Source organism: Salvelinus alpinus, chromosome 14 (genome assembly GCF_045679555.1).
Source record: "Salvelinus alpinus chromosome 14, SLU_Salpinus.1, whole genome shotgun sequence".
In the NCBI taxonomy this organism is placed as follows: domain Eukaryota; kingdom Metazoa; phylum Chordata; class Actinopteri; order Salmoniformes; family Salmonidae; genus Salvelinus; species Salvelinus alpinus.
The window spans coordinates 20,211,378-20,326,543 of NC_092099.1; the positions used below are offsets into that span (position 1 = coordinate 20,211,378).

Consider the following 115,166-nt stretch of genomic DNA (forward strand, 5'->3'; position numbering starts at 1 on the left):
GATCAGAAGACTGGAGGTGTGGCTTAGTAGGGGCTTGGCTTTCAGCTAGTTATTTTTGCTCACTCGGGAGAGTAAATATAATTCCAATGAATCTGTTCTGTTGTAAAGTCAACATGTTACGTTTAAGCACTGACACTTTTGGGGTTTTAATGAGGTTTATACAAGAGTATGAGTTCTTTAAGTGCCTCTGCATATCTGAATGTTGGGTTAGTTACTGCTTAGTTATGGTATCTAATAATAATGTAATTACATTTTATATTACAATGTGTAAGGTGCAAAATAATTGAAATGTGCATGTACAAATTAAACATGATGAACAAGAATGATATTTACTCTCACAGGAGGCCAAAATAGTGATATGGAAAGCCATGCCCCTAAAAGGCCATGCATTATTAATTTATCCATCAGTTGGGGGGGGGGGGGGGTTCACTTTCATGCTGGGTTGACCCAACAGATGTGTATTTATATATATTTTTATATTGCAGTCCATATGTTATTTTTAGGAGGCATTGCCTATGTGTGGTGTGGCATTTAGATTGTTATAGTTTGCCACCCACCAGAGCAAATGTCATTCCTCTTCATCATGTTGTTTACATTTCCTGAAATATTATTGCCTGTTACATATTTTAATGTACAATTAATAACATCATTATTTAAATATCATAAAGTGTTAACTAAGAAATATAGTTTTGTTGGTAAACAAAAGGTGTGGACTAACAGTGAAATGGTTATAGGCCCTATCCAACAAAGCAGAGAGAAAGAAAATAGAGAAATAATGGAAAAGTAAAGAGCCAGTGTGGTAGGATTCAATCTTAGTCCTGTAATGATGCTTTGCCTGTTTGTTGCTTCATCGGCAGGGTGTAGCGGGAGTTCTTATCAACGTCCGAGTTAGTTTCCCACTCCTTGAAAGCAGCAGCTTAGTACTGACGTTGCCGGTAATCCATGGCTAATGGTGGGGACAACATCATCAATGCACTTGGCATACACATAGGCACTTGAGACAGTCAACTTGTGTAAGGCTCACTACACAACAAAAGTCAGTGCTCAACCTTAACATATGCTGAAAAACACAACAGAACAGATTAACCGGAATTACATTTACTCTCACAGGTGGTAAAAAAGAGCTATCTGAAAGCCAAGCCCCTACTAAGCCACACCTCCAGTCTTCTGATCTCACCCGGTGGATCATAGCTCAATAACCCAGCTAAGTGACACAACTGGCTGGGTTAAAAATAACCCAAAGTGTGTTCTGTCCACTCTTTACCCAGCGTTGGGTTGTTTTTAACACCACATTTTTTAGAGTGTAGAACCCTTTTTCATTCCAGGTAGAACCCCTTCCAGAGAAGGTTTTACATGGAACCCAAAAGGGTTCTACCTAGTACCAAAATGGTACTACAAATGATTCTCCTAAGCGGAAAGCCAGAGAACCCTTTTAGGTTTAGATAGCGCCTCTTATTCTAAGAGTGTAGTAATTACCTTTTGTGAATGTGTACTGAACAAAAATATGAACGCAACATGTAAAGTGTTGGACCCATGTTTCGTGAGCTGAAGTAAAAGGTCCCAGAAATGTTCTACACACACAAAAATATTATTTCTTCCAGAGTTTGCGCAGAAATTAGTTTACATCCCTGTTCGTTAGCATTTCTCCTTTGCCAAGATAATCTATCCACCTGACAGGTGTGGCATATCAAGAAGCTGATTAATGAGTATGATCATTAAACAGGTGTACCTTGTACTGGGGACAATGTAAGGCCACTCTAAAATGGGCAGTTGTGTCACACAACACAATGCCACAGATGTCTCAAGTTTTGAGGGAACATGCAATTGGCATGCTGACTGCAGGAATGTCCACCCGAGCTGTTGTCAAAGAATTGAATGTTAAATTCTCTACCATAAGCCACCCCCAATGTGGTTTTAGAGAGTTTAGTACTGCGTCCAACCAGCCTCACAACTGCAGACCACGTGTAACCACACCAGCCCAGGATCTCCACATCCCACTTCTTCACCTGCAGGATCATCTGAGACCAGCCACCCGGACAGCTGATGAAACTGAGGACTATTTCTGTCTGTAATAAAGCCCGTTTGTGGGGAAAAACTCATTCTGATTGGCTGGGCCTGGCTCCCCAGTGGGTGGGCTCCTGTCACGCCCTGACCTTAGAGAGCCGTTTTATTTCTCTATTTGGTTAGGTCAGGGTGTGATTTGGGGTGGGCAGTCTATGTTGTCTATTTCTTTGTTTTTGGCCGAGTATGGTTCCCAATCAGAGGCAGCTGTCTATCGTTGTCTCTGATTGGGAATCATACTTAGGCAGCCCTTTTTCCCACTTTCTGTTGTGGGATTGTGTTTTTGTTAGTTGCTGGTTTAGCGCTACATTACTTTACGTGTCGTTGAATTTTCTTGTTTTTTTGGTGTTAATTTAATAAATTCAAAATGTATGCCTACCACGCTGCACCTTGGTCTCATTCCGACGACAGCCGTAACAGAAGATCCCACCACCAACGGACCAAGCAGCGTGGTCAGGAGGACTGGACCTGGGAGGAAATCCTGGAGGGAGCAGGACCCTGTACAAGGGCCGGGGAGTATCGCCGTCCGAAGGAGGAGATGGAGGCAGCGAAAGCGGAACGGCGACGTTACGAGGAGTTATAACAACAAAGCAAGCACGAGAGGCAGCCCCAACATTTTTTGGGGGGGGGGGGGGGGGCATACGGGGAGATTGGCGGAGTCAGGGTTCAGACCTGAGCCAACTCCCCGTGCTTACCGTGGGGAGCGAGTGACCTGTCGAGCACCGTGTTATCCGGTTCTGCGCACCATGCCTTCAGTGTGCATACACAGCCCGGTGCGCTCTGTGCAAGCTCCCCGCAGTTGCCGTGCTAGAGCGGGCATTCAGCCAGGATGGATTGTGCCGGCTCAGCGCTCCTGGCCTCCGGTGCGTCTCTTCGGTCCAGGATATCCTGTGCCAGCTCTACGCACGGTATCCCCAGTTCGCCAGCACAACTCAGTGCGGCCTGTTCCAGCTCCCCGCACTTGCCGTGCTACAGGGGGGATTCAGCCAGGACGTGTTGTGCCAGCTCCAGACCTCCAGTGCGCCTCCACGGCCCAGCATATCCTGCGCCGGCTAAAAGCACTATGTCTCCAGTGCGCCTTCATAGCCCAGTGCGTCCCGTGCCAGCTCTCCACACTCACCGAGCTAAAGTGGGTATCCAGCCAGGACGTGTTGTGGCAGCTCCCCGCACCAGGCTTCCAGTACGTCTCCCAGTCCGGTGAGACATGTTCCGGCTCCACGTACGAAGCCTCCAGTGATGATCCATGGTCTGAAGCCTCCAGTGATGATCCATGGCACGAAGCATCCAGTGATGATCCATGGCCCGGAGCCTGTAGTGGTAACCCATGGCACGAAGCCTCCAGTGATGATCCATGGCCCGGAGACTGTAGAGACAATCCATGGCAAGGAGCCTGCAGCGACGGTCCCCAGTCCGGAGCCTGCAGCGATGATCCCCAGTCCGGGGTCTCTTGCGACGGTCCCTAGTCCGGGGTCTCCTGCGACGGTCCCCAGTCCGGGGTCTCCAGCGACGGTCCGCAGTCCAGAGTCTCCAGCAACGGTCCACAGTCCAGAGCCTCCAGCGACGATCCGCAGTCCAGAGCCTCCAGCAACGATCTGCAGTCCAGAGTATTCAGCGACGAGCTGCAGTCCAGAGCCTCCAGTGGGGGTTCCCAGTCCAGAGCCTCCGGTGACGATCTGCAGTCCGGAGCCTCCAGCGGTGGTCCGTTTGTGGCCCGTTTGTGGGGAAAAACTCATTCTGATTGGCTGGGCCTGGCTCCCCAGTGGGTGGGCTCCTGTCACGCCCTGACCTTAGAGAGCCGTTTTATTTCTCTATTTGGTTAGGTCAGGGTGTGATTTGGGGTGGGCATTCTATGTTGTCTATTTCTTTGTTTTTGGCCGAGTATGGATCCCAATCAGAGGCAGCTGTCTATCGTTGTCTCTGATTGGGAATCATACTTAGGCAGCCCTTATTCCCACTTTCTGTTGTGGGATTGTGTCTTTGTTTGTTGCATGTGTTGCACTCTGAAGCTTTATGTTCGTTGTGTTGTTTATTATTTTTTGGGTGGAACATTTAATAAAGAAAATGTACGCCTACCACGCTGCACCTTGGTCTGGTCATTCTACCACTAACGACGGACATAATAGCTCCCCAGCTCCAGAAAGAGTCTTGGTGGTTTTAAACTTCTTCAATTTAACCCTTGTGTTGTCTTAAGGGTAAAAAATGACCCGCCACTATGTTTAACAGCCGAGAAAACCCCCTAAATGAAATGTTTTCTACTTGAAATTTTATGACTTTGTCTTAGGGTCATTTTTGACCCGAAAGTTATAAAGTAATTTACACACGCACACCAAATGAGAACTTGAGATTGTGTGCTACTGATTGAACTCAGCCAGCAGCTCCTGAAGAGGAAGATCACCATGGTTGGCACAGTTAGAAAGAACAAGACTAAGCTCCCCCTGCACTCCTCGCAACAAGGGGGAGAGAGGCCTTCTCATCAAAGTTTGATCATGAGTGATCATGAGGAAAGGAAGGCAGCCATCATCCTGGACTACAACCACAACAAAGGAGGCGAGGAACTCGAACTTACAGCTGCAGGAAGATGACTGCCCACTGGCCCCTGGTCATCTTCCATAACATCATTGACGTGTCCTCATACAATGCCTTCATGAAATCGAACAAGATCAACCCTACCTGGATGCCTGATAAGCAGAACAAGAGGAGGGCATTCCTGGAGCAGCTGGGAAAGGCACTTGTAACCCCACACATTCAAAGAAGGGAGCGCCTCCTCTGCACAGCAGCCTCTGCAGCGCTTGTGAAAGCTGTTCAGGGGGCTGAATCTTGTCCTGATCAACCTGAGGCTGCAGCTGGGTCAGGCAAGAGGAGGAGATGCCAATTCTGCACCCCAAAGAAGGACTGTAAAACAAATACTATGTGCTGCAGATGTGAGAAATACATCTGCAAAGTCCATGCGCACACACTTGCATACTGTCCTACATGTGCTACTTAGAGTTGGTTGATTTATGTTCTTCACGTTTTTGATTTGTATCTATTATCTTATTATTATTTATTGTTGTTGTTTATACACGTTATGGGTAGGGGCAATGGTTCAACAAATGGGAGAAGACCAGTTTTTTGTAGTTGAATTCCTCATTGCACAGTATATAAGAATATATCACTATGTTGCCAAACAAATGTAATCTTTTATTGTTTCCCTTTAAAAGAATGCATTCAAAACTACTTTATGCACCTTTCTGCTACTTTCTTAGGCTATACAAGTGCTATCTCTTGCAAAAAATGTATGTATACACCTATGCAGTATCTTTAGCAATAATAATAATAATAAACCTCTACTTTAGTAAGGAAAACAATTATGACAGGTGTCTTGTGATAAAAATGAGTGGTGTCCACTGATTAAATGCAGTCTTTCTTCATTGTGAAGAGGGAAAATCCAGATATTCACAAAGTTTGTGATGAATGACAGGTTGTTTCTTCATGCCAAATAGATTTGGGGTTTAACATTTAATTAAGCTGCTTTATTTTAGGGGTTTAGTGAAGGCAGGTCATTTTTGACCCTTAGGACAAGGGGAGTATACAGAATGTTAAGACTACACAAGGGTTAAGAATGATGGGGCCACTGTGTTCTTGGGGACCTTCAATGCTGCAGAAAGGTTTTGGTACTCTTCCCCATATCTGTGCCTCGACAGAATTCTGTCTCGGAGCTCGAACAATTCCTTCAACTTCATGGCTTTGTTTTTGCTCTAACATGCACAGTCAACTGCCGGACCTTATATAGACAGGTGTGTGTCTTTCCAAATTATGTAAAATCAACTGAATTTACCACAGGTGGACATCAGTCAAGTTGTAGAAACATCTGAAGGATGATCAATGTAAACAGGATGCGGCTGAGCTAAGCTTCGAGTCTCATAGCAAAGGGTCTGAATACTTAGGTAAATAAGGTGTTTCTGTTGTACATTTTTAATACATTTGCAAACATTTTGAAAAACCTGTTTTTGCTTTTATTCAGGTTTGATCAATTATATTCTTCATACTATAAAATAATATAAAATAATGCCATGGTCCGGCAGTTGACTAAGCAAAAGCGTGTCTTCTAAATGAACTAGTGTAGTCCACAGCCATATGGCATAACCAGATCAGGACCTAACATAAGGACAACTCAGAGTATGCTATTCTGTTCTTCTGAAATAGATTACATTTTCTTCATATTGTGCTTCTTTAGACCTGTCTAAATAAATAATGGATTTATTAGACTTTTAAAAATGTAGATGTTCCAAAGGTCTGCATCAGTGGCTTGTGTGGAAGCCAGTAGATGCAATATGTGTTTATGTTAATTACCGGTCAATTACTGTGAGACTGACAATCCCCGGCTGACGTAATTTCGTGTCCGCCAAAGCCCTAACTGTAACTCAGTAAAATAGTTAAAATTGTTGCATGTTGCGTTGATATTTTTGTTCAGTGTACATCTGAGAAACTGCAATGTTTCTAGTTATTTACTTTGAGATATTTTTCCCCCCTGGAGTTTGTTAATCTTGAAATCCAAAAAAGTTACCGAAGGGGAACAAGCAAATTGTATACACTCAACTACTGTGATGATGCTTTCACTATGCAGTCTTACCTGTAACAACACAGATGTGTGGTCTGTAATATAAGTTGCAGTCAATACAATAAGTATTTCCCAACCCGACATCAATATTTTGTTGATGTCTCAAGAAACATTACAAAGCAAGTATAGTTATGGAGAACAAACAAGCACTGCTAAGCAATATTTCAGCTTCAATCTATTTTACAGTCACTTTTGAAAACCCACATTGTAATAAAAAATCTGTTTACAAGATCAGTCTTTTCAAATAGTTTGTCAACGAGACTGCTCTGGACTGCTCCAAATGTGATTATTTTACAGCCTAGTTCTAAAATGGATTATATATTTTTTCAATCTATAGACCATACCCCATAATGACAAAGCAAAAACAGTTTTTTAGAAGGGTCTGAATACTTATGTAAACGTCATATTTCCGGGTATTTTTTGTAATACAATTCGCAAATGCATTACAAAAAATACCCGGAAAAATCACATTTACATAAGTATTCAGATCCTTTACTCAGTACTTTGTTGAAGCGCCTTTGGCAGTGATTACAGCCTCAAGTCTTTTGGGTATGGTTCTACAAGCTTGTTACACCTGTATTTGGGGAGTTTCTCCCAAACTTCTCTGCCGATCCTCTCAAGCTCTGTCAGGTTGGAAGGGGAGCGTCACTGCAAAGATATTTTCAGCTCTCTCCAGAGATGTTTGATCGGGTTCAAGTCCGGGCTCTGGCTGGGCCACTCAAGGACCTTCAGAGACTTGCCCCGAAGCCACTCCAGCATTGTCTTGGCTGTGTGCTTAGGGACATTGTTCTGTTGGAAGGTGAACCTTCGCCCCAGTCTCAGGACCTGAGCGCTCTGGAGCAGATTTTCATCAAGGATCTCTCTGTACTTTGCTCCATTCATCTTTCTCTCGATCCTGACTAGTCTCCCAATCCATGCAGCTGAAAAACATCCCCACAGCATGATTCTGCCACCACCATGCTTCACCGTAGGGATGGTGCCATATTTCCTCCAGATGTGACGCTTGGCATTCAGGCAACAGAGTTCAATTGGTTTCATCAGACCAGAGAATCTTGTTGCTCATGGTCTGAGAGTCCTTTTGGTGCCTTTGGCAAACTCCAACCGAGCTGTCATATGCCTTTTATTGAGAAGTGGCTTCCGTCTGGCCACTCTACCATAAAGGCCTGATTGGTTTCCGAATGCACTGTGTCTGTAGCTCTGAGAATTACTGCTCCTTGTTGAATTTGCACAATTCTCTGATTGTTAAGGAGTTGGATACTCTGTGTCTATATTGGGAAGTGGCTTTTGGTTACTATGATGAAGTAGAGTGCTAACACATTTTCTAAAACAACAATTGTTAAGAATCAGTTGGCCAGAATAAGGACATACTGAGGTTGACCCAAACTGATCTCCTGTCCCACCATGTCCAAAGCATCTGTATCCCCATTGTGCTAAAGTATAGTATGTCGACCCAAGAACAGATCATCTAAATAGGATCATCGAAAAATGACCTTTCTCCTAGAGGATACCAATATTTAAAATGTTTTTCAAGGCATTGTTCACACACATACGCTACATGCAGTGGTGTAAAGTACTTAAGTAAAAATACTTGAAAGTACTACCTAAGTAATTTTTTGGGGTATCTGCACTTTACTTTGCTATTTATATTTTTGGCAACTTTTACTTTTACTTCACTACATTCCTAAAGAAAATAATGTACTTTTTACAACATACATTTTCCCTGACAACCCAAAGTACTTATTACATTTTGAATGCTTAGCAGGACAGGAAAATGGTCCAAATCACATACTTATCAAGAGAACATCCCTGGTCATCTCTACTGCCTCTGGTCTGGCGGACTCACTAAACACAAATGCATCTTTTGTAAATAATGTCTGAGTGTTGGAGTGTGCCCCTGGCTATCTGTACATTTTTTAAACAAGAAAATGGTGCTGTCTGCTTTGCTTAATATAAGGAATTTGAAATGATTTATTATTTTACATCTACTTTTGATACTTAAGTATATCTTATCAATTACAGTTACTTTTGATACTTAAGTATATTTAAAACCAAATACTTTTAGACTTTTACTCAAGTTCTATTTTACTGTGTGACTTTCACTTTTACTTGAGTAACTTTCTATTAAGGTATCTATACTTTTACTCAAGTATGACAATCGGTACTTTTTCCACGACAAAAGTATGTGGACATAACTTTATATGAGTGGATTTGGCTATTTCAGCCACACCCTTTGCTGACAGGTGTATACAATCGAGCACACAGCCATGCAATCTCCATTGAGAAACATTGGCAGTAGAATGGCTTGTACTTAAGAGCTCAGTGACATTCAACGTTTCATAGGATGCCACCTTTCCAACAAGTCAGTTTGTCAATTTTCTGCCCTGCTAGAGCTGCCCCGGTCAACTATAAGTGCTGTTATTGTGAAGTGGAAACGTTTAGGAGCAACAATGGCTCAGCCGTGAAGTGGCAGGCCACAAATCTCACAGAACGGGAGTGCTGAAACGTGTAACGTGTAAAAATCGTCTGTCCTCGGTTGCAACACTCACTACCAAGTTCCAAACTGCCTCTGGAAGCAACATCAGCACAATTACTGTTTGTTGGGAGCTTCATGAAATAGATTTACAAGTAGGCGCACACAAGCCTAAGATCACCATGCGCAATGCCAATCATCGGCTGGAGTGGTGTGAGGCTCACCACCATTGGACTCTGGAGCAGTGGAAGCTGGCAGTCCGATGGGCAAATCTTGTTTTGGCGGATGGCATGAGAATGCTACCTGCCCCATTGCATAGTGCCAATTGTAAAGTTTGGTGGAGGAGGAAAAATGGTCTGGGGCTGTTTTTCATGGTTCGGGCTAGGCCCCTTAGTTCCAGTGAAGGGAAATCTTAATGCTACATCATACAATTACATTTGAGATGATTATGTGCTTCCAACTTTGTGGCAACAGTTTGGGGAAAGCCCTTCCTGTTTCAGCATGACAATGCCACCTTGCACAAAGCAAGGTCCATAAAGAAATGGTTTGTCAAGATCCGTGTGGAAGAACTTGACTGGCCTGCACAGAGCCCTGAGCTCAACCCCACCAAACACCTTTGGGATGAATTGGAACACCGACTGCGAGCCAGGCATAATCACCCAACATCATTGCCCGACCTTGTCTTGTGGCTGAATGGAAGCAAGCCCCTGCAGCAATGTTCCAACATCTAGTGGAAAGCCTTCCCAGAAGGGTGGGGGCTGTTATAGCAGCAAAGGAGAGGGACCTACTCATGATTTTGGAACGAGATGTTCGACGAGCACGTGTTCACATACTATTGGCCATGTAGTGTATCTACAGTGCCTTCAGAAAGTATTCATACCCCGTGCCTTATTGCACATTTTGTTGTGTTACAGCCTGAATTTAAAATTGAAGATTTTTTTCTCTCACCCATCTACACACAATACACCATAATGACAAAGTGAAATCATGTTTTTAGACATGTTTGTGAAATGTATTGAAAATGAAATTCAGAAATATCTCAATTACATAAATATTCCCACCCCTGAATCAATACTTTGTAAGAAGCAGCTTTGGCGGCGATTACAGATGTGAGTCTTTTTGGGTAAGTCTCTAAGAGCTTTCCACATCAGGATTGTACAATATTATTCTTATTCTTTTTTAAATTCTTCAAACAACAAGCTGATTGTTGATGATTGCTAGACAGCCATTTTCAAGTTTTGGCATAAACTTTCAAGACGATTTAAGTAAAAACTGTAACTAGGCCACTCAGGAGCATTCAATGTCATCTTGGTAAGCAACTCCAGTGTAGATTTGGCCTTGTGTTTTAGGCTATTGTCCTGCTGAAAGGTTAATTCATCTCCCAGTGTCAAATCAAATCAAATGTATTTATATAACCCTTCTTACATCAGCTGATATCTCAAAGTGCTGTACAGAAACCCAGCCTAAAACCCCAAACAGCAAGCAATGCAGGTGTAGAAGCACGGTGGCTAGGAAAAACTCTCTAGAAAGTGTCTGTTGGAAAACAGACTGAACCAAGTTTCCCTCTAGGATTTTGTCTGTGCTTATGGATTCATTGCGATAATTTTTTCCTTAAAATCTCCCTAGTCCTTGCCGATGACAAGCATACCCATAACATAAATACACAAAGCGTGGTACTCAGTGATGTGTTGTGTTGTACTTGCCCCAAATATAACGCTTTGTATTCAAAACATTAATTTCTTAGCCAAATTTTTGGCAGTATTACTTAAGTGCCTTGTTACAAACAGGATGCATATTTTGAAATATTTTAATTCTGTACAGGCTTCTTTCTTGACACTGTCATTTAGGTTAGTATTGTGGAGTAACTACAATGGTGTTGATCCATCCTCAGATTTCTCATATCACAACCATTAAACTCTAACTGTTTTAAAATCACCATTGGTCTCATGGTAAAATCCCTAAACAGTTTCCTTCCTCTTCGGCAACTGAGTTAAAAAAGACACCTGTATCTTTGTACTGACTGGGTGTATTGATACACCATCCAAAGTGCAATCAATAACTTCACCATGCTCAAAGGGATATTCAGCGTCTGATTATTTGTTTAATTTTAATTCTTCATATCTAAGGCATTGACAAACCTCCCTGGTCTTTGAATCTGTGCTCACTACTCGATTGAGGGACCTTACAGATAATTGTATGTGTGAGCTACAGAGATTGGGTAGTCCAATTAAATCAGATCAAATTTTATTGGTCACATACACATGGTTAGCTGATGTTATTGTGAGTGTAGCGAAATCATGTTAACCACTGTTATTGAACACAGAATGAGTCCACGCAAATAATTATATGACTTGTTCCGCACATTTTTACTCCTGAACTTATTTAGGCTTGCCATAACAAAGGAGTTTAATACTTATTGATTTAAGATATTTCAGCATTTTATTAATTTCTCAAGTGTTCTACAAACAAAATTCCACTTTGACATTATGAGGCATTGGGTGTAAATCACTGACACAAAATCTCAATTTAATCAATTTTAAATTCACAACAAAATATTGAAAAGGTAAAGGTATGTGAATACTTTCTTAAGGCACTGTCTTTAAATGTCTTATTACACTGAAATAATATAGTGGGAATGAAATAAAGTGTGTTAGCTCAAATCCCAAAATACGCTCAATATATTTCCTTTTGGATCATCTCCTCACAGGTGTGAGTGCTACCTCTGAGGGTTTAGAGCTTGAGGTAGTCACCTCATACAAGTACTTGGGAGTGTGGCTAGACGGTACACTGTCTTTCTCTCAGCACATATCAAAGCTGCAGGCTAAAGCTAAGTCTAGACTTGGTTTCCTCTATCGTAATTGCTCCTCTTTCACCCCAGCTGCCAAACTAACCATGATTCAGATGACCATCCTACCCATGCTAGATTACGGAGACGTAATTTATAGGTCGGCAGGTGAGGGTGCTCTCAAGCGGCTAGATGTTCTTCACCATTCTGCCATCAGATTTTCCACCAATGCTCCTTATAGGACACATCACTGCACTCTATACTCCTCTGTAAACTGGTCATCTCTGTATACCTACCGCAAGACCCACTGGTTGATGCTTATTTATGAAACCTGTAATTCTGTACCATGTTTTATGCTGCTACCATGTTGTGTTGCTACCATGTTGTCATGTTGTGTTGCTACCATGCTGTGTTGATGTCTTAGGGCTCTCTTTATGTACTAGCGTTGTGTTGTCTCTCTTGATGTGTGTTTTGTCCTATATTATTATTATTATTATTTATTTTTTACCCCCGTCCCTGCAGGAGGCATTTTGCCTTTTGGTAGGCCATCACTGTAAATAAGAATTTGTTCTTAAATGATTTGCCTAGTTAAATAAAGGTTAAATAAAATAAAAAATGAACATGTTCTTTTGAATAACAGACATTCCTTCTGTTTTACATGGAGAGGTAGCTGAACAGAGGTCTAGAAGACTGAATATGAGGTTAAAACAAGCACCTCAAATGAAATGAAATACATTTTTATTTGTCACATGCACAGAATAGAACAGGTGTAGACCTTACCGTGAAATGCTTACTTACAAGCCCTTAACCAAGAAATAAGAAATAAACTAAAGTAAAAAATGAAATAAAAAGTAACACAATAAAATAACAATAATGAGGCTATATACAGGGGGTGCCGGTAACGAGTCAATGTGCGGGGGGTACAGGTTAGTCGAGGTAATTTGTACATGCAGGTAGGGGTAAAGTGACTATGCATAGATAATAAACAGTGAGTAGCAGCAGTGTAAAAACAAAGGGGGGGGGGGGGTCAATGTAAATAGTCAGGGTGGCCATTTGATGAATTGTTCAGCAGTCTTATGGCTTGGTGGTAGAAGCTGTTAAGGAGCCTTTTGGATCTAGAGTTGGCGCTCAAGGTACCGCTTGCCGTGACCATTTTTTTGGGCCTTCCTCTGACACCACCTAGGATATAGGTCCTGGATGGCAGGAAGCTTGGCCCCAGTGATGTACTGGGCCGTACGCACTACCCTCTGTAGCGCCTTACGGTCGGACAGAGCTGCCAATTGAGAATGAAACAAAGCAGATCTGTCCAGTGGTCTGCCAGTCTTAGTGAGAGCAAGAATGTTTCACATTAAATTACTAACAGAAGGAAGGCTGAGAAGGAAGGCTGTAATTATATGTTCTGACTGAACACAGGATCAAGGAATACACTGAGCTAAATGTAGTAACGTATAAGTAGAAACATTACCAGACCAATGTTACTGTAGCATTTTCGTTTTATTTGTATGGGGACAAACACCTTGGCCAGGAAGAGCATGAGGAGGAGCAGATGGGTTGGTGCACCCACAGTGCTGGTGTCTCCGTTCTCACCAGGACCCTGGCAAAGACAAGGAGAAAACGTCTGTCAGGTTTGGCCAAGGTACTTTATGCAGATGACTTGATATGTGTCCTACTAATCTCAAGGATGACTTCAAATTAGTAATGTATGTTTTTTTTGGAGGGGGGAGTGCATTTGATTTAGGGCATTGCCTGTATATGCTATTTAAATAAGTTCACTTATCTCAGTGTTAATACCTGAATAAAATATCAAGTAAACCAGTTTCCTAGAATATATGTTGCCTTGCGCCTTTCAAATAAAAAGGTATTGCTCAGAATCAAAAGACTGACAACAAAGTGCACCCAATTACTTAAGCATGTCTTATCTTTAAAAGTAATGGTAATAATCTGAAGTCAAGTGAAAAAATGTGGGTCCTCTAAGAAGATTTTGAATTGGTCTAGGCTAAGAGGCTTAATGCAATCAGTGTTAATCCTTTAATCGGAAAGAACGTTTTCTCTAACATAAAGTGGTGTTCACTTCCTCAAATGGGTGTTTCTTATGACTGTTTAATTGGTAATGAGTGTTTTAGTAGAATACTAGTAGAAATAGCGAGTGATAGGCTCGATGCGTCAGAAGTTCTTCTAGTAGGGATAGCAGCTAATAATAGCAGTACTAAAGTAAAGCAGCATGAGACATTATGTTCTGGCTGTTCAATGTTTCCATTGATCACATTGTTAACAAAACATGTGACAGATCTACTGAGACTGGTTGTGGAGTGCAGACATATTCTCCTGCTCTTGAATAAGTTCTAATGGATGTTCTGTTGTTCCTGCATGTCCACCCACAGTCTCAGCTACAACCTTCCTTTGTCCTCTCTGCAGCTGCTGCTGCCAGTAAACAGGTAGGATGGACCCCCCTGTGAATGACTGAGACTCCTCTCCTCCCAGCCAGCGGATCAGCTTGCATTTGTCAGTACAACCCTGATAAGAGGTGAAATCAAAATATTTCAGATTTGTCAATTGGCTCTACAGTACATTGCACCCATCTCTTCAGAGCAATGTTGTTTCCTATGACGCTTTTCTATCCCCGACCTGGTCTGTTTCTTCTTAGAGAGGATGGATTTGCATGTGTGGTGGGGGTGGAGGAAGGCCTGTTTCACTCTGTAGTGCAGATGGAAAGTGGAAGTGGAAGTAAACAGCAGTGTGGTTGGTTGGATTGGTTGGATTCCCTATAAAATGCATCCAGACATCCTGCTCTGTCTCTCTGGCCTGGTCAGAGAGTGTGACAAGCTCTTTGGTGGCCAGAGTGGAATAGCAAAGCCTTTAAACAGCTGTGAAGGCAGATATGGCCCACGTAGTTTAACCACATTTCTCAGTGCTGAGTAAATCCCCTGGCTTTGCCTAACAAGGAGTAGACTGTTTTTGACAACAGAAGCCAGATGTCCTATTTTGGCAATTGTTCCAACGAAGAGCAGTGTGACGACTGGACATTATATTCAGCAGCACATCTTTAACACACCCACTTGGAGATTTTGTTGAATAATGAACAAAGGCCTAGTGATACTTTACTTATACCAAGCTTAAAAAATGTATTACTCGCAACACTGTCTGCATCGAGAGACTGAGCAGAGACTAGGGTTGCAAAGGTAGGGTATATTACTAACAATCTAACTACCAGAATTTTGTTATCTTTCAAGGATTTGATGTCATCTATCACAAGACATCTAGTGGCTCCTTTGGGTACTTTAGGTTATCACAGGTGTCTGTAACAGTCTCTGGACCTCTGTGACGCCTTATAAGATTATTTAAAAATAAAAGAATGACAAAGCTGTAAACTAAATATACACCATCAACTTAGTGAATACTATTGGTGTTTAAACCACCTAAGGTCGATGTCCGCTCCCCAGTGGGAATGTAATTAGCATAATATAAAAATCCCCCCAAAAATCTGTCAGTTAAATCTAGAGATATCTGGGGGTTTTTATAATGGATGCCGCATCCGCCTATGTGGCACTTCCGAATCTGCTGTGAAAGGTGACAGAGCTAAAGCAGTGTTTGTTAGACAATGAGACAAACCCTGAAAATCGGTCTTCTCACAAAATCATCTATAGCGTTCCGAACGGCTTACAGACTACTATGTTCCATGTAGTGAATCTGTTATTCTATGCGTTTGTATGGGCTAATAGCAGTAAGATCACTTTTTTTTGTACATCAAATAATTTTTAAGGATTTTTTGCTGGATACTTCAACAGGTCTTAAAATTAAAAATAAAATAGCTAAATGATCCTTGTAATGACCTTCTTAAAACAATTCCAAATAGCTTAGCAGAACACTCAATTCTCCAGCTTAGACAGGGCTTAGACTGTTTAGTGCCAAAAATAAGTGGATAAACACATGTAAAATAACAAATAACAAATGTTTCCTGATCTTTCTTATATCGCACAGATATATGAGAGATACTTCAGAACAAACTTACTTTTGATATTTTTTGGGGACTATATGTTGTTCCATGTAGTGAATATGGTATTCAATGCATTTGTAAGGGCTAATAGCAGTAAGATCAAAAAAACATTTTGATCAAATCATTTTTGTATTTACAGTACCAGTCAAAAGTTTGGATACACCTACTTATTCCAGGGTTTTTCTTTATTTTTACTATTTTCGACATTGTAGAATAATAGTTAAGACATCAAAACAATGAAATATCATATATGGAATCATGTAGTAACCAAAAACGTGCTAACCAAATCAAAATAGATGTTATATTGGAGATTCTTCAAAGTAGCCACCCTTTGCCTTGATGACAGCTTTGCACACTCTTGGCATTCTCTCAACCAGCTTCATGAGGTAGTCACCTGGAATGCATTTCAATTAACAGGCGTGTATGGTAAAAGTTTATATGTGGAATTTATTTCCTTCTTAATGCATTTGAGCCAATCAGTTGTGTTGTGACAAGGTAGTGGTGGTATACAGAAGATAGTCCTATTTGGTAAAAGACCAAGTCCATATTATGGCAAGAACAGGTCAAATAAGCAAACAAAATGACAGTCCATCATTACTTTTAAGACTTGATATTCAGTCAATCCGGAAAATGTCAAGAACTTTGAAAGTTTCTTCAAGTGCAGTCGCAAAAACCATCAAGCGCTATGATGAAACTGTCTCTCATGAGGACTGCCTGTAAGGGGGTGCGTGCTGGTGGCAGGGAAGTCAGGCGCAGGAGATCGAACTTGGTAGAAACGGAGCAGTTTAATAAGTGCTCAAAAACTCCGAAAACCAAAATATACAAAATAATACAAGTGAGTACAAAACCCGTCGCACACCAGAACATAACTTGCACATAGCTTACAAACGAACAATCACCGACTAGACATGAGGGGGAACAGAGGGTTAAATATACAATGTAATTGATGGGATTGGAACCAGGTGTGATACAAGACAAGACAAGACAAAACCAAAGGAAAATGAAAAGAGGATCAGCGATGGCTAGAAAGTCGGTGACTTCGACCGCCGAACGCCGCCCGAACAAGGAGAGGGACCAACTTCGGCGGAAGTCGTGACACTGCCACAGGAAAGGAAGACCCAGAGTTACCTCTGCTGCAGAGGATAAGTTCATTAGAGCTACCAGCCTCAAAATTTGCAGCCCAAATAAATGCTTCACAGAGTTCAAGTAACAGACATATCTCAACATCAACTGTTCAGAGGAGACTGCATGAATCAGGCCTTCATGGTCAATTTGCTGCAAAGAAGCCACTACTAAAAGACACCAATAAGACTTGCTTGAGCAATGGACATTAGAATGGTGGAAATCTGTCCATTGGTCTGATGAGTCCAAATTTGTGATTTTTGGTTCCAACCGCCATGTCTTTGTGAGATGCAGAGAAGGTGAACAGATGATCTCTGCATGTGTGGTTCCCACTGTGAAGCATGGAAGGAGGTGTGATGGTGTTGGGGTGATTTTCTCGTGAAACTGTCTGTGATTTATTTAGAATTCAAGGCACACTTAACCAGCATGGCTACCACAGCATTCTGCAGCAATATGCCATCCCATCTGGTTTGCCCTTAGTGGGACTATCATTTGTTTTTCAACAGAACAATGACCAAACACACCCCCAGGCTGTGTAAGGGATATTTGACCAAGAAGGAGAGTGGTGGAGTGCTGCATCAGATGACCTGGCCCCCACAATCACCCGACCTCAACCAGATTGAGACGGTTTGGGATGAGTTGGACCGCAGAGTGAAGGAAAAGCAGCCAACAAGTATCAGCATATGTTGGAACTCAAAACTGTTGGAAAAGCATTCCAGGTGAAGCTAGTTGAGAGAATGCCAAGTGTGTGCAAAGCTGTCATCAAGGTAAAGGGTGACTACTTTGAAGATTCTGAAATTACTACATGATTCCATATGTGTTATTTCATAGTTTTGATGTCCTCACTATTATTCTACAGTTTTGAAAATAGTACAAATAAAGAAAAACCCTTGAATGAATTGGTGTGTCCAAACTTTTGACTAGTACTGTATATTTTTTGATACTTCAAGTGGTCTTAAAATTCAAAATAAAATAGCTAAATTATCCAATTCCATTTAGCCTAGTAGAACCCCCTCCCCCGGCTTAGACTCGGCCCAGGCTCTGATGGGTTAATATGAGGGTTTCAGCATAAAATATCTTTTATATATATTTTTTACAAACTTTTATTTATTTACTATGTAAATATGCATTTGTTGTCAATGTTTTGGTGTCAAACTGGTGGCAGTTGTGGGGGAAAAAAGTCAATAGTTGGAAGATTTGCAGCGTTAATTGAAAATAATATAATAATAATAAAATAGATGCTTTTTTCATTAATTAGGCTATTTCCTCTTGAACCATATGGTTTAACTACTAGAAAGTCAATGACATTATGTACACAGATATAATAAATGAATCCTATATATTAATATAACGTGTACATTTTACAGTAATTTTACAGTATAAATTACCAAAGTTACAATAGATTGCCATATCATTTTTGTTAATTACCAAAATTACTGGTAGCTTTGGTAAATTATAGATAACTTTGCAATCCTACAGTAGCTGAGACACACGCTGTAAATAACCAAAACCTACATAAAGGAAGATAAACAACCATTTATGGATATTCAGCAAAATAACACAGGTATTGCAACCATGGTGAAGATAGAATGTTATAATTTAGAAAAAGTTAAAATTTTGAAAATATTCCTACATTTCCCTATTGTAATAACAAATTCAAAAGATATGCAATGCAGGAAAACACGATCATCGAGAACAGGACATTCCATTTGGTCATGGTTCCCTCTTGTGGCCGTTCAAAGAAATTATTTGATTTTATACATATAGTATTTTATCTATATGCTCAAATATTTAGCATAATCTCACAAAAATCATACTCCACCGTAAGCAAACAGAGTTAAGTGGCGAAAGGACCATATAGTGGCGAAAGGACCATATAGGATTGGGCATGATAACTCACCCCACCCATAAAAAGATAAGCCAGTAATCAGGAAGCGAGTTTGCCTGTGTTCCAGTCTGGGGAGAGGAGAGGTGAACGCCCAATGGTTATGTCTGGGACCCTCTGATCCACTTCCTGGTTTGTGAGAGTGGTTTCTCAGAGACCAGACAGCTCCGGCTCCGGCACTTCATTACAGTGTTGAAATGTGCCAGAATTAAATCTTTATGGAGTCTGCGGAGAAGCTGCAAAGAGAGACACCTTCCGCTCCAGTTCATTCGAGTGTGAACCACTCACATTGTTCCTGACTTCCCTTTACACAGAATGGGCACATAAGAAGTAAGAGCGAGAATAAATCATTGTAGTAGTTGGAGCATACTGACAGAACTCTGTGAAGTAGAAATTAAAAGGCATTTTAAAGACAGTAAGAGGTTATAGCCACATAACCTTCTGCGTCATTTTTAGTTTCTATGTATAGTTTTACAGAGGATGATAACAAGATGATAAAATTACTAATATCACATCATGGAAGTCATAGGAAAATGAACATACAGTACAACAATCAGGTGGAAGAAGGGTTCGAGTTGGCAATAATACCGTATTAAAGCAGCTTGATTAGATTAAAAACATGTCAACACTGATGTTGCACAAGGTACTAAAGCATGACTATTAGCATTAGCAACGTAATGTTAAGTCAAAGTGAACATGAACAAGTCTTACTAGCATGACTAGCCATCTCAGAGACAATACTGTAGTTGTTACTAAGGCATAACATTTGGTCAGGACAAACAAACAATATTTCCCAGCAAATAACAACGAAAAAAACTCAGTGAAAGTCATGACCATATTTATATCTTAGTACAGTACCTTCATTTCCCCTCAAAAGCTATAAAACAAATTATAGGGGAGAAGAATAAAACAAACAAACTTGGTACATTTCATGACAGTGGCATTCAAGCACAAACTGAGTGATGCTTTTCTCTTTTTCTGTACTCCGTATTGTGGAATTACATTCATAATGTTCTGTATCGTACAGTTTCATTTCCCTTCAAATAATCAAAACAGTTAGATGACAGTTATTGTTTTATTTGGATGCGTGAACGAGTCAATGAATTAATGACTATTACAATCAGTTGCAGAAGGCCACAAACATTAAAATTAGTTATAAAAAGCAAGTGACCTAAACAGTTAAGTTCAATATCACTATCAAAAAACACAAACAATCAATTTTCATTTGTTCGGCAATAGCTCCACCAAGATACAAATAACACAAAGACACTTACAGCATCAAACATAATTTGATGTCATGTTTCACTAAGAAAGTTGTATTTGATTTTGCTTATAACATATCTGCATTATATCTCACAGGGTGATATTACAATACAAAAACAAACATTACATGTAGGCTATTAGTACCAATACGTTTAGGATACATTCAGATTAATTCTCACACCATTGTTCTGAGTTGAAATAAAATAAAAAAACATAAAGGAAAGAAAATGTAGTATTTAGTTACTATGGGTAAACAATATTCAGATAGTCACATGTCAGTGATGCTAATTTGTGTCTCTGTTGAGGTACTGTCTTAGTGGCAAAATGTTGGAGTCAGACTTCTGAAATATGAAAACTGTAAGACACACATCAAGAGTGAAATAACAACATTTACTCACAGACAATTGGCACATCTCAGTAAGTTGAACCTACAATTTAGAGAAGGACAAAGTAGTTTGAGCGAGTGCGTATAAACATCACACCAGTGTCTCTGGTAGAGTGTATTGTCTGCTGATAGGAGCTGCCCTATCTGCCGCCTCTCCTTCGGCAACTCTGGGCTGCCTGACACCTTCCCTTCCAGAGGACCAGAGGGGGTCGTAGGGGCCACAGTCTGGGGCCCAGGGCTGCTGCTGCCCTGGGGGGGGGCAGTTGTGGATTCTGGGTGGGTCACACACCCAGGCTGGTGGGTGGAAGGGCAGAGGGAAGGTGTGGAGAAGTTCCTCTGAGCGGTCCAGAGTAGGAAGGGGGAGGCCTTCCATCCACCCTGCCGCCAGGCCTGCCTCTGAGGGACTGGCAGGCTGTCCCATTCCGCACATTAGTGCAATGTCCTCTGGGCTGCAGCCCCCTGGTTGGCCCGGTGAAGTAATAAAAGGTCTGTACCCTCCAATCTCCGCCCTCTCTTCGTCAGAGGGCTACTGCTGCAGCAAGTCACTGGGGGGTGTGGCCTGCACTCAGGCATACCAATTGAGGTGTAAGATCATCTGACACGCTGTTTGCTGTTGTTACCTTGGTGACCGTCGAGTCCCTCCAATGAGCCACAAGAGCTGCATTCTGAAACGTCGCCATGGGAAACTGGGGGAAACCATGTACACATAATCAAAGTCTTATCTCCACCTAGTGAACATGTAATTTATTCTAGGTTGCAGGGTTTCAAAGAACAAAGAATGAGACATGCTATTCAAAGACAATGAACATACCAGTGATATGATGATCCATAAACCCTTTCCTTAGAGAGGAATGCCAGGCACTCCAGAAATGTTAATCAGGTGTGTCTAATAGAAAAATCTGAAATATTCTTCATATTAAGCAGCAATATACAATACAGTGTATTAGTGGTATTTTCAGAGATGAAATGGCCAACAACTTGATCATTGGGCAGCTCCGTACCTCTCTGATTCAGAGGGGTTGGGTTAAATGTCGGAAGACACATTTCAGCTGAATGCATTCAGTTGTACAACTGACTAGGTATATCCCCCTTTCCCTTTCCTTTTCCCCTTTGCCTGTGGATGGTGAGTGGTACTGTAGCTGTCGCTGGGACAACCTTTGACGTGGGCCACCAGTGTGTACTGCTCGGAGACCTTGAAGAGCCTGTCAGAGAGGGGGCTGCTGTCCCCCTGGTCCTGGGAGAGCAAGTGCTCCGACCGCACTGGAGAGTTGATTTCATAGGGGGACACATCCGCACTGGAGGCCTTGTTGGAGTCACTGGAGCAGCGCCTCTCACTCAGAGAGAAGGGATCCTCAATCATCAGCAGGCCTGGACCACTATTGGAAAGAGGAGAGAGCCATTATGAAGAAGAATCTGCGCCCTAGTTATAAAGTATGCCATAATGTACAGATAAGTAGGGAACATTTGGAGTTCCACATAATAAAACAATTATAATTGATTAGTAAATCATGTATTCAATGTATTAATCTGTATTAATGTTATTAACTTATTTAGTCAGACATTTATAAACAACTTTCAAAGTATTTAATAATGATTTATAAGATCATTCATAAGATGTTTAATATAGGCCTTTATAAACCAAATATTTGTGCGCGGTCTCATCTAAAGTGTCGGCTATTTATACTTTCAAAATACTTTATAAATGTTTGGAGTGACCAGTGTAATTTCTCACAAAAAGGAGCACATGGCATTGGTAGACATTCCAGCAGTACCTGATGCTCCTTAAGGTCTCAAATGGCACCAAGAACATACAGTATCAATGGATAAACAATAAGCACACAATACAGAGGATGTTTAAAACATTTTATTACAAAACAGTTACACTGTTGTAATAGGGTGATGTATAACTTCATGCTGAATACAAACTGTTTTTTTGTCTGAAATGCTAACTTAAGCTTTCTCGTCAGTGACTTCTCTACCAAAATCAAAGTGTGGATTCCATTCACTCCTTAGAGCAGTGTAATCTTAGTTAACCCAAAACTAAAATCTTAATTTGGCATCATTTGATCAGCTGCATGACTAGGTTCTGGGTCCATACGTGTTAGAAATTGGGAGTTCCGAATTGCAAAGTCTCCAGCCTTGCAAAAGGAACAATACACACAAATCCCCAAAATAAAAATGAAGAAATTTAGAAATATCAGAACAAGCAATGTCAGAATCTGGAATATAAATATACACTACCGTTCAAAAGTTTGGGGTCACTTAGAAATGTCCTTGTTTATGAAAGAAAAGCACATGTTTTGTACATTAAAATAACATCAAATTAATCAGAAATACAGTGTACACATTGTTAATGTTGTAAACGACTGGAAACATCGTGGCTGATTGTTTTAAAGGAATATCTACATCGGCGTACAGAGGCCCATTATCAGCAACCATCACTCCTGTGTTCCAATGGCACATTGTGTTAGCTAATCCAAGTTTAGCATTTTGAAAGTGTCACGCCCTGACCTGAGATATCTCTGTTTTCTTTATATTTTGGTTAGGTCAGGGTGTGACTAGGGTTGGTACGTTAGTTTTTTGTATGTCTAGGGTTTTTTGTATGTCTAGGGTTTTTGTAGGTCTAGGTGATTTGTATGTCTATGGTGGCCTGATATGGTCCCCAATCAGAGGAAGCTGTTTATCGTTGTCTCTGATTGGGGATCATATTTAGGTAGCCATTTTCCCTTTGGTTTTCGTGGGTTCTTGTTCTATGTTTAGTTGCCTGTCTGCACTATTCATATTAGCTTCACGGTTCGTTTTGTTATTTTGTTAGTTTGTTCAGTGTTCATTCTTTTAATAAATATAGAATGTACGCATACAACGCTGCACCTTGGTCCGATTCATACGACGAACGTGACAGAAGGACCCACCATAAAAGGACCAAGCAGCGTGTTCAGAAGGAGCAGACAGCATGCACATGGGACGAGATTTTGGATGGTAAAGGATCCTGGACGTGGGAGGAAATATTGTCAGGAGAGGATCGCCTACCATGGAAGCAGGTGGAGATAGCGCAGGAGGAAAGGCGACAATACGAGGGGACACAGTTAGCACGGAAGCCCGAGAGGCAGCCTCAATAAATAAAAAATTGGGGGGCACACGAGGAGATTGGCTGAGTCAGGTTGGAGACCTGAGCCAACTCCTCGTGGTTACCGTGGGGAGTGTGTAACTGGTCAGGCACCGTGTCATGCAGAGATGCGCACGGTGTCTCCAGTTCGCATTCATAGCCCGGTGCGCTCTATTCCAGCTCCTCGCATTTGCCGGGCTAGAATGGGTATCCAGCCAGGACGGATGATGCCGGCTCAGCGCTCCTGGTCTCCAGTACACCTCCTTGGACCAGGATATCCTGCGTCGGCTCTGCATACTGTGTCTCCGGTGCGTCTGCACAGCCCAGTGCGTCCTGTGCTAGCGCCCCGCACTTGCCGGGCTCAAGTGAGCATCCAGCCAGGACGCATTGTGCCAGCTCTACGCTCCAGATCCCCAGTGCGCCTCCACAGGCCAGTACGTCCTGTGGCTCCTCTCCGCACTCGCCCTGAGGTGTGTGTCCCCAGCCCGGTACCACCAGTTCCGGCACCACGCATCAGGCCTCCAGTGCGCTTCCACAGCCCAGTACGGCCTGTGCCTCTTCCCCGCACTCGCCCTGAGGTGTGTGTCCTCAGCCCGGTACCACCAGTTCCGGCACCACGCATCAGGCCTCCAGTGCGCCTCCACAGTCCAGTACATCCTGTACCTCTTCCCCGCACTCGCCCTGAGGTGTGTGTCCTCAGCCCGGTACCACCAGTTCCGGCACCACGCATCAGGCTTCCAGTGTGCTTCCACAGTCCAGAGCTTCCAGCGACAGTACCCAGTCCAGAGCTTCCGGGCGACAGTTCCCAGTCCAGAGCTTCCGGCGACAGTTCCACAGTCCAGAGCTTCCGGCGACGTTTCACAGTCCAGAACCTCCAACGACGGTCCCCAGTCCGGGGTCTCCGGCGACGGTCCCCAGTCCGGGGTCTCCGGCGACGGTCCCCAGTCCGGGGCCTCCGGCGACGGTCCCCAGTCCGGGGCCTCCGGCGACGGTTCCCAGTCCGGGGCCTCCGGCGACGGTTCCCAGTCCGGGGCCTCCGGCGACGGTTCCCAGTCCGGGGCCTCCGGCGACGGTTCCCAGTCCGGGGCCTCCGGCGACGGTTCCCAGTCCGGGGCCTCCGGCGACGGTTCCCAGTCCGGGGCCTCTGGCGATGATCCGCGGTCCGGCTTCTCTGGCGATGATCCGCAGTCCGGTTCTACAAAGGCAGAGGGATCAGCGTAAAGAGGGGGGGGGGGGGGCTGCGTCCAGAACCGGAGCTGCCACCGAGGGTAGATGCTCACCCGGACCCTCCCCTATAGGTTCAGGTTTGCATCCGGGAGTCCGCACCTTTGGGGGGGGTACTGTCACGCCCTGACCTGAGATATCTTTGTTTTCTTTATATTTTGGTTAGGTCAGGGTGTGACTAGGGTTGGTACGTTAGTTTTTGTATTGTCTAGGTTTTTTTGTATGTCTAGGGTTTTTGTAGGTCTAGGTGATTTGTATGTCTATGGTGGACTGATATGGTTCCCAATCAGAGGCAGCTGTTTATCGTTGTCTCTGATTGGGGATCATATTTAGGTAGCCATTTTCCCTTTGGTGTTCGTGGGTTCTTGTTCTATGTTCAGTTTCCTGTCTGCACTATTCATATTAGCTTCACGGTTCGTTTTGTTGTTTTGTTAGTTTGTTCAGTGTTTATTCTTTTAATAAATATAGAATGTACGCATACAACGCTGCGCCTTGGTCCGATTCATACGACGAACGTGACAGAAAGGCTAATTGATCATTAGAAAACCCAGCATCCCGGAGTTGCCTTTTCACTGTTGATGTTGAGAGTGGTGTTTTGCGGGTACTATTTAATGAAGCTGCCAGTTGAGAACTTGTGTGGCGTCTCTTTCTCAAACTAGACACTCTAATTGTCCTCTTGCTCAGTTGTAAACCAGGGCCTCCCACTCCTCTTTCTATTCTGGTTAATGCCAGTTTGCGCTGTTCTGTGAAGGGAGTAGTACACAGCGTTGTATGAGATCTTCAGTTTCTTGGCAATTTCTCACATGGAATAGCCTTAATTTCTCAGAACAAGAATAGACTGACTAGTTTCAAAAGAAAGTTCTTTGTTTCTGGCCATTTTGAGCCTGTAATCGAACCCACAAATGCTGATGCTCCAGATACTCAACTAGTCTATAGAAGGCCAGTTGTATTGCTACTTTAATCAGCACAACAGTTTCCAGCTGTGCTAACAGAATTGCAAAAGGGTTTTCTAATGATCAATTAGCCTTTCAAAATGATAAACTTGGATTAGCTAACACAACGTGCCATTGGAACACAGGAGTGATGGTTGCTGATAATGGGCCTCTGTACGCCTATGTAGATATTCCATAAAAAATCTGTTGTTTCCATCTACAATAGACATTTACAACATTAACAATGTCTACATTGTATTTATGATCAATTCGATGTTATTTTATAGACAAAAATGTTGCTTTTCTTTCAAAAACAAGGACATTTCTAAGTGACCCCAAACTTTTGAACGGTAGTGTATATACATGTATGTGTATAACATGCTATTTATAGAAAATATGGATAGTATATGAATATCAAAGGTGTAGTTATACAGGATGAGTCTTGACTAGAATACAGTATATACGTATGCATTCTAGTCTTGAAGTGATGGTTATTATATCAATATTTGCACATTTTCCAACACCATTTCTTGCATTATATATTTTTTTTACCCCAATTTTGTGATATCCAAATGGTAGTTACAGTCTTGTCTCATCACTGCAACTCCCGTACGGACTCGGGAGAGGTGAAGGTCGAGAGCCATGCGTCCTCCGAAACACAATCCTTCGAAACACAACCCTGCCAAGCCGCACTGCTTCTTGACACACTGCTTGCTTAACCCGGAAGCCAGCCGCACCAAAGTGTCAGAGGAGACACCGTACAACTGGCGATTGAAGCCCGCCCGTAGGAGTCACTACAGCCTAATGGGACAAGGTAATCCCGGCCGGCCAAACCCTCCCCTAACCCAGACGACGCTGGGCCAATTGTGCGCCGACTCATGGGTCTCCCGATCACAGCCGGCTGTGACACAGCCTGGGATCGAACCCGGGGCTGTAGTGATGCCTCAAGCACTGCGATGCAATGCCTTAGACCGCTGCGCCACTCGAGAGACCTCGCTTAATACATTTTACCGACAGAAAAAAAATCCCACCATGTAGAACAGACAAATTACCTGTCGCCATTTATAAAATTGTACTGAAACTTCCTTTTTACATTCCTGTGGATGAAAACATGGCTAATCTGAGCAACTGGGTGAAGACTAGGAGTCCCTCTACTATGAGTCACACTCACTGAAATACCACAACCTAACACAAATTCGGTGCCCTAGGATGCATAACGGCTTTCCCTAGCATTCTAGTACAACACAAACTTAGCACGTCATATCCTCCTTTCTATCTTCCCTGTAACAAAGCCAACAATTTATTATTCCTCCAGTAAATTGAAGTTCACCTAGGCTCAACTAGACTGTGAGGGTGTGATTGTCCCTCAACCTTGTCTTCAGCCTCAGCAGCATGATGTCCAATCTCTCCAGCCACTGTCTGTCATTAATACCATGGGGACAGCTTCTATTCACTGTCTGGTGCACAGGTGACATGTCTACAGTGTCTGAGAATTGACAGTCCACCAGTGTCCTACAGACAGAGAGAGAGAGAGAGAGATTATTATAAAACAAATCCAATTAAATTTGATTTGTCACATGCCTTATAACAACAGCTGGAGACTAACAGTGAAATGCTTACTTATGGGTTCTTTTCCAACAATGCAGAGTTAAAGATAAAGGTCCTAAGCTTGGTGATGAGCTTGGAGGGGACTATGGTGTTGAATGTTGAGCTGTAGTCAATGAACAGCATTCTTACATAGGTATTCCTTTTGTCCAGGTAGGTGAGGGCAGTGTGGAGTGCAATAGAGATTGTGTCATCTGTGGATCTGTTGAGGCAGTATGCATATTGGAGTGGGTCCAATTTGACAATTTGTCTGTGTCTCTATTTATTTTGGGGCAAAAGTCGCCTATTACTGGTTAACGGAAACCCTGGTACATATGTATGGTCACTGTGGGGATGACATTGTCAACACACTTATTAATGAAGCTGGTGACTGATGTGGTAAACTCCTTTATGTTATCTGACGAATGCCGGAAAATATTTCAGTCTGTGCTAGCAAAACAGTCCTATAGCTTAGCATCCGCATCATGGGACCACTTCCGTATTGAGCGCGTCAGTGGTAATTCCTGTTTGAGTTTTTGCTTGTAAGCAAAATGAGTACAGTCTTAGTGCCAGCATCGGTTTGTGGTGGTAAATAGACAGCTGCGAAAATTATAGATAAAAACTCTACTGGTAAATAGTATGTTATGCATCTTAGCATACAGTACTCTAACACAGGTGAGCAAAAACTAGAGATTTCCTTAACATTAGAGATCGGTCTTGACGATGAATAGAAGAACCAGGAAGATTTATATCTAGAGTTGAAGTCGGAAGTTTACATACACATTAGCCAAATACATTTAAGCTCAGTTTTTCACAATTCCTGACATTTAATCCTAGTAAAAATTATCTGTCTTAGGTCAGTTTGGATCACCACTTTATTTTAAGAATGTGAAATGTCAGAATAATAGTGAGAATTATTTATTTCAGCTTAAATTTTTTTCATCACATTCCCAGTGGGTCAGAAGTTAACATACACTAAATTATTATTTGGTAGCATTGCCTTTAAATTGTTTAACTTGGGTCAAATGTTTCAGGTAGCCTTCCACAAGCTTCCCACAATAAGTTGGGTGAATTTTGGCCCATTCCTCCTGACAGAGCTGGTGTAACTGAGTCAGGTTTGTAGGTCTCCTTGCTCTCACGCGCTTTTTCAGTTCTTCCCACAAATTTTCTACAGGATTGAGGTCAGGGCTTTGTGATGGCCACTCCAATACCTTGACTTTGTTGTCCTTAAGCCATTTTGCCACAACTTTGGAAGTATGCTTGGGGTCATTGTCCATTTGGAAGACCCATTTGCGACCAAGGTTTAACTTCCTGACTGATGTCTTGAGATGTTGCTTCAATATATCCACATAATTTTCCTCCCTCATGATGCCATCTATTTTGTGAAGTGCAAATTACCCCCAAAACATGATGCTGCCACCCCCGTGCTTCACGGTTGGGATGGTGTTCTTCGGCTTGCAAGCTCCCCCTTTTTCCTCCAAACATAACGATGGTCAAACAGAACTTTTCGCACCAAAGTACGTTCATCTCTAGGAGACAGAACGCATCTCCTGCCTGAGCGGTATGACGGCTGTGTGGTCCCATGGTGTTTATATGTGTGTACTATTGTTTGTACAGATGAACGTGGTACATTCAGCCATTTGGAAATTGCTCCCAAGGATGAACCAGACTTGTGAAGGTCTACAAATTTTTTCTGAGGTCTTGGCTGATTTCTTTAGATTTTTCCATGATGTTAAGCAAAGAGGCACTGAGTTCGAAGGTAGGTCTTGAAATAAATCCACAAGTACACCTCCAATTGACTCAAATTATGTCAATTAGCCTATCAGAAGCTTCTAAAGCCATGACATCATTTTCTGGAATTTTTCAAGCTGTTTAAAGGCACAGTCAACTTAGTGTATGTAAACTTCTGACCCACTGGAATTGTGATACAGTGAATTATAAGTTAAATAATCTGTCTGTAAACAATTGTTGGAAAAATGACTTGTGTCATGCACAAATTAGATGTCCTAACCGACTTGCCAAAACTATAGTTTGTTAACAAGAAATTTGTGGAGTGGTGGAGTTTTAATGACTCCAACCTCAGTGTATGTAAACTTCCGACTTCAACTGTATGTCCGCATTCAATCACGACTCTGAGAAACAATGAATAGTATAGTTTTTTAGGTCCCGTTAATAGGATAGTCTCGAACGGAGCTAATCCAGTTTGTTCTTGCAGGTTCGCCAACAGACCAGAGGGCAATGGCGGTCTATTTGGTTGCTGATGTTGTTTCGTCAGGATGCCAGCTTGCCTGTCTCTCTTTCGCAGCCACTTTTCTTTCGAGTCCAGGGGATTAGGGCCTGGTCCGGAGTAAGCAGAATATCCAGAGCTGTCGACTTGTTAAAGTAGACATTTTCGTCCAAATCAAGGTCAGTGATCGCAGTTCTGATGTCCAGAAGATGTTTTCAGTCATAGGAAATTATTGCACTACGTACATTAATTAAAAGTTACCAGCTAGACCAGGATGAATCCCAGTCATAGATATTAGCTAACTATCATCATAAGGGTTAGGCTTCAGGCTTAGGTTACATTAATTATTGCTTACTATTTTTAGGAATCATATCACATATAAACAGACACCTAATGAGATATCTAGCTATGTAGCTAGTTATCTAGCTAGCCAGCTAATAATTATATGGTTATCATACATTTTACTAGTAAAATAACAATCCTGCAGCAGCCGTCTCTTGGCTGTGGTAGACACAAACTGAATCAGACACTAGCCAGTTCATTTGAGCTCTTAGCTAATACCAATGACAAATGCTCTTTAAGCATTTTATTTTGTACAGTTACTGTATAAAATAAAATTTAAATCAAAAAGACAAGACAAGAGATGAGCTAAATCATGTAGGCTAGCTAGCTAGGTTGTCTCGTTTTTGGCTGACTGACTACTCGGCTTGTATCAGAAGTTCATTTCACAGACTAATTTCATCAATCGGAAAACATACTTGAAAATTTAGATTATAATTACCCACATAAAAACAAATTGTAAACAGTTCCTTACCTTACTATTGTTATCCTGATCTCAATGACAAAGTTGTGAGAACTTTTAGGTCCAGTAGAGGTGAAGCGCCTCCCGGTGGCAGCATTCATTCACTTTCAGTCCCGCACTAAAACTCACAATTTGCTCAAGCCTGCCAATGGCACACTGGCGTCAGTCATTAATAGGGGCAATTCAAGAGCTCTACACATACCTCTAATAAACTTTTTTTTATATACAAATCCCCAAAATAGAGATGTTTCTATGTTAAATGCACATGTTTAGTATTAGTGGATGAAATACATTTCTTTGCTTAGCTTTACTTCCTAAAGTGTTTCCATTCCCCTTTAAGGGTTGCCCTATTTCCCGGGGCAAGTGAACTGAGCAGACGGCCAAGTTGAGCCGGCTCTAAAGTTGCTCCAAGTGTTTTTTTTAAACTGAAAACAACAAAGTTGTAAGGAATTCCAATAGGTGTAGTCTAAAACGGCTCTTTCTGGTTCATTCCCATTGTTCAAGTGAAATACGGATATTATATGGCAGTTATGGAGTTGGGCAAGTTGAGCATGCTCTGTGGCTGTCCCATTATGCAGGGTATTTTTAAACTGAAATCAACCAAACTGAAAATAATTTGAGATGGGGTGTCTGAAAACAAGTTAATATTTTTACCTGCTACACTGGAAGTGTAAATTTTGGTCTGGGCGAGCTGAGCACGAGCCACTTTATCCTTTTACTCCAGACTGAGATACTCTATATAGCGGTAACTTTACAGGCCACGCTAGCTTTACCCTCATGTGGGTGCTAAAAAGCTAGCAGGCATGCTAAGTAGTGCTACGTATCAACAGCCAATGTAAACCAATCCAGTAGGGATTGGAAGCTACAGTATGTTTGTCAACCAATCTAGTAGGGGTTGGAAACTACAGTATGTTGAGCTTCGATTGGTTCGCACCACGATATCGCAGAAGATTTGCATTAAGTTAAGCTTTGCCCAACTTTAGTGCCGCCCTGTTCAGCTCCCTCGCCCATGCTCGCATCGCCCAACGGTCCCACCCACACTGCTCTCCCCTGCTTTCCTTCCATTGAAAATGAATAGGAAGCCATTGTTTCACCACGCACAGCCTTCTCTAGTGTATATGCCTGAGTTGCGTGTCGAAATCTTGAAAATAGAACCAGAGCGTAATTTCACACTCGAGCAGCAGAAGCCCAGATTTTGTGGAAATGAATAGGAGCGTCTCACGCTCGGCAAAAGTAACATGTCCGATGTAGCAGACCAAGAGAAAATGTGAATGTGATCAAATTTGGTTTAAATTCAAACTCCGGTCGGCTAGGCTACCGATGCCTTTTTTAATCCAAAATTATTGACTGGAATTATTCAAATCAACAAATAGTGATGACATACTGTAGGCTAGACTGTGTTAATACACCTGTAGCTTTTTAATTACAGATGTATGTGCCTGCACAGGGATGCAACATAAGGTGGAAAAATAAAATGTGAAAATAGCTGTTTACACGCAGAAGGTGGTAAATGGTCGGTCTCTTAATTAAACAATGGGGAGGAAGTAAAAAAAATTGTTAGACTATAAATACATAGTGTTACCACTTTGTTTTCACTAGCCAGATGGGACAGGGCTATAGACATTAAAATAAGTAGATAGTGATAGCGCTGACATCATTCACGTATTCCTATGGAAAACTCCCGATGGCGCATGAAGCTGGAAGAATTTGAAGCTCGCCATATTGCTGAATGGGGCTGAATGGCAACAAGAATCATGGGGAATGACGCCGTAACTAGCAATGGATCATGGTCGATGTAGTCGTTTTTATGCTGCCTGAGAGAGTCAACTGGGAGCGTCCTCGCAGCCTGCTGGCCCGTGTTTGGTCCGGGTCAGCACGTGGTCCTGTGTGACGACAACTGTCAGAATGGATCACTATTTCATTAAATATCTCAATTTGTATAGTGAAATTCAAAAGAATTCACAGTGGGGATCGAACTTGATCATAATAAACCAATTTTAGAGCCAAAACGGCTGTTGAAATGTTTTTCTGCCGATTGCAATTTACATAGGCTTTCTAGGGTAGACCGGGGCTTTTGGCACCGCTAGGTTATTACACAATAGCTGACCAGCAGAGCTCATGACGTCGCGCACTGGTTTCTATAGACATGTGCTGTGCCCTACCTGCAATTTTCCTGAATCTGATTGGTCAAGACACACACTCCCACTCACACTCACACACAAACACAGCACTCTGTTCAGAAGGCCATAGTGCGAGAGTTGATGAAGCGGCAAGGCAAGTCAGTCTAAAAAACTGTTGGTCTACTTTGTCTGTTTTCAACGCTTTTCGTCCCCCCAAAATATTAAAACAAATCAAAAGTGGTAGGGCACTGCCCCGTCACCCCCCAAATTGAAAAGTGCAGGGGCAAATGCCTGCTCGCCACACGTTTGCTGGTGGCCCTGCAGCAGCAAGTCCATATCTAAGCATACAGAAGGCCACACACTCACGAGTACTGAGAAGCTTTCCTCCGCAGTAGGTAATCCACCACATCAGGATCCGTCTCCAGCAGACTCATTAGAACCTCATTCTGCAGGTCAGGAGGCACCTGGGAGGGCCAGAAATACAACATCTTTAACTGGACGTCTGAATTTAACTGAGTTGGTACATCCATCTCATTCTGTGTTAGCTTAAACTGGATATGTACAGTAACTCCCTCAAGAAATCATCAGCTGCTCAGATGTAGGCCAACTTTTGAGCCAGATATTGACACAATAATGTACAGTGCATTTGGAAAGTACTCAGACCCCTTGACTTTTTCCACAATTGTTACGTTTCAGCCTTATTCTAAAATGGATTTAAAAAAAAGATTCCTCATCAGTCTACACACAATACCCCATAATGACAAAGTGAAAACAGGTCTGTAGAAATGTTTGCAAATGTATAAAGAATAAAAAAACAGAAATACCTCATTTACATACGTATTCAGACCCTTTGCTATGAGACTCGAAACTGAGCTCAGATGCATCATGTTTCCATTGATCATCCTTGAGATGTTTCTACAACTTGATTGTAGAAAATTTCAATTGATTGGACATGATTTGGAAAGGCACACACCTGTCTATATAAGGTCCCATGGTTGACAGTGCATGTCAGAGCAAAAACCAAGTCATCAGATCGAAGGAATTGTCCGTAGAGCTCAGAGAAAGGATTGTGTCGAGACACAGATCTAGGGAAAGGTACCAAAATATTTCTGCATCATTGAAGGTCCCCAAAAACACAGTAGCCTCCATCATTCTTAAATGGAAGAAGTTTGGAAGCACCAAGACTCTTCATAGAGCTGGCCACCCGGCCAAACTGAGCAATCGGGGGAGACATGCCTTGGTCATGGAGGTGACCAAGAACCCGATGGTCACTCTGACAGAGCTCTAGAGTTCCTCTGTGGAGATGGGAGAACCTTCCAGAAGGACAACCATCAGGCCGTTATGGTAGAGTGGCCAGACGGAAGCCACTCCTCAGTAAAAGGCATGAAATCCCACTTGGAGTTTGCCAAACGGCATCTAAAGACTCTCAGACCACGAGAAACAAGATTCTCTGGTCTGATGAAACCAAGATTGAACACTTTGGCCTGAATGCCAAGCGTCACGTCTAGAGGAAACCTGGCACCATCCCTACGGTGAAGCATGGTGGTGGCAGCATCCTAGATGAAAATCTACTCTAGGGCGCTCAGGACCTCAGACTGGGGTGAAGGTGCACCTTCCAACAGGACGTCTTTAAGCATACAGGCAAGACAATGCAGGAGTGGCTTCGGGACAAGTCTCTGAATGTCTTTGAGTGGCCCAATCAGTGCCCGGACTTGAACCCGATCAAACATATCTGGAGAGACTTGAAAATGGCTACGCAGCGACGCTCCCCATCCAACGTGACAGAGCTTGAGAGGATCTGCAGAGGAGAATGGGAGAAACTCCCCAAATACAGGTGTGCCAAGCTTGTAGCGTCATACCCAAGAAGACTCGAGGCTGTAATCGCTGTCAAAGGTGCTACAACAAAGTACTGACTAAAGGGTCTGAATACTTAAGTAAATGTGATATTTCAGTTTTGTATTTTGTATTAATTAGCAAATATTTCTAAAAACCTGTTTTTGCTTTGTCATTATGGGGTATTGTGTGTAGATTGACGAGGGGGGATTTTTTTTAAATCCATTTTAGAATAAGGCTGCAACGTAACAAAATGTGGATAAGTCAAGGGATATGAAATCTTTCCGAATGCACGGTAAATATGTACTCAAGAATGTCTCCTACGGACGATGTGTCAAGAGATTGATAATATCGCTCAAGATTTACAGCGGTCCATGTACAGTTTAAAGCTACTGTACCATATGTTAACGCATGCTCATTTTATATTATAGCTTAGATGAAACAATGGCCAAGGGAATGTTGTATCAGGGCTAACATGGTTTTGTGTTGGAAGGTCCTACAGACTAAGGTTAAGAAAAATAGAGCTAGGTTAAACTTATAAATGCATCATGAGCTAAATACAACTGTTGTACCCTATCAGAAACTAAAATATAAACTTATTTTACTCCAATGTTTTTAAACATTGTAAATTTAAACAAATACTATTTATTGCCTCAAAATATACAAAAACTATAATTTGTATATCTTGGATGGTCAATCCTTGCTCTGTTTATGAATTTACATTTCTCCAGGTCCATCCCTCAGATTTTGCGGATTGCCTCTTTAAGAAAAATAGAGCTTGGTCCGAAAAGAGACTGTAATAATATTACTTAAGAGTCTATACCTGTCTATCTAAGTAACATAATAAATAAATCCCCATCAAAATCTGTCAGTTTAAACTAGAGATATCAGCTTTTTGCATGGGCTGCGTCTCAATCCACCGCATCCACCCATGTCGTCCTTCTGTATCTGCGGTGGAAGCTGGCTGAGCTACAATGGTGTTTGTCAGACCATGAGACATCCCTGAAATTGGTCTTCTCACGAAAATGTCTATAGCGTCCGAACGGTTTGGCCTACAAACTAATATGACCACTCAATGGAATGATGAGACTCTCACGAACATGATGGTGTTTTGCTCTATGACCCCCACAAGTGTGATGGGACCCGTCTGAAGGTAACCTATACAAATTAATGGATTTATGGAGGTAGTTTTGAGAAACAAATAAAAACATTTCCTGAGCTTTCTTATATCTTCTAGATAGGACAGACACGTCAAAACTTTATGATTTCTTTTTTTACATTTAGGCATGTGTTATTCAATGCGTTTCTATGAGTAGGAAAGGCTAAATTCAATATTTTATCAAATAATGTTTTAATTAAAAAAATAATCCATGTTCCAAAAAGTGTTTGTTTATCCTTTTCTTAGACATTACAAGGACACGTACAGGAGTGAAAAACAATGGCACGAGTTCATTAGCCTCTCTGTACTGGGGCTTGGTTTAACGAGGCTTAAGTCTTCTCGAAAATGTATAAATGTCATGTTTACATTTCATTAGATGGAGCCACTCTATTAAGCTTGAGAATTCCCCTAAACACAATTCTTCCTGGAATGGGGAGCAGTGACTAAGAGAGTTAAATTGTTTGTCAGCTGTGCCAATTTTTTACTCTGTCCTCTATCTACTGTGATAAAAGCTTATATATCCGTCCATTGGCGCCATGTTCTAGTGTTTTCCATAAGTGATAGCTTACCATGAAGAGGGTCTCGTATGTGTTGATCATCCTCTGTACCACGCCTATGATGGCTGTACTCTCCTCGGCACGGGCAAAACTCTGCACAGCAAACTCCTTGTCCAAGCTCTTTTGCATGTGTAGAAGGTTCGGCCCAAAGACGGTGGCCAGGTTGAGCGATGTCATCTTGTTCCCTGTGATCTAAAGTGGACAATGCTGGATTTGACACTAAAACACTAAAAAGATGAGCATGGACACGCACGCACGCACACACGCACACACGCACACACACCTTTCTGGGAAGCTCTCCTAACTGTGCTGGCATACCTAAGCTCCTTCTGCTCGGGAGGATTAAAGCTGTTATGCATCGTCACGAAATACCCAGTGATAACAGGATGAAGAAGTTTTAATTTATTTTATTCTGGCGGTCTGACCAGCAGCCACTCAGCCTCAAAACTCACAGGCCTTGGTGCGTGATTGCAAGGAATTTTCCTCTGACCTTTTGCGATTACAGGAAACATTTCAGGATTATACTGAAAGTTACATTGATGGACGTAAATTTGAAAGATTATTTAAGGTGACAATGAATAAAAAAACTCAGATGACTTTTAAGTCTTCTTTAAGTTGAATGAAGAATAACCACAGTTTTATAAGTGATGATTGTGGTAGCAAAGGAACACAATTCATGCACATGGCTGACTTGAAGGCTTCTCCTGTCTCACCCAAATGTGTACACATAATCACAAACGGAGAGGAGTGTGGGAATGAATTTGCACTTAACCTGCCCTGTCAACATGAATAAAGCCATGTCTGTCAATCAGAATCAGAATGTCAATGGATCCTCAACATTTACTCCACTCTGCTCTAGTTTCGGATGGCAGAAGTACTACTACTGCATGTTAATTAACCATGTATTCCGTGCTGTAATGTAAAATGCTGCCAGTATTTCAAAAAATGACTATGAGGGCCTCCCGGGTGGCGCAGTGGTCTAGGGCACTGCATCGCAGCGCTAGCTGCGCCACCAGAGACTCTGGGTTCGCGCCCAGGCTCTGTCGCAGCCGGCCGCGACCGGGAGGTCCGTGGGGCGACGCACAATTGGCTTAGCGTCGTCCGGGTTAGGGAGGGTTTGGCCGGTAGGGATATCCTTGTCTCATCGCGCACCAGCGACTCCTGTAGCGGGCCGGGCGCAGTGCGCGCTAACCAAGGGAGCCAGGTGCACGGTGTTTCCTCCGACACATTGGTGCGGCTGGCTTCCGGGTTGGAGGCGCGCTGTGTTAAGAAGCAGTGTGGCTTGGTTGGGTTGTGTTTGGGAGGACGCATGGCTTTCGACCTTCGTCTCTCCCGAGCCCGTACGGGAGTTGTAGTGATGAGACAAGATAGTAATTACTAGCAATTGGATACCACGAAAATTGGGGAGAAAAAGGGGGGTAAAAAAAATAAAAAAATAAAAAGATGACTATGACCTTGTCATGGATATCAAATACCCAACATTGGATGTACTACTACAACATTCATCCATGAAAGTTTATTCCAGACGAAGGCAGAAAAGTACGGTAAATTTGAGCCATTTTATTAGACTACTGATATCCCAACCAGCGTTCCTGCCCTGTCTTGCCCTGTTCTGTCCTCCTGTCCTGCTCTGTCATATCCTGCTCGTACCTGCCCTTACCTCCAGTCCGTCCCTGTCCTGGCTGTCCTTGGCATGGGCGGCCACCGTGGCCAGGAACTCCAGGAGGCGTTGCAGGGTGTCACTGTTGCAGGGTGGGAGCAGGTACATCAGCAGCTGCATGGTGATCTCCTGGTCTGAATGGTCCAGTACTGCAGAGGAGGACACGATAAACCTCATCACAACTCACTCTCATTCTTACAGCTACAGAACAATAACGATAGAGATGTATAGGAATTAGCTGAGCAAATTCTGAGCTTTTAACAAACTTAAGTATTGTAGGAGTTACTGTACACCCTTCCCACATGGAGTTGATGAATGCTATGAGAAGTGTTGTGCTGAGAGTGTGGCAAAGCATTTGAGTTATACACTGTAGTGGATGTAGTGTACATGAATGTGGGATATGGGGCCAGCGTGGGCTGTTCAAGTTTTAACCTATTTAATCCCATCAGTCACAATAGTGACCATAAAAAATGTTTTCAGTTATAAGGCTCAAAAAATTTTACTGAATGATGTATCAATGCATTTATAGCAAATATTGACATGATAAAGGGTCTCAATGAAATATGTGCAGTGTCACATGTTTAGTGTAAATTGTCACATGACCAAGGCTGTTTACTTCCTGGTTGCACCATGAGAAGAGGATGGCTGCATCAAAGCTCCCAAACAAAAGGTTAGTAAAGTATGTTAACATAAAGATAGGACAAAGATTTTTGGTACACATCTTTAAGGTGTCTAGTATTGATATATGCATTTACAATTACTCAACTTTGTTCAGTGTGGTCATAGAATGTGTAAACACGTTGACGGCAACAATAGTGACCATCGGAATAACACAGTGCATCTAGGTATACACATACTTATACACATACATAGTTCTTGTTCTACCTAACTTCCTACTCTGTTCTTTCTTTTAGTTTCACGTTGAGTCAAGTTCTGGATATGCTGGATCTAGGTGACCGCCCAGACATGGCATGCAACATTGCAGTTATCCCTCAAAATGAGGAAGATGCTGTCCTCAGTGATTGTGAAAGCGATGGGTCAGATATGGACTATGAGGGGGAGACAGGCAATTTGCCAGCCAGGCAGTTGAATGCATATGCTTAACCTATGAAAACAGATCATGACAGGAACAATGTTATCAGTGATGATGACCTACCCCCCCCCCCCCCCCCCCCCCACACACACCCCTCCACTATTGATAATGAAGAGCCAGGGGCCTCTATCCGCAGGGGGTCCAGACAGAAGAGCCAAGGGCCTCTACAAGCCACAGGGGCAGGCCAGAAGAGCCAAGGGAAAAGCTGCAGGTGGTCAACAATAAAGATGGAGTGTTCAAACAATCGAAGAGGCCTGCCTCCGCTGTGATTCCAAAACACATACTATTCAGCCCAAATGCTACAGAATGTGTAAAACAAAGCTCCCCCAACCCAATGGATGTTTTCCTACTAATGTATCCACCCACCCTAAGAGAGATCACCATTGAAATGTCCAACCTCTACTCCACCCAGACCAAGGACAAGCAACTGTATCTGAGTATGGATGAGCTCCTTACATTCTATGGGATCCTTGTCACATCTGGGTACAGCTCTGTTCCTAGAAGACACATGTACTGGTCACTTGACAGTGATGTACACAATGAAAGCATTGCAGAAGCAATGCGGAGAAATCGCTTTGATGAAATAATGGCCTCAGTTCATGTGGTTGACAACACAAAGATCACTGACGACACATTTTTTAAGGTTAGGCCCATCTTCTCTGAGCTCAATCAGTCACACAAAGTCATGCCATTTCAGGAATGGCTGTCAGTGGATGAGAGCATGATCCGATACTATTGCTGGCATGGATGTAAGCAATTCATAAGTGGGCCGGGATATATAAGAATGTTGATGACTGCATAGGAGAAATATGTTAATTCAGAATACATCACATTATCTCACTTACTTTTCCATGAAAATTTCAAAAAAATAATGATCATTAGTAACCCTTATTTCAAAGGGTTACTAATGATTTTGATATTTTCTTGTCTGGGAAAATGTGGGATTAAATGGGTTAATGTCATGTGCACAAGCACAGTGAAATGCCTTTCTTGCAAGCTCCAAACCCAACAATGCAGTAATCAATATCAATGTAGCACTAAAAATAACATAAGGTAGAACAAAAACACACAATAAATAAAATAAGAAATAGAAAGAACACAAGAAAATAAGAAGCTATATACAGGGTCAGTTCCAATACCACATTTACAATATGCAGGGACACTGGAGTGATAGAGGGAAATGTATATATAGGGGTAAGGTGATTAGGCATCAGGATATGATAAACTGAGTGGCAGCAGTGTAAATTATGTATGTGATAGTGTGTGTGTGTGTGTGCGTGTAGAGTCAGTATAAATGTGTGTGCATGTTATGTGTGTGTTAGAGTGTCAGTGTGCTTGAGTGTGCATAGAGACAGGGCAAAAATATAAATAAAATACAAGGTTCGCACATGGTGTTGATGAAGGCTATGTGAAGTGTGGCGGTGAGATTGTGTGTTATTGCGGTATGAGGTTTGTAGTGTGGGTTTAGCAACATGTGAGTATGTGATGTGTAGCCAGGCAAGGTTGTGTGTGTGTTCCTCACACATGGTGTTGATGAAGGCGGTGTAGAGCTCCCTGGTCAGTAGGGGATCAGACATGTCCCTCAGGAACTCCTTGAGCAGCGCGGCCACATCATGGACACTGTGCTCCCCATCCAGTTGGATCTCCACACCCTGGTCACATTCCTCTCTCAGCTGAAGACAACAACACGACGCAACACAACGTCCACCACAGTTTAACACTAGAAACATACTACGAATATCATAGTGTGTTTAATGCACACTCATCTACTTGTCAATCAGCATTTTCCAGTGAAACCTTACCTGCCGTACCCTCTTCTTTGAGCTCCCTACACGGAAAATGCCAATAGTCTGTAGACCTAAATTAAATGGCGAAATAGAGGACAAATTTGCTGTAACAACAGGGAAAGGGTGTAGATAAATCCAGTCACGATTAAATCCTCTGCAAATCATATCGTCTTCAGTGAATGATTTACATGAACGTCTGAGTTGCCTGACTTATCTCAACTCTGAATTGGGGCACAATATGCGTAAGAACGACTGCAGTATATGTACCATGTTTCTCCAGGTGCAGGCAGCAGCTCTCCACTACCCTGGGCACCTGTCGAAAGATGTGGTTGAGGCTGAGATTCTTGTCCCTCTGCTTCTTCTTGTTGCTGGATGTCTCGGCTGGCAGGGACAGCTGCAGGGCCTCCAGCAGACGAGACTGGTTGTCATCCAGGTCAGTGATGCAATCCACAGACATTCCTCCCTTGCCAGATACACACAGACACAGGGTTGAGTGAGTCAGGGGTTGGAACCGGTTCAGGGAAAAGAGACGAAAACTGTAAAATAACAAACATTTTCGACGAACAGAACCACAATAGAGAACGAAAGGGATCTATACTGTTCCGGAACCGAACCATTATTTTAAAAGCATAGGAACTGGTTAATAACGTTCTTTAACGTTCTGGGCATTGTTTTCCAGTCCCACAAAAAATGCTACAAAGCGCCTATGTAAAGCCCTCACTGTCACTCAGAAACTTATTCTAGTGTCTGCCTGCCTGCCAGCTGAAAATCTTTGCCACTTGCCAGTATCTGTCATTTTGTCTTTGATTGACATGCTTCAGCTACAGTGGGGCAAAAAAGTATTTAGTCAGCCACCAATTGTGCAAGTTCTCCCACTTAAAAAGATGAGAGAAGCCTGTAATTTTCATCATAGGTACACTTCAACTATGACAGACAAAATGAGAAAAAAAAATCCAGAAAATCACATTGTAGGATTTTTAATGAATTTATTTGCAAATGATGGTGGAAAATAAGTATTTGGTCACCTACAAACAAGCAAGATTTCTGGCTCTCACAGACCTGTAACTTCTTCTTTAAGAGGCTCCTTTGTCCTCCACTCGTTACCTGTATTAATGGCACCTGTTTGAACTTGTTATCAGTATAAAAGACACCTGTCCACAACCTCAAACAGTCACACTCCAAACTCCACTATGGCCAAGACCAAAGGGCTGTCAAAGGACACCAGAAACAAAATTGTAGACCTGCACCAGGCTGGGATGACTGAATCTGCAATAGGTAAGCAGCTTGGTTTGAAGAAATCAACTGTGGGAGCAATTATTAGGAAATGGAAGACATACAAGACCACTGATAATCTCCCTCGTTCTGGGGCTCCACGCAAGATCTCACCCCGTGGGGTCAAAATGATCACAAGAACAGTGAGCAAAAATCCCAGAACCACACGGGGGGACCTAGTGAATGACCTGCAGAGAGCTGGGACCAAAGTAACAAAGCCTACCATCAGTAACACACTACGCCGCCAGGGACTCAAATCCTGCAGTGCCAGACGTGTCCCCCTGCTTAAGCCAGTACATGTCCAGGCCCGTCTGAAGTTTGCTAGAGAGCATTTGGATGATCCAGAAAAAGATTGGGAGAATGTCATATGGTCAGATGAAACCAAAATAGAACTTTTTGGTACTCGTCGTGTTTGGAGGACAAAGAATGCTGAGTTGCATCCAAAGAACACCGTACCTACTGTGAAGCATGGGGGTGGAAACATCATGCTTTGGGGCTGTTTTTCTGCCAAGGGACCAGGTCGACTGATCCGTGTAAAGGAAAGAATGAATGGGGCCACGTATCGTGAGATTTTGAGTGAAAACCTTCTTCCATCAGCAAGGGCATTGAAGATGAAACGTGGCTGGGTCTTTCAGCATGACAATGATCCCAAACACACCGCCCGGGCAACGAAGGAGTGGCTTCGTAAGAAGCATTTCAAGGTCCTGGAGTGGCCTAGCCAGTCTCCAGATCTCAACCCCATAGAAAATCTTTGGAGGGAGTTGAAAGTCCGTGTTGCCCAGCAACAGCCCCAAAACATCACTGCTCTAGAGGAGATCTGCATGGAGGAATGGGCCAAAATACCAGCAACAGTGTGTGAAAAGCTTGTGAAGACTTACAGAAAACGTTTGACCTCTGTCATTGCCAACAAAGGGTATATAACAAAGTATTGAGATAAACTTTTGTTATTGACCAAATACTTATTTTCCACCATAATTTGCAAATAAATTCATAAAAAATCCTACAATGTGATTTTCCGGATTTTTTTTCTCATTTTGTCTGTCATAGTTGAAGTGTACCTATGATGAAAATTACAGGCCTCTCTCATCTTTTTAAGTGGGAGAACTTGCACAATTGGTGGCTGACTAAATACTTTTTTGCCCCACTGTATATTTCAGGATGACATTTTAAATGCTTCAGCTATATTTCAGGATGACATTTAGAACTTTAAAAATTTCATCCTGAAAATATAACTGAAGCATGTCAATCAAAGACAAAATGACAGATGATGTGTGTTGGCTATCTGCCCCTCCCCCTCCCTCTGAAGCATGCATAGTCTTCTGAAGTTACAGGCCTGATTCAGAAATTAGGGAGAGAGATTTTATATTAGAGAACAATTATGAACTTTCTCAATGCTAGTTAAGGATACTATAATTATCACGTTTCACATTGAATGTATTAACTACAAAAGGTAAGATGTGATTTTATTTTAATTTTGGTGCTGCTCTGCACACACAAGCTTGTCAGCTAGCTTTGGTCTAGCTCTCAAACTCTAGGCGGCATTATGTGCAATATAATGGAACGGAGAGTCATGATCAAGGGCTAGCTCTGGTCCAACGTTAGTTAGGCCATCTCTCTGAAGTTCAACAACATTCAAAGTTCCTTCAGAAAAGCTGCTCCTTCGTAGGCATAATTCTGTGGGCCTAAAAGATTTTAACCAGTTCAGAACTTTATTTTGCTGGCCAGAACAGTGGAATGGAACAAAAAAAAATTGTTCAAATATCTCTTATATTCTGTATTAGGTGTATTATATACAAATATACACTCAGTGTACAAAACATTAGGACTACCTGCTCTTTCCATGACATAGACTGACCAGGTAAATCCAGGTTAAAGCTATGATCCCTTATTGATGTCACCTGTTAAATCCACTTCAATCCGTGTAGATGAAGGGGAGGAGACAGGATAAAGAAGGATTTTTAAGCCTTGAGACATGGATTGTGTATGTGTGCCATTCAGAGAGTGAATGCAAGACAAAATATGTATGTTCCTTTGAACGGGGTATGGTAGTAGGTGCCAGGCGCACTGGTTTCAGTGTGTCAAGAACTATAACGCTGCTGGGCTTTTCACTCTCAACAGTTTCCCTTGTGTATAAAGAATGGTCCACCACCCAAATACATCCAGCCAACTGTGGGAAGCATTGGAGCCAACATGGGCCAGCATCCCTGTAGAACGCAATTAATTGAGGTTGTTCTGAGGGCAAAAGGTGGTTCAACTCAACATTAGGAAGGTGTTCCTAATGTTTTGTAAATAAAACATCAAACATTTCATTAAATACATGCATATCAAATATTGTTGGAACTATTTTTTTACATGAAATAAAAAGTTTTTATAAGTTGTGGTTATTATATTTCATTAATCACATAAATTTAATTCAATATGGGGAAAACACCAAATTTCCCAGAATGTTTTAGTTTAACCCTGAAGTTGACCCCGAAGCCTTCAAAAAGAAGCCAAACAAATTAAATGGTCGGTGGAAATATAATAGGCTATTCTAAGCACTAAGATTAAGAGTATATGAACATTGTTTTCAGAGAAAAGTTATATATTCTTTGGTATCTGAAAGTGTGACCTGTCATGTTCAAGGAAACTCATGTTCTATGACTGAGTGGAATTTCTTTGAATTGCACTGCATTAAATTGTACTTCCTGTCAATCAAACAAAAATTCAGATTCTACATCATGTCGGGTGTGGCCAAATCAATTCGAATTTCAACTAATGGGTTGAATGAGACTGAATTCCCAAATTCTGAATTGAGCCCAACCCTGCTAGCCAGCTATCTAAACTTGTACTAATCCTGGCCGAATTACTAACCAGGGACGCAGCCCCCTGACCTCCAGGGGGCTTACATAAATGTTGTTTGTCACTCACTCACTCACTCTCACTCATATATTGTATTATGGTATAAGTCATGGAAAATGTGTACAATTTCAGGAAATTAGCTGTAAAACTGCACATTCTCCGCCCTATGGCAAAATCAGTAGAATTGCAGAACATGTGCTTTAAACTGCAACATTTTCTCTATGCCCCATTGCAAAATGTGTAGAAATGCAGAAAATGTACTTTAAAAACAAACACATTTTTCTGTTGCCATCAACAGTGGCCCGCTAAAATGTTTTGCCAGCAAGGTAGGTGGGCCCCTCAACCAAATCTTGCTTCGGGCCCCCAAAAGGCTAGGGCAGAACCTGCATATCTGGGTGTGTAACAGAATACATTCAGGCTCCTGATGAACAGCCCAAACATGTAAAACCTACCCTCCTGCATGTGCGTGGTGGTGCCTCGGGCATGTTGGGCAAAGGGGACTCATTGAGCGTTTCGGAGTTGGAGCTGAGGGAGGAGTTGCTGCTGGACAGCTCCTTGTCCTTAGTGCTTCTCCGGGACGTGAGGTGCAAAAGAGAGCACACCAGGTCAATGGCGTCACGGTGCTCCTCTCGCTGGGTCTGGAGCTCCTGACGCTGCTTCTGGGCACGGTCGTTAGAGATCACCTGCGACAGCGTTATACCGAATGCCTGGGGCATAGACTCTGTGGTGCAGGGGAGGGACAGAAAAACAAAAGTTAATCTTCATCATTAGCTTCAATTCAATCATAAATCCATACACTTGCTTCACAGTATTTTATTTTATTTAACCCTTACTTTACCAGGTAAGTTGACTGAGAACATATTGTCATTTACAGCAACGACCTGGGGAATAGTTACAGGGGAGAAGAGGGGGGATGAATGAGCCATTTGGAAGGGGAAAACAAAGCAACATCTACCTTACGGGGATTATGAAGTAACATCTACTGTAACTGTACTTGTCAAAAAGCCTGCATGACTATAAACCATGCCTGCTTTTCTGCCTTCTTTAAATGTCCCATAGGAACTCTAATTGAAGAAAGAAAAAATGACACTATAGGTTCTTGGGGAAATGTAGTGTTTAATCTAAACAATATCCCCACTATGTATCCACTATCCTGTCAGGGGACACATAGATAGGGATTCTTCTCTTTAAACACTGAGAGAAAAGGAAAAGAGAGTGAGAGTTGGATAGGGTTGGCCATGCCCGAGGATAGGCTGTGATGACTGAGCCACCTCTCAAGATTGTTTTTGTTATTTCCTTGACCGCCCAGCCGACAGAGAGAACTCACATTCCTGTGAATGAACATTGTTGCAGGGGGCACGGCAGCAGTCGGCAGTGCAATTATTGAAGCAGCCCCTTCTACTGTATATTTTCCCTGAGAGCTCGGCAGGTAGAAACAGCTGAGAATGCCTGCTCCAGTGAACTCCAGTGAAATGGATCAAAGAGTGAGTTTTCCACTGTCAACGGCTGGCCAGGCCAAAGTGTGAGAAAACAGAGCTCAGCTGGACAACAACAACCCACTGGGAACAGAAGTCAGTTGAATGTCTAGTTTTGATTCACATTTGTGAATTCACATAATGTGAACATGACATTTACATAATGTGAATTCAATGTGAAATCAACAAAAAATGGCACTGTCAATGGATTTAGGTTAAGAGTTGGATGAAAAAGAGATACAATTCCTTTACGTGGATGACTTTTTGCAAATCCAATCAGTTTTCCATATTGAAATTACGTGGAAACAATGTTGATTCAACCAGTGTTTTTTACCAGTGGGAAAGGTATACAGGACTCAGTGACTATCCCACAGCCTTGAACTAAAAGGAGCCATGTTAATCTTCACTGGGTCGGAAAGTACCTTTTTCTTTACTCTTCTCTTTGGCCAATGAATCCAACTTCCTCCTGAGTGACTTCTTATGCTTTTGACCATCTAAGAAAAGAAAGAACACAGATGTTACACAAGACTTCCTGACATTCTACCAGATATTACCATACTTGTAACATGTCACTTCATGACTCAAAATTACATTTCCATATACCAATGTATCTCATCACAATCTGAAAGAGGCTTCAAAATCCCCATAAACAGACAACCCTAGCATAAATCATGTCATATTTAAAATGTGGTATGTGAATCCTAATTAATAGTCTTCTTTCAATAGCACTATGGAGGTCATACGTGACTTTCCACACAAAAACATGCCTGCCTTTACTGTCTTACCTAACTCTATCCATATGTAGACAGGGTGATTTTAAAGTCTGCTACTTTTCAAATGACATTTAATGTGTTTTTCCAACAGTTTATATTTCTTGCTAGGGTTGCAAAGCTACTGGTAATTTGCCAAAGTTACCAGAATCTTCAGTAATTCTGGTAATTAACAGAAAATCTATCGTATCTTTGGTAATTTATTTAAAAATGTAAAAATATGGTGTTCATTTGTTATATCTGTGTCCATATTGTCCATGTGTTTCTAGTAGATAGATCATAGGTTCAAGAGAAAATAGCCAAATGAATGTAAAAATAATCTTATCAACTATGGTATTATTTTCAATTAACTCTTCCAACTATTGTATTTTTTTCACAACTGCCATCAGTTTGACACCAAAACATTAACCACAAATACATACTGACATAGTTAAATAGATTTAAGTTTGTAAAAATAAAGAAGGAAAAAAAAGTTTCTTTCATGCTGAAACTTTTATTAACTTCTTGGAACTATAGGGGGTGCTGTTCCGCATTAGCATATTTGGGTCTCCAAATTAAACTGCCTCGTGCTAAATTCTTGATCGTACAATATGCATATTATTGTTATTATTGGATAGAAAACACTTTCTAGTTTCTATAGAAGTTGGAATTTTGTCTCTGAGTGGTACAGAACAATATCTACAGCACTTTTCATGACAGGGGTCAGATTTCAGAAATTTTTACCCCTGATCTGGAGTCTGTTTTTAAGGCGACAGTGAATGCTATGAAGAAACCGACACTGCCTACGTCTTCCTCTGGGTGTCTGTACGTCATCACGTTTTGAATGGAGTCGATTGCACAATCACAGCCATTATAAAAGAACAAAACGTATAGGTACCTCCCTTTCTCGTCGCGCGCCTGAAGCGTGAAGGACATCGGACTTGCCTCATTCCAAATCGTTGTCTAACCAGCAATATTTCTCCGGTCATGTTTTCAGTCGTTATAGTTGTTAAAAACATCATAATGTAGTTAATTTGAACCGTTTTATAGCAATTTATATCCGTTTAGTGCGATTTTGAGGAATTTCTTTGTTGTGCACTCTGAAACTTTGGACACGTTTTGGGGTCCCGTTCGATCGTTAGTGGACATTTCGAAGGACAGAGGACATCTATCGACCAAAAGAAGATTACAACATAGAAAGGATACATTGCCCAAGAATCTGATGGAAGAACAGCTCAAAGTAAGCAATATTTAATATGATAAATCGTTGTTCTGTCGAAATATTTTAAACGCATATTTCGCCATTTTGTTTGTTATCGCGTCACTTGGCGAACCCTGTATTGAAAAGTAAGGATAATTTTAAAAATGTAAGTCAGCGGTTGCATTAAGAACTAATTTGTCTTTCGATTCCTGTCAACCCTGTATTTTTTAGTCAAGTATATGATTAGCTTTCAATTAAACTAGATCACTCTGATAGATGACGTCAGACATATTGAGGCTTGATTTCCTAGTATTTTTATTGTGTAACCACGGTTTTGTATGGCTAAATATGCACCTTTTCGAACAAACTGTATATGTATGTTGTAAAATGATGTTACAGGAGTGTCATCGGAAGAATTCTGAGAAGGTTAGTGAAAAAATTAATATATTTTGGCGGTGATTACGTTATAGCGCTCTTTGGCTGGAATCGATGCTCTGGTAACGTTTTCACATGTGGTATGCTAACTTATCGATTTATTGTGTTTTCGCTGTAAAACGCTTAGAAAATCTGAAATATTGTCTGGAATCACAAGATCTGGGTCTTTCCATTGCTATGCTTTGTCTATTTTTATGAAATGTTTTATGATGAGTAAATTGGTCATACACGTTGCTCTATCTAGTAATTCTAGTCGATTTGTGATGGTCGGTGCAATTGTAAACTGTGATTTCTACCTGAAATATGCACTTTTTTCTAACAACACCTATCCTATACCATAAATATGTTATCAGACTGTCATCTGATGAGTTTTTTTCTTGGTTTGTGGCTATCAATATCTTAGTTTAGCCGAATTGGTGATAGCTAGTGGTGGAGAGAGAAAATGGTGGACAAAGAAAGATGGTGTATTTTGCTAACGTGGTTAGCTAATAGATTTACATATTGTGTCTTCCCTGTAAAACATTTTAAAAAACAGAAATGATGGGTTTATTCACAAGATCTGTATCTTTCATCTGGTGTCTTGGACTTGTGATTTAATGATATTTAGATGCTACTATTTACTTGTGAAGCTATGCTAGCTATGCTAATCAGTGTGGGGGGGGGGGTGGGGGGTGCTCCCGGATCCGGGTTTCTGAGGCAGTAGAGGTTTTATTAACCTTTATAGAGTCACAAACCCGGATCCGGGATCCCCCCCATCAAAAAAGCTGACTAGCATAGCCTAGCCTAAAGCGACAGGGATATCATATAATCAAATGTTCATGAAATCACAAGTCCAAGACACCAAATGAAAGATACAGATCTTGTGAATCCAGCCATCATTTCCGATTCTTTAAATGTTTTACAGGGAAGACAAAATATGTATTTCTATTAGCTAACCACCATAGCAAAAGACACAACTTTTTTTTGTCCACCATTTTTTTCCTGCATCAGTAGCTATCACTAATTCGACTAAATAAAGATATATATAGCCACTAACCAAGAAACAACTTCATAAGATGACAGTCTGATAACATATTTATGGTATAGGATATGTTTTTTTAGAAAAATTTGCATTTTTCAGGTATAAATCACAGTTGTACATTGCAGCTGCAATCTGAAATAGCGTTGGAAGCAGCCGGAATAATTACAGAGACCGACGTCAATTACCAAAATACTCATCCTAAAACATTTCTGAAAAATACACAGCCTACAGCAATCGAAAGACACAGATCTTGTGAATCCAGACAATATTTCAGATTTTCTAAGTGTTTTACAGGGAAGACACAATATGTAAATCTATTAGCTAACCACGATAGCAAAAGACACAACTTTTTTTCTCCACCATTTTTTTCCTGCATCAGTAGCTATCACTAATTCGACTAAATAAAGATATATATAGCCACTAACCAAGAAACAACTTCATAAGATGACAGTCTGATAACATATTTATGGTATAGGATATGTTTTTTTAGAAAAATGTGCATTTTTCAGGTATAAATCACAGTTGTACATTGCAGCTGCAATCTGAAATAGCGTTGGAAGCAGCCGGAATAATTACAGAGACCGACGTCAATTACCAAAATACTCATCCTAAAACATTTCTGAAAAATACACAGCCTACAGCAATCGAAAGACACAGATCTTGTGAATCCAGACAATATTTCAGATTTTCTAAGTGTTTTACAGCGAAAACACAATATATCGTTATATTAGCATACCACATGAGCTAACATCACCCCAGCATTAAATCAAGGCAAAGGGGGCGATAACGTTATCGACACCAAAATATATAAATTTTTTCACTAACCTTCTCAGAATTCTTCAGATGACAGTCCTGTAACATCATATTACACAATGCATATAGAGTTTGTTCGAAAATGTGCATATTTAGCCACAAAAATCGTGGTTATACAATGAGAAAAGTAGCTAAACTGGGCAGAAAATGTCGGGCGCCATCTTGGAGAGTGACTTAGTCTAATCATTAAATAATCATAAACTTGACAAAAAAATACAGCGTGGACAGCATTTGAAAGACAAATTAGTTCTTAATGCAATCGCTGAATTACATTTTTAAAATTAACCTTACTGCGCAATACAAGTTGCGCCAAAGCGAAGCTACCCCCCAAAAAATTGCATCTTATGCGTTTAACATTTTTCAACAGAACAACGATTTATCAGCATAAATAGTTCTTACTATTAGCTGAGCTTCCATCAGAATCTTGGGCAATGTGTCCTTTCTCCGGTCTAATCGTCTTTTGGTCGAAAGATGTCCTCTTGTCCTGTCGAAATGGCCACTAACGTTCGGCATGTACAGGGAAAGTGTCCAACTCTTGAAAGTGCGTCACAAAGAAATGCCAGAAAATCGCAATAAACTGATATAAACTGAAATAATTTGGTTCAAAATAACAAGAGTATGATGTCTTTAAAGCTTATATCGAATAAAAACATGACCGGAATTATCTAAGGAGCTAAAACCAGAGCTTCCACAACGATACGCAAAGCTCCTCTTTGCGCCCGAGCGAAGATCCAAAAGATTGGCCACCGTGATTCCAATTCAATTTATAACCTTTGGGGACTACGCAGAGAGTCCATTTCAAGTCTCCCTATTCGCTGACACCCAGGAGAAGGCGTATGCAGTGCATCTCAACCAATAGAGGACAGGCAAATTAATACACAGGTCTCAGAACAGCCAGTACAATTCTGAATTCTGACATACACATAGGAAAATTGCTCTAAGTCGAGTTCTGTTTCACCCACAGACATAATTCAAACGGTTTTAGAAACTAGAGAGTGTTTTCTATCCAATAGTAATACTAATATGCATATTGTACGAGCAAGTATTGAGTACGAGGCAGTTTGATTTGGAGACGAATTTGGACTATGTCGAAATGGCACCCCCCTAGTGGCAAGAATGGTTTACATTTTTCATTCTATTTTTTATTTCATAATCATGTGATAAACCACATGTGATAGGGCCACACAGAGGATTATTACAGACCCCTGGGATCATCTCAACTATTCAAATGAGCCACTAGATATATTGTGATATATTACATACCGTGTTAGGATCTTCATTTGAGCCAGTTTGCTACAGAAAGAAAATAATCCTGCAGCAACACCTCACGGCACAACGCCTCTCCCCCATGTGACCTACTTGTTGTGTATATGTACGGACATGTATTTGTAACTGATAGATGCACACACACACTACATGTTAATATTTAAAAATCTATGTAAATTGTAAATTATTTTGTCTGTTATATCTTTTACGTTATGTGTCAGACCCCAGTAAGACTAGCCGTCACCATTGGCTTCAGCTAATGGGGAGCCTAATAAATCAAATCAAATTATAAGTAATGGACATTTTTTGTAGGGTTGATATATTTTTCTTTAGGGACAATCAAGTCTGGCATTTTATAGTGGAAATGACAAACTTTAGAAGCCTTTTTAACCCTTGGCCTACAATTTCCGTGCCCCCGTGGAAATCTAATTAACAAAATACAAAAATCCACATAAAAATCTGTCTGCTTAAACTAGAGATATCTGGTTCTTTGCATGGGCTGCGTCTCAATCCACCACATCCGCTGACACCGCCCTGCCGCCTCTGCAGTGAAAGGTGGCAGAGCTAGAGCGGTGTTTGTCAGACCATGAGACATCCTGAAAATCGGTCTTCTCACAAAAACATCTGTAGCGTCCGAACGGTTTGGCCTACACACTAATATGACCCCTCTGTGGAAAGCTGAGACTCTCACGAACACCAGTTTAAACGTTGAATACACTACAGGTTTGCATTTCCTGCTCAGCAACAAAAGAGTGATCAAATTGAGATCGTATATCTGTAAAATCCTTGAAAGATACCAAAATTGTAGTAGATTACTGGTAAACTTTGAAAGTTTCCAGTAATCTACCCTCCCTTTGCAACCCTATCTGTGAGAGGGCCCGGCTGACAAGAAACAGACCAGGAGTTGAACACATGCAACCTCACACCACGGCAAGACTGTTGAAAAATATATACTTCTAGCTACATACAGTACTTTCAAATTACTTTCTAATATACAAAAATAAATTGAATACAAAGAATAAATTGGGTAAAAAATGGTTTTACAAATTGCTTTCTTATACCAACACTAAACATGCAGGATTAACTATACATTACATTCTGTTTTGGTGTTAGTGTCTGTTGAGTAATATTTAGACATGTTGTAACAAGAACCTCTCGCCAAGGGCCTGGGAACAAATAGCTTTGCTCACTGTATGGGAGTCTGAAGGGAGGAATCAGGAGATAGTGGCTGACTGTTAGATGGCTTCCAGGCCTGAGTAGTAGAGTACCTTTAGGGATGGTGATCTGGCAACCCAGGTCGTAGTCCTGGAGCAACCTGCTGAAGGCCACTTCCTGCAGGCGGACTCTCTCCAACTCTGAGAGGCTCTGGAGGGGCACCGGCTTCAGGCGTACGCTCAGCCCTGACATGCTGTTCCATGTGAAGTCATCCTGTTGTGAGGAGACAAGACACATGTCAGAGAGGGAAAGAGAGAGAGACACGCACACGCACACCCCAGAGATATCTGTCACTGTGGAGGTTATTTTTTTAGTCATGCTCTTTGAAAAAAGTAAAGCACTTGTACACCAACAGACACTTCTGCCTCACCTGACAGCTGAATGCCTCAAGCCCAACAATCATCTGACACTTTCCATTACTAAAGATGAGATCCTCCAAAGTGTCAACAAGACCGTTGGATTTAGGCTAGTATATGTCAAGTGAATAGAAGGGGTTGGTGGATGGAGGAGTGTCCAGCTCTAGCTCTGTTTCTATTGTACTACATGCTGTATACGTAACATACAAACTCTTCTTTCATTCTACTCTGGAAGCGTAAGTATAAACTAGAGCTTGTGTTCATATGAATGATCGACTCTCCTGGATGACCGATGGCTCTTCTTGGAAGAGAATGTAAAAACAGAATCTTGCTAACCACTCTAAAAGCAGAAGGGTTCGATGATGATTTGGTGTTCCTAATCTATCAAAACAGACTCTTGTCAATTCCACAAACAGAACAAGCCATCACAAGTGAGACACAAGAACAAAAATAGAATTTAAAACGTTATCTACAATAGTGTTGTCACGATACCAGAATTTTGGCTTCGATACCGGTATCAGGTTTAGTATCACGATACTCGATACAATCACGATACTCGATACCATGGCAAAAAAATTGCATATTAGCCAAAGTCACAGAATGGCATTGTACAGCTATTTTATTGTACTTATTAACAACATTTGCATAGAAGTAGCAATATCTTATTTTATAAATGTGTGCATTGTCTCCTTAAACCCAGTAATGACAGCATTCATGACAAGGCACACGCCCACACCAAAGACAGTACGAAGAAAGGCAGAAACTGCTTCTCCAATAAAAATCACGAATCATACTTGCAGGTGATGTCATGGCAACGTTGGCTAGATAAGCCACTGACCTATAATTAAGCAATAAGGCCCAAGGAGGTGTGGTATATGGCTAATATATCACGGCTAAGGGCTGTTATTAAGCGCAACGCGGAGTGCCTGGACACAGCCCTTAGCCGTGGGAAAATTGGCAATATATCACAAAACCCTGAGGTGCTTTATTGCTATTATAAACTAGTTACCAACGTAATTAGAGCAGTACAAATAAATGTTTTGTCATACCCATGGTATACGGTCTGATACCATGGCTGTCAGCCAATCAGCATTCAGGGCTCGAACCACCCAGTTCATAATAAAGTTAAGCCTTGTGTAGAAACACTTCATCGGGTCTAACGGTTGTCTCGCGCCAACTGCGCATGTGCAGGCTGTCAAATCAAAAGCACTCCTTTGATATAAAGTTGTTGTTGACAAAAATGAAAACGTGTCAGTTTATCACTTTCACGAGGTTGGAGTAATAACATGTTTAACTATACTGAACAAAAATATAAACACAACATGTAAACTGTTGGTCCCATGTTTCATGAGTTTAAATAAAATGTCCCAGAAATGTTCCATATGCACAAAAAGCTTATTTCTCTCCAATGTTACGCACAAATTAGTTTACATCACTGTTAGTGAGCATTTCTCCTTTGCCATGTTAATCCTTCCACCTGACAGGTGTGGCATATCAAGAAGCTGATTAAACAGCATGATCATTAACCAGGTGCACCTTGTGCTGGGGACAATAAAAGGCCACTCTGAAATGTGCAGTTTTGTCACACAACACAACGTAAAATGTAAAAAAAGTTTTGAGGGAGTGTGCAATTGGCATGCTGACTGCAGTAATGTCCACCAGAGCTGTTTCCAGAGACGTTGTTTTAGAGAATGTGGCAGTACGTCCAACCGGCCTCACAACCGCAGACCACGTGTAACCAAGCCAGCCCAGGACCCCAGGACCCGGAGAGCTGAAGAAACTGGGTTTGCACAACCAAAGAATTTCTGCACAAACTGTCAGAAACCGTCTCAGGGATGCTCATCTGCGTGCACATCGTCCTCACCAGGGTCTTGATCTGATTGCAGTTTGGCATCATAGCCAACTTCAGTGGGCAAATGCTCACCTTCGATGGCCCCTGGCAAGCTGGAGAAGTGTTCTCTTCACAGATTAATCCCAGTTTCAACTCTACCGGGCAGATGGTAGACAGCGTGTATGGCGTTGTGTGGGTGAGCGGTTTGCTAATGTTAATGTTCTGCTCCACATGGTGGTGGTGAACAAAATGAACATTTTATCGATGGCAATTTGAATGCACAGTGATACTGTAACGACATACTAAGGTTCATTGTCGTGCCATTCATCAACTGCCATCACCTCATGTTACAGCATGATAATGCAAGGGCCCGTGTCGCAAGGATCTGTACGCAATTCCTGGAATCTGAAAATGTACCAGTTCTTCCATGGCCTGCATACTCACCAGACATGTCACCCATTGAGCATGTTTGGGATGGTCTTGGTCCACATGTATGACAGCCTGTTCCACTTCCCGCCAATATCCAGCAACTTAGCACAGCCATTTAAGAGGAGTGGGACAACATTCCACAGGCCACAATCAACAGCCTAATCAACTCAGTAAAATCGTAGAAATAGTTTCATGTACATTGGCTCGAATCTGTGTTGTGCTTTCAGATTTCGATGAAATTAACAACTAAGGAAGAATTTGTCACTTATCTCATTGACTTCTCAAACCCCAAACCCTGGCCTAGTCTGTTTTGTCTGTTTCGCAAGTGTTCCCGGAAGTCTTGTGATGTTGCTCCTCTGGGTTTAGAAACTCTGTGCCCACACAGTCAGTTGAGTTCGGTGAGGAAGAGATGTGACAGATGAAGGGTGAAAACATCTTTGGATGTGATGTAGAGAGAATTATGTGATGGAGAGAAATGTCTTCACAAAGCTATAAAATCTAAATCAAATCATATTTTATTTGTCACATGCGCCAAATACAACTGGTGTATACTTTACCATGAAATGCTTGCTTATGAGCTCTTCCCAACGATGCAGAGTTTAAAAATAATAATAAAATATAATAGTAACACTGTCACAAATCCCGTTTCCTGAGTCTGGGTTTTGCCTGTGTTCGGTCCTGGAGTGTTTTTCCGGTGTCCTGGAACGCACCCTGTCTGGTTGCCGGGCGATGTAGCTAGTTGGGAGATCTCTGATTACCCGCACCTGTATCCCATCAGCTATCTGCACACCTGGTCCTGATCATCATCTCTCCTCTTCATAAGCTCGGACCTGACATCCATTACCTGCCTGATCGTTAGCCATGAACAGTATGTTGTGCCAGCGTATCAGCATCCCGTTTGATAGAATTTGTTTTGTTGTTTTGTACGTCTTGCTTACCTCCGTTTGTTCTGTTTACAGTTATTCACCCGGATTACTTACCCCATTCCTGCCTGGTCGTCGGTGGCTTCCGCTACTCCCTTGGATCTACCTATTCACTCCCATCAACTCACCGCCGCTGCCCGCTACGCCACCTGGATCTTTCGACCTCTACATATTCACTTGTAAATAAATACTCACCTTCTTCCTACTCTCCTTGTCCTGGTCTGCTTCTGGGTTCGATTTTGAAAGAACGTGACAAACACAAGAGAAATAAAATACACAAGAATGGAGCGACTGTATACAAGGAGTACTAGAACCTAATGCTCACATGTGGAATTGCATTTTCAGATTATCAACATTCACATGTGAAAATCAAATTTGCAGTTTTACATATGAAAAACCTTGTTACATGTAGTTTCATGGTATCACAAGTTGGAATTTTTCATCGCCATGTTGTTACATTTATTTTTTAATGTGCTCAAATGTTTTCTCGTGTAGTTTCATGTTCTCACATGTTGCTTTTACATGTTGAAACGTTATCACATTAACTCCACATGTGAAATTCATGTGGTTTTTCCATAAGGGCTACCTCAGCGAGCTCATTGCGAAGGTTCCTCCCTTCGTAAGGTGTTGGATCATTGAGTAATTTTCCCCAGTCCTAACCTATAACAGTCAGAAATGTAATGTAAATGTTAAATGGGACTGACACTGTGTACGTCCTTCCCTCATCAGCAAACAAAAGACTGTCTCTGTTGCGATTCTCTCCATGTTCTGTCTACTGGAGCCAAGATCTCTGCTGTAGCCAGAGAATGTGTTTAATCTCCCTGCACTGCATGCCAACCAATAAAGGCCAAACACACACACACACACACACACAAACGGCTGATGCCCTCCACAGCTGGGAGGCATTAACACCCAGTAATACATCACAGCACTTTATCACACACTTGCACAATGTGGGATTGATCACAGTGTAAATGGGACGGTAAATCTGACCAAACAATCCGATTAACCAACATTAGTTTCCTGTGTGGATAGACATGAAAAATACTTTGCAGATTGTCAACAGTTTCGCTGAAACTGGACGAGAGGTGCAAAAAGAAAGGCACATTTTTAACTATTCTATTATTTGTCCAAATCAAAGTAAAAATTGGGGAATAGGTCAAAGTCTACAAAGCTGCCTAATACTGCTTATAAGTTCCTACTAATTGATGTGGTTATTGAATTGATTGTGATAATAGTTGAGGTATGAGCAGGTGTCATTCCAGGGTGGGATACAGTGAGATTCTAAAGTAGAGCAGTCTGTAACCCTTTCCAAGATATATTTTGAAATGGCTGGTTGGTAACTTCGCAACCACATTGTTTGCTTTCACCCCTGCAGTTTTATGTATCTTTACAGTACTTGTCCAACTCATTCCACTGATGGCCGAGTATATGCAGGTTTTCGTTCCCCCTTGTTGATTAATTAAGATCACTAATTAGTAAGGAACTCCCCTCACCTGGTTGTATAGATCTTCGTTGAAAGGAAAAAAAATAAAAAATAAAGACACTCTGCCCTCCGTGGAATGAGTTTGACAGGCTGCAGCATCTGTCCACAAAATAACATTACAGGGTATTTGTTTACAACCAACTCTAATTAAGATGAGAAGGTAAGTGGACTAGGTTTTAATGAGAAGTTATCACCATTACCTGATACCGTACAATACGTTTAAAAAAGTTACATACACTGAGAAACCACACACCAAATTCTCCAGTGTTAAATCAACACTGACAGTTTGAAATTAACAATGAAAGTCTGGACCTGTATAGACACTGGAACAGTGTTAAATTAACACACTGCTTGGTGTAAAGCCTTATTTTCCAGGGTGCCTTGCCTTTCGAGTGAATTGTAGAGTTACCACCCATGACTGTATTTGTTAGTGACAGAGACATGTTTATTTTTATTGATTATTTTCTTATTTTTTCTTATTGAATATTTAAAACATACAATCTACTTGCAGTGAAGCCACTCAACAATTACATCACATTAGTATTCTAACAGACTCCCATCCAGAGCGACCCACAGAAGCAACCAGGGTCAACGCCCTGCTCAAGAGCACGTCGACAGATCTCCCACAAGGTCAAAAACGGGGACCCGAATCGGCGACCCATCAGCCACCGGCCCAAGCTCCCAACCGCCAGGCTACTTAGCCCTCCAAGATCCCTCCACAGTTCCCCAAGAGCTGCGCTTCAACCACCCGAGACCCCCCCACAATACCCTCCTCCCCCCAAGAAAAATATAATAATTCCATTCCCCAACCCCAAGACCCGTCCTCCCCAATGCACCAACAACCATCAAAATGAACAAAAGAGGAAAAAGAGAATAGAACAATGCAAAAAACAAGACATGAAGGACAACAGAAATCATAACAGAGAGGCCAACTGAATATGTTTGAGTGCATGTATGGCACTATTTACATGTGTGTATGTGTGTGTGTCCGAGAATGTGCACGTGTGCATTTGAATGAGAGTGTGTGTATATGCATGTGTACAAAGCCTACGCGGCATCAGCCCCAGGCAAACAAGAATTAGCTGTAACAACACTGGTGTCATTCAAATGTACTTTTTGTTATGTTTTATTTTTACTTTATTTCTTTTTTCTTTTATCTGACCATCATTCTATCCTCCGCCCAGCAACTCCACTCCCACTTGTCTCCAATTCCACATCCCACCTATCTCTGCTGGCCACCCTCTTCGGATTTCTACGCACCATATACAGTATCTTTCAACTATGCTGTGATGTTTACCATACATTTTGAATCTATCTAATCGAATAGAATCCACAGATTGCGAGTTGAAGATAAATACTTTTACTAAGAGTATTAGTATATTAGTAATTGACTGACCCGGTCTCTCCAGATCTCCCAACAATACTATTTCTAGAGTAAATTTCAGATCAATGTTATGCATTTTCAGCCATTCCTGAACCTGAGACCAGAAACTGGCTACCTGAGGGCAATACCCCAAAAAATGGTCTATTGATTCTGTATCCTCACAAGAAAACCTGCAGAGCTGCGATGATTGTATGCCCCAAATATTCAACATTTTGTTGGTGGCAAGAATAACTTTAGCGAAAAGCACAAAGTCTTGAATCTTGCGTTATTTTATATATCAACTCATACACCCTGTACCATGGAATCAGTACATCAAAAATCTCCTCCCAACTCTTTTGCAATCTGTATGGCACAGCTGTCAACATCCTGGTCCTCAAATGAAACTGGTATACTTTTCTATTTATGCTATTTTTATTCCTCTGACAGTTTTTATCCTTTATATTGGGCAGACAGACCAGTTGCCTACCTCCTCCTGTTGCCACCTGCCTCGTCGATTTTTGGGGTAATGCTGTAATCAATTGGTTGTAGTCTTGGATTGAGCAGACCTTCCCATACAATTCTGATAACTCCATGAAAGACATACGTCTACCATTTCAATTTACAATATCATTTAAAAACATAATACCCTTTTCAAACATATTTTTCATAAATACAGGTCTTATCAACCAGCACATTTGAGGTCAGCCATACTATTTGTTGTAATATTTGTTCTATCTTTTCAGGGGGCTAAAATTGAAATTGTAGCCAGCTCTGCAATGCTTGTTTGAAAAAGAGAGATACTTTGAAAAGAAGTTTCATTTTCAATTCATTGAAAATGAGACATGGCAATCTGCACAAAGGCAAAAAGGCAATTTTTAAACAATGGATGAGCTTTTTATAGTAATCTACTTGAGAACCATTTAGGGTTCAAGTAAACCTTTTGGATAAATTAAGCTTTTAGAAAGAGGTTTAGTGCTTTTATATTTAATCATCTCAACCCACCCATTATATAGATAGGCACGCTTTATCTTGTCTGGTTTAGCATCCCAGATAAAGCAAAATAAGTAAGTGTGTAAACTGAGATATGGCTAAGGAGTTAATCAGTGCAATTTTTCCATAAATAGACAGGTATTTACCTCTCCATGGTTGCAGGATCTTGTCTATTTCCTATTGAAATTCATTGTGGAGAGCTCTTTGATATCTTTTGTGATATGAATACCAAGTATGTCTACTTCACAGTCAGCCCATTTTCTAGGTAAACTGCAGGGTAATGTAAAAGTTGTATTTTTTAAAGATCCAATACGTAATGTTATACACTTATCATAATTAGGTTTTAGTCCAGAGTCCAGAAAAGTTATCTAGATCTTCAATGAGACATTGCAGGGATCTAGCTTGCGGACTTAATATAACACTTGAGTCATCGGCATACATGGACACAAAAAATGCAGAAGGTTGGATATCCCCTCTCTGCTGGATTTCAATAGAAATTACACATCACTTTGCAAACCAGTATATTTTGACAGGTTCAGTGAATAACCCAACATGTTGGGTTGTTCAGATTACCCAAGCGTGCGTTAATTTAACCATCAGTTGTGTTTTCATTCACTTTCATGATGGGTTGACCAAGAAGCTGGGTCTTCGTTAATGTAATCCATAGGTTATTTTCAGGAGGCATGGCTGATTATCATGTTAAGTATGTACACTGCAATGTTACATTTGGCTTCAATATTGCACAAAACATACAAAAATATTAACATTATTATTTACATAATGCAACAAAGGGTTACTATCCCACTGGGGATATCGCACTGGGATTTGCAGAGGTGTTTGCATAGAACTCATACACTTCTGTAAGCATAATTAAAGCTACAAAAGTGTCATTTGTCAAGCTTAATATGTGACAACAATTCAACAGAACAGATTAACTGGAATTACATTTACTCTCATGGGTGACCAAAAATTACTTCCTGAAAGACACGCTCCTACCAAGCCAAGCCTCCAGTCTGATGATCTGACCCGCTGGGTCATATCTCAATGAATGTATTTACACAGGCATTCTGATATTTTTTTCCACTAATTGGTCTTTTGACCATTCACCTCAGATCTTTTCATCAAATCTTCTTCTTGTTCATGTGGTTTTGCAGCAGACTAGACGCTTTGTTGTGTATTGGGACCTTTCACAGTTTGGAAAGTGCATTGCACATTTGTTCACAAAATAAAAAGGAAATTGCACCGCCATCTAACCCTATATCCCCAGCACTCCCCACCACTCTTTCCCACTACTCCCCACCACTCTTTCCCACAACAGGTTCTACACCAGGCCGTCGACCTGGGAGGGTGGAACCCCTTCTCTCAAAACCCCCTGCTGTTTTTCTGCACTAAAATCTCTGATACCCCAAAACATATCTGCTGCTACAACCAATTCAATCTTCTGCGATTTCCTTTCCATCTGTGCGGTACAATTAATGATCATAGTAATAAACGCCAAGAAGCCAACCTTACTAAAGCACAAACCATTTGGGTCAATCTGCACTGGCCTACTACTCACAGGGATCCTCCTCATCCTCTACTTTCTTCACTGCCTCAGCATGACACTTTCTGCACTGCCCCCACCCTAGACAATTCAATCTGTCTCACTCGGATAGGACATTTCTGATCCCCAGCAACATGGCTACTCCCACAATTGAAACACACCACTTCTCCCCCTCGAAACTACACACCCTCCGGCACACCTCAGAATCTCCCTCCTACATACTGCTGCAACTTGACCATAAACTTGGCACTTAGTGGGGTTGGAAAACCAACGCTCTCACGGTAGGACTGAAACTGGATGAATGCAACAAGCATGTCTCTGTCACTAACAAATTCAGTCTTTGGTGATAACTCTACAATTCACTTGAAAAGGCAAGGCACTCTGGGAAATATGAAAATAAACCTTTACACTGAGCAGTGTTAATTCAACACTGTTCAGTGTCTATACGGGTCCACACTTTGTGTTAATTTGCTGTGTATAAAACTGAGGGAACATGCAGATATGTGTACACATTTATCATACACTGTAATTGTGTATAATACAAAGTCGTATCTTATTCAGAATAGTTTTAATGACAGCTCGCATCTGCTCAATCTGTTCAGACATTCCTATAGAGTGAGTACTGTACATGGGAGGGGAGGCTTTCTAACTAATTTCTCCCCTATCAGATCTCTGTACATGCTAGGTTCCCACAGTCCTTCTCAAACACAGAGGGGCACTGTCCTCATATTGAAAACTATACCGACATGGTGGACTGGACTAAGACATAACCCCAGCACTCATAAACCATCTCTTGTAGAAATGTTTAGTGTAAAAAAAGTATTTTAAATGTAATGTTTACTATGACTGTGTGTGTGTGTGTTGACTTGCTGCAAAAGAAAGCTACCTGGATATTATGGGTGAGTGCAGAGATATGAGGGCATGCGGTGGAGTAGATCTTCATGGGCTATACTCAGCCTTGTCTTAGGGGAGTATAGCCTAAGATATCTGTTGATATCCCTCTAGTGGTGTGGGGGCTGTGCTTGGCAAAGTGGGTGGGGTTATATCTTGCCTGGTTGGCCCTGTCCGGGGGTATTGTCGGACGGGGCCACAGTGTCTCCTGGCCCACGCTTGTCTCAGCCTCCAGTATCTATGCTGCAATAGTCTATGTACCGGGGAGCTAGGGTCAGTCTGTTATATCTGGTGTAATTCTTCTGTCTTATCTGGTGTCCTGTGTGAATTTAAGTATGCTCCCTCTAATTATCTCCCCCTCTCCCTTCCCGGAGGACCTGAGCCCTAGGATCATGCCTCAGGACTACTTGGCCTGATGACTCCTGGCTGTCCCCAGTCCACCTGGTCGTTTCAACTGTTCTGCCTGCGGCTAGGGAATCCTGATGTGTTCACCGGACGTGCTACCTTGTCCTGGACCTGCTGTTTCTGACTCTCTCTACCGCACCTGCTGTCTCAACCAAGCCAACTGACATTTACTCCAGACGTACTGACCTGTTACACCCTCTACAACCAGTGTAATTATTATTTGACTCTGCTGGTCATCTATGAACATTTTGAAGAACAATCTGGCCTTAAATGACCATGTATTCTTATAATCTCTACCCAGCACAGCCCGAAGAGGACAGGCCACCCCTCAGAGCCTGGTTCCTCTCTGGGTTTCTTCCTAGGTTCCTGCCTTTCTAGGGAGTTTTTTGTGACATCTGCTGATGTAAAAATGGCTTTATAAATACATTTGATTAAATTGATATATTGATATATTTTAAAACAGTATACTCAGTAAACAGATCATATAATTTTCAGCAATGTATTATAAAAAGCTACATGTCTAATATAATTTCAAGCATTATGATGTTAGGAAAACACACCACAGTGGGAAAAAAAAGCATTCTATGAAATGGATCATCCTGAAAAGTTTGGCTTGAAAAACATAATATGAAAATGTCACTCTTAGTGTGCATTCATTCTCGCACACTAAAAGGAGCACCTGGTCTTTGAAAATATTGAATGTGTCATTAAATGTGGATGTCGCTGTCACACTAACCCGAGGTCAAAATCTCATCTTAAACATGGTATGTGAAAATATTAGGCAACTCTGTGTGGTGTTAAAAAAAAAAAAAGATTACAGGTGAGAGGTGCTACCCTGCTGCCAAAGCACTAATCAGAGGATGGCAGAACATTACCCAAGCTGACACATAGACATATGAGACACATAGCCATACACCTCCACATGTGGGAGCAGGGAAACTTAGTCTTGTTACTAACCGCTTTGATAGTTAATCATTTCAATTAAATTAGAGGAAATAGTACTTTATTGTAAACTGTAATACTGTAGCCTATATGAAAGAGTTCACACAAGGCGCATGTCTTTCAGTGGTTACCTCCCAATGCAATTAAAACAATTATAAAAAAATTGTTATAACAAGAGATGCTTACTCTTTTCACTTACAGTTTTGATAGTTAAACTCTAAAAGTCTAAAAGATCCCAGAAATGTTCCATATGCACAAAAACCTTATTTCTCACAAATTTTGTCCACAATTTTGTTTATACCCCTGTTAGTGAGCATTTCTCTTTTGCCAAGATAATTCATTCACTTGACAGGTCTGGCATATCAAGAAGCTGATTAAACAGCATGATCATTACACAGGTGCACCTTTTGCTGGGGACAATAAAAGGTCACTCTAAAATGTGCAGTTTTGTCACACAACACAATGCCACAGATGTCAAGTTTTGAGGGAGCGTGCAATTGGCATGCTAACTGCAGGAATGTTCTCCACAGCTGTTGCCAGAGAATTTAATGTCCATTTCTCTACCATAAGCCGCTTCCAACATCATTTTAGAGAATTTGGCAGTACGTCCAACCGGCCTCACAACTGCAGACCACGTGTAACCACGCCAGCCTAGGACCTTCACATCAGGTTTCTTCACTTGCAGGAACGTCTGAGACCAGCCACCTGATGAAACTGTGGGTTTCCACACCCAAATCATTTCTGCACAAACTTTCAGAAACCATCTCAGGAAAGCTCATTTGCGCGATCGTAGTCCTCACCAGGGTCTTGACCTGACTGCAGTTCGGTGTCGTAATTAACTTCAATGGGCAAATGCTCAACTTTGATGACCACTGGCATGCTGGAGAAGTGTGCCCTTCACGGATTAATCCCGGTTTTAACTGTACCGGGTAGATGGCAGACAGCGTTTATGGCATCGTGTGGCAAGTCATTTCCTGATGTCAACATTGTGAGCAGAGTGCCCCATGGTGGTGGTGGGGTTATGGTATGGGCAGGCATAAGCTACGAACAATGAACACAACTGCATTTTATCAATGGCAATTTAAATACGCAGAGATACCGTAACGCAATCCTGAGGCCCATTGTCTTGCCATTCGTCCATCACCATCACCTCATGTTTCAGCATGATAACGCACGGCCCCATGTCACAAGTATCTGTACACAATTCCTGGAAGCTGAAAATGTCCCAGTTCTTCCATGGCCTGTATAATCACCAGACATTTCACCCATTTAGCATGTTTGGGATGCTCTTGATCGACCTGTACGATAGCATGTTTCAGTTCCCGCCAATATCCAGCAACTTCGCACAGCCATTGAAGAGGAGTGGGACAACATTCCACAGGCTACAATCAACAGCCTGATCAACTCTATGCGAAGGAGATGTGTCGCGCTGCATGAGGCAAATGGTGGTCACACCAGATACTAACAGTTTTTTTGATCTAGGCCCCTACTTTTTTTTAAGGTATCTGTGACCAACAGATGCATATCTGTATTCCCAGTCATGTGAAATCCATAGATTAGGGCCTCATTTATTTAAATTGACTGATTATCTTATATGAACTGTAACTCAGTAAAGTCTTTGAAATTGTTACATGTTGCGTTTATATTTTTGTTATACTATAGATTGGGGCACATGTGCGTCAATAGACTTTATAACCTAAAATAGTATGAATTTGCATTCAGTTAGATAAAATATAACTTTATTGTATACTGTAATACTGTAGCCTAAACGAAAGCGTTTACACAAGGCACATGTCATTCAGTGGTTCCTTACCAATGTGATGAAACATTTTTAAAGAGAAAACATAAGATATCATTCAGTGGATTACAATGAGCAAGGTAAACACAAAATAGTGAGATTGAGCACCCAGAATACATCCATCAAGCACATTTGAACTAGATCCGATAGGTGATGAATATTCCTCTGTGTTCAGGAAGCCTTCAATGGAGCATTTTACGAGTTGTGTTCTCCACAAAAACTTCAAACTGGGACTAGACTAATTTTAGGAACAAATACCTAAAACAAACGCAGGTGCACATTTTCCAAAACCTCTACAAGCACAGCATTACTGAAAAAAGTGGAAGAGAGCCAGTCATCTCTCCGATCTGAACCATTCAGGATTATATATATCAATATTCATGACTGCAGGCCGAGGTGAGGTTGGGGTTGTTGATTATTCATTGACTTTCTGATGTCTGGGAAGTTCACAACCTGCACACACAGCAACCATTTATTGTATCTAGAATGAGGGGAAAGACACCCATAATTGGTTATTCGTAGTTTGTAAATAGATTACAAATGACCATTAGTAATGGCAGTTTCAGTTGCACCTATCGTAACTACATTTATTTTGGGAAAATTAAAAAAAAAAACAATACCTTAGGACGTTCTATAGACATTGTCAACAAAAACAAAATAGCCTTCAATGACTACTATTATTGCACTTCACAACAAATGTTTTTTGAATAATGATATGAAACACAACGTATATGTCTTGTTTTCAGAAGTTGATTCTCGGACATTTTATCATACTTCATATGGTACTTCCTGCTTTTAAGCACAATATCATATACAGTACATATTACCTCAACTAACTTGTACCCCTGCACATTGACTCAGTCCCGGATTCTCCTGTAGCCTCATTATTGTTATTTTAGTGCTCCTTTTTTGTCTTTAGTTTATTTTTTTACTTTAGTTTATTTAGTAAATTATTTCTTAACTCTTATTTTTCTTAAAACTACATTGTTGGTCAAGGGCTTGTAAGTAAGCATTTCAAAGTTGTATTCGGCGCATGTGACAAATACAATTTGATTTGATTTAAATTGTACAGTATTATACTGTGTCATACACAGTACTTGCTTTGAAATCATATTTATATTGCAGTAAGTGTACAGTAATATGAAATACATTTTACTTGTCACCAAGCTGCCTGTAAACTACTGTCAAATTTACACTAACCCCTTCACAGTGTGGCTATTGCTTACCTGTTCATTCCTGAGCAGTAATGGATTTTATGAGATTTCACTTTAAAGCTACACTGTAAAACGGGCATGTAGTCTACCGTTAAAGGGTGGACCACCAATAAAACAAACAATGGATCGATGGGATCCCATGCCATTTTATTTGTGATGATTTCAAGGACATAACACTGAAGTAATGACATTCCATGTGAGCAACTTTACTTTTTAACATGATTTGCAGGCACCTACCATTGCAGTTAATTATTCTGAAATTCAGTTATTCTCAACAACTTATTTAAACCACCATTTTCTACACAAAATCAGAAAGTTATCAATGTCTTGGCTGAACATAGCCAACACAAAGTGTGGCGAATTCAACAAATAGGCTACTACAACGCTGATGCTGCTTAGAAGATAAGGACTGCACAATACTCACAAGGTAGGAGATGTGCCTGTCGAAGGGTAGGAGGTCCCCCATGATCAGAATACAGAGAGCAGCCCGCAACACAGAGCAAAGTTTGTGGAGTTAAATTTCAGAAGAGTTTGCTTCGTTTGCCCTTAGTTTTACTTTTAGATACATTTTTGTTTAACTCTCAATTGCGCGTCTCCTGTGGTGAAGCTGAGGTCCTTGAATAATGAATCATAAGGAAGCCTGATGATGATTATGGGGGCAGCTAGAGGTGCTCTGTCTCTCTCTTTTTATCTCGCTCTCTCTCTCTGAAAGTTTAACAACTCAGCTGCTAATGAGGCAGTGATAAACACTGTCAAAATTCACAGAAAATAGTCATACATTTATGTATAAATGCATCTGAAGCATGCCATTGTTCACCATGTATATTTTCTAATCAAAATGCATCAAATTGTCCCACTGTGATAAAAAAATATTTATACTAGAGACCATACCTCAACATCATTCAATCATTTATTTAAATTCCACTATCAATGTGTTGTCAGTGAAATCTATTCGCGTAAATAATTGTCAATGCAGATATTTGGTAAGAGGAAGTTTTGATGGGAGGAATGTGGCTGTCCTGCAATAAAACATGCTGTTGCAGTATGAGCACAACTGTGTCCCAGACCAGATGTGAGGCACATGCAGAGAAATGTACACACCAGATGTGATGTAGTATCCTACAGTAGCCTATATAGGTAGCCTAAACAAATGATGTGCTATGCAAAAGAGAAAAAACCGCTTTGACCCTGCTAAATATGTATTACACTTTGCAATATGCTGTAGTTGTATTAACTTGGTTCTCATGCATAAAAAATGTATTCAATCTAAATGAAATCCAGTCAACATCTTACAAAATTGTTCCATTAGCCAATGAGGCATATTCCCAAAGGGTAAACAAAGGTCTCTATTGCCTGAGAATGTGGAGTAACTATTCCTTATGGAGAAGATGAACGGACATGTTTGTTATTACTTTGACATGCTGACATCTTCGGCAGCTTTTACTAAAACAAAAATGGCTATGGCCAAAATATATCACTGTATTTTTCACATTTTTGACGGTATGACGGTATTTGACGGTGTTTATGTTTTTTAATAATAAAAGTTCAACATTTGCTTTATGAGTAGTGCGTGTGTTACGGCTCTCGTTTGTAGAAGGAGACCAAGGCGCAGCCTGGTAGGCGTACATCGTCTTCTTATTGATGACACCAAACAAAATAACAAAGTCCCAAAACGAGGCGCACAGTTCTGTAAGTCAAAGAAACTAAAAAGAAAACAAGATCCCACAAAACCCAAAAGGAAAATGACAACTTATATATGATCCCCAATCAGAGACAACGATAAACAGCTGCCTCTGATTGGGAACCACACTCGGCCGAAAACAAAGAAACAGAAAACATAGACTTTCCCACCCGAGTCACACCCTGACCTAACCAAACATAGAGAATCATAAGGATCTCTAAGATCAGGGCGTGACAGTGTGACCCTTGGGTGGCAACACATACACTCTAAGTGATATCAATGGGTCTCTCTCTATTCTGATTCTTTTATACTGTTCAATTAAACTTCAACCAAAAATTATTTTCTGCATTTTCATAACTTCATGCACTTCCTGCAGTCATTTGACATCATTTCCACACTGCCACGTAGAGCTGCATGATATGGGCAACAAAATCTAGGCCTTATTTTTAACCAAATATTTGCTTTTGCGATTTGACTTAAGATTTAGATCAAAACACTTGGGTGAAATGTTGGAATCATGGAAAAATAATGATTATTCTAATTCTATAGTTAGAAGATAATAGTGGGCACTTTGAATACAGTGTTGTTTGACATGGCAACAAATGAAAATTCCAGGGAGGAGTTATTGTGACGGGTTGGAACCAAAGTGTTTATCAGTGTTTCCTAGGGGACCCTATAATCTTTGGCTACATTAAATGTTCTCTTAGCTACTTCATGTAGCTAACATATTCATATTTGCCTATTCCTCTTTGATTTAGAAGATACTGTTGCATAAACAACATAGTGATTTAGGCCTAGACCATCACTGCTATCAGGCTGTATAGCTAGCAAAATTTGCTTTGACTCAGTACATTTATTATATAGCTAGTTAACCAGCTAACTAGCGATTACCATTAATAAGGACATTATCTTAAAAGAGAAAAATGACCTCATGTGTGCTACCTATAACCCCCCAATAGAATCCCCATATTTTAATGATGACAGCTTCTTCATCCTGGAGGGAGAGATCAACAATTTCCAGGCTCAGGGACATGTACTGGTCTGTGGCGACTTAAATTCCAGAACTGGAAAAGAACCCGACACCCTCAGCAAACAGGGGGACAAACACCTACCTGGAGGTGACAGCATTCCCTCCCCCATATGCCCCCCTAGACACAACTACGAAAACATAACCAACAAAAAGGGGTCACAACTCCTGCAGCTCTGTCAGATGCTGGGTATGTACATAGTCAATGGTAGGCTTCGAGGGGACTCCTATGGTAGGTACACATATATAGCTCATCTCTTGGCAGTAGTACTGTAGACTACTTTGTCACTGACCTCAACCCAGAGTCTCTTAGAGCGTTCACAGTCAGTCCACTGACACCGCTATCAGATCACAGCAAAATCACACTCTACTTGAACAGAGCTATGCTCAATCAAAGGAAATGAATAATATTAATAAATGCTATAGATGGAAGGAAAATAGTGTGGAAATCTACCAAAAGGCAACAACAAATTCATTCCCTTCTAGACAATTTCCATGACAAAATGTTTCACTGTAATAGTGAAGGTGCAAACTTGGCAGTAGAAAACCTAAACACTATATTTGACCTCTCAGCTTCCCTTTCAAATCTAAAAATGTCAAGCAGACAACCTATGAAAATGAACAACAAAGACAAATGGTTTGATGAAGAATGCAAAAACCTAAGAAAGAAATTGAGAAACCTATCCAACCAAAAACAGAGAGACCCAGAAAACCTGAGCCTATGCCTTCACTATGGTGAATCACTCAAACAATACAGAAATACACTATGAGTCAACAGCAACCTTGTGAAAATCCTCTGCATTATCATTAACAGCAGACTCGTACATTTCCTCAGCGATAACAATGTACTGAGCAAATGTCAAATTGGCTTTTTACCAAATTACCGTACAACAGATCACGTAATCACCTTGCACACCCTAATTGACAAAGAAACAAACCAAAACAAAGGCAAAGTCTTCTCATGCTTTGTTGATTTAAAAAAAAGCTTGAGACTCAATTTGACACGAGGGTCTGCGTGGTTTTGGGGGAAAAGTGGTTTTGGGGGAAAAACATACAACATTATAAAATCCATGTACACAAACAACAAGTGTGCAGTTAAAATTGGCAAAAAACACATTTCTTTCCACAGGGCCAGGGGGTGGGACAGGGATGCAGCTTAAGCCCCATCCTCTTCAACTTTTATATCAACGAATTGGCGAGGGTACAAGAACAGTCTGCAGCACTCTGCCTCACCCTACTAGAATCTGAAGTCAAATGTCTACTGTTTGCTGATGATCTACTACTTCTGTCCCTAACCAAGTAGGGCCTACAGCAGCACAGATATCTTCTGTACAGATTCTGTCAGACCTGTGCCCTGACAGTAAATCTCAGTAAGACAAAAATAATGGTGTTCCAAAAAAGGTCCAGTTGCCAGGACCACAAATACAAATTCCATCTAGATACCGTTGCCCTAGAGCACACAAAAAACTACACATACCTTGGCATAAACATCAGCACCACAGGTAACTTCCTCAAAGCTGTGAATGATCTGAGAGACAAGGCAAGAAGGGCCTTCTATGCAATCAAAAGGAAAATACAAATTCCATCTAGATACCGTTGCCCTAGAGCACACAAAAAACTACACATACCTTGGCATGAACATCAGCACCACAGGTAACTTCCTCAAAGCTGTGAATGATCTGAGAGACAAGGCAAGAAGGGCCTTCTATGCAATCAAAAGGAACATATCAATTAGGATCTGGCAAAAAGTACTTGAATCAGTTATAGAACCCATTGCCCTTTATGGTTGTGAGGTCTGGGGTCCACTCACCAGCGAATAATTCACAAAATGGGACAAACACCACATTGAGACTCTGCATGCAGATTCTGCAAAAATATCCTCAGTGTACCATAACGCATGCAGAGCAGAATTAAGCGGATACCCGCTAATTATCAAAATCCAGAAAACAGCCATTGAATTCTACAACCACCTAAAAGGAAGCGATTCCCAAACCTTCCATAACAAAGCCATCACCTACAGAGAAATGAACCTGGAGAAGAGATCCCTATGCAAGCTGGTCATGGGACTTAGTTCAAAAACACAAACAGACCCCACAGAGCCCCAGGACAGCATCACAATTAGACCAAACCAAATCACGAGAAAACAAAAAGATAATCACTTGACACATTGAAAAGAATTTACAAAAAAACAGAGCAAACTAGAATGCTATTTGGCCCTAAACAGAGTACACAGTGGTAGAATACCTGACCACTGTGACTGACCCAAAATTAAGGAAATCTTTGACTATGTACAGACTCAGTGAGCATAGCCTTGCTATTGAGAAAGGCCGCCCAGCCCTAAAAACAACAAACTGCAGTATGATGTAAGGTAGAGGATAAACCTTGACACACACTGTTTTTGCACAACAAATCTAAGCTATAACCCTCAACTTTCGACCGCATTCTTGGGATTAAGCTCTAGTTTTAAGTCATGAGGACACAATACTTCTCCAAGGTAGATAAAACATTTTAGTGTTTTCCGTTGAATATTAGCTTGTTTTACTCTTGTATTTGCCATTGTTTTTCTAGAACATTATTAGAATTTCATCAAGTGAATTTCTTTATTACACAATGTCTTATGTCATTAGAATTAACCCATTATCAAGCCCAAATAACATTTGGCTTAGGAGTTCAAAATTACTTTTTATCTATGATCTGACTGGAAAGAGAGTTGTTTAAATCAAACAAATTTAGGGCCTCCCGAGTGGCACAGCGGGACTACACCGCCGTGCTTGAGGCATCACTACAGACCCGGGTTTGATCCCAGGCTGTATCACAGCCGGCCGTGACTGTGAGACCCATGAGGCGGTGCATAATTGGCCCAGCATCGTACGGGTTAGGGGAGGGTTTGGCTGGCTGGGATTTCCTTGTCCCATTGTGCTCTAGAAACTCCTTGTGGTTGGCAGGGAATCTGCAAGCTGACTTCGGTTGCCAGCTGGACAGTGTTTCCTCCGACACATTGGTGCAGCTAGCTTCCGGGTTACGCGAGCATTGTGTCAAATAGCAGTGCGGATTGGCAGGGTCGTGTTTCGGAGGATGCATGGCTCTCGACTTTCACCTCTCCTGAGTTCATAGGGGAGTTGCAGCAATGGGACAAGACTTTAACTACTAATTGTATATCATGAAAAACAGGGGGTAAAAGTACAACAACAACAACAAAAAAGCTTACAAATTTGGAAAACTATCTAACTGCATTTTAGGTAGGCCTATTTACATGGACTTTTAATCATTCATGGGATATATTTTCTATGCAACTCAGTAGCTTTGAGTTGCATAGGAAAGATATCAAATGTTATATTGTTTAGAAAAGAGATGCGTGTCAGCTAAGCTAATAGCTGCTAAATTCTTTATGATGACAGCCAAGTTTATTTATGTTTGACAAGCGAAAAAAACTCCCCACTCCCAGAATGCTATAAGATGCAAATAAACAAATAAAGTCAAAGTCAAAGATGGCTGTAACCATTGCCTGAAAAAGATTAACTTAGTTTGGCCGCTTTTCAGTATATTAGAAATTTTCGATGTATTTGTTACAGTGTATATACAAGAACCGGAGCACATGACTTGACAAGTTGTTTACCAATTTTGACAAATCGGAAAAAATTGCAAAGTCAAATGTTATCACCTCACAGATCATCACCCCAAATACAAGTCCACTGCCTAGTCTAATCAAAGTACAAAACCTAAACAGGTATGAAAAGATTTTAGGGGGGCTTGTGCGGGGTTCATTTAATTTGTGGTGGGTTTTCAAGTCCATGGGGGGTAGACATGGGGGAAGGTATCATGGGGGGATATGATGCAGGAATTATTACTATGATGGAGGATTTATCAATAAATGGGGGCAAAAACAGGAGAACTTTATAAGCGAAATAAAAATAAACCACCTGGAAAGAGTCTGAGCTGGCAACCCTGAGGTACCATAGTTACAATCTGATGCCACATTCAAAACAATTGGCAACTCTCCGACTTCAGTGCGTTCAAGACAACTGGGAAATCTGAAATAAATTCGGAATTCCAACTCGAGAACTCGGGCCACCTTCTAGCGCTCCGACTTTACGACCTGAAGATCACTGACGTCATGATTTTATCTCATATTTTTCAGAGGTCCCAGTTGTCTTGAGAGCAACATAAGTCAGTCGCTTGAACTATCAATTTTTATAACATCTTTGGTCTGACAAACGCTTACGTAACAACCAGAATGCATTGTATGATGTCAACAAACATGGCACCACACTTATCTGGCAAACAGCTGAGCATTAGTTAATCATAATCAGTACAACCTACAAAAAAAGTATTTTACACACATCATATGTGTCCATTACAATCTATGCAAGAATCGGAATGCATGATTTGTCGCCACATACTTGAAAACATGTGAATAAAACAGTAAATACATTATTCTCCATACATACATACATACATACATACATACATACATACATACATACATACATACATACATACATATAGTATGCTACAGTAGAAACGACAACAGGATATACAGAAAATAAGGCACTTACTTTGAAGGGAACGCACACATGTCCAAAGTTATTATTTGTAAGGAAAACAACAATGTAGGCAATGTGAGCGCAAGCCAGAAAATGTGCCAGGGGGAAAAGTTTGTGCAAGGCCTGTTTTGACTTGAGATGCGCAATGTCATCATACCTGATCTGGCGAAACACTGGGGAAGTGCTTGGGCTCTCCTTGAAGAGACAAGTTTGTCGGCTCAGTAAAGCTTCAAACATAAATGTCCGCAACAGTGAAATGTGCTACTTCTTATGTGAATTAATGAGGAGGCGGAACACACCTCAATTCAAACTGTTGTTAGAAAATAAAACTTGTTAGAAAATCATTTGAAATTGACAAGTTGAAACATAGCCTACAGATAATTAGCAGGCAGCGTGCCTTGGTTTGAGGGCAGCACAGGTTAACTGTCCTGTTGCGTAACAATCACATTTTGGAACAGTGAGAGCATTCTGACATCACGCACATAAAAGAACTCACGCTTGGACGACCATTAGAGATATTTGGAACTCAAGTGGGAAAATGTTATTAAGATCACTACTATCCCGGCCTAATGGAATGGCAGCACAAGAGGTGATTTCAATTCTTTTGGAATATTTCCTGATAATGTTAAATAAAAAATGTGGGTTACTGAGCCAACGATGATGGGCGCTGCACAATTAAGCAGAACAGGATCCAATTGGTCTGCCCCTGTGGATGTCTTGTCTATTGCTAGCAAAGCATCCAGGACTTATTTTTCTATAAATAGTCTAAAAGAAAAGCTTTGACTCTAATTTCTCTGATCATTCAGCAAGTTTCCCCTATCAGCATCTAGACCAGTATCATTGTGAAGTTCATTCAAAGAGATACCCTGCTGAAATAAAATGGTGATTAAATGCATCAATGATGGCATTTTCTTCCATAATGAGGCCAGTGTCTGAATGAATTTGTTGTGTCAGAGGAGGAAGTAGAACCCTTCGGGGATTTGACAGTTTTCCATAATTTAGCCGGGTTCCCATTACAATCCGAAAGAGTGGTTACATAATAATCAGATGTAACTTTTCTGATTTGTCTTACACAATGATTCCTCAGTTGCTTAAAAGCTTGCCAGTCTGAGCCTAAGCCTGTGTTCCTGCCCTTGACCCAAGCATCATCTCTTTTATGAATGACTTCTGATAATTCCAGTGTACCAGGCATTCAATCTACATTTAACCCCTCATTTTTTGAAGGGAGCATGATTATCCACAATAGTTTTGAAGACAGCTACAAAAATGCTCAAAGCTATATCGGTCACGCCTGCTCCCGCTCTCCCTCTCTGGCACTCAAGGAAGCAAGGCTTCCCTTCATTACGCACACCTGTCACCGTCATTACACGCAGCTGCGCAATATTGGACTCACCTGGACTCCATTACCTTGTTGATTACCCCCTCTATAACTGTCTACTCCCCTGGGTCAGCATTAATGTTGTTATTTGTTCATGGCCAGACGCTGTCCTGTTACATGCCAGTTGCTATTAAATGTTCACTCCCTGTACCTGCTTCTCGTCTCTACCAGCGTCGATCCTTACAAAATCAGGTTCAGAAATAGCTGAAATACAATCAAGGTCACTAAAATAAAGATCATGTAAAAAAGCCTGTTCACTGAAGTTTTTAAAGTTCCTCTTAGTGATGACACAAGGTTTAGATTTTTGAATTCTCACATCTCTAACACAAACAACTGGGCAATGGTTACTAATGTCTTGGGCGAAGACACCAGTAGAAATATATTGTTGTGGTGTATTCGTTAAAATAAGATAAATTAGAGTTGACTTTGAAAGACTTTTAGGGTTGAGCTGTGTAGTCTTAGTCACCAGCTGGGTTAGGTTTAGATCATTAGATGTCTTTTAGATTGCCTGAAGCCTGTATTTCCAAATCATAATTTAGGTCACCCAGGATAATAACTTCTGATTAAGAAAAAAGACAACAAACTAATTAACCCCTCAAGTGCCCAAAGGTTAGCTTAGGGAGGATGGTAGACCCCTATAACAGTTATGGATACATTTATCCCCAGACAAAGGCTTAAATATAGTAGTTTATAAAAATTGTCAGGAGAAATAATTTCAGTAAAGAGACAAAGAAAACATTTTTTTAAATAACAATGGCCGCTCTATATTATGACAAGCAATATTCATTGGAAAACTCTTCTCCCGGTGACACATCATTTAATTGAAGATGTCATTAATTCTTAATGAGATGAGACAAATGCTCTACTAATGAAAACACAAAATGTATAGATTTTGTTTGGCAGATTATCATCTGTGTTACCGTAACGTGTGGTCAATGTCTCCCTCTAGTGGACTCTATAATACTGACTCTGCAGATGGAAATACAGAGAAAGGAATCTATGCAATGAATATAAATGTCTTCTAAGCATTTGATTAAAGAAATGAAATACAACTTTCAGACATGTTTTGATGTGACTAATTAATTAAACACAAAGGCTAGATTAATATATTTCTTTATAAGAGATGAAAACAACTCATATATATAACTTATTTCAGAATTTTGTATTGCAGGTCAGGTTAGTTCAGGACATGAGATGGCGAAAGAAAGTTAGTGACCACTAGATATCAGCATTGAGCTACACATTGATATTCAACTGCGCTTTGCCATCATTGATGAAGAGAGCATCTTCTGAAGTAATCGATAACAGCCATCTTCACAGAAAACAGCAATATACACGGACGGAGACACACGGTCTGATGTACAGTCATTCATTTAGGGGTCCACAATAATCTTTTTTTTTTTAATGGCATTGATTACATCTACATACAATCTTTTCACAGTTTCTCATAGGGTACTACACGTTTCATACTGTACCTGCCTGGGGCAATTCAATTACAAAGCAACATGATATCCTAAAATCAACCTAAATGAACCCAAAAGCATCCATAACTAATGCTGGGGATGTGGGTAAACAGAGAATGTCCACAGCCACATGAAACAGTAATTAATTTAAGGCTCCGATGCCCAAAGCCATCAAATCAAATAATATTTGTAAACAGAGCTAAATCAGCTCTAGTTTAGAAAGGGTAGTCCCTCAGAAACAAAAAAGGGTCACAACTTCCTCTCTATATCATACTATCTATGTTCATTTGAGCTTCGCTGCCTCATGTGTCTCTAATCTAATCTCCTTCTCTATTGAGAGTTCATCTTGTTTATCTTAAGACAGGGGTGAATAAGAGTGAGGTGATTATTACGTTTAATGAGACCTCAGACCAGACACAGCCAGCCCAAGCAAATACATTGTGATGAGCAACTGAGCGCAACACACTCATCTGAAGCAACAACAGCAGGATCCCCATTGAGGATTCACTCCCTGATCGTGACTGATGAGTGTTCCTTCTCCCCCGACACGTTTGCATTTCCTCAAGAAGCTGCCGCCGTGCCGTCTATATTTAGAAAAGGTTTTCTCGCCAAATAACAACATCAATGTTCTGTGGCGAGCTGTCTCACTCAGCCCATTTACACTGAACTGTAGGATCTTAATTTGATCACCTTGTTGCAGGGGAACTGCAGGACATTTAAAACTTGTAGTGTATTTGAGGTTAAAAAAGGCTTCTGGAGTTTGTAATTTCCACTTACAAATGTAAGATTTGATTTTCCCTTACGAAAAATGAATCAACCCCTACAAAAAATGTCAATTCATTTTAATACACATAATAATTCACATTTCCTGTTGCTGCAGGATTATTTTCCTGCTGTAGCAACCTGGCTCAAATTAAGGTCCTACATCTGCTGGAATAAATCCTTTCCATACTGTATTCTCTCTCTAAGAAAGGCAGTAATGAGGCCAGTAATAATGTGAGAAGTGAGAATGTTTTGTTGAGTAAGTTAGCATCCAAATAATGAAATAGTAATCATGTGTAAAATCACTGTGCTAGGATAGTATTGGCAATTCTGTGCTTTTTGAAGAGATTGTAATGCCATAGCAACCTCGTCCACGCGGTAATTGCTACCACATAGAGCTAACTGGGGGACGAAACTATTGCAATAGTGATCTTAAAATGTATACATTTGTGGGTAGTATAATGATCATAGGCTTAATCATCTAAGCATGTGAGATTTTCTGAAGTGTATTGGGACATTAAATGCATTTTAATTCAATTGTTACTTAATTTGAGTGTACCACCATGCAAAATTACATAGTTATCTCCCTCTTTGGATTCCATGGGGTTAATCAATGATTGAACCAGCTTGTTGATTATTTGCATTCTACACTCTGGGCTCTATTTCCGGGTTGCATTAAGCAAGCGCAATTGTCAAACGCATTCTCTTTTGCAATTTTGACCTGTTAAAGCCAGAGCTCTTCTATTTTCAAACCCTAACGCCAGGATTGGTAATTTACCTGCTTTACATAAGCTTGCTTGCGCTGAGGTGGGAAGGGTGGCAATATCTGAGGTGTGTCCTTAAAAACGTGAGCCGAAGTGCCAATTTCAGTCAGCACTGGAGGGGATATTTAAGACCAGCCAAAAGCTGGTCTTGGTGTTAGTTTTTTTTATCGCTTTGGTACTATTTTCACAAGTATGTGGTGAATTTTCAAAACTCTTAGTAAAAAACTCCAAACTGGTAACACAGCCAGTCTTACATTCTAAACCTTTCATTGTGCATTCATTTTGTTTGTAGACATCTTTTTTCAAAAGGTTTTTCCCTAGGTGCATGAACAATGATGATAGTTACTGCAATTTTGATGAGAACCTATACTCAAGATAGGCATGATGCAAACTAGTGCCTGCTAAACATTGTTTCTATCAAACCCTGATTTGTCCATCGGACTGTCAGATGGTGAAGCATGATTCATCATTCCAGACTACGTGTTTCCACTGCTCCAGAGTCCAACTGCGGCGAGCTTTACACTACTCCAGCTGACACTTGGCATTGCACATGGTGATATTAGGCTTGTGCACAGCTAATCGGTCATGGAAACCCACTTCATGAAGCTCCTGACAAACAGTTATTGTGCAGGTTGGAACTCGGCAGTGAGTTTTTAAACCGAGGACAAACACTTTTTACGCGCAACACGCTTCAGCACTCGGAGGTCCCGTTCTGTGAGCTTGTGTGGCCTACCACTTTGGGGCTGTGCCGTTGCTGCTCCTAGATGTTTCCACTTTACAATAACAGCACTTACAGTTGACCGGGCCAGCTCTAGTAGGGCAGAAATTTGACAAACAGACTTGTTAGAGAGGTGGGATCCTATGGCGGTGCCACGTTAAACGTCACTGAGCTCTTCAGTAAGGCCATTCTACTTCCAATGTTTGTCTATCGAGATTGCATGGCTGTGTACTCGATTTTATACACCTGTCAGCAACGAGTGTGGCTGATATCGACAAATCCACTCATTTGAAGGGGTGTCCACATTTTGTTGTATTTACAGTGCCTTCGGAAAGTATTCAGACCTTTTGACTTTTTCCACATTTTGTTACGGTACAGCCTCATTCTAAAATGGATTAAATAAATATAAATCCACAGCAATCTACACACAATACCACAAAATGACGAAGCAAAAAAAGGTTTTTAGAAATGTTTGCAAATGTATAAACATAAAAAACAGAAATACCTTAAATACCTTTTGCTATGAGACTCGAGCTCAAGTGCATCCTGTTTCCATTGATCATCCTTGAAGGCACTGAAGGTCCCCAAGAACACAGTGGCCTCCATCATTGTTAAATGGAAGAAGTTTGGAACCACCAAGACTCTTCCTAGAGCTGGCCGCCCGGCCAAACTGAGCAATGGACGGAGAGAGTTCCTCTGTGGAGATGGTAGAACGTTCCAGATGGACAACCATCTCTGCAGCACTCCATCAATCAGGCCTTTATGATAGAGTGGCCAGACATAGGTCACTCCTCAGTAAAAGGCACGTGACATCCTGCTTAGAGTTTGCCAAAAGGCACCTAAAAGACTCTTGGACCATGCGAAACTAGATTCTCTGGTCTGGCTTCACCTTAAAATCAAATGAATAGGTTGTCATTATATGGATAATCGGATCGCTTCCTACTGTTTCAGTAAACCATTAGCCAACACTTCAATGATTAAAGTGTCATCATGAAAAATTACTATCTCTTCACTTTTTCAGTGGTTACATCTATTTTTTTCCTGATATTGTGAACTGTAGGCTATAACAAGTTAAACTTTTCAATGGAAGGCCTATCACAAACCTCTTTTTGTAGTTGATTCTGGTAGGCTAATAAAAGGATGTTGTTCGCAGCATTAACCAGCCTATTATCTCTGAAGTTCATTCATTTATCGTGCTGGATACTTAAACTGTACGTCAAGGCTACTGTTAAAGCACTCACATAGGCTACTTATCTGCCAGAGTGTGTGAGATAACTAGTACTACTGGTAAGTGCAGTCTAAGCAATTCCCATATGATATCATGTTACCTCCCTACATTGATTCTACCGTTGTTTACCTCTTGTGTGAAACACATTTAATTTAACATTTAATTCCAGCTCACAATCAAGGATGGCTGTGTGTTCCCTCCAGCAGTAGTGAAGTGTAGGCCTATTACTATGTAGCCTTGTGACACTGTCCTACTGAACTCTGTGCCAGTCCCTACTTCAATGTAATACATTTTTGAGAAATTGCATCCCCACAGGGGTAGCTTCATCTCAATGTATTTGTCAATTTTAGGCATTTCAAATATATTCCATTGTCCTTTCTCTTGTTTATAGTATGGGTATATTCACACTAATATTCCCTTATGTAATTAAGCTTATACATGCTTTTTTCTGTCTTTATAATAATGATAAAATTTCATTTGTAGAGCGCATTTCCCACACTGTCATGTGCTCTCCCTCTCCGCACACCTGTCACTATTGTTACACGCACCTGCACGTTATCAGACTCACCTGGAATCGATCACTTCCCTGATTACCTTCCCTATATATGTCACTCCCTTTGGGTGCTTCCCCAGGTGTTATTGTTTCTGTTTTAGTGTTAAGTCTGTGTGTTGTTTGTGTTTCTTTTGCCTAATTTTATATTGTGTTTACTTATTAAAAACACTCACTCCCTGAACTTGCTTCCCGACTCTCAGTGCACATCGTTACAAACACTCAATGCACATGTGAAACTTGTTGGTGCTTGCTTCTGTGTGCAAATCACTTGCACTTGAAAACAAGCTCATACTGGCCTTTATTATTTACAATTTATTCATTATATTTTATCTTAATATTTATAATAATAAATATATTTATAATAAGAAAAACTAAAATACATTTGACAGTAGCCTATGTATTGTCTACCTAAAAGACCCATTAATACATTTGAAGTCCTTCAAAATAGAAACCACATATCCTAATGTTAGAAAGTAGAATATAAACTCGATATAGGCTACTGTGGGTGGGGTAGGCTAAATAATAACAACTGAATAGGCCTAATTAAAAGAATGGTGATAAAGGAAATGAAAAATGCTAGGCAGAGCATGCACAGAGCTTGTGGTTAAGCAGTACCAGAGCGAAATTATAGCGGGAAAGAAGGCAGACACCATTTTTAAAATCTGCTCGATTTACGCTCTGCTCCTCGCTCCACACTCGCCTACTTACATGCTCTGGCATTCAAAAGTAGCCCTGCTTTAGGCTATCAAAACAGTCAATGAATATTCCTATCAATGGATGGATCAGTGAATGAATGGCTGCAGCAACCATTACATGGTATGACAAGCTGCATAATTGGTATTTTGCCTAATTCGTTAAGTCATTCAAACGAGACAATAAGTGGTTCAAACGACTTAGTATCTTGCTTGAACTACAAGGACTGTGGCGGTCATTCAATTTTGCCAGCCGGTGATTGTCAAGCAAATAACTGCCGGTCTCACGGTAATTGACCGTAATTAACATAAACACATTTAGCATCTCCTGGCTTCCAAGCATAACCTACAAGCCACCGATGCAGACCTTTGGAACATCTACACTACCGTTCAAAAGTTTGGGGTCACTTAGAAATGTCCTTGTTTTTGAAAGAAAAGCACATTTTTGGTCCATTAAAATAACATTAAATTGATCAGAAATACAGTGTAGACATTGCTAATGTTGAGGCCCATTATCAGCAACCATCACTCCTGTTACAATGGCACGTTGTGTTAGCTAATCCAAGTTTATAATTTTAAAAGGCTAATTGATCATTAGAAAAACATTTTGCAATTATGTTAGCACAGCTGGAAACTGTTGTTCTGATTAAAGAAGCAATACAACTGTCCTTCTTTAGACTAGTTGAGTATCTGGAGCATCAGCATTTGTGGGTTCAATTACAAGTTCAAAATGGCCAGAAACAAAGACTTCCTTCTGAAACTCGACAGTTTATTCTTGTTCTGAGAAATGAAGGCTATTCCATGCAAGAAATTGCCAAGAAACTGAAGATCTCGTACAATGTTGTGTACTACTTCCTTCACAGAACAGCGCAAACTGGCCCTAACCAGAATAGAAAGATGAGTGGGAGGCCCCGGTGCACAGTTTGAGAAACAGATGCCTCACAAGTCCTCAACTGGCAGCTTCATTAAATAGTACCCGCAAAACACCAGTCTCAACGTCAACAGTGAAGAGGCAACTCCGGGATGCTGGCGTTCTAGGCAGAGTTGCAAAGAAAAAGCCATATCTCAGACTGGCCAATAAAAATAAAAGATTAAGATGGGCAAAATAACACTGGACAGAGGAAGATTGGGGAAAAAAGTAATGGAAAGTTTGAGGTGTTCGGATCACAAACAAGAACATTCATGAGACGCAGAAAAAATTAAAAAAATGCTAGAGGAGTGCTTGACACCATCTGTCAAGCATGATGGAGGCAATGTGATGGTCTGGGGTACTTTGGTGGTGGTAAAATGGGAGATTTGTACAGGGTAAAAGGGATCTTGAAGAAGGAAAGCTATCACTCCATTTGCAACGCCATGCCATACCCTGTGGACGGCGCTTAATTGGAGCCAATTTCCTCCTACAATAGGACAATGACCCAAAGCACAGCTCCAAACTATGCAATATTATTTAGGGAAGAAGCAGTCAGCTGGTATTCTGTCTGTAATGGAGTGGCCAGCACAGTCACCGGATCTCAATCCTATTGAGCTGTTGTGGGAGCAGCTTGACAGTGTTCAAATCAAATCAAATCAAATTTTATTAGTCACATACACATGGTTAGCAGATGTTAATGCGAGTGTAGCGAAATGCTTGTGCTTCTAGTTCCGACAATGCAGTAATAACCAACAAGTAATCTAACCTAACAATTCCACAACTACTACCTTATACACACACAAGTGTAAAGGGATAAAGAATATGTACATAAAGATATATGAATGAGTGGTGGTACAGAACGGCATAGGCAAGATGCAGTAGATGGTATAGAGTACGGTATATACATATGAGATGAGTACTGTAGGGTATGTAAACATAAAGTGGCATAGTTTAAAGTGGCTAGTGGTACATGTATTACATAAAGATGGCAAGATGCAGTAGATGATATAGAGTACAGTATATACATATGAGATGGGTAATGTAGGGTATGTAAACATTATATTAAGTGGCATTGTTTAAAGTGGCTAGTGGTACATTTTTACATAGTTTCCATCAATTCCCATTTTTAAAGTGGCTGGAGTTGAGTCAGTATGTTGGCAGCGGCCGCTAAATGTTAGTGGTGGCTGTTTAACAGTCTGATGGCCTTGAGATAGAAGCTGTTTTTCAGTCTCTCGGTCCCTGCTTTGATGCACCTGTACTGACCTCGCCTTCTGGATGATAGCGGGGTGAACAGGCAGTGGCTTGGGTGGTTGTTGTCCTTGATGATCTTTATGGCCTTCCTGTGACATCGGGTGGTGTAGGTGTCCTGGAGGGCAAGTAGTTTGCCCCCGGTGATGCGTTCTGCAGACCTCACTACCCTCTGGAGAGCCTTACGGTTGTGGGCGGAGCAGTTGCCGTACCAGGCGGTGATACAGCCCGACAGGATGCTCTCGATTGTGCATCTGTAGAAGTTTGTGAGTGCTTTTGGTGACAAGCCGAATTTCTTCAGCCTGCTGAGGTTGAAGAGGCGCTGCTGCGCCTTCTTCACGACGCTGTCTGTGTGGGTGGACCAATTCAGTTTGTCCGTGATGTGTACACCGAGGAACTTAAAACTTTCCACCTTCTCCACTACTGACCCGTCGATGTGGATAGGGGGGTGCTCCCTCTGCTGTTTCCTGAAGTCCACAATCATCTCCTTTGTTTTGTTGACGTTGAGTGTGAGGTTATTTTCCTGACACCACACTCCGAGGGCCCTCACCTCCTCCCTGTAGGCCGTCTCGTCGTTGTTGGTAATCAAGCCTACCACTGTAGTGTCATCCGCAAACTTGATGATTGAGTTGGAGGCGTGCATGGCCACGCAGTCGTGGGTGAACAGGGAGTACAGGAGAGGGCTCAGAACGCACCCTTGTGGGGCCCCAGTGTTGAGGATCAGCGGGGTGGAGATGTTGTTACCTACCCTCACCACCTGGGGGCGGCCCGTCAGGAAGTCCAGGACCCAGTTGCACAGGGCGGGGTCGAGACCCAGGGTCTCGAGCTTGATGACGAGTTTGGAGGGTACTATGGTGTTAAATGCTGAGCTGTAATCGATGAACAGCATTCTCACATGGGTATTCCTCTTGTCCAGATGGTTTAGGGCAGTGTGCAGTGTGGTTGCGATTGCGTCGTCTGTGGACCTATTGGGTCGGTAAGCAAATTGGAGTGGGTCTAGGGTGTCCGGTAGGGTGGAGGTGATATGGTCCTTGACTAGTCTCTCAAAGCACTTCATGATGACGGAAGTGAGTGCTACGGGGCGGTAGTCGTTTAGCTCAGTTACCTTAGCTTTCTTGGGAACAGGAACAATGGTGGCCCTCTTGAAGCATGTGGGAACAGCAGACTGGGATAAGGATTGATTGAATATGTCCGTAAACACACCAGCCAGCTGGTCTGCGCATGCTCTGAGGACGCGGCTGGGAATGCCGTCTGGGCCTGCAGCCTTGCGAGGGTTAACACGTTTAAATGTTTTACTCACCTCGGCTGCAGTGAAGGAGAGCCCGCAGGTTTTGGTAGGGGGCCGTGTCAGTGGCACTGTATTGTCCTCAAAGCGGGCAAAAAAGTTGTTTAGCCTGTCTGGGAGCAAGACATCCTGGTCCGCGACGGGGCTGGTTTTCTTTTTGTAATCCGTGATTGACTGTAGACCCCGCCACATACCTCTTGTGTCTGAGCTGTTGAATTGCGACTCGATTTTGTCTCTGTACTGGGACTTAGCCTGTTTGATTGCCTTGCGGAGAGAATAGCTACACTGTTTGTATTCGGTCATGCTTCCGGTCATCTTGCCCTGGTTAAAAGCAGTGGTTCGCGCTTTCAGTTTCACGCGAATGCTGCCGTCAATCCACGGTTTCTGGTTTGGGAATGTTTTAATCGTTGCTGTGGGTACGACATCGTCAATGCACTTCCTAATGAACTCGCTCACCGAATCAGCATATTCGTCAATATTGTTGTTGGACGCAATGCGGAACATATTCCAATCCGCGTGATCGAAGCAGTCTTGAAGCGTGGAATCAGATTGGTCGGACCAGCGTTGAACAGACCTGAGCGCGGGAGCTTGTTGTTTTAGTTTCTGTTTGTAGGCTGGAATCAACAAAATGGAGTCGTGGTCAGCTTTTCCGAAAGGGGGGCGGGGGAGGGCCTTATATGCGTCGCGGAAATTAGTATAACAATGATCTAGGGTTTTTCCAGCCCTGGTAGCACAATCGATATGCTGATAGAATTTAGGGAGTTTTGTTTTTAGATTAGCCTTGTTAAAATCCCCAGCTACGATGAATGCAGCCTCAGGGTGTGTGGTTTCCAGTTTACAAAGAGTCAGATAAAGTTCGTTCAGGGCCATCGATGTGTCTGCTTGGGGGGGAATATATACGGCTGTTGGTACGTAAGAAGTGCTCATCAAGCCAATCCAACTTGTGGGTGGTGCTTCAAGAAGCATGGGGTGAAATCTCTTCAGATTACCTCCATAAATTGACAACTAGAATGCCAAAGGTCTGCAAGGCTGTAATTGCTGTAAATGAAGGATTCTTTGATGAAAACAAAGTTTGAAGGATACAATTATTATTTCAATTAAAAATCATCATTTATAACCTTGTCAACGTCTTGACTATATTTCCTACTCATTTTGCAACTCATTTCATGTGTGTTTTCATGGAAAACAAGGACATTTCTAAGTGACCCCAAACTTTTGAATGGTAGTGTACATTTTTAAAAGTCTAATAAGTCCATGTAATATAGCCTACACTATGACAATAAATCAATTATTTATTTTTAGACAGGTCTAAAGAAACATGATATGAAGAAAATCTAGTCTATTTCAGAAGAACAGAATAGCGTACTCAGGGTTGTCCTTATGTTAGGCCCTGATCTGGCTATGCCATATGGCTGTGGACTACACTAGTTAATTTAGCAGACAAGATTTGCTTAGAATTCTGTTGCATTATTTTATAGTTTGAAGAATACAACTGAACATAGCTGAATAAAACATAAATAATATTTTCTCCAAACGATTTGAGGGAGTGCGCACATGCGGCTATTCTGTGTTGAGTGGTTAACAAAGAAACAGGTACACCCATTTGCTTAATAGGATGTTTAAATATTTTATATATTCTAAGGCTGCATGATGTGATTCTAATAATGATTTGGAAAAACTCATAAAAGGCATGAGCTCTGCTTTATTTTTTGCACAGGCTGTACACACTTCATCAGTCTCTCATTCACAATTTTACAAGCATTTGATAATGCCTCAAAGTTCCCAGCTGCATCCCCTTTGTGTAACCATAATGCCCCCTAAAAAATCGATGCATTTTGCAGCCAATTGCAGCCAACGCCCTTGGGCTGAATATAATAATTATAATTCCCTTCTACCGGCTGCGAGCCAAAGCACCTCTCACTCACATGGCACTCCGTCACTTGATCGGTTCTTTCTCACAGGATACAAATAAAGACAAACACATCAGGGATGCAAACTGCATGCGTCCTTATCCAACACCGAGGCGCATATTGAAGATATTGGAAGAACACTTTTTGTAAGCCAATAAGATGAGTAGGCCTAACGAACAGCAATCTACTATCCCCCCTAGTACAAAAGTTGACTTATTCTATTCTCTGCGAGATACAAATATTACAAACTGTCTGGGACAGTTGTGGGATGCGATAGATCGCAAATTAATACAACCACTTGCATCAAAAAAACTGTTTTAAGCAATGAGCCTGACAACAGAAGATGACCTTTAGCTTAAAATGTTGATAAACTATTAGGTTATTTCTTCACATTATAAGCACAGCAATGGCTATGAGCGCGAATGTTCCATTAGCAGGAAAACACCATTCTCACAAGTGGCCACAAATGCAATTATGCATGTAATGCTTTTATTATAAAGGTGTATTTTTATGGTGAGAAATATCTTCCCCAAACTTGAAACTCAAACGCTGCGTATGTATGCCAGTTAGGCAATAAACCCCTTGTAAAGCTGATTAATGAGCTTAACTTTAAGAAGTTATTTGGCCACTTTAGTTGTGATACAAACCGTATCAAAACATATAGGCCTATAGGCTAAGCTACATGACAGGTGCAACTAAGATTTTAAAAAGTCGCCCAGAAAAAGCATGTGCTGTTTCATGCCTTAAGCTGGGCATCATTCACAAGTGATATATATAATTCACAAGTGACAGGCTAATATTGTCACCCATCACACTATTCTTGATTTAATCTTGTCTTTACATAAACAAAATAATATATGTGTAACGATTTTCCTCCTCTTCAGACGAGGAGTATGAAGGATCGGACCAATACGCAGCGTGGTAAGTGTCCATGATAGTTTAATAAAACTGAACACGACAAAATACAAAAAAAAAAAAAAAAGTGCATGATAACGAAAACCGAAACAGTCCTGAAATGTGAAACTAACACAGGAAACAATCACCCACAACACACAATGGAAAACAGGCTACCTAAATATGGCTCCCAATCAGAGACAACGATAGACAGCTGCCTCTGATTGGGAACCACACCAGGCCAAACATAGAAAACCAACAACCTAGGAAAAAGAACATAGGCTGCCCACCCTAACTCACGCCCGGACCAAACTAAAATAGAGACACAAAAACAGAACTAAGGTCAGGACGTGACAATATGTGTAAGATTTGATTTAGAATGGACCATTTTCATGCACCCGTCGCGAAACAGGGGCAGCGGGAAAAAATAAGTCATCTATGCACTTAAATAGCGGATGGAGGACACCTTTCCTGTGGTTCCTTTTCATGCCAGCCAGGTAGGAAATACTCCTGTTGTAAAGAAAAGCAATGTGCTTAATATTAGGAAAGTTGAGAAATAAATATAGTATGCCTAGCCTATAGAAAACTGAGTAGAGGCCATCACTCTGTTTTCTCAGGCAACTGCATAGCCCATAGAAATGTTTCTGCAACATGAGCTCATGGGCTTTCATTAAGTGTTTGATTAGATTTTCGATCACATTTGCATTGATGTCAGGGTGATCAGAGTGACAATAGAGTCCTGAGTACAAGGCAGTTAGCAACTTTGGTAGGCTAATGTTAGGTTCTAAATGAACCTATTAAAACTCACGGATGATCAGTAAAGCTTAAACCAAGTTTATTCACACATTGGGTCAATATAGCTGCAACAGACAAAAGACATTCACACAAGTGGTAATATATATACCCCAATTTGGGTGGAGTCTCCTTCGCTCTAAACATTGCATCTTTATTACTAGGCAACAAACTGTTCCTTCTCCCTTAATGTGACCTGACCTCGACCCCACTCCTCACTAATCCACAGCTCTCCACCCTTATCAGTGCCTGCCAACATATGATCGTATTCCCTGCACTCAGTACATTCCAAGCTTAATTGCCTCTACCATATACATTCCTCCTACAGACCCTCTAGACCATAGCACTCAATATTTCAATAGGATACCTGATAATTAACACTATTCCAAGTTCAGGAGTCAGAACCCAGATTCCATCACTACTGATGACCATCAGCAGCATCAGAGCTTGGAGAAGCCTTTGAATTTGACTGCCGCCATGACTCGTGATCGCCGGTGTGGCGGTAATACTGTCACCGCAATGAACTATTTCGTGTCTCGACTTAGTAAAAATTATTTCGTTGAAACGAGATACTAAGTCATTCAAGCGAGATAATTCCAAGAGTCTATGTTTTTGTTTTTTTGCCTTGGGCTTCAGGGCCTCCTTATGTAAAATCTATAGGTGTACCAAATGGTTAGGTGATCATGAATTAAGGGCAGTCGGATTACGTAATAGTCAAATGTATTTTAACAAAAGAGAAGATAATCATATCAAAAGTAATGTGATCATTGCATTGTGAATGGACATTATATGTACATGTATTGCAATGAAACACTGATTAAGTTTGGTGTAAAAGTGACTGTATGATTTTGTGTGTTGTATTTAGTCAATTGAGAATGTGCTTAGAGTTCTGAAATAACTGCCTTTTAGAAGATCAGTATTGAGTTTTGTACTAAGAGTTGTGAAAATGTACCACATACTTGTGAAAATTCCACCAAAGCGATAAAAACAAGATACTTTTTTCCCCAAAATTTGTTTAATGTGATTAAAAACCTCTCCTCTCAATTAAGGCATTTTATTTTGTCCTGTCCAATGCATTCGCTGAGTAGTCAACACAATTAAGGGTTAGGCTCGTGAGATCACTTTGAAATAAATCTTAATCTCCTAAGCTTTATTAAAATATCAAGTTTGGGAGCAGCAAAACAGTGAGCAGACATCCCCTTTTTATCTCTGTAGGCTATTGTACATTATTTTAGCCAGCCCCTGTTATTATTTTGGATTTGGATGTGCGTAAAAGCCTACATGGATGGTTTATATGCCCATCATGGAACAGGAGATGAGAGGATCCAGTGACACTCATATTTAGAAACATCTAAGTATTAAGCCATCCCCGGACCTATAGCGGTATCGCCAGCACTAAGGTTTACCATTGCATTAGGTTTGTTAAAATAGAGCTCTCTATACGGAAACTATACAATGATGCGTAGGGCATTGAACATCCACTTAAGAGACAACATTTAGTGTGCATGCATGGTACATCTAGGTGAAGTGGACATTACGTAAGCCAAAATAATGTACCTTACAGAAACAGAATATCTGTGGACATTGTAATGACTCTTAGATCTTGGTCTGAACCTTTAACAACCCAATGGAAAGCTTCACATACTGCAGTTACTTTGTCCTAAACAAAGACCAGAGGTTACAGGACATACTGTACCTCTCATAAAAGGAGAGAAAGTGGGAACTGCAGGCTTTTAGTAGGGGGCTGCGGTGCAGGGTTTCATACAACGGGGAAAACAATGTCAAACTGGCTTCACTGTTGTTATTGGGTCAGTCCAAAGTCTCTTAGATACAGCAGGAACAAACGACCACAGTCGCATAGTATGACACCTTGGACCTAACACGTGACTGTGGTTATTGACCTGAAATGACATGTACAGTTGAAGTCTGAATTTGACATACACTTAGGTTGGAGTCATTAAAACTTGTTTTTCAACCACTCCATTCATTTCTTGTTAAGAAACTATAGTTTTGGCAAGTCGGTTAGAACATCTACTTTGTGCATGACACAAGTCATTTTTCCAACAATTGATACAGAGAGATTATTTCACTTATAATTGACTTTATCACAAATCCAGTGGGTCAGAAGATTACATACACTAAGTTGACTGTGCCTTTAAACAGCTTGGAAAATTCACAAAAATGATGTCATGGCTTTAGAAGCCTCTGATAGTCCAATTGACATCATTTGAGTCTGTGGATGTGTTTCAAGGCCTACCTTCAATCTCAGTGCATCTTTGTTTGACTTCATGGTAAAATCAAAAGAAATCATCCAAGACCTCAGAAAAAAATGTGTAGACCTCCACAAGTCTGGTTCATCCTTGGAAGCAATTTCCAAACACCTGAAGGTACCACGTTCATCTGTACAAACAATAGTACGCAAGTATAAACACCATGGGACCACGCAGCCGTCATACTGATCAGGAAGGAGACGCGTTCTGTCTCCAAGAGATGAACGTACTTTGGTGCGAAAAGTGCAAATCAATCCCAGAACAACAGCAAAGGACTATGTGAAGATGCTGGAGGAAGCAGGTACAAAAGTATCTATATCCACAGTAAAACAAGTACTATATCGACATAACCTGAATGGCCGCTCAGCAAGGATGAAGCCAGTGCTCCAAAACCTCCATAAAAAAAGTTTGCAACTGCACATTGGGACAAATATCGTATTTTTGGAGAAATGTCCTCTGGTCTGATGAAACAAAAATAGAACTGTTTGGCCATAATGACCATCGTTATGTTTGGAGGAAAAAGGGGGAGGCTTGCAAGCCGAAGAACACCATCACAAGCACGGGGGTGGTAGCATCATGATGTGGTGGTCCTTTGCTGCAGGAGGGACTGGTGTACTTCACAAAATAGATGGCATCATGAGGGAGGAAAATTATGTAGATATATTGAAGCAACATCTCAAGACATCAGTCAGGAAGTTAAAGCTTGGTCGCAAATGGGTCTTCAAATGGACAATGACCCCAAGTATACTTCCAACATTGTGGCAAAATGGCTTTAGGACAACAAAGTCAAGGTATTGGAGTGGCCATCACAAAGCCCTGACCTCAATCCCATAGAAAATTGGTGGGCAGAAATGAAACAGCGTGTGTGAGCAAGGAGGCCTACAACCTGACTCAGTTACACCAGCTCTGTCAGGAGGAATGGGCCAAAATTCACTCAACTTATTTTGGGAAGCTTGTGGAAGGCTACCCAAAATTTTGGACCTAAGTTAAACAATTTAAAGGCAATACTACCAAATACTAATTGAGTGTATATAAACGTCTGCCCCACTGGGAATGTGATGAAAGAAATTAAAGCTGAAATAAATCATTCTCTCTACTAATATTCTGACATTTCACATTCTTAAAATAAAGTGGTGATCCTAACTGACCTAAGACAGGGACTTTTTACTAAGATTAAATGTCAGGAATTGTGAAAAACTGAGTTTAAATGTATTTGGCTAAGGTGTATGTAAACCTCCCACTTCAACTGTACCTAAAGTTTGTTAGTCTTGTCAGTTTACGGACCTAACTCCACACTGACCATGGTCATGTAAATCTGTAGAATCTCACACCAAGGTGCCCTTATCTTAACTGGCTAAACTGTAGTCTGGATTGGCCTCTGCTGTTCTACCACATTCTTGGGCAATGAAGCAAATGGTAGCACTGGCACTTGACTCACACTCCCAAGAGCTTTCAACTATTATTAAATAGCATTGAAGAAGAAAAAATGAATAAGTGTATGCATAAATCTGATTAAACATTGGTAATGAACATCTGTGCTTCATAACAATATAATGCAAACTACATTGCTACAGTAAGTCACTAATAAAATATTCAATCATTACCATTGATGAGTCAGAACTCAACTAATTTTAATCCAGAAGACAAACTTAATTGATTCATCATGTAGATTCCATTTTGAATCAGTGTTTTAAGGTAACAACATTTACTTAAAGTTACCTAGATATAACACGAGGAAATATACATAATGCTCACTAATCAACTTCAATGTGGTGTTGTAAACACTGGCAGCTGATTTTCAGAGCATGAGCACCATGTAAGATATACAGTCCCAATGGCACAATAAATCCTATTAAGTATTCCACTGTCATAGACCTACTCCCCCTGCTATTAATCAGCCTCAATCGGATTTACATTGATTACATTTCTGAGGGATCTGGCTTTGGGTTCGGAGCTCTTGCTGATGACTGTGGTATGAAGAAACCAGAAGCCTGGTCTTCATTAAAACCTATCATAATGTCACCCTTTCAATACATCTTGGTAATGCTAAATAAACAGTACACCCGTGGATACCTTCTTAGGGTCGTGCTGCTACTGGGACTTGATGTGCACAGAAATCCCTCCATTTATCAATCACCTTTAAGGATTGCCACTGAATTAGTGAGCTGTTCTGGCTTCTCATGTCTGTTGGACACTCTAAATAATACTGTAAAAGGCATCTTCGGCGTTAAACAACCTACAAGAAGTAAACAGCCTTCTGCTTTTGTTAAGTCTGAACTACCCCTAGTGACCTAAGGGTTTGTGTCTGACAAGAGCTCCAGAGGAGTGTGACATTATGACATGACACCAGTAAAGCCTAAATCCTTGGCTAAGACCATCATTAAATTAGCAATACTTACTCCAGTCCCATGTCACACATGGCAGAGCAATTCACCTGCTAAATGTAGCTTAGCTGCAGCAGCAACAACAACAACTGTATTGTCAGACACTTTCATGATCCTAAAGCACTGATGTGTCTTGGAACAGGTGAGTAGAAGCTACACTCATTACCAGTACAGATCTGTACTGCACATTCTGCACATTCTTACAACAAAGAATATTTAAATCCACGGTCAAAAGGTGACCAACTCAGAGCAGGACATGCAGCTACACTCTTTGAGAAAAGGGTTCCAAAAGGGTCCTTAGGCTGTCCCCATAGGAGAACCCTTTTAGGTTCCAGGTAGAATCCTCTTTAGTTCCACTCTTACGGAAAAAACACATGATTTCACGTGATATTTCCACGTCTTGCACAAGTTTTGGACAACTTGTTATGATGTGGATTTTCACATGTGAAATCATGCAAAACCATGTGTTTTTGGAATGCTTCAAATGTGATATTTCACATGTGGATAAAAATGTTCACATCAGATTTCACAGGTGATGCCCTGAAAACAAAAATTAGTCACGGCATTCTTATCTTCCTGCTATGCCACGTGTCCATAACATATTTCTACACTTTGGACTTCAAAGTAAATCTCAGCTTTGTTAAAAATACACTGAAAGAAAACTATTATATTTATCATAGTGATTCAGGTTTAACATTAAAACAAAATAATATACTCCACCAAAATTAGACAACTATACAGAAAACCCTCAAATTGCTGAAATACCCAAATAAATAAATGATGAAAGAATAGTCAGAATAACTGATAACTAAAATAGCAGTGCAGATGACACTCTTTTGCTAAGTAGTGCAAAGATGTATTATAGGTAATTAATGTTTAGGACAATGCTACAGACTTTGTGGCACAACCGAAAGATCAGTGTAGAGTGCATTCAGAAAGTATTCAGACCCCTTGACTTCTTCCACATACTCGAAATTGAGCTCAGGTGCATCCTGTTTCCATTGATCATCCTTGAGATGTTCCTACAACTTGATTGGAGTCCACCTGTGGTAAATTCAATTGATTGGACATGATTTGAAAAGGCACACACCTGTCTATATAAAGGTGCCACAGTTGACAGTGCATGTCAGAGCAAAAATCAAGCCATGAGGTTGAAGGAATTGTCTGTAGAGCTCCGAGACAGGATTGGGTTGAAGCACAGATCCAGGGAAGGGTACCAAAAATTGTCTGCAGCATTGAAGGTCCCCAAGAACACAGTGGCCTCCATCATTGTTGTTTGGAACCACCAAGACTCTTCCTGGAGCTGTCCACCCGGCCAAACTGAGCAATCGTGGGAGAGAATTCCTCTGTGGAGATGGTAGAACGTTCCAGAAGGACAACCATCTCTGCAGCACTCCAAAAATCATGGCCTTTAATGGTAGAGTGGCCAGACGGAAGACACTCCTCAGTAAAAAGCACATGACAGTCTGCTTGGAGTTTTCCAAAAGGCACCTAAAGAACTCAGACCATGAAAAATAAGATTCTCTGGTCTGATGAAACCAAGATAAAACTATTTGGCCTGAAGGCCAAGCGTCACAACAACCCTAAGCACACAGCCAAGACAATGCAGGAGTGGCTTCGGGACAAGTCTCTGAATGTCCTTGAGTGGCCCAGCCAGAGGCCGGACATCGCAGGAGAGACCTGAAAATAGCTGTGCAACGTCTCTCCCCATCCAACCTGACAGAGCTTGAGAGGATCTGCGGAGAAGAATGGGAGAAACTCCCCAAATACAGGTGTGCCATGCTTCTAGCGTCATACCCAAGAAGACTCGAGGCTGTAATCCCTGCCAAAGGTGCTTCAACAAAGTACTGAGTATAGGGTCTGAATACTTATGTAAATGTGATATTTCAGTTTTACATTTTTTATACATTTGCAAAAAGGTCTAAAAACCTGTTTTTGCTTTGTCATTATGGGGTACTGTGTTCAGATTGATGAGGGTAAAAAACGATTTAATCAATTTTAGAATAAGTTAGTTGAAATGTTAGTTGAACATAATTGTTAGTTGAACATAATTTAGCTGAACAGCAATAACACATTGAATTGCACATTTGAAAACATGATCACGTGAAGTGTTCCAAAAACACATTTTCACATGAAACACATGATAACATGTAACTATTCTTATCCATTGCTGTTAATTTTGTGGTAAATTTTACAGTCATTATACGGTATATTTCTACAGTAATAGGATACTGTTTTAGTGTATTGCTATATATTTACTGTCAATCGCAATACACTTGGGCCCTTCCTGCAAATTAACTTGGCATGCCTCCAATGCAATTGCATTTAAACTTATAGCATAATTTAGATGTGCTTATGCAACAAACTGTTTAAAAAATCCTGTAATTTTACAGTAAGTTACCGGCTACTGAGTTGCGGTGAAAATAGTGAAAACAACTTTTAATGCATTTCTACAGCTAAACTGTATTTTTCTGAGTAAATATACAACAACAAACTGTATTCAGGAAGTACACAGAAATGTGTATTTATTTATTTTCAATATCTTAAAATTAGGAATTGGATTTTGGTTTACTTTCTGAATTGAATGGAACTTAAAGGAAAAATCCACCCAAAATCACTAGTTCATATAATTTACAGTGTTAAATAACACTAATATGTGAGAACAATGTTTTTTTTTGAACAAATGTTTAATTTTGTCATTATAATAAAGTTGGTAGCAACGTGAAAATCGTTTTTCGAAATCTGTTGCAGCGCACGTCAACTACAAAACCCACAATGCAATGCTATCTCTATGGCCTGGTTGACTAGCTAGCAGCTACACACAATAATACCAAAGTTAATATCAGCATGTGAAGGAGCTAGTTAGTTGTAAAATAACCTAAACAAACTGCACTATCAATTTAGGAGTCAACAATCGCATCATGTTCAACCTGAAGATCGTGGTGCCGCGCAGAGAAGAGTGTGACTTTCACAAAGGCCATGCAATACAACCTGGACTGAAGAGGCAGACAAATGGGAGAAATGTGGTGGACCCTCTATTAAATTACACATTTCTTCGAGGTAGGTATAGGAACATAGCAAAAATATGAACAGTGGCTTATTTGAGAGAAGGCAACCTCCCGTGTTATGACATCAGCCAGTATTGAAATCTGACATGCATGATCGATGTTTTCGAAAATGTAAAAAATCGTATTCCTATTAAATTCCAGTGTAGTGAGAGCAGCTTTTTTGCAACACTAAATCATACCAGACAGATTTCTGTCTGCTTGAATGCCAATAGCTCAGATACACGTGAAAACATGAAATTACTCGGAAATCGATAGAACATACAGTACCAGTCAAAAGTTTGGAAACACCTACTTATTCAAGGGTTTTTCTTTATTTTTTATATTTTCTACATTGTAGAATAACAGTGAAGATATCAAAACTATGAAATAACACATGGAATCATGTAGTAACCAAAAAAGTGTATTTTAATAAATATTTTATATTTGAGATTCTTCAAAGTAACCACCTTTGGTCAAATAGCCCTTACACAGCCTGAAGGTGTATTTTGGGTCATTGTCCTGTTGAAAAACAAATAATAGTCCCACTAAGCGCAAACCAGGTGGGATGGTATATCGCTGCAGATTGCTGTGGTAGCCATGCTGGTTAAGTGTGACTGAATTCTAAATAAATCACTAATAGTGTCACCAGCAAAGCACCCCCACACCATCACACCTCTTCCTCCATACTTCACGGTGGAAACCACACATGCAGAGATCCGTTCACCTACTCTGCGTCTCACAAAGACATGGCGGTTGGAACCAAAAAATCTCAAATTTGGACTCATCAGACCGATGGACAGATTTACACCGGTCTAATGTACAATGCTCGTGTTTCTTGGCCCAAGCAAGTCTCTTCTTCTTACTGGTGTCTTTTAGTAATGGTTTCTTTGCAGCAATTCAGCCATGAAGGCCTGATTCACGGAGTCTCCTCTGAACAGTTGATGTTGAGATGTGTCTGTTACTTCACTCTGTGAAGCATTTATTTGGGTTACAATCTGAGGTGCAGTTAACTATAATAAACTTATCCTCTGCAGCAGATGTAACTCCGGGTCTTCTTTTCCTGTGGCAGTCCTCGTGAGAGCCAGTTTCATCATAGTGCTTGATGGTTTTTGCAACTACACTTGCAGAAACTTTCAAAGTTCTTCACATTTTCCGGATTGACTGACCTTCATGTCTTAAAGTAATGATGGACTGTCGTTTTTCTTTGCTTATTTGAGCTGTTCTTGCCATAATATGGACTTGGTCTTTTACCAAATAGGGCTATATTCTGTATACCACCCCTACCTTGTCACAACACAACTGATTGGCTCAAACACATTAAGAAGGAAAGAAATTCTACAAATTAACTTTTAACAGGGCACACCTGTTAATTGAAATTCATTCCACCTCATGAAACTGGTTGAGAGAATGCCAAGAGTGTGCAAAGCTGTCAACAAGGCAAAGGGTGGCTACTTTGAAGAATTTCAAATATAAAATATATTTTGATTTGTTTAACACGTTTCTGGTTACTACTTGATTCCATATGTGTTATTTAATAGTTTTGATGAAAAACCCTGGAATGAGTAGGTGTGTCCAAACTTTGGACTGGTACTGTAGCTCAGAGATAAACAAAAACAATATAACATTAAAAATGTTCATTGACCTCAACATTGCTTAGCACACTTGGGACTCAACCACACATAGGATTTGAACTCACAACCTCTTAGCTTGTAGAGTCACAAGCTTGACGTAAGCATTGAGTGCTAGGAATATGGGACCAATTACTAAACATTTTTAACTACTTTAATACACATAAGTGAATTTGTCCCAATACCTTTGGTCCCCTAAAATGGGGGGACTATGTACAAAAAGTGGTGTAATTTCTAAACAGTTCACCCTGATATGGATGACAATAACCTCAAATAAAGGCTGACAATCTGTACTTTAACCTCATAGTCATTGTATCATTTCAAATCTAAAATGCTGAAGTACAGAGCCAAAACAACCAAAAATGTGTCATTGTCCCAATAATTATGGAGGGCACATAATAGGGCTAGATGACGGTGCAATTTCCTTTTTCCCCTTTTCCCATTTCCCCTTTTTTGTGAACAAATGTGCTATACACTTTCCAAAGAGTAGCCACGTTTCCATCCAACCATTTCATACAGATTAATTACCTGATGCATGAAAAAGATCACGACCGGGCTGATGGAAACATCAAATGCCAGTACAATTTTATAAATGTCGAAAGACAATTTGTTCATTCGACATGGTGGGATCTTTTTGTAATGTCATATGTTGTGTGGTCCTCCCACTACGACTCGGGAAAGCATGCAGTTTATTTGTCTACAGATTAAATAAATGATGATGAATTTCACACGGTGGTGAAAAAAAGTCAGTTGGATGGAAACCCATCGCCGGTGGGAAAATGTGCAAATTGGATGGATGGATGGATGGATGGATGAATGGATGGATGGATGCACGTATTGCATTCAGACTTTAAAATATTCAGATTGAAAATCTGGCGCAAATTGGATGGAAACCTAGCTTGTGAAAGGCAGCAATACGCAACATACCGTCTAGTCTGCCGGAAAGCCACATGAAGAAGAATAATAAAAAGAAGAAGAAGATGAAGGTTGAGCACTTCTTTTGACATTGTCAGTTGTGCAATCTTTTTAAAGAACTTAACAATTAAAGGTCATGAACAGTCAAAATCATGTTTTCATGATTTGGATGATATTTGAAAGAAACCAGATGAAAGTATGATGACCAAAGTATGAAAAATTACTGTTACTACTACATTGATAAAGTTTGATCATAAAGTTACTGGTCCATGTCAAACACTTGGATTCATTATTAAGGGGGCAAGGTGACATCACCTTAACTCTCATTTTAATACACCAAGGGTACCACGATATTCTCTTACAGAATTGAAATAAGTACCGCTTTGTAACCAACATCTGAGAAGGCGTGTTTGCAGATGGGCATGGTTTATATAGCTACTGGTGCCAAAATTTGACTGTAGTGTGTCAGCAAATATAATTAAAAGTTGACCCTATTGATCTATGGGAAAGATACTTGTATTTTTGCCCTTTCCTCTGTGTCTGGTCTTAGTTAGTTACTGTGAACCGCATCACAAGAGACATACCAAACGGGAGATGTATAAAAAAAAAATATATATACTGTATATATAGTTGATGCAAATTCAATGTTGGTTGAGTTACTTTGTGTATCACCAAATTGGCTTGAGATTATTTTTACGGCAATCTGCTCACTGCATCCACATTGCTTGACATAGGCATTTCAAAGAGCTGTCAGTCAAGGCGAGCTCATTAATATATTTCCCCACCCACTGGGAGACTAGTCAGGATTGAGGGGAAGATGAACGGAGCAAAATAAAAAAAGATCCTTGATGAAAACCTGCTACAAAGCACACAGGACCTCAGACTGGGGCGAATGTTCACCCTCCAACAGGACAACAACCCAGCCAAGACAACACAGGAGTGGCTTCTGGACAAGTCTCTGAATGTCCTTGAGTGGCCCAGGCAAAGCCTGGATTTGAACCTGATCATACATCTCTGGACAGGGAAAGGGGGATACCTAGTCAGTTGTACAACTAAAATGTGTCATCTGCATTTAACGCAACCCCTCTGGTGTGCGGGGGACATCCACGTCATCCGCACCCAGGGAACAGTGGGTTAACTGCCTTGCTCAGGGGCAGAACAACAAATTTTTTACCTTGTCAGCTCGGAGATTCGATCCAGCAACCTTTCGGTTCATTGCCCAATGCTCCTACCCGCCAGGCTACCTGCCATCCAGAAAATAGCTGTGCAGCGACTCTCCACATCCAACCTGACAGAGCTTGAGAGGATCTTCAGAGATGAATGGGAGAAACTCCCCATATACAGGTGTGCCAAGCTTGTAGCGTCATAACCAAGAAGACTCGAGGCTGTAATCACCGCCAAAGGTGCTTCAACAAAGCACAGAGTAAAGGGTCTGAATACTTATGTAAATGTGATATTTCAGTGTTTTATTTGTTATAAATTTGCAAACATTTCTAAAAACCTGTTTTTGCTTTGTCATTATGGGAGTTGTGTGTAGATTGATGAGGGAAAAAGCAATTTATTACATTTTAGAATAAGCCTGTAATGTAACAACATTTGGTAAATGTTAAGGGACTATAGGCTACAACTACAGTTTCTATAGGCTATACAGCTATAGGCTACAGGTTTTTGATATGGCACATCCACCTTTGTCAGACAACAGTTTTGTGGTGACATCGTACTGTCTAATTGACATCCTATTGCTCAATTGTGAGTGTTTCAGACATGTCACTAACAAATATACAATTGAAAGTTAGAATGGAAATTTCCCAGGAAAAAAGCTGTAAATATTACTGATTACTCTATACATGTTTTTGAACCTTGTAATTGACTGTTACACTGTAAAACTAGGTGGCCATGTCACCATACCACTACAAATGCTACTACTTCCACCTCGACCTTCAATCATAATCAACATCATCATCATCATCACCATCAGCTCTACTAAATAACTATAATAAGCTTCATTCATGTGCTTATCGCTGTGTAATACAACCTGTTGTCTACATCATGGACAGTTTGATCAACAATAATATAATCATGATCACCATCATCATCAACAACAACATCAATAAAACTGTAATTTTAAGACTTGCTTACTTCAGATTTCCATGCAGCATTTGAATGAGGGATGGATGGTGGAGATGGCTTCTTTTGAAGCCACTTTCTCGGTGAAAATAAAGTGCTTGAGCTTCCGGTTGGAGTACAGGGGCTTCTTTTAGTGGCTTTTGAATCATTGTCGAAATGGCCAGAAGTATCCAAATATATTGACAGGCTTGAGGATGCAGATTGACAGTGTTTAACTCCGGCTGTAAGGCGCGCATCTAGTTTGGAGAGGCTTTCGTTTGAGGCTCGGAGCGACTTTTGATCATCTGCTTGACCAGATGTCCCATCCGGTTCAGTCCCATAGCGTTTTATCAAAGCTGGGTCCAAACTTAAAGTCTTTCTCAGTCTCCGTTTGGACCTTGTTTTGGATGTTGGCGAGGAGCATAAGAAAACGCTGCTCAGCAACCCTTGCGCGGACATATCAGTATTCTTAACGTTTCACAAAGTAACCTATGCTACTATATCGAGTTCATTAAAGCGATCAGAGATTATATGGTTACCTTGAATAAACATAATCACATGCCTTCCGTTCTCAGTGGTAAGGCTGGCTACCTGTTGCGCCCCATACGACCCTGATATTCAACCAAGAAAACCCACAAACAAAAGTAATTCGCTCAGCTATAGTTCTTCTTTGTTAGTTCTTCCTTTTCATAATTTACATGAACAGGGATGGTAGTACAGTTTCACAACCGTGGACTCTTGCGCGTCACCAAGCTTCGCCCTTCTGAGTAATAAGAAATAGATGCATGCATCTGACTCATCGCATGAGAACTGCTCTACTCCCAGTCCCGCCACCGTCATAATTAAATGTGATTTCACATCCATAAAATATATTGGAATATAATAGAATAAGATGTGGTTTTGTGGGGTACACTGAGGAAAAAATGAAGGTTCTTCCTCAGTTCTTAAGGTTCCGTGGATAACTATTTAATAGCCTACAGCAAATTGGCCAGTGTTAAAGGCCCAGTGCAGTCAAAACGTGATTTTTTTGTTTAATATATATTGTTTTATATACACACTGTTGGAATAATACTGTGGAATTGTAAAAATTATGATAATACCCTTTTAGTGTAACAGCTGTTTGAAAAGACCGCCTGCAATTTCAGCCTATTTTAGTGGGATGGAGTTTTGGCCTGCCTGGTTACATCACCAGGTGGTAAATTAGTTGATAGACAAATAATTTAGTTCCAAACCTCTGCCAATAACAGCTAGTTTTCAGTTTTCCCCTCCCCACTCAGACTACTCCCAGACAGTCCTAGTAAAATTATTGCTTGAGAAATTGCTCTTTGCTAAGAAGCTACACTACATGGCCAAAAGTATATGGACACCTGCTCGTCGAACATATCATTCCAAAATCATGGGCATTAATATGGAGTTGGTCCCCCTTTGCTGCTATAACAGCCTCCAATCTTCTGGAAGGCTTTCCACAAGATGTTGGAACATTGCTGAGGGGACTTGCTTCCATTCAGCAACAAGAGCATTAGTAAGGTCGGACACTGATGTTGGGTGATTATGCCTGGCTCGCAGTCGGCGTTCCAATTCATCCCAAAGGTGTTCCATGGGGTTGAGGTCAGGGCTCTGTGCAGGCCAGTCAAGTACTTCCACATCGATCTTGACAAACCATTTCTGTAAGGAAAGGGCCTTCCCCAAACTGTTGCAACAAAGTTGGAAGGACAGAATTGTCTAGAATGTCATTGTATGCTGTAGCTTTAACATTTCCCTTCACTGGAGCTAAGGGGCCTAGGCCGAACCATGAAAAACAGCCCCAGACCATTATTCCTCTGCCACCAAACTTTAAAGTTAGCACTATGCATTCGGGCAGGTAGCGTTTTCCTGGAATCCGCCAAACCCAGATTCGTCCGTCGACTGCTAGATGGTGAACACGTTTCCACTGCTCCAGAGTCCAATGACTGCGAGCTTTACACCACTCCAACCGATGCTTGGCACAGCGCATGATGATCTTAGCCTTGTGTGCGGCTCCTGACAAACAGTTATTGTGCTGATGTTGCTTCCAGAGGCAGTTTGGAACTTGGTAGTGAGTCCCGTTCCCGTGCAGTCCCGTTCTGTGAGCTTGTGTGGCCTACCACTTCGCGGCTGAGCTGTTATTGCTCTTAGACATTTCCACTTCACAATAACAGCACTTACTGGGGAAAATCTAGCAAGGCAGAAATTTGACGAACTGACTTGTTGGAAAGGTGGCATCCTATGACGGTGCCACATTGAAAGTCACTAAGCTATTCAGTATAGGCCATTCTACTGCCAATGTTTGTCTATAATAATTGCATGGCTGTGTGCTCGATTTCATACAGCTGTCAGCAACGGGTGAATTTGACGGGGCATCCATATACTTGCATTTTTATAGAATATTTTTGTTTCTTTTTAACAATTTTTTTATGTAAACGATCACAGTAAGGTACTTAATATTGTTACACAGAAATGATTTGAAGTTGAGATTGGTCTGCATTGGGCCTTTAAAGATACACTATGCAGAAATCTCTCCACCATTTCATGGTGGCTAAAATTCAAATAATTCACCTAATTTTAGTTTATGTGACAAAACAAGCAAGCTGTGAAGTATATTTTCCATAACCAAAACTATTGCATTTTCAGTTGTTTGATGCTGGTGTACAAAACCTCAAGTAAAAGACACAAAATTGTAACTTAAGAACAGGAAGCATAGAAATAGCATACATAGAATAGATATGCTGCTTCTTAGACTTGCTTTCAATGAGAAAGAAAGGTGAGTTATAGATCTGTCAATGTGAATTTGGTCGGTCACACAAAAAGTTACATATACCAGCTTTAACTAGTTTAGATTTTTATTGTAACATTTCCAGTGTTGATTCAAGAGTTAAATGAAGACTACATTACTGTAAACTTTACAGTGTAGTGTTGGCGTTAATCAGCGGAAGAAAAAGTACCCAATCGTAATACTTGAGTAAAAGTAAAGATACCTTAATTGACTCAAATAAAAGTGAAAGTCACCCAGTAAAATACTACTTGAGTAAAGATCTAAAAGTATTTGGTTTTAAATATACTTAAGTATCAAAAGACCAGCAGACAGCTCGGACACCCATGCATACCCCACAAGACATGCCACCAGAGGTCTCTTCACAGTCCCCAAGTCCAAAGCAGACTATTGGAGGCGCACAGTACTACATAGAGCCGTGACTACATGGAACTCTATTCCACATCAGGTAACTGATGGAAGCAGTATAATCAGATTTTAAAAAACAGATCAAAATACACCTTATGGAACAACAGGGACTGTGAAGCAACACAATCATAGGCACAGACACATGTATACACACATGATAACATACGCACCATACACACACATACACATGGATTTTGTGCTGTAGATATGTGGTAGTGGAGGAACGGCCTGAGGGCACACACTTAGTGTGATGTCAAATCGGTTATGAATGTATTGTAATGTTTTTAAAATTGTATAACTGCCTTAATTTTGCCGGACCCCAGGAAGAGTAGCTGCTGCCTTGGGGGGATCCATAATAAATACAAATACAAATGTAAATGTACAAATGAAAATATACTTAACAATCAAAAGTAAAAGTACAAGTATAAATCCTTTCAAATTCCTTATATTAAGCAAAGCAGATGGCCACATATTCTAGTTATTTACAGGGGCACACTCCAACACTCAGACATAATTTACAAATGAAGCATGTGTTTAGTGAGTCCGCCATATCAGATGCAGTAGGGATGACCAGGGATGTTCTCTTGATAAGTGTGTGAATTAGACCATTTTACTGTCCTGCTAAGCATTCAAAATGTAACGAGTACTTTTGGGTGTAAGGGAAAATGTATGGTGTAAAAAGTACATCATTTTCTTTTGGAATGTAGTGAAGTAAAAGTAAAAGTTGTCAAAAATATAAATAGTAAAGTAAAGTACAGATAACCAAAAAAACTACTTAAGTAATACTTGAAAGTATTTTTACTTTAGTACTTTACACCACTGGCGCTAATAACCAGTTGAACCAAAACCATGCCCATCATTATCATATTTCCCAGTATGATCTATTGCAGGTCAATTGATTAACTGATCTTATGCTACTAAAATATAAATAACATACATTTTCTAAACTATTCCAATCTTTTAAATTGGACTTATTGCACCTGTTACTGAAATGATTGTTCCAGTTTAGATGTTAAAGGTAATCTCATATCTTATTCTTCCCAACCCTGACAGTCATTCTGAATGCAGGTAGCGAAAAAAAAAAAAAGTTGGATATCCCCACTCTGGTACTCCAATAGGAATTACACATCACTTTGCAAGCCAGCATAATGTGACTTGCAGGCCTGATGTAGACTGTAAACTATGAGTTTCTGGTCACTGTATTATGGTTATACAAGGCCCTCAAAAGAAGGCCTTATGAAATATATCTTAAAAAATTTGAAATGAATGAATGCAACAACCATCTCTCTGTCACGAGCAAACACAATCATGGGTGGAACTGGTAAAAAATTTGCTCGAAAGGCACCCTGGTAAAATTGCAAATAAGGCTTAAAACCCAACACAAGGGCTATTCAATTCCGGTCCTGGAGGGCCGAAACATTTCTGGTTTTGGATGTTTTGTATGTTTCTTCAAAGATCCATCCCATTAATGGTTCTTCAGAGACCCTTAAATGGTTCCCCTATGGCATTGCTCTCAAGAACGTTATTTGGTTCCAACTTGCACCTTTATTTTTAAGATTGTAAGTGTACTTCATAATTTCTGTCACGACTTCTGCTGAAATCGAAGCCTCTCCTTGTTCGGGTGGTGCTCGGCGGTCAACGTCACCGGTCTTCTAGCCATCATTGATCCATTTTTCATTTTCCATTGGTTTTGTCTTGTCTTCCTACACACCTGGTTTCAATCCCACTCATTACCTGTTGTGTATTTAACCCTCTGTTTCCCCTCATGTCTTTGTCAGAGATTGTTTGATGTTCAGTTTTGTGTTGTTTGTATTGGTATGCACATTGTTATTATAGTTTTGGAGTTATATTTTATTTATTGTTATTAAACAACTCCATTACCTTAAGTTTGATTCTCCTGCGCCTGACTTCCCTGCCACCTATACACACGTGACAATTTCAGTCATCTTAATATTTCCCTTCAATAATCAAAAAAGAATACTGTACAAGGTTCCTTAAAGTTAAGTATGTTGATATAGCCATTTCCAAAGGAAGCACAATTATTCCTTTAATATGTTATCATTTGGCTCTGACTGGATTCAAACTCGCCACTTAGCTCACCAGCATGTCAACTTTGGTAGCGCCTTTTTCCCTTGGAGTAAAGCTGCTGCTGAGACATTTGGCAAATATGGGAACAGTCTCTTCCTGTGTAAACCCTAGGGAAAGGACACATCTGATAACATAGCTTGTGAACCAGGACTGTATAGCTCTGATTAACATTAATCAGATACTGGAAACCACTAACAGATACCAGAAGAGATTATAAGAGTTGCTTCTCGTTTGAGACACTTATTTGCTCACAAGGTTTAGAGTAAGACCCCTGGATGTTCCAATCAGACTTCCCATTATGTCATTCCCTCTAGCAGGGGTAGACAATTCCAATCCCCAAGGGCCTGATTGGAGTCACAGTTTTACCCCAGCCGCAGATAACACACCTGACTCCAATAATCACCTAATCATGATCTTCAGTTTATAATGCAATTTGATTAATCAGCTGTATTTGCTAGGGATGGAGAAAAAGCAGGCCCTCGAGGACTGGAGTTGCCCACCCCTGCTACAGGATAACTACTTTTTGAGGAGCTTACATCCATTGACCTTCTTAACCTACCGACCTATAGGCTATGGGTAGAGTTGGACACTGTATAGGACAACTGTGTACTCTATGGCACCATGCACTTCCCTGTACAAAGTAGTACAAGTTTTAAATGTAAAATGTACATATATTTGCTGTACATCTGAAGCCATTTAGGATCCACAGGTTAAACATAAACATCCAACAATAACAGTCCATTATGAATGGGAAAACTACAGGAAATAGGGACATACAGTACACAATATATACAAAAGTATGTGGACACCCCATCAAATTAGTGGATTTGGCTATTTCAGCCATATCCGTTGCTGGCAGATGTATAAAATCGAGCACACAGCCATGCAATCTCCATAGAAAAACATTGGCAGTAGAATGGCCTTACTGAAGAGCTCAGTGACTTTCAACGTGGCACCGTCATAGGATGCCACCTTTCCAACAAGTCAGTTTGTGAAATGTCTGCCCTGCTAAAGCTACCCAGGTCAACTGTAAGTGCTGTTATTGTGGAAATGTCTAGGAACAACAACAGCTCAGCCGCGAAGTGGTAGGTCACACAAGCTCACAGAATGGGACCGCCGAGTGCTAAAATGGGACCGTAGCGCGTAAAAATAGGCTGTTCTCGGTTGCAACACTCACTACCGAGTTCCAAACTGCCTCTGGAAGCAACATCAGCACAAAAACGGTTCATCGGGAGCTTCATGAAATGGGTTTCCATGGCCAAGCAGCCGCACACAAGCCTAAGATCATCATGTGCAATGCAAAGCATCAGCTAGAGTGGTGTAAAGCTCGCCGCCATTGAACTTTGGAGCAGTGGAAACTAATTCTCTGGAGTGATGAATCACGCTTCACCATCTAGCATCCGACGGACGAATCTGGGTTTGGCGGATGCCAAGGGGAACACTACCTGCCCCAATACATAGTGCCAAATATAAAGTTTGGTGGAGGAGGAATAATGGTCTGGGGCTGTTTTTCATGGTTCCCTTTACTGGCCCCTTAGTTCCAGTAAAGGGAAATCTTAGCGCTACAGCATACAATGACGTTCTAGGTGATTCTGTGCTTCCTACTTTGTTGCAACAGTTTGGGGAAGGCCCTTTCCTGTTTCAGCATGACAATGCCCCTGTGCCCAAAGTCCATACAGACATGGTTTGTTGAGATCGGTGTGGACAAACTTGACTGGCCTGCAGAGCCCTGACCTCAACCCCATCGAACACCTTTGGGAGGATTGGAATTGGAATGCCGACTGCGAGCCAGGCCTCATCGCCCAACATAGACCTCACTAATGCTCTTGTGGCTGAAAGGAAGCACGTCCCCGTAGCAATGTTCCAAAATGTAGTGGAAAGCCTTCCCAGAATATTGGAGGCTGTTATAGCAGCAAAGGGGGGGACCAACTCCATATTAATGCCCATGATTTTGGAATGAGATGTTCCATGCCCACATACACTACAAGACCAAAAGTATCTATCCATATCTCTTTTACACAAGCAAAACCTTGTTTCCCCAACGTTTTGCTTCAGGGTTGGGACACTGTTTATTTAGTCTTTCCACTTTCCACTCCTCTCCTCTTTTGACCTCACCCTCTCACCTTCCCCCCCTACTCACAAGGCAGGCAATACGCTTGACCTCATCTTTACTAGATGCTGTTCTTCCACTAATCTCATTGCAACTCCCCTCCAAGTCTCCGACCACTACCTTGTATCCTTTTCCCTCTCGCTCTCATCCAACACTTCCCACACTGCCCCTACTCGGATGGTATCGCGCCGTCCCAACCTTCGCTCTCTCTCCCCCGCTACTCTCTCCTCTTCCATCCTATCATCTCTTCCCTCTGCTCAAACCTTCTCCAACCTATCTCCTGATTCTGCCTCCTCAACCCTCCTCTCCTCCCTTTCTGCATCCTTTGACTCTCTATGTCCCCTATCCTCCAGGCCGGCTCGGTCCTCCCCTCCTGCTCCGTGGCTCGACGACTCATTGCGAGCTCACAGAACAGGGCTCCGGGCAGCCGAGCGGAAATGGAGGAAAACTCGCCTCCCTGCGGACCTGGCATCCTTTCACTCCCTCCTCTCTACATTCTCCTCTTCTGTCTCTGCTGCTAAAGCCAATTTCTACCACTCTAAATTCCAAGCATCTGCCTCTAACCCTAGGAAGCTCTTTGCCACCTTCTCCTCCCTCCTGAATCCTCCTCCCCCTCCTCCCCCCTCCTCCCTCTCTGCTGATGACTTCGTCAACCATTTTGAAAAGAAGGTCGACGACATCCGATCCTCGTTTGCTAAGTCAAACGACACCGCTGGTTCTGCTCACACTGCCCTACCCTGTGCTTTGACCTCTTTCTCCCCTCTCTCTCCAGATGAAATCTCGCGTCTTGTGACGGCCGGCCGCCCAACAACCTGCCCGCTTGACCCTATCCCCTCCTCTCTTCTCCAGACCATTTCCGGAGACCTTCTCCCTTACCTCACCTCGCTCATCAACTCATCCTTGACCGCTGGCTACGTCCCTTCCGTCTTCAAGAGAGCGAGAGTTGCACCCCTTCTGAAAAAACCTACACTCGATCCCTCCGATGTCAACAACTACAGACCAGTATCCCTTCTTTCTTTTCTCTCCAAAACTCTTGAACGTGCCGTCCTTGGCCAGCTCTCCTGCTATCTCTCTCAGAATGACCTTCTTGATCCAAATCAGTCAGGTTTCAAGACTAGTCATTCAACTGAGACTGCTCTTCTCTGTGTCACGGAGGCGCTCCGCACTGCTAAAGCTAACTCTCTCTCCTCTGCTCTCATCCTTCTAGACCTATCGGCTGCCTTTGATACTGTGAACCATCAGATCCTCCTCTCCACCCTCTCCGAGCTGGGCATCTCCGGCGCGGCCCACGCTTGGATTGCGTCCTACCTGACAGGTCGCTCCTACCAGGTGGCGTGGCGAGAATCTGTCTCCGCACCACGTGCTCTCACCACTGGTGTCCCCCAGGGCTCTGTTCTAGGCCCTCTCCTATTCTCGCTATACACCAAGTCACTTGGCTCTGTCATATCCTCACATGGTCTCTCCTATCATTGCTATGCAGACGACACACAATTAATCTTCTCCTTTCCCCCCTCTGATAACCAGGTGGTGAATCGTATCTCTGCATGTCTGGCAGACATATCAGTGTGGATGACGGATCACCATCTCAAGCTGAACCTCGGCAAGACGGAGCTGCTCTTCCTCCCGGGGAAGGACTGCCCGTTCCATGATCTCGCCATCACGGTTGACAACTCCATTGTGTCCTCCTCCCAGAGTGCTAAGAACCTTGGCGTGATCCTGGACAACACCCTGTCGTTCTCAACTAACATCAAGGCGGTGACCCGTTCCTGTAGGTTCATGCTCTACAACATTCGCAGAGTACGACCCTGCCTCACGCAGGAAGCGGCGCAGGTCCTAATCCAGGCACTTGTCATCTCCCGTCTGGATTACTGCAACTCGCTGTTGGCTGGGCTCCCTGCCTGTGCCATTAAACCCCTACAACTCATCCAGAACGCCGCAGCCCGTCTGGTGTTCAACTTTCCTAAGTTCTCTCACGTCACCCCGCTCCTCCGCTCTCTCCACTGGCTTCCAGTTGAAGCTCGCATCCGCTACAAGACCATGGTGCTTGCCTACGGAGCTGTGAGGGGAACGGCACCTCCGTACCTTCAGGCTCTGATCAGGCCCTACACCCAAACAAGGGCACTGCGTTCATCCACCTCTGGCCTGCTCGCCTCCCTACCTCTGAGGAAGTACAGTTCCCGCTCAGCCCAGTCAAAACTGTTCGCTGCTCTGGCACCCCAATGGTGGAACAAACTCCCTCACGACGCCAGGTCAGCGGAGTCAATCACCACCTTCCGGAGACACCTGAAACCCCACCTCTTTAAGGAATACCTAGGATAGGATAAAGTAATCCTTCTAACCCCCCCCCCTTAAAAGAGTTAGATGCACTATTGTAAAGTGGTTGTTCCACTGGATATCATAAGGTGAATGCACCAATTTGTAAGTCGCTCTGGATAAGTGCGTCTGCTAAATGACTTAAATGTAATGTAAATGTCTTAATGTTGGGGTGATTTGACATTACACTCATCTTGTTGGAATTTTGGAACTGGTTATTCATTCCCTTTGGTATGATGTTAGTGTTCATTAATGTCATTCATCCTCTACAGAACAGAGCCACCTTGTGGCTTTACAACAGCTAGGTTTCCATTAAAGGAAAGGTTCACCCATTTCAATGTTACATTGTTTTTGTGCATCTCTGAGTGATGTTCTGTCGATTTCCTGGATCATTTCATGTTTTCACATGTATCTGAGTTGGCATTCAAGCAGACAGAAATCCGTCATGTATGACGTAGCACTCTGATAAAGTGGATCTCACTAAACTAGAAGTTCATAGGAATACGACTTTTAGATTGCGAAACGTCTATCGTACGTGTCAGATTTCAATACTGGCCGATGTCATATCTCAGGAGGATGTCTTCTTTTGACTGAGCTATTGATCATATTTTTGTAATATTCCTACTTCGAGAAATGTGTCATTTAACGGAGGTTCTAGCACATTTTTCCTATTTGTCTGCCTCTTTAGTCCAGGGTGCATTGCATGGTGCCGTTGCCAGAGATACTGTATTATAGAAAGGAAATAGGAATCAAATGAATGAAGGAATGTATAACATCCCAAAGAGCAGACTGTCGACCAATCCCGTTCACTTTGTCATGCTGCGTCACGCGGTTGCTAAGCTATCGTCATGCAACCCCTTCTCAAAGTCAGTGTATATGTAGATAAAAGTTCCTATTTTCCTCGAAAGTACGTAATGTCACGATTCCAAAGCTATACGATATGACAGATAGCAAGCTAATTATCTCACATCTCAGAAAAGATTTGTAATGTTATACTTCCTCTTGACGAAATTCGTGCTAATGTTGGGTTTTTGAGCTAGCGCCCAAAAGACTCCCATTCACTCCTTGAGGAGAGCATTCCTTGTCCCAGAATCGCCCAGAATGCACCGCACCTCCCATTGAAATCGAATGGGCAACGTTTCCCATCTCCTCAAAAGTATATCTCCGTTGCGAATGTCAGACTCCACTCTGTGAGGCACATAGATGATAGATCTCAAACCAAATCCAATGTTATGTGTCACATACACGTGTTTAGCAGATGCTATCGCAGGTGTAGCGAGAGGCTTGTATTTCTAGTTCCAACAGTGCAATAATATCTAACAAGTAATATCTAACAATTTCACAACAAAACACAAAATACACACTAATCTAAAGTAAAGGAATGAAATATAGAATGTTTAAATATTCGAGCGAGCAATATCAGAGCGGCATAGACTAAGATAGAAAACATTATATACATATCAGATGAGTAATGCAAAATATGTAAACATTATTAAAGTGACTAGTGTTCCATTATTAATGTGGAAGTCTATGTATGTAGGGCAGCAGCCTCTAAGGTGCTAGTGATGGCTATTTAACAGTCTGATGGCCTTGAGATAGAAGCTGTTTTTCAGTCTCTCGGTTCCAGCTTTGATGCACCTGTACTGATCTCACGTTCTGGATGATAGCGAGTGAACAAGCAGTAGCTCCTGTGGTAGTTGTCCTTGGTGATCTTTTTGCCCTTCCTGTGACATCGGGTGTTGTAGGTTTCCTGGAGGGCAGGTAGTTTACAGCCCGACAGGATGCTCTCAATTGTGCATCTGTAAAGATTTGTGAGGGTTTTATGTGCCAAGTCAAATTTCTTCAGCCTCCTGAGGTTGAAAAGGTGCTGTTGCGCCTTCTTCACCACACTGTCTGGGTGGGTGGACAATTTCAATTTGTCAGTGATGTGTACGCTGAGGGGCTTGAAGCTTTCCACCTTCTCCACTGCTGTCCCATCGATATGGCTAGCGGGGTACTCCCTCTGCTGTTTCCTGAAGTCCAGGATCAGCTCCTTTGTTTTGTTGACGTTGGGTGAGAGGTTATTTTCCTGGCACCACACTCCCAGGCCCCTCACCTCCTCCCTGTAGGCTGTCTCATCATTGTTGGTAATCAGGCCTATCATCTGCAAACTTGATGATTGAATTAGCTGCGTGCGTGGCCACGCAGTCATGGGTGAACAGGGAGTACAGGAGGGGACTGAGCATGCAAGTGTTGAGGATCAGCGAAGTGGAGGTGTTGATTCCTACCTTCACCACCTGGGGCGGCCAGTCAGGAAGTCAAGTGCCCAGTTGCACAGGGCGGGGTTCAGACCCAGGGCCTCGAGCTTAATGATGAGCTTGGAGGGTACTATGGTGTTGAATGCTGAGCTATAGTCAATGAACATCATTCTTACACAGGTATTCCTCTTGTCCAGATAGGGCAATGTGCAGTGCGATGGCAATTGTATCTTCTGTGGATCTATTGGGGCGGTAAGCAAACTAAAGTGGGTCTAGGGTGTCAGATAAGGTAGAGGTGATATGATCCTTGAATAGTCTCTCAAAGCACTTCATGATGACAGAAGTGAGTGCTACTGGGCAATAGTAATTTAGTTCAGTTACCTTTGCCATCTGAAGGTTGAACATGGTGAGATTGTAGACTCCTAAATTGATAGTGCAGTTCGTTTAGGTCATTTTACAGCTACGTTTTCTAGCTAGCCAGCCAGCCCATAAAGAGAGCATTGCAGATGTTGTAGTCCACTTGAGCTGCAACAGATTTCCACAATGATTTTCCATGTTGCTACCAACTTTACTATAACGACAAAATAAATAAAAAATCACAAAAAATATTGTTCTCATATATTAGTGTTATTTAACACTGTAAATTAAAATAATGAGTGGTTTTGGTGGATTTTTCCTTTAACATGTCCAGTGATTTTTTTGTCGACATTTAAAAAGTTTGTATAGAAAGTAGATGCAACAATTGCATGCCACGGTGTGTTTCCATTTAACTGTCTTGTGTTGATAAGAACAGCTAGACGTAATGACGTAAAAAAAAAAAAAAAAAAAAAAAATAGAATGTCATATAATGTCGAATATTGTTTGTTGAAAAATTGTTTCCATGATCCATTTATGCAAATTGAGCATTAATAAAGTGGTGACAGCCTGTATGCCCTGCCCACATATCTGTTTAATGTCTCAGGTAACCCACAAAAAACAGCAAGGATAGAATTCAATAATTGACAAATATTTGCCATATTCTAATAATCCTCATGTGTCTACTTATCGTCACGGTCCGTACCATAGTGTAACTTGCACTAGGCCTAGTAGAGATCTGAAACAATTTGATGGTGAAACTTGCAAAGAACTTCAGGTATTCTTGAAAGTCAAGACAATCCTTGTCTTGCAAATCAACATAATTTTTCTAGTTGAATAAATGGCAAGCAGTAGGCATTTAGAATTAAATGTTTAGTGGAGCCAGACATACTGTGCATAATATGAGATGGTCTCTGCCCTAACAATTGGAGTTCTTGTCCCAAAGGCGGGAAGGCAGGCGGTCTGATTATCTGTCTGTGTATTGACTGATAAAGAGAATCACTGTTTATTTAGAATATACGGTAACATACTGTACTAAACAGTTTAAACAGCAAACAAACATATTTATTTGGGGGGGAAATGAAGTTGTACTTTGGGAGTCTTGCTAATGTTCATGTGCACTATAAACATCGCCCACTCAGAGGGTAAGAAATGGTAAATAAAATGCAACAATACCTAGGAGTAACAATACCTCTACCTAGGAGATATAAGAAAGCTCAGGAAATATTTGTGTTTTTTTGGACACATATTTAACCCCTTATTTTTGTTGTCACAAAACTACCTCCATATTTCCATTGGTTTGTATGGGTTACCTTCAGATGAGTCCTGTGACACTTGTGGGGGTCATAGAGCAGAACGGAGAACACCATCATGTTTGTGAGCGCCTCCTCTTTCCAGGGAGTGTTGTCATACGCTACAGACGTTTGGATGCTCGGACGCTATAGACGTGAGAAGACTGATTTTCGGGATGTGTCATGGTCTGACAAACATCGCTGTAGCTCAGCCACCTTCCACAGCAGATGCAGAAGACCGACATACTCAGATGGGGTGGATTGAGCCC

General features: G+C 41.3%; 1 pseudogene; it reads right to left on the minus strand.

Annotated features, from left to right (window-relative positions):
• Positions 1-19,733: 19,733 nt before the first annotated feature.
• LOC139538572 (rho GTPase-activating protein 6-like) lies at positions 19,734-102,056 on the minus strand (annotated as a pseudogene).
• Between the last annotated feature and the right edge of the window lie 13,110 nt (positions 102,057-115,166).